Genomic DNA, 112559 nt, shown 5'->3' on the forward strand with positions numbered 1-112559 from the left:
CTGACCCACCCATTACCCTTGACTTTCAGATTCCATAGTGGATGGCAGACTAAAGTTGTGACACATGTAGATGCAAGTATTCTCAGAAGAAAGACTATCTAGGACTCAAGCCCAAATGGGAGGGTTGATATTCACCTGTATCTCCAGGGTCATTGAGTCAGGCAGGGTAAAAGGATGTTGACAAAGTCAAGGGGCATCAGAAACAGAAACCAGCACTCTCCTGCTTGCGACTCTCTTATGTCCTGCCTTTTTCCATCCTTATTTTATTTTTCTTGCATTTAATATTCAAATCATTCATTATGGAAAATGATACATGGAAGCTTCCAGAGATTTGTAGATAAAGATCAGAAAGGAAAGGAAGACAGAAGAATTCAGAGGTAAGGCACTCTGAAGGCAATCCTGTTTCCCTGGCCTTAATTTGCCATGGAAAGGAGATAGTGTTTACTTTGGCAGAAGACAAGTGGAGTTGGAATAAACTACATAAATAATACTACATTGTCTTTCTTATTTTATTTATCTGTTATTGCACTCAGAAGGCAGAAGTGAGAAAGATCACCAGCCTCAGGCCAGTCTGTGCTATATAACAAGAATGTGGAGAAAGAGAAGGGAGGAGGCAGGAAGGGTGAGTGAGTGAAAAAGCAAATAGCTTGCAGCTAGTCTCAAGGAACAAAAGCAGCAAGACGGAAGAGGGCAGTGGCTCATCACTGAGTTGGACTGTATACAAGCAGGGATTCTGGAGTCCCCCAAGCATGTAGCCCCCTTCTCTTGTCTTTCACCAGACAGCTGTAGAAAGCCATTTTGAAGAAGTCACTGCTGCTTGGTAACCCAACATTTCTAGAGTTAAAGGGACTTCTCCTTCCCAAGTACTGCCTGCTCTGGAGAGCTAGAGCACAGAGACAGGGTTTGAACTTCTGTGTAAAAAACTAACAATCCTGCAGGATGGGAAACTAGTCCTGTTTTATATTGCTATTTTGTTAATGATTTTATTTATCCTTTGACAGTTTTATACATGTATACAATGTTTCTGATCCTATCCACTTACAACTCCCCTTCTCCTGTCTCTTTCCATCTTTCCAACAAACCTACACCCAATCTTCATGTTCTCTTCCCTGAGTCCAATTAATGCCCTTGTGTACTTAGATATGGAATCTTCATGAACAAAGGTAATATACCTCAGACTTCTACCTGAGCAAAACCTACATCTCCAAAGAAAAAAATGACTTCTTATTCCCAGTAACCATAAACTATGACTAGCTCCTCATCTAGAGCAGAGCCTTGTAAGTCCCTCACCAGCCATGCTGGGATGTTGCCTAGCTTGATCTTTTGAAGTTCTTGTGTAGATAACCACAACTACTCTCAGTTTATGAATGCAGTGTACATGGCATGTGTGGAAGACAGTATTTCTCAGTACTCCTCATCCCTGGCTCTTACATTCTCTCTACCCCTTTACTACCCTCTTCCATGATGTTTCCCAAGCCTTGGAGGTAAGGAGTTCATGTAGTTGACCCACTTTGGGGCTAAGAACTTGACTGTTGTTGCCCACTGATGTATATCTTGCAATAACCACCAATTACTTCAAAGGAGAAGGAGGAGAAGGAGAAAGGAGGAAGAAGTAGTAGAAGAAGGAGGGGTAGAAGAAAGAGGAGAGAAGGGAAGGGAGAGAGAAAAGAGGGAGGGGAGGGGGAGAGGAAGGGGGAAGGTGAGTAGAAGGAGAAGGAGAAGAAGGAGAAGCTTCTTCAGAAAAGGTTGACAGGAGCAATAACATATTGGCATAAACATTAATATTTAGAAGATAGTTTGACAACAATGTTCATCAAAAATAAAACAAACAAGCAAAAACCAGTAGTAGTAGGTTCCCCTCTAGGGCCCATGCTCTTCCTTGCCACATCAAACATGAGATTCCTACTGTGGTGCAGTTCTTAACTACAGTAAGAAAGTAATCAGTAACCCCCATAATACTCAAGCATAATTGTACCAATGGGTATATCTTACCTGGAAAATCAATATTACAGAATGCCTGATCCATAACTGGGTAAGACTACTGATCCGTTTATCCTGCAGAGACCTACATAGCTCTTTCTGGAACTATGAAAGGTAACCCTGAGTCATGTTGCTGCTCTATGGGCAGTCAATCCATTCTGGGAGAAGAGGAATGCATGACATCCACCTGTACACAAGGAGAGCACATCAGGTTTTGACGATTATTTCCAAACTTAGAACTACACAGTAGTTCTGATTAAACTCTGTGAGACAAGATAAAAAAGGAAAAAAAAAACTAATAAATAAAGAGGAGAGATTTATAAGGATGGGGGCCATTTTGGGGTGGAAAGAAACTAAGAGATCAAAATACAGAGTGCATAAATTGTAAAAGAACAAAATTTACTATTAAATAAAAAGGAAACCCATATATAAAAACAGTTACGATTCAAGTATCACTCACTAAGGAACACAGAATAAGAATCAAATAGCAATTACCACTTAAAATCCAATCCTATCAGAAAGTACAAGAACACTGATATGATATGGTATAAATTAAGACAGCATGTACATGACAGGAAAGGAAAAGAGGTAAATAATAATTATTGGATTTGTAAAGTCCATGTCAATGGACAATTACCTCCTGACTATCTTCCTTCCCAGAAGAGTGAGGTCACTCAATTCCAAGAAAAACCATGGGTTATTGGTCGAATGGAATCACCTGGCAGCAGATAGCTTCCCCTTAGAAGGTCCCCAACTGCCCATCAGTGCCAACCAACAAGCTTAAAGATTAAACTATACCACCAATAGTATCATGCCTAGTTGCTGTCACTAAAATCTGCCCTGCTCAAACTGTATATAAGCTTCTGCCAAAGTATGCTTGGGCTGCTTCTTTTCCTGCATGAGTGATTGGCCCCAACATATTGGAACAATAAAATCCTCTTACAATTGCATCAATTGCCCTCTCCGCAAGCTTCCTTCAGGGGGTCCCAGTAGTGCAGCATCAAGCTTCACAGATTGATAAGAAGAAATTATAAAGGAGAAAAGTAAATAGGAGAGATAAGAAATACAATTAAAAAATGTGAAGAGATCCAGGCCTCAGGAAGCATTAATTCCCAGTGCCTTTCCAACCTTCTGCCACCAGTCAAATCACATGTGTTCTATTATTTTCTTTTATCATCTATATTATTAATAGGGTTTGCGAGATTGTGCGTTTTCATATCACTTTCAAACATTCTTTATTTTGATTAACAACACACTGGGAAAAGTTACAAGTTTTGACCTGAAATGCCTCTCAAATTCCATGATTCCATCATTCCCTGGCTCAAGGTTTGGCCAGCAGCCAGTGATTCCATTGAGAGGAAGTGGAAGTTCTGGGAGGTTGGACTTAATGGAGGGTAGTGACTGTTGTGCCCAACAAAGGTACCTGAAGACTACCAAGGGGCTATTTTCTGATGCAAACACATAAGGGTCTTTATTATGTGCTCTTGAGAAAGGTCTTTCACTGGTTCCCCCATCAAGTCAGAGTAAGAGCCTCAAATCTAGGGGTGCAGGGTATTGTAGTTGCAGCAAGCTTGGAGAATTTCCATATAGGTCAGCAAGTTAATATTTTAAAAACTTCATTTCTTGCATAATCTGCAGGAACCAAATCAGGGTCCAAACCACCTGACAAACAGAATGGCCAAGTTGCCTATTCTCTGCAGGATGTCTTCAGTTACTTATTATGCACCTTGACCTGCTATTGTAGCCTGACTGGCTGTTGCTGGGGGAGGTGTCAGAGAAGGGGTTATCATAGGATGTTTGCTCAGGTGGACTTTGTGATTTTCTTTCTGGAATTGGAATTTAGCCCCTGGTCTTGGACAAAATGGCGTTTCTTCAAAAACAGAATTGGTTGGGCTTTACAAAGCCAGGTGGTTGAACAGCATATTGGAAACCCTCTCTCAGCCCTCCTACAATCCACAAACTCTTCCATCAAAAGCTTCCATCATGTTTCGAAGCCTCATTACAAACCCCAAAGCAACCAGCCTTTTTCTCCTTGTAAGCTGTTTCTGGATAAATTATTTCTCCACGAGGGAAATGAGCCAACTCAAGCCAGATTAAAATATGTAAAGGCAAGTTTATTGACATGAGGAGAAGAGGGTAAGGGGAATGAAAGAGGAAAAGGGGGAAAAGAGCATGGGGGGCGGGGCAGGGGAGGACAGGGGAGGGCAGGAAACAAAGAAGACCAAAATGTCTGGATTATATAGGGAAGAGCCTCTGGGGGAAGAGCAGCCCAGCCCCTGTGCTGAAAAGTTCAGGGTTGGGGACAGGGTATTCTAGGTAGAAACTGAGGGATGCTGGGAGAACCTGGAGGCCAGGTCTGCTTTGGTATGTAAAATATGCAAGTCAACCCATTGTCCAGGGTCTGGGATCAAACAACTTTCAGGTCTTTTGTTACAGAAACTAGATGCTAAGGAGCACAGTAGGCTCTACAATCACTTCACATCCAAATAGCACCTGTAATTTTACACATGACAAATGTTCATACATTCTTTGCTTTCAGTTAACAAACACACCACAGTCTATAAAAATGAAGCAGAGATTTGCAGGGTAATACACACTTTTCTCCTCTCTTTCCATCCAGGGCATATGATTCACCAGATGGTTGCAGTAGTTTTCTTCTAATTATGCAATAGATTCTTTATCTTCTCAGCCTTCCAAACATTTTATCCATTGAAGTTTTAATACAGTATATGGATGTTTATGGGGTTCATTTTCTCTGCCAACTAAAGAATTAAAAGGCAAGAAAAGCCTTGAACATGTAAAGTATAGAAAATTTTTTAAAAGGTATAGAAAGTTTTTTTTTATGTCCCCTAGAGCTGAGCCAAGAATGTAGACCAGCTGGTTCCAGGAACTAGCTGACCACAAGATGAATGGTTGAGCAAGATAGCATTCTTGAGAAAAATATGTGTACAGAATGTTTCCCACATGACCGGCTGAATTATGGGCTGGGAGTTTCCACTATTTTTATGATATGTTCCCTTGGTTACCCCCTCACCTCCCTGGTTTGCATTTTTTTCCCTTTAAATACCCTTCTCTTCCCAGGCTCTTGGTCAATTTCTCTGCTCCTGTGTGAGTTATGAGTTGACCATCGGCTGGCTGATCCAGAAATAAACCTCTTGCTGCTTGCATTGAGTTTGGTCTCTTGTGAGTTATTGGGTGGCCATGATATCCCAAGACCTGAGTGAGGGTCTCCCCTCTTGGGGGTCTTTCAAGCACAGTAGGAAGCAGCAGAGAAATCTCAAATGCCTCAGACAGCAGCAGACAGAACCAGCAGTTCAAGAAACTTGTTTATTGGGCATGAGGAAACACACACATATAGCAGACACACAGAGAAAAATATGTTACAAAGGATTTTAAAGTTTCTGAAGAGTCTTCCTCCCTTAAGTTAGGATTGGTTGGTTTAAATTAAAATAGAAAGATTGATTGGTCCACAATGGTTGTGTCACGTGACCCGATCTGATCCACCCTTGAGCTTGTGGATCCAGTCCATTAGCAGGGGGCCTGCTGGTGGGAGACAAAAGCCCACAAGGCCTTTGTTTTATGCTACCAGGCTTTTGTCTCAGATCAGGAGGGTGAATGTCTTAGTCACTGTTCTATAGCTATGAAGAGACACCATGACCAGTGTCTCAGTTAGGATTTTATTGCTGTGAAGAGACACCATGACCACAGCAAATCTTATAAAGGACAATATTTAATTGAGGTTTGCTCACAGGTTCATTATCATTATGGCTGGAAACATGACAGCATCTAGGCAGCCATGGTGCTAGAAGAGCTAAGAGTTCTACATCTTTATCTAAAGGCTGCTAAGAATGGCATTTAAATGGTTGCGAGGAAGTTCTCATTATTCACCCCCACAGTGACACACTTCCTCCAACAAGGCCATACCTACTGCAACAAGGATACACCTTCAAAGAGTACCACTCCCTGAGCCAAGCATACTCAAACCGACACAACCAGACAGCTCTTTTAAAATAAAGCAGTTAACTGGGGCTTGTTTCAAGTTTCAGATTTAGTTCTTTATAATCCTGGCAAGGACCATGGCAGCTCGCAGACAGACATAATGTTGGAGAAGTAGCTAAGAACTACATCATGATCCATTTGGAAGTGGAACATAGAGAGAGGGGAAAGGAGGGAAGGAGGGAGAAAAAGGGAGAGGAAGTGAGGTATAGAGGGACAGAGGGACAGAGAGAAAGAGAGAAACTGGGGCCTCTTTCAGAAAGCCAAGGAGATGCAGTAGGAATCCCATAGCATCTCCGTAGACTATAGTTATTAATCTATTAATACATTAAGGAAATGACCAAGAAGACACAATTGGCAAGTAGAAGCACCAAGTCTAAAGCCAGGCTGAATGGATCCAGCCTCTGCCAATTGCACAATTCTGAAGTGCAAACTCAGTCCAAACTTCCTGAGTGCATCTAGTACAGCTGCAAATGAAGCCAAGCACACATTGATAACACCTCTCTGGAAGGTTCTATGTCAAACAAACAATAGTTTATAAGTCTTGGTGGTATGATTGCTTGTATGATTTTACATATTTTAACAGAGAAAAGTCTACTTATTCTCTGTCCCAGAAAAATGTTTTATGCTGAAGGAGACAATCAAATGTTTGTGTGATGCTCTCATATTCCCCCCACTTTATTGATTTACTCATTCATTTGTGACTGGCTGTCAAACTCTTTAATTCACTATATACTGTAGGAACATTGTACTATCCCACTATAAATGCCTCCATTTTGACTGACTACCTGTCACACTTGTATAACTCTTAAGTGAACAGCAAGATAAAGCCTATGTTTTGTATATGAATATTTGAAAAGAAATTGTAGGAAATCATTCCTGGAAATTGAGAAAACACAGTTGACATTCACTTTTCCTTTAGCCTATTTTCTGTAGGCAGTCAGGCTGTAGCTGATTGAGAAGATCCCAGGGTGTTTTCCCTCTACCTTGAATGTCTCCCAAGGTGGTTTCCCTCTACCTTGAATGTCTAGAGGCTTTGTTCTATGCTTTTCTTCCTGTTCTTCCCAAGGAGAGCTTGAATAAATAGAGAGGTAAAATGACTGTCTATTGAAGAGGCATAGTGCCCAGTTATTATGTATGGTATGACTTCAAACTCTAGGTTTCCACTTTTTAAAGTATACCCTCATCTCAATTATTAGCTTTCAAATGGGTAGAAGAGGAGAGACAGAGTGACCATGGAGTCTTGCCAATGTCTCCAAGTGCTTTCTGTGCTCAAAACGGTTCTACCTGACCATGTTCAGAAGGCAGCCTTAGAAACACACTACAAGCCTGCTAAAGTGGTGCTTCATGTGAGGAGGGAATATGGAGGGTGCACCGTGGACTTTCCAGGATCTTGTGGAATGAACTGAAAAGGGGCACATGGTTAGGGGGGAGAAGCAGGAGAAGACTCTACCAAGAAAGAAGCTTGCAAGCAAAAAGTGGGTCATGGTGGTGAGAAAAGCTTAGAAGGCCATGGTCTCAGATGTGGCTCAGTTGATGTCGTATTTACTTTTTAATGGCTGTGATTAGATACCATGATGAAGGTAACTTATAGAAGAAAACGTTTATTGGGATTTACAGTTCCAAAGTGTAAGTACTTCACCACCATGACAGGGAGCATGGCAGGATGAGGGCTCCTTAAGTGACAGATTTTAGATTTTTAGACTGCTGTTTCTCTTTTGCCAATCCATCTATTTACCAGGTCAGGGTCCAGCCTGCCCTGAACCTAGTAAGTCAATTTGGGAGTTGAGGCCCAACTTCAGACTTAACAGTGAGAAAATATTTGCTGGCAAGTCTGATGACCCAAGCTAAATCTCTGAGATCCACATTATTAGGAACACAAAGCTTCTTTCATTAAAAAATCACTAGGAAAACCAGGAATGCTAATCATGCATGAGTGTCTCCTCAAAGAAATAAATACTTGTTTTCCACTCAGAAAGCTAGAAATGGATGTTGTTAATGAAGTGGTGATCTTTGCTATCTGCAGAGGCAGACCAAACCTAAATCTCCAGAATGTTTATCCTTGACTCTACCTTTCACAACCTTTGTCTTTAGTTCTCAGTTAATAAAATCCATCTTTAAGGGAGATATACTTGATAGCCTGCTGACCTCTCTGCTATTTCAGTGAGAGATTGCAGAAGACTCTAGGCCTTCAGCTATAGAACTCACCTTCATGTTCACATGTACTTTGCAAAGAAGTTTTTAAAAAAGTTTTTATTGGATATTTTTTTTATTTACAGTATAGATGTCATCCCCTTTCCCCATTTCTCCTCCCTAGAACCACCTATCCTATCTCCTCTTCCCCTTTATGGTTTTATATCATTTAAATTACATGCATGTATTAAGGTCAGTTCTAGGTTGAGGATCTATTCCTACCTAAGATTACTTCTTAGTTCTAACCTAAAGTCAGATTCCTGCCAAGCAGCCAATTTCCTTGTCCTTGGCTCATGTTAGCTTCTTGCCAAGCAGCCCCAAAGGCTCTCCCCCTCTCCCCTTTTTATTTCATTAACAAGACTGAGCCTGTCTTAGGTCATTCTGACAAGAAGGCCTTCCTTATCACTCATGAAATATGCATTATCTAAAGCAATGCACTTCTGTCTTAGGTTGGTAAAGCTCTGTACAGAGTCTTACCTGTCTTTGGCTTGCTAGACTGTTAATTTGTACTTTGGCTGCCAACATGTTGTTGTTGTTAAAGAAAAGCTTTAACACAATGGGCAGAAATAAAAGTATTCCCAGGACAAAATGGGCTAGCATGATCAAGCTATATATGCCATTTTTGAAGCTTGACCAAAATAGAAATACTGACCTCAGGTCATGGGTATTTTTATCTGCAGTGTCTACTGCATCAACACTCAGCAGAGCAGCATTCTTGAAATTCATAAGCTCTCTATGTATCATTAAAACATCCTGAGCGGTGTTAGAATTATGCCAAATACACCGCAAGTGTCATTAAACTTCCTCCTGATTATAATGACTACCACTGTAAATTGTAGAACTAACATGAATCCAATGGTATTTGGCATGAAACTCAAAATGGTTGCTTACCCTTAAATTCTGAACCTCTTTCCAGTAATTTGAATAGGATAAGAGCATCAATCTGTTCTTCCAAATGCCTATATAAATCCTCTTGTATATTCAACACATTAGTAACATTTTTTTTTTTTTTTTGCTAAATGGTTAACAAAAGTAGCTGTTTAACTTCTTATGTAACAGCTATTGCCAAAGCAGTGGTTCTAGCAATTAATGTAATTAAAGCTATTATACCAGCAATCATCAAGCCCACTACCCTCTTGCTTCTGCTTTAAGCCTGACTCTTTCTTCCAGTACTTACAAGATATTTTTGAATACCAAGGTTCTGTGATACTCAGGGCATTAAAACAAAAGCTGGTTGATAGACCTCCATAACTGACATGCTGGATTTCAAAACACAAACACAATTAGAAGATGTACAATCAATGCAACTCACATTAAATGCTGTAGAAGAAACAAAAGTATTTTTAACTTGACAATTAAAAGAGCCTTAACATGTGTGCTTGTTGGACAAACTGCAGACAATGGCGAATCGGTGACTGGGTTGTGGGGAAGTCCTCCATGCCAGCCACATGACAGTGGGTCCCAATAACACAAGAAAGTCCGGTTCCAAAGCTTTTTTGTTCATGGCGAATGTAGATGGTGCACAAACCCCCCAGCTCAAGCCAGGGTGGAGCTGGCTTAAATAGGGAGGGGTAAAAGAGAAGAATCTGGGAAGGAATAACTTAATTTAGCTATGCCCCTTGGCCTTTAGGTAACTCATGAATATGGAAATCTCGAGGCGGAGGCCTGTAGCCACACCTTCTACCTGTGTACTACATGACTGAATGGTGCAGATTAATGAGAGATGTGGACTACATGTAAGAACCTGGATTCTGGGGGAGTGGCCGAATGCCTGCCATTTCTCCCTTGGAGTCTCAGGGTTCTAGGCTCATGCCCACCCAAGAACCAAGACATCCTTCCACAGCCCAACATCCTATTCTCTTTTCTTTCATAAAAGAAGGGGCATCTCTGCATCATCTGTAGTCTACAAGGTGCAGGTTAATAGAGATGTAGATTGCATGTCAGGAGTCTGAAATCTGGGAGCATGGCGAGATATGTGCAGTCCCTACCCCACGGGTCACCTGTTGGGTCTCCAGCTATCTCAAACCCAGTGCTCTACCAGGAAGACAAAATCATCCCGTCACAGCTCTACATCCCACCCTCTTTTCTTTCATAAAAGTAGGGGCATCTCTGTGTCATCAGTAGTGAAAATTTTAAATGAGGAAGTCAAAAGAAAACACTGTGCAGGCCGGAGGGTAGAGCATAATTAAGCCATAGGGTAAAGGGAATTGAGGGTGGGATTTAGAAGGCAGGGAATCACTGAATCAATTAAATACAGGTTGTAGAGTTTGAGGGTATTAACATCTGATGAATCTAGATAGACATTGTTTTCCTTATTAACATGTGACTTCAGCTATGTTACTTTGGCAAAAGAGTTCATCTGGAGCTAGAAGGTCTGAATCTGTCTTCTGCCTTAGCGTGTGTTTCTATATCTTAGCTAGTGTCTCTGGGTTTTGGCATGTGTCTCTGGAGTCTGGCGTGCCTCTCTGGAGTCTGGCCTGTGTCTCTGGGTCTTCAGTCAGATGAGATGGCTGGGAAAAGGCAGCTTGGCAGGCTCTAGGCAGATTCCAGAAGATAGTGTTGTTGTCTTTGCTGAATCTGTGTGTGTACTTGGAAGATAATCACAGCAGGGAAGCAGCACCTGGGCAGGGAGATACCTGCAAAGCCTGGATATTGAGCCTAAAATCACTTGGGAATCAAGCACATCATGGTCTGTCATTAAGATACTGGAAAGGCAAAGGTGTTTGAGGAAATTTTAGTCTTGTAAGGTATCTTTGAGTCTGTTTTTAGATGGCTGGGGGAGAAAAACATAATGTTAATTATGATCTGGGATAGGCAGCAACAGTTTTTCTGTAAGGGAAATTAATTGTTAATTAAGACTTGAGAAATGGTGATCAATATGTTGGTTTAACCCGTAGAAGTAGATTAGATGGCTTTTGAACTTTGAAGAAATCTTAAAAGTTGAAAAAAATATTGGACATATATCATGAGTGTTAGAGAGAAAAGGAAACATGAAAACAAAAAACAAGAAAATTTTCAGTTGGGAAGCATGAACATTGTTGCTTTAGGTGTTCCTGTTAGGGAGAAAAGGAAACATTTATAATTTTTGGTTGAAAAGCAGGAACCTTGTTGCAGGTCTTCCTGTTGGGGAGAAGAAGCATTAATGTCAGATTTAGAAGCAGTGGGGGAGGGGCTTGCTCTTCCATGTGGTGTCTGAGTGCTCTGGCAGAGAGGTCCTGTATTCCCCCTTTGTTTTTCTTAGAAATTTTAAATGTAGAGAAGGAGAAAAAAGGCTAACTTTGAAGAAAACCTTAGAGGAAGAGACATAGAGGCTTGATAGGAGAGTTAGAGTCAGAATGAGTGAAAGGCTGTGCCTATGGGACAGACACATGGAAGCTGAATTGAACCTGGCAGCTCCTGGGAGAAATTGGCAGGGGGCATGCAGTTTCTCCAGGGTTAACCCAGAGATTTTAGCCGTGTAAAACAAACTGTTTAAGGAACACAGGGCTGGGTAGCAAGCAGGGTTTTGCCCCTGTTGCTTCAGGCAAGCTGGCTAAGCCAAATAGCTGTAGCCTGTCTCAATGATGAGGAAGCAGGGGAAGAAGCTGCCTGGCAGGGCACTGGGAACTAGAGTTTGGAGCCAGTGATCCAGAGAGAGAGAGAAAGAGAGAGAGAGAGAGAGAGAGAGAGAGAGAGAGAGAGAGAGAGAGAGAGAGAGAGAGAGAACAGTCTCAGCCACAAGAAGTCCATCAATCAAGAGAAAGAGTCTTAGAATAAGGTTTACAGCAGGCATTGTGTGTTGAAGGACAGCTGTTAGCTGTGAAGGAGCCCCCTGTGGAACTGGGAGAATGGGAAGAGTGGAGGAGGCTAGGGAGCCTCTGCCATCTTGCCCTTGAGCTGGACAACATGTGGAGAGAGAAAGAGACCTAGTCTTTTTGAACTAGGCAGGAGTTAGACTATAGCTAAGAATCAGAGAAGGGGAAAGGGGGACAGAGAGACACTTGCCTAGTCTTATGAACTAGTCTGGAGTTACAGTTACATGGAAAGGGTTTTGTGGGCGTGGGAGGGGGAGGTGTTTTTGGAGCTGACTTTGCACTCACGTCCTCTACCACCTGTAGGGAATGATGTAGGCCCACCTGCGGGCTCACAAGCATGGATCTCTGTGTCCTTGGTCAGTGTTGTCTTTTGCCTGGGGCATATGTCTCAGGGAGGTGGTGTCCACTGCAGAGGAGCAGAAGCAGGAGTCTCGGGGTTCCAGGCCCATCCCCACCCAAGAACCAAGACATCCTTCCATGGCCCGGCATGTGCTAACACCTGTTTGAAATCCAGATCCTGCCCTAACTTTATCTCTTGCTAACATAACATCATAAAGAACTGCAGCTAATTTCCATATATGTCTCTGAAAATGTCCAGAACCAGACTTCCAAATGACAACGGTTATTTCCAATATTGGATTGCTTTTTAGACCATTCCATGATTGAGTCTGAATAACTGGTCATATTTAATAACAATACAAGAGTCATTATAACTTCTCTTTTTGATTCTCTGTCCTACAAGGTCTAAAAACTTGAGACAAGGCACCTTGTCCCATCAGGGGTATAGGTAAGCAATGGTGGGTTGGGAACTTATGGCCAGTACAACTTCCCAGTCACCATTGTCAGGGCACTTAGCAAGCTCACAGGTCAGCATCGTTCTTTGTCCTGGCATCAGCATGTCTCACACATCACTCTGGTGGCCACCATGCTCCTTCAGCATCCTACAGAAAAAACACAAACATGCCTTATGCCTTATGCCAGTTAGTGGAACTTTTTCTTTCACCTATGCATAAGTATGCCTAGTTGTAGAGCTCCATAGACACTCAGCAGTAAGTTCCTTAGAATCCAATTTTTTTAAAAAAAATTTAAAATAAAAAATAAAAAACATGATTTAAATATATTTGTGGTGTACAGGGGAATATCTAACCCCTTTTAATTTTATGAAGATATTGTTTTAATGTTCCATGGACCTGTTCACAGTCTCTTGTCCTTGACAATTATAAGGAATCCCTGTAATATGGGTAATGTTAAATTACTGCTAAAACATCTCAAATGTTCAACTCCCATAGCCAGTTCCATTATCTGTTTGTTTGTTTGTTTGTTTGTTTTTCTTTTTTTAATTACTGGGTACTTTATTTATCTACATTTCAGATGTTATCTTCTTTCCTTATTCCCCATCCCCAGAAACCCCTTAACCCATCTTCCCTCCTCCTATTTCTATGAGGGTGTGCCCCACCCATCTATCCACTCCCATCTTCCCTCCCTTGAATTCCCCCTTACTGGGGCATCCAGCATTCTTAACATCAATAACTCAATTCCCCAATAAAAAGACATAGACTAACAGACTGGATATATAAACAGGACTGAACATTTTGCTGAATACAGGAAATGCACCTCAGTGACAAAGACAGAAACTACAGCAGAATAAAAGGCTGGAAAACAATTTTCCAAGCAAATGGTCCCAAGAAACAAACTGGAGTAGCCATTCTAATATCGAATAAAATTGACTTTCAACCAGAAGTTATCAAGAAAGATAAAAATGGACACTTCATACTTATCAAAGGAAGAATCAATCAAGATGAAATCTCAATTCTGAAAATGTCTGCACCAAATGCAAGAGCACCTACATTCATAAAATAAAGGTCACTAGAGTTCAAAGCACACATTGCACCTCACACAATAATAGTTGGAAGACTTCAACACCCCACTCTCACCAATGGACAGGTAATAGAAACAGAAAATAAACAGACATACAGTAAAACTAACAGAAGTTATAAACCAAATAGATTAAGCAGGTATTTATAGAACATTCCATCCAAAAACAAAAGAATATACCTTCTTCTTAGCACCTCATGGTACCTTCTCCAAAACTGATCATATAATTGGTCACAAAACAGGCCTCAACAGATACAAAAAGATTGAAATAATCCCTTGTATCCTATCAGATCACCATGGAATAAGGCTGGTCTTCAATAATAACAAAAACAATGAAAACCCACATACACGTGGAAACTGAACAATGCTCTACTCAATGATAACTTGGTCAGGGAATAAATAAAAATAAATTAAAGACTTTTTAGAATTTAATGAAAATGAGGACACATCATACCAAAACTTGTGGGACACAATGAAAGCAGTGCTAAGAGGAAAACTCATAACTCTAAGTGCCTACAAAAAGAAACTGGAGAGAGCACACACTAACAGCTTGACACCACATCTGAAAACTCTAGAACAAAAAGAAGAAATGCACCCAAGTGGAATAGATGGCAGGAAATAATCAAACTTGGGGCTGAAATCAATGAAGTAGAAGCAAAAAGAACTATACAAAGAATCAACAAAACCAAGAGCTGGTTCTTTGAGAAAATCAACAAGATAGATAAACCCTTAGCCAGACTAACCAGAGGGCACAGAGACAGTATCCAGATTAATAAAATCACACCTGAAAAGGGAGACATAACAACAGAAACTGAGGAAATTTTAAAAAATTATCAGATCCTACTACAAAAGCCTATACTCAACAAAACTGGAAAATTTGGATGAAATCGACAATTTTCTAGACAGATACCAGATACTAAAGGATCAGATAAACCATATAACTAGTCCTATAACCACTAAAAAAATAGCAGCAGTGATTAAAGGTCTCCCTACCAAAAAAAAAAAAAAAAAAAAAAAAAAAAAAAAAAAAAAAAAAAGCTCAGGAGCAGGTGGTTTTAGTACAGAATTCTATCAGATTTTCCAAGAAGACCTAATACCAATTCTCTTTAAACTATTCCACAAAATCGAAACAGAAGAAACACTACCCAATTTGTTTTATGAAGCCACAGTTACACTCATACCTAAACCACACAAAGACCCAACAATGAAAGAGAACTTCAGACCAATCTCCCTTATGAATATTGATGCAAAAATACTCAATAAAATTCTCTCAAAATGAATCCAAGAACACATCAAATCAATCATCCACCATGATCAAGTAGGTGTTATCCCAGGAATGCAGGGATGGTTCAACATATGGAAATCCATGAATGTAATCCACTATATAAACAAACTCAAAGACAAAAACCACTTGATCATCTCACTAGATGCCGAGAAAGCATTTAACAAAATTCAACACACCTTTATGGTAAAAGTCTTGGAAAGAACAGGAATCTAAGCCCCATACCTAAACATAGTAAAAGCAATATAAAGCAAACCAGTAGCCAACATCAAACTAAATGGAGAGAAACTTGAGGCAATCCTACTAAGATCAGGGACTAGACAAGACTGCCCATTCTCTCCCTACCTGTTCAATATAGTACTCGAAGTCCTAGCCAAAGCAATTGGGCAACAAAAGGAGATCGAAGGGATAAAAATTAGAAAGGAAGATGTAAAAATATCACTATTTGCAGATTATATGATAGTATACTTAAGTGACCCCAAAACTTCCACCAGAGAACTCCTAACCCTGATTAAAAAAAAAACTTCAGCAAAGTGGCTGGATATAAAATTAATTCAAACAAATAAGTAACCTTCCTAGACTTAAAGGATAAGCAGGCTGAGAAAGAAATTAGGGAAATGACACCCTTCACAATAGTCACAAGTAATATAAAATACTTCGGTGTGAATCTAACCAAGCAAGCAACAGATCTGCATGACAAGAACTTCAAGTCCTTAAAGAAAAAAATCAAAAAAGATCTCAGAGGATGAAAAGATCTCCCATGCTCATGGATTGGCAGGATTAATACAGTAAAAATGGACATATTGCCAAGAGCAATCTACAGATTTAATGCAATCCCCATCAAAATTTCAACTCAATTCTTCACAGAGATAGAAAGAGCAATTCTCAACTTCATTTGGAATAACAAAACAAAACAAAAAAGCAGCATAGCAAAAACTATTCTCAACAATAAAAGTACATGTGGGGGAATCAACATCTCTGACCTCAACCTGTACTACAGAGCAGTAGTGATAAAAACTGCATGGTGTTGGTATAGAGATAGGCAAAAAGATCAATGGAATAGAGTTAAAGACCCAGAAATGAACCCATGTACCTTGATCTTTGACAAAGGAGCTAAAACCACACAGTGGAAAAAAGACAGCCCTTTTAACAGGTGGTGCTGGTTCAACTGAAGGTTAGCATGTAGGAAAATCCAAATCAATCCATTCTTATCTCCTTGTACAAATTCAAGTCCAAATGGATCAAGGACTTCCATATAAAACTGGACACACTGAAACTAATAGAAGAGAAAGTGGGGAAGACCCTTGACCACATGGGCATAGCAGAAAAGTTCCTGAATAGGACACCAATGGCTTATGCTCTAAGATCAAGAATTGACAAATGGGAACTCATAAAATTGCAAAGCTTTGTAAGGCAAGGGACACTGTCAATAGGACAAAATGGCCACCAACCGATTGGGAAAAGATCTTTACCAATCCTACATCCAGTAGAGGGTTAATATCTAAAATTTAAAAAGAACTCAAGAAATTAGACTCCAGACAATCAAATAACCTATTTAAAAATGGGGTGTAGAGCTCAACAAAGAATTTTCAACTGAGGACTATCGAATGGCTGAGGAATATCGAACATACCTAAAGAAATGTTCAACATCTTTAGTCATCAGGGAAATGCAAATTAAAACAACCCTGAGATTCCATCTCACACCAGTCAGAATGGCTAAGATTAAAAACTCAGATGACAGAAGATGCTGGTGGGGATGTGGAGAAAGAACACTTCTCCATTGTTGGTGGTATTGTAAGCTTGCACAACCACTCTGGAAATCAGTGTGGTGATTTCCAGAAAACTGGACATAATATTACCTGAGGATCCAGCGATACCACTTTTGGGCATATACCCAAAAGATGTTCCAACATATAACAAGGACACATGCTCCACTATGTTCATAGCAGCCTTATTTATAATAGCCAGAAGATGGAAAGAAACCAGTCCTTCAACAGAGGAATGAATTCAGAAAATGTGGTACATTTACACAATGGAGTATTACTCAGCTATTAAAAACAATGAATTCATGAAATTCTTAGGCAAATGGATAGAACTGGAAAATATCATCATGAGTGAGGTAACCCAATCTCAAAAGAACACACATGTTATGCACTCATTGATATGTGGATATTAGCCCCAAATCTCACAATACCCAAGACATAACTCACAGACCACATGCAAAGAAGTTTCTATGTAGTCATACCTTATGCTTTATTGTGCCCTTGGAATTGAAATGATTACTGTCTGGAAATCTAGCATGGGAATGGTTACCTGAAAACTTGTCTCCAAATGGTACTGTGTTTAAATATGTTGGTAATAATCCTCCTGACTTCAGACTCCTGGAGTTTGATCTGGCCTAATGAAGTCAAACTGAACCAAATTTTTATTCTTACTTCTTCGCTGCAGTTCATTTCCCTGCCCGCCATGACACTTTGCAGGAGCCCTTGTAACACATGAAAAAGAAAACTGACTCCTGCAAGCTTTCCTCTGATTTCCATATATATTCCATTGAGTAATTACACAAGTGAATGTAAAACCTAAACCCAAATCAAAAGGGAAAGAAACCACATTTGGTCAAAGCTGTGTGTTCCACTAGAAACAGCTCTTGGCATGCCACTGTGACTCAACTATAGTCTGGAACATCTTTCCTGCTATGTCTTTTACTAGAACATGCATCAAGAATTGCTTCCTGGTGAGAAGCAGGGGGAGGTGGAGAGAAGTGCCCTCTTTAGCCTGTACACATCTCAGGAGTCATGTCATTAAACACAAATCTAGGTGGTATTGTAAAGGGAATTTGCAAAGTAAATTTACTGATCATTACCCTAAAGTATGACTTAAAGAGACACAATCTGGGTGGTCCTGACTCACTTGTAAAGTCCATATATTAAAGGAAAATTTGAATTTCTCTGATTCCAAACAATGAAGTCTGAAGCTGTCCTTTCCTTTTGTATTCTGGTGGAATTTTTGCCTGTGACCATGTTAAGTTTATGCCTGATGGCGAGAGTCCCTCCCTAACTTCATTGCTGCTTAGCTCAACCTCATGTGTACAGGAATTAATACCTGTAACAAGTGTGTTTATTCAGCACATTCATTTCTGTTTTATCTTATGTGTGTCCACAAATGAACACATAGCATACATTGCTTCTTCATGTCAAAAAGACATACATGTGTTTACTCTCTGTTTCCTGATTGTGGATGTCATTTGACATATCCTAAATTTCTAAACGATGAGCCCCTGAAAACTGACTAGTTGCCATCCTCCTCAGACTTCTAAAACTGCTATGAGATAATTAACCAATTTCTTTGCTTTTTAAGCCTGCATATTGTTGTGTACCAGAGAGTGAGACAACCACTCTTATCAGTGGTACAGGGGGAGAGAGACAGATCCTCACAGCTGAGAGAAATAAAAGTAGTTTCTCAACAATATTCTTATCTCACACAAATGAGATGCCTGCCTTTAAAAATCTTTCCTCTAACTAGTCCTACATAACACCTCTTCTATTTGGGTTTAAGGCTGTTGGCCTGCTAGCAGTAACAAATAAATTAATTTAACGGTAATTCTAATTATATCTGTGGTCTTTTTTCCCAGTAGATTTGATCTCTGTAACAGGTGTCTCTAGAAATCCAGGCTTTACCTTCACAGCTTCTTGCAAAGGTCTCTCTGAGCCTCCATGCAGGGCCACCCCTTACACATGCCAAGGTGCACAGGTTTTTTTTTTTTTTTTTTTTTTAGCTGCAGGAGGAGATTTTACAAATCCTTTCTTGCATCCTTGATTCTAAATGTAAAGCCATGTACTGATGCTGCCAAAGTCTGCTGCTTAATAGAGCTGGAACTTGAGACCCGTTTTAAAATTATATTTGTATCAGCTTTCTGTTGCTGATGCTTTCCTTCACTGCTCAAGCTTGTCTAGATTACCTTTCACAAATTGGAAGCTTTGCTTAGTGGGATCTTGCCCTGAAGTCACTATTCCATTTAGCATTGAGCTCTTCTTGACACTTTTTAATCTTCTTGAACACTGGACTTGACTCTATTACATTTACTATCTTCTTTGTTCCTCAAACTCTACATCTTGTATTTCTCCCTGCCCTACTTCTCTCTCTTTATCACATATCTGCATGAGAGTATCAGCTAGTAATTATGTGATAGTCAATACTAAGCTCTCTTGAAATCTCCTCAGCCAAAGCCATTAATCCAAAAGTCTTCAATTCAACCTCAGGTAAAATTTTAGGACAAGGGCAGAAAGCAGCTACATTCCTCACTAAAGTATCATAAGAACAGTCTCTGGGGCTTTTACTAATATTTTCCCTACTGAAACTTCTTCAGCTGGGCCACCATAGGTCAAACCACCCTCAGAACTCTCTCCCTTATTCTTCTGGAATGACCCAGTTAGCCCCACTTAAAGCATCTGGCTGCTTTTCTAGTCCAGAGTCCCTAAATCTTCCATATTTGTCCAATGAACAGCATGGTCAGGCTTGTAGCAGTAATACACCAGTCTCTGGTACAAATTTCTGCCTTAGTCAGTGTTCATTTGCTGTGAAGAGACACCATGATTAAGACAATTCTTTAAAAAGAACGCTTTTGACTGGGGGTTAGTTTATAATTTTAGAGGCTTAGTCCTTTATCAATGTGGTAGGGATTTGGGGAGGATGCAGGCAGGTTCTAGAGCAGTAGTAGAGGGCTACATCCTGATCCACAGTCAAAAAGAGGGAAATCTTGATCTGGAGTGTCTTTTGACCTCAAATCCCACCCCTCATGGCACACTTCCTCTAACAAGGCCACAGCTCTTAATTCTTCTAATCCTTTCAAATAGTGCCACTCCCTGGTGACAAAGTATTTAAATATATTAGCCTATGGAGAGTGAGGTATTCTTATTCAAACCACCTCAGCTAGAAAAAGGCATAAGATGGCAAGATGATTTTTGTTCTCCACCACCAACATCCTTTGGGGCAAGTGGACTGTGCCACTATACACAGAACTGATAGGGTTGAGCCAACCCAAACCCTGGGAATCTCAGAATCTCAGAATAGTATGAATGAGGCCAGCTACCTACCAAAGGACCTAATTTAGAATGCATAATGTTGACACCCCACCGAGAGGACCAAGGCATTCAGTTACATAGCACCAAAACCTGGAGTTCTTCTTGCTAATGTGGTATCTAGATAGGCTCTGAATTTTATCCAATGAGCTTCCCTTCCTGGGAATTCCTTTCTACAAAAGAAATATAATCTCTGGTTCAACCTGAGTAAAATATATGCATTCACACCTGACATCAAATAAAGCAGTTTGGACCAGCAAGGACGATCTTTATCAAGGATTGATGCAGACCTTCCTTGTAAAGAGCTGTGCCTAAATCTCCTAGATGAGGGATTCTTTATTCTAGTCTCTACAAATGCTAGGCACTCACTCAGAACCAAACCAGATTCCACCCTGTCCAAAGCTCAGTCATTTTCTTTCTACCTGGCATGTAGGGGAAATAAAGACCCATGAACAATTCTCAACTTCACATTGTATGCCAGGAGTATCTGGATACATAGAAGACTAAGAAGTGTAGCATCCATCCCAGACCTTGCTGTTTCTCATCCTGGGAGGCACAGGCTGGGACCAGTATCATGGACTGTGTTCTGCAGCTTGCAGGCAGCACTCAGGCACCCCAGAGGCAAGGCAAAAATGTACCCCAACAACATTCTATCTCTCCCAAGACTTCAAAGACTCAACAATGAAGCACCTTGACTTCAGACTTGACTTCCTTGGAGAACCACAGCCCAGGGCATCAGGTCAGTCATGTAAAACTGAGGAAGGATGGGAACAAACCATTTCTAAATGTATTCTGAGGTCCTCAGGGCTCTGAGCCATGTTAGTGGATCCTCCTACTGGCCCTGCAGCATCTTGTCCCCTTACCATCCCAGGTTTTTGCCACACCCAACCTTTTTCTCTTCTCAAGGATTGCTTCAAAAAAGCAATCTCAGGTGCTAAGCTTCTTCCTCCAGGGTTTTATTTTCATTAATCTTTCAAAACTAAAACTAAATTTGTTTGTGCCATATACACAAACTACTTGGCCTTCAAGCATCTAGGGAACCTCTTGTCTCCATCGCCAACTTGATGTATGAAAGCTGGGATTATAGAAAGTTGGTACTATGTTTCTGATTTTATCTGGCTCTTCGAATTCAGAACTCATGGCCATATGCTTGGATGAAAAGTGTTTTTACAACTGAGGTATCTTTTTATGTACTATCAAGACAATAATTAATAGTATTTTTAAATAAAAAAGCTTTTATAGTCTTTTTTTTACAAAAGAAAAAGTTCTTTTCGAGACAATTTCACTGGTGAGATCTTCCACATATTAAAGAGGAAATAACATCAACTTTCTATTATATATTTTAGAAAATATACGCAAAGGTAACACTTTCTAATTCATGCCATTATTTTAAAATTGCCATGATATGAAAGTTAGGTAAATAAGTAATATGGAAGGAAAACCAATCCATGGAATGAGCACAGATTTTGCTTGTATCATCAACAAAATGCAAGCTAACACATCTAACATATAGCTTGCTCATCAAGATCAGGATGGATTTGTTGAAGGTGAGTAAGTTTCTTTCATCAGTTTATAACAAATCCTCCTGTTCATAAGACATGGCTTGGCAGTAAAGAGCATGAGCTTCCTTTTCAGAGGGCAAGAGCATATGTCTTAGAGTTTTATTGCTGTGAAGAGACACCATGACCAAAGCAACTCTTATAAAGATTTAATTTGGACTGGCTTAGAGTTTCAGAGGTTTAAGTCCATTATCATCATTGTGGGAAGCATGGCAGCATGCAGGCAGACAGGGTGCTAGAGGAGTCAGAAGTTCTACAACTTGAACTGAAGGCAGCCAAGAGGAGACTGTCTGCCACACTGAACAGACTTTGAGCATAGGAGACCTCAAAGCCCACCTCCACAGTTACACACTAACTCCAACAAGGCCACACCTACTCCAACAAGGCCACACCTTCTAATAGTGCTATTCTCCATGGGCCAAGCATTCAAACACATGAATCTAGGGGCCATACCTATTCAAACCATCACAGTATGGTTCCCAGCATCTATATACAGCCACTCTAGTTCCAGGGGATCTAATGCCTTCTCCTGAGTTCCATGAGCACTGCACACACACACACACACACACACACACACACACACAAATATGCATGAATATAAATCAAATATGGGACTGAAAAATGGCTCAGAGTTCAGAGCACTTATGCTCTTTTAAGATCTGGGTTCAGTCCCAGCACCCAAGTGGTTGTTCACAATCATCTATAACTCCAATTGGAGGGTAACTGATGTTCTCAGAGGCCATCCAGTATGCATGTAGTACAAATTTGTAATTCAGAATACACACAAAAATAAAAATCAACAAGTCTTTGAAAAGATAAAGTAAAACAAAGTAAATCCAAAGTCAATCCATTTAGTCAACTATATTGATGAAAGTTTAAAAAAGTTAATTATAAGAATTGATGGAAGAAAAAAAGTTGAAAAATGCTGAATGTCAATTTGTTGTGAAAACTCTCAACAAGCTAGGACTAGACATTCACAATAACACATATGTGCTAAAGAAACATCATATTTAATGAGAGAAACTAGGTGTTTTCTCCCAAAGACTGAGAACAGACAAACATCTTTCTCTTCACTAATACTCAATCTCCCATTAGAAGACTTAGGTAGGTAGCAAGGTAGGAAGAGAAGAGAAGGCATGCACCTTGGGAAGTTTCTCCTCAGACAGCAAGCTTATGTATGTTAACAGTCTCCTGGATGTAACAGAGATGTTTATGGAACAGCTAAGTGATTGGATAAGGCTGTGGAATATATGGCCAATATTAAAAAACCCATATTTGTTCATATGCATAAACAATGAAGATCTGAAGTTAATTTTTATTAAAAAATTATTACATTTTTGTGGACTATATTATTATATTCCAAAAATTAGTTAAATATGGTACAATAGGTAAGGTATTATATACAGCAAATACAAAATTATTGTGACTTAGGTCAAGAAAAGTCTGAATACATAGAAAGTTAATAAATAAAAAAAGCTAGATTTAACTGAGATATTGAGATCAATCATAAGGGCTGAGTCTGTGTGAATGGATCAATGATGGGGAAAGTTCAGTCTTAGATGAAATGTTGTCTAGATGTAATGCTGTCTTAACCGACTAGCTCAAATCCTGGGCCCCTCTGAAAGATCATTTGAAGAGAGAAGTTAGCAGGCAGCTGTCTACCAAAGCTCAGCTCTTGTGTGTGGAATGTGCTCCTAACAAGTTATACCCTCCTATAGAGAGGGAATGTTCTAAGCACACTATGTCCCGAACAGAAAACAGCATTTGTGTCTTTCCACAATATTGGAACTTACTGAATAACAAACTCATAAGGTGTGGAGGTGTCAAAGGCAGGAAATGGTCAGACATTCCATTGTTAACCTCTGCTGAGGTGAGTAGCTTTGGCTAATCATACGATTTTAATTAGAAATATTAGCAGTCAATCACATATCGCAGTAAATCTATCATCTTTCTTTCATCCTTTCATTCTTTCTCTTTCTTTCTTTCTTTCTTTCTTTCTTTCTTTCTTTCTCTCTTTCTCTCTCTCTTTCTTTCTTTCTTTCTTTCTTTCTTTTTTCTCTTTCTTCTTTCCTTCCTTTATTTTGTTTTTTCTTTCTTTCATTCTTGTCATTACTGCTTCCTGGCTTGCTAGCTATCCACAGGTTTTACAATCACTTTAAGGACACAAGAGGACACAGAAGCCTTGAGGTTTCAGAAGAAGGATAAGAGAAATATAAATGAGTCTGCAGTGACAACAGAAGAGACAGTAGCTGCAGGGAAGGTGAACACACATCCTGGGCCTGAGTTCAGAGCTACAGACTTGAGTTCATAGAAGAAAGGACAAGGTCCAGGACTAGGCAGATAGATAGACAGCAGGTCCTACAAAGAGGAATACAGGCAGACACCAGTTGATTAGGCCTTGTCAATGTCAGGGACCAAACCAATATGAAGCCCTAGGAGAGTCAGGAGTTCTCCACCTGTCCATCCCCCCCCTCCCCAAATACACTGGGAGACAAGGTGAAAGCTTTGCAGGAAATCTTCCTGAGGACAATTCTACAATCTTCCTGCAGTTTAGACAGCTTTGTCTTCGTGCAGGAAGAGAGGCAGATCAGGCCTGATGCTTTGAATGAAAACCCATATGACAGAATGAACAGAATGTAAGACTAAGAACTAAACTCAGTGGATGACAAAAACAGGAACAAAAAAAGCAGCCCTCCTCCCACTCACTGTCTCTGGGTAGGTTGGTCTTGACTTTACAGTTGCCAATAAAATAAGAAATTTATCTCCACAGTTTAATAATAACCCAAATCAAGGTATTTTTTGAAGGGCAAGACACCATGGCTCCACCTTCCGTGGCCATAGAAATAAAACATTTTTGTACATATTTACTCTGGAATGATGAATTTCTCAATAATACTGTACCCATCAACCACTGTCTTTTGATATCTAGATTTTTTCATGAGAAATCAGATGAGGGTCTTACAGGGTAGTTGGGATGAAGCTTCTTCCTCTGAGGCCCCTAGATATTTCTCACATTTCCTGGGGTGCCATGAAAGCAGAGCAACTTACATAGATAAAAAAAAAAGAAAGCAGAGCATCTCTATGTATGTGAGGAAGCACTGTTTAAAATCTGTATAAGTTTAAAGTAAAAGAAATTGAACACCCGAGTAGAGAGAGATGATGAGTCTGTAAAAGCCAAGTCACAAAGCCAGTGAGGAACTCTTCCTAAATTCCCAAATAGTAAAAGTTAGTGTCCATAAACAGGGAAGCACAATGCTTCCTGAGTTTGTCATTATCTGTGTCATTATTAATCAGAACTATTAAAAATAAAAGGCTTTTTACATGTGATATGTCCTCTGCTGTCTGATGTTTGCACACTTTGTCCTCTTAGCCAGCATTGTTTGAGAAGTTAGGAAGCTTTTGGATGTGAGCCTGGCTGGAGACAGAATGGGTCCTTAGGAGATCTGGGGGACTGTCAGTGCAGTGAAACCAGTTGCCTCAGACCCTGCTACCAGTGGAGGCAGCTGAGCCCACCATCATGCTGTTCCTAGTCCTCTGAAAGCCTGTACAGGATGGTTTTGTGTGTCAGCTTGACACAAGTTAGAGGCATCAGAGAGGAAGGAGCCTCAGTTGAGAAAATGCCTCCATGAGATACAGCTATTGGGCATTTTTAAAATTAGTGATCAATGTGGGCGAGCCCAGGATATTGCAGGTGTACCATCCCTGATTTGGTAGTTCTGGATTCTACAAGAAAACAGGATGAATATGCCATGGGAAGCAAGCCAATAAGGAGCACCTCCCACCCCTTTCTGGCCTCTGCATCAGCTTCTGCCTCCAGATTCCAGTCCTGATTTCCTCTAATAATGGACTATAATCTGGAAGTATAAGACAAATAAATCTTGTCCTTCAAAACTTGTGTTTTGTCACAGGAATAAAAACCATGAATAAATCAAAGTCTGAGCAAAAATGGTCTCCACCTCTCTTGAAAAGAACTAAAGAATGATATTGGGTTTTTTGGTGAGCTTTGATTGGCACCTGTATCCCATGACCTCAAAACTTGCCATTGTGAGATATGATAGTGGCCACCCACAGAAGGCACAGCTGGAACTGGAGCTTGTGCACATGCTGCAGAAAGGCAATTGATTGGCTGCAGAGGAGTTGGACTCAGACTTTGGTTCTCAGAGAACTTTATTTTTTATTGTCCCTCTTTAGAACTGAACAACTGTGGTCCCCACTGGCCTGAACATAATGAGTTTGCTTACCAATGAGTTGGGCTGGGGTTGTTGTTGTTGTTGTTTTTTTTTTTTTTAACCTGGATTTTGAGTTACTGTTTATTATTTTGGGTTTAGTTTGTGCATTTGTTTCAGGTGTTTTTCTTTTTAATTATTAGTATCACCTATCTTCTGTTGTTATATTTTCATTGATCTTTGACATTTTGGATGTTGACTTATTTTTTTTTACTGTAAAGCTCTTGCTAGCTATAAAAAATATTAGCTGTAAAAAATAAAGACTTCAATTATGCCTTGCACTTGGATCATAATGACTAGCTTCTTAGCACCCCCTCCCCCCGAAAGCCTTTCCCTGTGTGATAAATCCCCCTATCATGTTGAGAGCTTTCCCCTACCACCTTGCCACTTAGGAGCAAAACATACCCTGGGCAATCTTGAGGGACAGCATATTTTCTTATGTCATCACATAGTCACAGACACATTACCATCTTTTTGATGCCTATAACTAAGAAGTTAAGAAAAAAGAAGTAGGTCGCATGCCTATAGGTGGAGAATAGGAAGTCTGCAGTAGTTAGTCACTGGAGAATTTGAGGGCTGAGCCAAAATGATCTTTGCCTCTCTTGAAAAGAACTAGAGAAAAGGGCTTTAACAAATCTCCTGGGTTCACTTTCAAACCACATCTCAAATCCAAGTCAGCACAGAGCTCACCATTCTTGTTACTGCTGCTCTCATTAGGGTCAAATTGTCCTCCTTAAGGTTTGAAAGCGAGAGATCACACCACCTCCTGTGTCTGAATTGCTTGTCTTTTTCAGGGGTGTGTTTGGAGAAGCTACAAAAAACCAGGAGAGTGGAGTCCAACAGGAGAAATTGTGTCATTAGAGGCAATGGGACTTGCCAATCTGATCTAAGCAGCTGCTTCAGATCCATTTTCCAAGTCTCCATCCAAGCCTTCCCTGTTCTTTGAGAGCCTGAGACAAAATAATACTTGTGTTCTATATGTTGGTTCTTCTTGGGGATTTAGTCATGGCAATAAAAGTAATGGTGTGCTTGGAGACAGAAAGTAAAAACATTCTTTTTGGTTGTGAAGAGCCATGATGATAGGGTCATTTCTTGCTATGACCTCGCTGTCGCCATTGTGAGGAAGTACAGACACGTTCCACTGAAGGCTGGGAAATGGGGAAGGGGAAGATGCTGGATCTTGTCTCACACTACAGAGAACCTGTTGTTTGGTTGGCTGCAGAGAAGTTGGACACAAGCATTGGTTCTTGTAGACTTTGATACTATTGATCTCTTGAAAACAGACACTGTTGATCTTATTTGACATCCAAAGAGTCTGTTTGTATCCTGGTTTGCTGGTTTTGATTTATATCTCTTAATTGTTTTCTGGATTAATCTGTGGTTTTCCTTGAGTTTATTGATTTTTAGACCTATAAATCTATTCTTAAAGAAGCATGATTCTTCGATATTTTTCAATTTAATTTTTCTGATTTTAAATGCTTCATTAGTATGAATAAAAAGTAGACAATAAAGAATCTCATCATGATATACACTTAAATACATATCCTGTACTGTTATATCCCCTAAGCTTTGATGAGTTTATAATTTGCCTGTCCTGATAACTATCTAGTCATGACTTCTCCTTGAAAAAGCAAAAACATGCCAGCTGGACCCTAGCATTGGTCCTGTTAAATTTTGGCTTTCCTAATCTCTTGGAACTTGATATGGGCAGGTTTCCTCTTTGTTGGTTTGGTTTTTGTGATCTGTTTTTCTTTATGATTCACACACTCAATACTTTTGCTTGGAGCATTGATTTCTGCTTGTGTGTTAAATTTTCTTTCTTTTTTTTACACTTATTTATTTTTTATTTTCTTTTATTTAATATTTTATTTACATTTAAGATGCCATCCAGTTTCCCCATTTCTCCTCCCTAGAAAACCCCTGTCCCATGTCCCCCCTTTCCTTTTTGCTTTTATATAATTTTTTAAAAATGTTAATCAAAGGATTTATAAGTTTGGTAATGCTCAATCAGGAGCGCAACCCGATACCCAACCTAGATATAAAAACTATCTTTGACTGGTGGAGACCTGTGAACATCTGCTTCCATGCCCCCTCTCTCTTTCTCTCTCTCATCACCTAGCTTCTCCTCTCCTTCATCTTCTCTCCTTACTCCATCTCTTCCTCTCAATACTCCTTCCCACTTAGCTCCTCCTACATATCACTCTTCCTGTTGAAGTAAAACTTTTCTCTCAAAATACAGTTAGAGCATACTTATTCCTAATTGTACCAGTGAGGTACAAGATAGTCCTAATACCCAGTTCATCCTTTTGTTAACTAACCAGAACCTCTGTCATCTCTTCTAACTAAAACACTTACTTTTTGATCCTGGCTTTTTTTTTTTTTTTTTTTTTTTTTTTTTGGCTTTAGAATGAATGTCAGCTGAAAACTGACTCAGATATTTTCTCTCAAAGTAAATAGCCAGGATTGGCTATGAGACTATAGGTCTTCAACCCCGTCAGAAATCCAGAATGACTGAGTTAACTGAAGTTATGGGAAGCACTAAACTAGCTTCTAAAACTTAGCCAATTTATAGAGACTGCTGAACACCTGAAAAGCCCCTATACTACCGAACGTTCGAGCATCAAATCTTCAGCCTTCTGGCCCAGAGTCATCTGACAGACCTTAGTGATGCAGAATTATTAAGGGCTGATTACTCTGTCTAGGCAGATATAATCAGTCGGCTATTCTGCATGTGTGTCCTCTTCTGGACAGTAATTTTTCTGTAGATGGAAAGAGGCAATTCTTGCCTAGTGGCTGTCACCACACAACTGGCATAACACCAAGGATGCTCAATTTCTTCTTAGAATCCACATCAGGAAGCTGTCAGGAGCATACAGGTCTCTAATCAGAATGAACATTAATATAGAAATATTTGTAGTGTCAATTCTATGGACTTCTGACATTTTGAAAACCAACTATCCATGTAAGGTCACCTGGACTGTTGTCTGTTCACTCCTCTCAGCTATTTCTAAATAAAATATGGGAAACTTCCTAACAATAAACTCAAAGCCATGAATTTGCTATAGTCCCTTAACTCATAGGTTAACCGTCCCAAATCAGTTAAAAAAGTTAGAGAAGGACTGGGTCTAGGCCTTGTATTCCTAAATGTGTTATACAGGCACATTGTCCATGAGAGTATCAATATTCATCTCACTTTTATATTAATAAGAAGCTCGTGCCAATGAAATCCTTAAATTTGAAATCAAAGTAAATTTTGTACCATTTAAGAAATTATAACTTCATCTTGATAATAATTATACAGATTTCTACCAATAGGTTATGGCTATGCAATAAGTCCTAGCTAATCCCCCCTGTTCCAACAAAACCACTACTTTTCCCTAGAAAGACAGACCATTATTAACCACGTTAGTCCCCAAGCCCAGGGAATAGGAGCACTGACTCTTCTTTAACTTCTTCAAGCTGTTTACGGGCGTTGAGATATTAGAAGAGGGGTGGGGGGAAGAGTAAGTTGATAAGCCTCTGATGCTGTGTCTTCACTGAATCCAGATGGAATTCTAGGACATTGGAGGTTTGGGCAGGTCTGCTCAGTATGCTTGATGAGTAGATACACCAATGCTGTGTATTCTGCAATATACAATTCTCAGAACAAGTTTTAGTATCAAGAAAAAAAATTTCCCCCCCCAGGAGGCTGATATTTTTTTTAAAGATGTTGGTTCTAACAACTTTTCTTCCCCCCCCCTTTTAAAATTAGTTGTAATATTTACATTTCACATTTTATCCCCTAACCCCACTTCCTCCCACCACCCAGAAACCTCCCATCCCATCCCATCCCCTTCCTCATGCTTCTATGAGGCAGTGACCGCACCTAGCCCCCCTCCCCCCACTATCCCCTCCTCATCCTCACATTCCCCCCACTCTGTGTTTATTTTTTATGGGACCAAGAAATTCCTCTTCCACCTATGCCCGACAAGGCCATCCTCCCCTACATATACCGCTGGAGTCTTGGGTCCCTCCCTATGTGTTCCCTGGCTGGTGGTTTAGACCCTGGGAGGTTCTGGTTGGTTGGTATTGTTGCTTTCCTCCTGGGGTCACAAAGCCTTTCTGCTCCTTCTGTCTTCTCTCCAACTTCTCCATTGGGAAACCCTTGATCATATTAGTGGTTAGCTGTGAGCATTGTCCTATGAATGTGTCAGTTTCTGGCAGAACTCTAAGGAGACAGCTATATCATGTTCTTGACAGCATGCACTTCCAGCCATCCACAATAGTGTCTAGCTTAGGTGACTGTACATAGGATGGATACCCAGGTGGAATGGTCTCCAGATGGCCCCTCCTTCAGTTTCTGTCCCATGTTTTGTTTCCATATTTGCTCCCTTGAGCATTTTTGTTACTTGTTCTAAGTAGAACTGAGGCATCCCCTCTTGGTCTTCCTTCTTCATGAGATTCATGTGATCTGCTGGTTGAGTCTTCACTAATCCTAGCTTTGGGGCTAACATCCGCTTAACAGTGAGTAAATAACCTGTGTGTTCTTTTAGGATTGGGTTAACTCACTCAAGATGATTATTTCTAGATCCATCCATTTACCTAAAAATTTCTCAAATTCATTATTTTTAATAGCTGAGTAATACTTCATTGTGTAGATGTACCACATTTTTTGTATCCATTCCTCTGTTGAGGGACATCTTGGTTCTTTCCAGCTTCTGGCTATTATAAATAAGGCTGCTATGAACATAGTGGAGCATATGTCTTTATTATATGTTGGAGCATCTTCTGGGTATATGCCCAGGAGTGGTATAGCTGGATCCTCAGGTAATGCTATGTCCAGTTTTCTGAGGAACCGCCAGACTGACTTCCAGAGTTGTTGTACCAGCTTGCAATCCCACCAACAATGGAGGGGTGTTCTTCTTTCTCCACATCCTCGCCAGCATCTACTATCACCTGAGTTTTTGATCTTATCCATTCTGATTGGTGTGAGGTGGTATCTCAGGGTTGTTTTGATTTGCATTTCCCTGATGACTAAGGATGTGGAGCATTTCTTAAGGTGTTTCTCAGCCATTCGAGTTTCCTCTGTTGAGAATTCTTTGTTTAGCTCTGTACCCCATTTTTAATAGGGTTATATGGTTGTCTGGAGTATAATTTCTTTTCTTTTCTTTTTTTTTTTTTGGTTTTTTGAGACAGGGTTTCTCTGTTTAGTCCTGGCTGTCCTGGAACTCACTCTGTAGACCAGGCTGGCCTTGAACTCAGAAATCCGCCTGTCTCTGCCTCCCAAGTGCTGGGATTAAAGGCATGCGCCACCACCGCCCCGCTGGAGTATAATTTCTTGAGTTCGTTGTATATCTTGGATATTAGCCCTCTATTGGATATAGGATTGGTTAGGATCTTTTCCCAATCTGTTGGTTGCCAATTTGTCTTATTGACAATGTCCTTTGCCTTACAGAAGCTTTGCAATTTGAGGAGGTCCCATTTGTTGATTCTTGATTTTAAAGCATAAGCCATTAGTGTTCTGTTCAGGAACTTTTCCCCTGTGCCTAGGTATTCAAGGGTCTTTCCCACCTTCTCTTCTATTAGTTTCAGTGTATCTGGTTTTAAGTAAAGGTCTTTTATCCACTTGGATTTGAGCTTTGTACAAGGAGATATGAATGGATCGATTTGCATTCTTTTACATGTTGACCTCCAGTTGAACCAATACCATTTGCTGAAAATGCTGTCTGTTTTCCACTGGATGGTTTTAGCTCCTTTGTCAAAGATCAAGTGACCATAGGTATGTGGGCTCATTTCGGATCTATTGATCTTCATGCCTATCTCTGTACCAATACCATGCAGTTTTTATTACTATTGCCCTGTAGTATAGGTTGAGGTCAGGGATGGTGATTCCCCCAGAAGTTCTTTTGTTGTTGAGAATAGTTCTCGCTATCCTGGGTTTTTTGTTATTCCAAATAAATTTGCAAATTGCTCTTTCTATCTCTATGAAGAATTGATTTGGAATTTTGATGGGGATTGCATTGAATCTATAGATTGCTTTTGGCAAGATGGCCATTTTTACTATATTAATCCTGCCAATCCAGGAGCATGGGAGATTTTTCCATCTTCTGAGATCTTTGATTTCTTTCTTCAGAGACTTGAAGTTCTTGTCATACAGATCTTTCACTTGCTTGGTTAGATTCACTCCAAGATATTTTATATTATTTGTAACTATTGTGAAGGGTGTCATTTCCATAATTTCTTTCTCAGCCTGTTTATCTTTTGAGTATAGGAAGGCTACTGACTTGTTTGAGTTGATTTTATATCCAGCCACTTTACTGAAGTTGTTTATCAGGTTTAGGAGTTCTCTGGTGGAAGTTTTAGGGTCACTTAAGTATACTATCATATCATCTGCAAATAGTGAAATTTTGACTTCTTCCTTTCCTATCTGTATCCCTTTGACTTCCTTTTGTTGTCTAATTGCTCTAGCTAGGACTTCCAGTACTATATTGAATAGGTAGGGTGAGAGTGGGCAGCCTTGCCTAGTCCCTGATCTTAGTGGGATTGCTTCAAGTTTCTCTCCATTTAGTTTGATGTTGGCTGCTGGCTTGCTGTATATTGCTTTTACTATGTTTAGGTATGGACCTTGAATTCCTAATCTTTCTAAGACTTTTAACATGAAGGGATGTTGTATTTTGTCAAATGCTTTCTCAGCATCTAGCGAGATGATCATGTGGTTTTTTTCTTTGAGTTTATTTATATAGTGGATTACATTGACGGATTTCTGAATATTGAACCATCCCTGCATTCCTGGGATAAAGCCTACTTGTTCATGATGGATGATTGCTTTGATGTGTTGTTGGATTCGGTTTGCGAGAATTTTATTGAATATTTTTGCATCGATATTCATAAAAGAGATTGGTCTGTAGTTCTCCTTCTTTGTTGGGTCTTTGTGAGGCTTAGGTATGAGCGTAATTGTAGCTTCATAGAACGAATTGGGTAGTGTTCCTTCTGTTTCTATTCTGTGAAATAGTTTGAAGAGAATTGGTATTAGGTCTTCCTGGAAGGTCTGATAGAATTCTGCACTAAAACCATCTGGTCCCGGACTTTTTTTGGTGGGGAGGTTTTTAATGACTGCTTCTATTTCTTTAGGGGTTATTCGACTGTTTAGATTATTTATCTGCTCCTCCTTTAACTTTGGTACCTGGTATCTATCTAGAAATATGTCCATTTCATCAAGATTTTCCAATTTTGTTGAATATAGACCTTTGTAGTAGGATCTGATGATTTTTTTAATTTCCTCTGTTTCTGTTGTTATGTCTCCCTTTTCAGTTCTGATTTTATTAATTTGAGTACTGTCTCTGCGCCCTTTGGTTAGTCTGGCTAAGGGTTTGTCTATCTTGTTGATTTTCTCAAAGAAGCAGCTCCCAGTTTTGTTGATATTTTGTATAGTTCTTTTTGTTTCAACTTGGTTGATTTCAGCCCTGAATTTGATTATTTCCTGCCGTCTACTCCTCTTGGGTATACTAGCTTCTTTTTGTTCTAACTCTTTCAGGTGTGCTGTCAATTTATTAATGTATGTTCTTTCCATTTTCTTTTTGTGGGCACTTAGAGCTATGATTTTTCCTCTTACTACTGCTTTCATGAAGTCCCACAAATTTTGATATGATGTGTCCTCATTTTCATTTAAATCTAAAAAGTCTTTAATTTCTTTCTTTATTTCTTCCTTCACCAAGTTATCATTGAGTAGAGGATTGTTCAGTTTCCATGTGTATGTGGGCTTTCTGTTGTTTTTGTCCAAGTCAAAGACAAGTCTTAGTCCATGGTGGTCTGATAGGGTACAAGGGATTATTTCAATCTTTTTGTATCTGTTGAGGCCTGTTTTGTGACCAATTATATGGTCTATTTTGGAGAAGGTACCATGAGGTGCTGAGAAGAAGGTATATTCTTTTGTTTTAGGATGAAATGTTCTATAGATGTCAGTTAAGTCCAATTGGTCCATAACTTCTATTAGTTTTATTGTGTCTCGGTTTAGTTTCTGTTTCCACAATCTGTCCATTGCTGAGAGTGGGGTGTTGAAATCTCCCACTATTATTGTGTGAGGTGCAATGTATGCTTTAAGCTTTAGTAAAGTTTCTTTTATGTATGTGGGTGCCCTTACATTTGGAGCATAGATGTTCAGAATTGCAAGTTCCTCTTGGTGCACTTTTCCTTTGATGAATATGAAGTGTCCTTCTTATCTTTTTTGATTACTTTTGGTTGAAAAACTAGTTTATTTGATACTAGAATTGCTACTCCAGCTTGTTTCTTGGGGCCATTTGCTTGGAAGATTGTTTTCCAACCTTTTACTCTGAGGTAGTGTCTGTCTTTTTCACAAAGGTGTGTTTCCTGTATGCAGCAAAATGTTGGGTCCTGTTTATGTATCCAATCTGATAGTCTATGTCTTTTTATTGGAGAATTGAATCTATTGATATTAAGAGATATTAAGGACAAATAAATGTTGTTTCTTGCTTTTTCTAGGTTGTAGTTTCCCTCCTTGTTTTGGAGTTTTCCACCAATTATCCTTTGAGGGGCTGGATTTGTGGTAAGATATTGTGTAAATTTGGATTTGTCATGGAATATTTTGGTTTCTCCATCAATATTGATTGAGAGTTTTGCTGGGTAAAGTAGTCTGGGCTGGCATTTGTGTTCTCTTAGGGCCTGTATGATATCAGTCCAGGATCTTCTGGCTTTTATAGTCTCTGGTGAGAAGTCTGTTGTAATTCTTATAGGTCTGCCTTTATATGTTACTTCACCATTTTCCCTTACTGCTTTTAGTATTTTTTCTTTGTTTTGTATATTTGATGTTTTGATTATTATGTGAGAGGTACTTCTTTTCTGGTCTAGTCTATTTGGAGTTCTGTAGGCTCCTTGTATATTTATGGACATCTCTTTCTTTAGGTTAGGGAAGTTTTCCTCTATAATTTTGTTGAAGATATTTACTGGCCCTTTAAGTTGGGAGTCTTCACCCTCATCTATACCTATTATCCTTAGTTTTGGTCTTCTCATTGTGTTCTGGATTTCCTGGATGTTTTGGGTTAGGAGCTTTTTGCATTTTGCATTTTCTTTGACAGTTGTGTCAATGTTTTCCATGGTGTCTTCTGCACATGAGAGTCTCTCTTCTATCTCTAGTATTCTGTTGGTAATGCTTGCATCTATGACCTCTGGTCTTTTCTTAGGTTTTCTATCTCCAGAGTAGTCTCCTTTTGAGATTTCTTTATTGCTTCTACTTCCATTTTTAGATCCTGGACAGTTTTGTTTAATTCCTTCATCTGTTTGGTTGTGTTTTCTTGCATTTCTTTAAGGGCTTCTACTTGTTTACCTGTGTTCTCCTTAAGTTCTTTGAGAGTGCTATTTATGACCTTCTTAAAGTCCTCTAACATCATCATGAGAAGTGATTTTAATTCTGGGTCCTGCTTTTCTGGTGTGATGTGGTGATCAGGACTTGTTATGGTGGGGGAACTGGGTTCTGGTGATGCCAAGTAGCTTTGGTTTCTGTTGTTTACATTCCTGCACTTGCCTTTCACCATTTGGTTAGCTGTAGTTCTACTTGTACTCACTGGTTCTGACTAGAGTCTGCCTTTTCAGTTATCTTGGTTGTATCAGAACTCCTCAGGGTATGGATGACTCTGTGATCCTGAGCTCCAGCTGCTCTGGGTTCAGTGGCTCTTCTAGGATATTTCAGGATATGGAGTCTACACAGTGGTAGATCAGTTAGGTGTTTGCTATTCTGAATGTAGTTGCTCCTCTATGATGCTTCGAGATATGGTGTTCCCTGCTCTACTGCTCTGAGGGCCATGTCCTCACTAGGATGCCTGCAGCTCTAGGGTCTTTGACCTCTCTTGGGTGCCTCTGCAGCTCTGCTGTCTGTGCCTTCCCTAGGGTGCCTCCGAACTCAGTTTCCAGAGGGGAGCAGATCGGCTGGGAGACTGCTCGAGCCACTCTTGTTAAATTTTCTTAATTGTTCTTTTTCAACAGTTTGTATCTGCTGTGTTTTTCTTTTCTTATTTAAAACCTTAACTGGAAAGAATTTTCTGTGGCACTTCTATACATTTACATGGTGAGCTTGGCTCATTATCTGCTCTGTTGCATTGTAGCAGGCCCTGACATGGGCCTGAAAGCCTCTCCTTTTTTAAAGACTCCAGCTACACATCCCTGGCTCTATTAGGCTCACCTTATTTCTGGAACTGGCATTTTGCAGACAAGCACCCCTGAGTCCATTTACATTTCAGCAAAAGAATATTTCATTCTTTGATGCTGAGCATGGGCCTCTTCCCTTGACCTTCTCATATGCTTGCTTTTAACTACTTTTGTGTGTGTGTGAAATTATTTTAGGATTCCATACTGAACAGAATATGAACATGAAACACCATCTCTATCATGTGTTGACATTTATCTGAAATAGGAAGTAATCTCATAACAGATGTACATGTGAATATTCAAGGATATTTGCATGTGCATGTATGCATGTGTGTGCGTGTGTGTGTGTGTGTGTGTGTGTGTGTGTTTGTGTGCGCGCATGCATGTGTGTGAGCATGTGCTGTAATGGTTCTGACACCATAGTAATACTGACTTTGTAGGTTGCTTAGAATCTTTTCTTATCCCTTTGGTGACACAGCTTGAGCATTCTTCATGGCACTTTACAACCAGTAGGTAAGATCCATCAATCTGTTGGTTTAGGTTCTCTTTGTTAGGGGAGATTATATCACCTCTTTCCATCTTGTCCTTATATTTATCTTTTCATATATTTTGTAACATCCTAAATTTATTATTACTGCCAAGGGTTAGCAGTGGGAAGGCAGCAGGTGGTTCATATTTGATACCTTTTATCAGTTTTGGTGTTTGTTTTGTGAAGTGAGAAATATCTCTCCTTCAGGACGGTCAACACTCTGGAGTACAAGTTTGCCTCATAGCCCTTAGGGTGCCAATGGATTATAACTTGTCTCTTCTGTGTTTCTCATTTTAATAATTTGTGTCTTCTGAGTGATTAATGTCAAGGGATTGTCAGATTTGTTTGTTGTATCAAGTTTCCAGGTTTTTGTTTCTATGATATTTGTTTCATTTATCATGTGTCTGCTTATTTCCAGCTCTGGTCTTTCTTATGCTTTGCATAACTGTTTTAGGGTTTGGGTGGGTTTTTGTTGTTGTTTTAAATCTCTGAACACAAGATGCATCATTAACATGCTCGAGACATCTGTGATTTTTATGATAGAGAAACTGATAGTCATAAACTGGTCTTGTAGACCTGCTTTTGGTTTCTTTGGTTTTTTTTTTTATTGTTGTGGTTATTTTTTTCTTTTTTGCCTTTTTTCCCCTATCATCTTGTAGTAGTGTTATTCCCCATCTACAGGGTGGAGAAATTAGAGATGGAATTTTCATGCATGGATCTCTGTGATGCAAATTTGCAACAAGCATTGAGAGAAAGACATTCCAGGTGATTCATCTCCACCATTGTGAATGCTGTGTGTTTCTTGAGCTACAAACCAATGTAACTAGAGGAACAAATAGTCTTAATGATGTCCTGGCTATTTAAAAGAAAAAAGATGTCTTCTACCAGAAAAAAGTAGGGGTTACATTCATGGAGTAATAGGGCATCCTCATCTTCAAAAGGTCCATTCAAACAAGGGCCTTACATATCCAGTAACTCTTGCTCTTTCCCTTAATGGGGAGATGGAATCAGCCTTCAGTGCCACAATAATGACATCTGAAGCTGACAAAGGCCAGGAGGTAAATGAAGAAATATATAGCAAGGGCTTCTCTAGATCCAGATCACCTGATTTATACAACACACTACATATCAGCTCACCATGGAATTGTGACCCACAAGGGTGCGGGTAGGGTGGCTGGGAATGCTGAGGGTTCCTCTAGGTGGGAAGTTAGGCACAGTGGCTGTGCACCTCTGTGAAACTCAGGGCCGACCTGAGTTAAATAAGGAAAGAGAGAGTGGGGAGGGTCTGGGGAAGAATGCTTAATTGGCTCCACCCTCTGGCCTTCAGACATCTCATCAGTATGTAAATCTTTCTAGGGCCTGAGGCCTGTTCCTTGTGACTGATAGCCATAGACCTCTCTGTGGGAGGGGCTGTGGAGAGTTGAAGCTAAACAAAAAGAACCAGGGCCTGGGAGCAGAGCCGAATTCCTGCTGTCCAATAAGAATCTGGGATTTCAGGCTTATGCTTGACCAAGCACCCAGCTGCTTCTCACAGCCCACTGCCCCACACAAGGGTATCTTGTGGGTTCATAAGACACCTTTCTCACATGATGACACATCCAAAAACCCCTCTCCTGCCTGGAGGACACCACTTGATGTTCCCACTTTGATTGACTGCCTGGCTCCTGAAGAATGACACCCAATGTGAGACTCAACTATTGGGGGGTGCAGTGATGGCCATCACTGTAAAAGACTTAGTAAAATACATGTAAGGAGAGCTCAAAAAAGATAAGGGAGCTCTAAAAATGTTAGGGAGCTTGGATAAAGTAAAGAAGCATGTGGGAAAATAAAAAAATGTGTCCTGCAGGCTTCCCTCAAAACTGTAGCCAATTGTCTACCTTAGTGTGGTCTCATCTGCCTTTGTCTCTAGCTAGCCCCCATAGTGGTCCATTTCAGTATTCGCAGCTCTGGTTTGTTTGTCTCTGGAGCTGCTAGTTCCTTCATTGCCATAATCCACCTTGGTCAGCAGTCCCACATTCCAGTAACCTTCCAGGAGGGTTTTCTCAAATCTTCACACCCTCTTCCCTGGGGCCCCAAGACATCTCCACCCAACTTGCTAATTTCTCTTGGTGGGGTCTACCACACCAGCCCAGTGCTTCAAATTCCCCATGGCCTTTGTGGTGCACTTAAGGCAAACCCTTGCTTTGCTGCCTTGGATTTTTCTCTTGAATACATTTGAGTCACTGTGAGAAGAAAAACACCGTACAAACTTAGTTTAGAAACAATGATAACTCAATCTCTGGGTGCAACAACTAGAATCCTAATCTTGTAAGGCCTATAAATCTAATTCCTCTGGTGGAAAATCCTAGTGGATCCCCATGAAACCAGGAGACATACACAATAGAAACTGAGAAAAAGTAAAAGTCAAAAGGAGAGGCAGGGGGAGAAAATATGGGAAATGGAAGCTGCTGTATTGTGTGTGTGTGTGTGTTTAGCACAAATGCTTAATGTGCTTGGCTAAAGTAGGACAACAACAATTACATACTTGTTTAGATTTTCTAGAGGTTTGTCCTTGGGTTTTCTGAGGAAGGTACAGTACATTTAGCAATCAGGAAGAAAGTTGGAGAAAGACTTCAAATTTTCTATGATTTGTATGGAATAGGTAAAAGGGCCTGTAGATACTTTTAGTCTTTGGATCTTGATCTAGGAAAGGATGGGTTCATTGAAGCAACTCTCCCTCCTGTCCAGGGGAAAAAGAAGAAAGAAAATGAAAGTGAGCATCCCGAAGCAGCAGCAGGAGCTCACTCCCACCCCTCCCTTCTTGGCCAGCTGAGGAGGCAGAGATGGTGTGCTCTGGCATAGGTGAGCTATGATCCAGAGGGTTCATGTCTAACAAATGTTTATGGAAAATGTTTGAGATTGATAATTGCAAGCAGAAATAAAAAATGTTTCAGATGAAAGATGTTTCAAAGTTGGTAAATGCAAGTAAAGATATTGAAAGTTGGTAATTGAAAGTTAAAACATATAGTTGGTAAATGCTAGTAATAAATGTTGGAGAGTCTAAAGAGGTGTCATAATGTGTATAAATGCAAATTATAGAGATGTAAAAAATGAGCGAAAGAAAAAAATGGGAAATGTGTCATAGTCACTCCACATGCTATTTGTATCTCAAAGTTGAGAATGTTAACATTGATCAATGGAGTTCTGATAAACTAATGGAACACTGGCAGTTTATAATCTAGTCACAAGATTAAGATTTTAATTTCACTTAGGCTGTCTCCTGAATATAAATTAAACATGGTTCTCATTATGCTAAAAACATCTCTGTTCAATCTGTATATTTAGCCCTCTGGATTGAGGAAACCATGTCCTCTACCTTTTAACCCAAACCTATAGCTTTTGCTAAGTCTGAAAGGCATGACTCTACTCTTGTTGTCTAACAGATCCCTGTTAACTGTATTTCTAAACTATGGATCCAATACAATGGTGAATACTAATGTATATCCTTTTGTAAACTTAAGTTCACTTAAGCTTCAGGGAATCAAGAGTCCTAAGACTTGTCACAGTTTAAATGGACTCCAGATAAGTACACCTGCCTGTTCTGATCCAATCCAGCAGGAGACTCCAGATGTAATTCATATAAATTAACACAAATCATACAAGCTAGAAATTTTATACATTGAAACATGTATATAATAACTACATACAGGTTCATACCTGCATGTGCATATGTAAATTATCTACATTAAATATAAATTATACAAGTTAAATATGATTTATATATGTTTAATAGATAATATGTTACTATTTTATGTACAGTAAATATAAATTATTTACATTAAATATTAATTATATACTTTAAGTAAAAATTATATAAACTAAATATAATTCATATTTGTTAAAATATAAACTAAATACAAGTTAAATCTATGTAAGCTATAATCTATATAATACACATAATTTTACATGACCTCAAGAACAGGGATTTATAGATTGTTACCAGGGAGCTCTAAAAATCAGTTATGAATAAAAGAAAAGAGGAAGCTGTATACGCTTTCACTACAAAATTTTATTTTGAATTTCTTGATCTTGAAATCCAAGGGAATCTCTGCTGCTTAGTCTCTATGGTACCTGATAACTTGGAATATTTATTCCAGGTAAAATAGTAGGATCCACTTACTGGCACATGGCATGGTCCTGATCCAGTATTAATATGGGCAATAGGGCATGTTTGTGTTTCTTCATAGGATCCTGAAGAAGTAGTGGCTGCCAGAGTGTTTGGTGAGACATGCTGATACTGGGACAAAAACTGATGCTGACCTTGATTTTGCAGAATGCCCTGATGATGACAACAGAGAAGCTTATTGGACATACTTTCCTGACCCACATTTGCTATATCCTTCTGTATGGTCAAGGCCAGAATACTTGTGACCTCTAATAATACTCAGCTGTTAGGATTTCCTTGGTGTGGGAATAAAATGTATTTCAAACTAGTAAATTATACTTCTGTGAGTCAGGACATACCAATCTGTTTTTCTAGAAATAGTATCAATGCTGAATATCTTTCTGTGTACACTAAGACTTAGAAGAAGAATATCTCTAAGATTGTAGTGCCAAGCATTAAGATCGTAATGCCTAAATCTCAGACTGGACAAGCTGCCTTGCCTCAGGTGTTCAGACATTTCAGGACAGAAAAGACATAGACTGTGGAACCTGCATTTGAAAAATCAATCAAATGGAGAAGTTGTTATAATGACCCTCCTCTGTCCTTCAATGTGTTCAGTTATTCTGATTCAGCCATAGATTGGTCTGTAAATCAATCCAATATTGGACAAAAGAAAATGACAGTGGGCATTTGGAGGGCTAGTTCAGGACATTTTCAGAGACAGCTGCCTTGTATAATGTAATGTTTGCGGTGGATAAAAATGGAACAGGTTTGGGGGTTAAGATAAATGTAACATCCTTCATTATCCCACCTAATTTTATTAATTGGGAATGCTACCTCTTGTTATAGGGTCTGAAAACAAGTTCACTATTGTTTATTTTAATTGTCTTTTGTCAATCTTGTTTCTGCACTGTATGATGGTCAGTCTGTAATGGCAGTACATCAACCAGCTTTTATTATGATTCCTGTAAACTGATCTGAACCCTGGTATTCTGAAAAAGGCTCATAGTTTTAGAAGAATTAGATTAATTTCCAGCAAGAAATGAATGTATAGAAAGGCTGATCATTGCCAATGTTGTTGGTCTCATAACACTTATAGCCAGTGATACTACTTCCGCTTTGGTTTTAGTGCAAAAGATACAAACTGCTAGTTATTTTAATCATCGTGTTGAAAATGTAACCAATGCCTTGAGCATACAAGAAGATTTGGAATGGTGGATAGAACAAAGAATTCACACATTATATAATATAACTCAGATCATGAGAAATTAGGTACATGAAATCAAAGTTAAAAGCCATTTGGAATGTCATGCTCCATATCTCTGGATTTGTATAACTCCAAAAATGTATAATGAGAGTCAGCATAACTGGGCCAGAGTTAAAAGGCTCCCTCAGAGTATTTGGTGTAATACTAATACTTCTTTACATTTGTTAGCATTGCATTAGGAGGTTGTAAGTTTAAGAAATGTAAAGCTTTTGTCTTTTGACACTGCTAGCATTGCAGATGATTTTCTTAAAAAGTTACAGGCCATTATTCCTTCACAATTCTCATTTACTTTTCTTTTATTGGGAGTAGCAGGATTTAGCTTTATGATCCATTTTATGGCATGTTCGTTTGAGAGGAATCATCAGAACTTTTACAGATGTCAAAGCAGAGTTACAGTCATGCTCCAGCATCTTCCCTAGCAGAAGTTGGTAGTCAATGGCAAATAAGATTGTCTTGAAAACCTATTCAACCTAAGATAGGTCACTTATATAAGATTATTCATGTGCCAGTGAAAGGTAAGAACTATGTTTTTAGATGACAACCTAAGACAGACACAACTTTCTGCTCCATGACTTACATCAACTTGCTCAAACAGGTGTGACCTTTAGTGTCAATGTCTTTCAGCCCCAACTCTCCCAGACACAGTATGTCAGTGTGAACATATGTTATGGCCCAGTGCAGTGCACCATGGTGTTTAGGGAGTCTTCTGTCCATGAGCATCTTGGCTTGGGAAAGTCTGCTAAACAAGCAATGAAATATTTTCAGAGTCTGGCTCACAAGGATTTAGTACATGGAAGTGGAAGAGAAGATAAACTCAGGATGACTGCAGTTATCAATTTTCTGTCACAGTGAGTAGTATGTGAGACAAGGTTACTTCATCTGTGTAGCATGGAAGCAGAAAAATTGTCATATACCTGCCTATCCCTCCTCAAGACAAAGGTTACCTAATTTTATAAAATATGAGAAAAATTAATTCCTGATAGATGAGGTCACAAGAGCAACTATGAATGCTCTCCATTTATTCAGGCTACTTCCCTTAAATACTTCCCTCCAATACCTCTTAAGCACAATGTCTCATATGCTATGAGGTTGTAGTTTGGCACTGGACATGTTCATAGATGTATCTATTCCATCCAGAATATCCATTTTTGATATTAAAGATACAGCTTTTAAAGCTAGACTCCCTGGTTCCTTAGTATTCTAAAATGACTAGAAATTGATAATAACCTATGGTGCTTCTTAGTTTGCAGGCTTCTATTAGTCATACACTCTAGACAATGCAGAGATCATGCTCTCTTACTAGCTTGTCCTGCATCTTGTACAGAGCTGCAAAGAGCACTAACCATGGCACAATGTTTATGAACCAAATGCTCTATGGGTTAATTTAGGCTCATGAGAGAAGGCATTCATTGAGAATCTAGCCAGCAAAACTACCCTTCTTGTGTCATGGATGAGAGCTCACTAGACAAATGCTTCTGCAGTTGGACAGACATAAACTTAGAAGTAGTAGCCACATTAAAAACCTTGCATGTAAGTGGTGTGCCTATAACCTCACCTCTATGGAGATAGAAGGAGACATATCCCTTGGAATTTCTGTGTTAGATAGTCTAACCTAATTTACAACTTTCAGCATCAAAGACAGTGTCTTAGTAAGCAAGGTAAAAATGACACAAGACCTCTGTCCTATTCACACATGAATAAACACATGCAAGTTATGTAAACCACACATACAAACTCAATAAACCCCCCCACACACACACCATATCACATAGATGGGAGTCATGAAATAGCAAAAAAAGAGAAAACCATTGATTAACATTTCATTTTTCCAAAATGATAGTTTTTACCAGCACAGGATACCCATGGTGACAGGACTGAACCTGAGAGCACACTCATAAGGGGTTTATACAGGCAAACCTCACGAGGCTATGTTCTTCTGCTTATGTGCAACTAGCCATATATCGAACTACATGCCAAAAAACACACATTCTTCATGCCGTCAGGGGCAAGCAAGGTTGTGTACAAGAGTGGAAGCATGTGATTTGTTATCTTACATAAACAAATCAGGTAATTATGAGAATAATTCCCAGCATTCCTGGAAGTCCATCTGTCCTTGGGCAAGTGTGGCTCACAGGTTAAGAGGCATTTTGTTTTATATTTCTCTTAAGCATAGTAATTTTAAACTTTTAAACATAATATTCACCATCACACTAAAATATTCTTTTTTCTGATAGTTTTTGTTTGTTTTCAGTATGTCAAGGAAATATATGTCTCTTGATCTACATACCTTAGACATAACCGTTATTTTTAAGTTAAAATACAAAACTACTTCATGTATTTTTTCCCACTATTGTTTTTGTTTCATGTGAGTATTAGGATACACACACATAACTTGAAACACTAAAATGTGCACTAAATCTTAATGCATGTTCTGTTTCTCCCACACCTGGGAGTCTCTGACTCTCATGGTCAGTGTGAGAGACCAGACCAACTACATCTTGGGTTCAGGCTCCATCTTAGAGAAGCTGACCTAAGGTTGAACTCGAGATAAACAACAAGCCTGCACCTAGCACTAGTCTCCTACTGATTAATTGGGATTCAGAGGTCCATCAATGAAATACATAAGTTTTGTGGTATTGTTTTTTCAAAACAGGGTTTTCCCTCTGTGCAAGTCCTGGCTGTCCTGAACTGGCTTTGTAGACCAGGCTGTCTTCAAACTCACAGAGATATGCCTGCCTCTGCCTCCCATGTTTTGGGACTAAAGGGGTACACGATCATACCAGACATAAGTTTTATTTCTTTTTCATCCCTTACATGCTTACATTACATTCCCTTCTAGTATGTTCTTTCTTTTTACTTAATGCCTCAACATTATAATTGATTCAGCTTATGTTATGCCTTCCCCACTCAAGCCAATGTCACAGGATCTTTGCAAAAATAAACAGCCCCATGATCTAGAGTAGAAATTCTAATATGGTTCCCAACTCATACCTTAATATCCTTCCAGAGGAACTGAGATGCATCCTGAATACTGATACCTCCACATTTGAAGCAATCACCTTTAGTTGCACAGGTGACACTTGGCCTCCTAGTAAACTGTAGAGATAGAAGTGAACTTCTAGATGATGTTTGTGGACTTCTGTTCTAACAAAGATGGTTAAGGCACAGTGACTGGTAATAGGTGAGGTTTTGAGCTTGCCCAGTATCCAAAGTACTTTTTATACACAAGACCCAGAAAAGTACATGCTTAGATGGTCAGAGACAGGAGAACTTAAAACCTCCAACCTGGACTACTCTAGTGACTCTCAAATAAGGAAAGAGAGAAACAGAGATGTCACATCCCAGAGAGTGCTACTAGATTCTAAGTAATCCCAGAGAGTGCTACTTAGTGCTACTAAGTGAGTAGAAGCAGTGATGTGGCAAGTGTCACACAGTCATAGCATAGCCACCTACTGCAAAGATTTAGTGGTCATTGGGACTGAGAGAGTCTGCTCTAATTCAGACTAAGCAAATTCTGTGGCCTTGATCCTTTACCAACACCATCCACAGCTCCTCTGGCACCTTTCCTGAGACTGTTGTAATTTATTTGAGTTCTGCTCAGGCCACTGCTGAACACAGTGACATTGACAGAGAGCAAATATTCTATGTTGCTATTTGTACACCTTGGGCAGAGCATTCTGTCCACACAGAGGACTCATAAATAAGCTCTGTGGATTGGAGGACTCTGGACACAGTGCTAAGGAGGAGGACACCATAAGCCCTGTCCTCCTGTCCTCTTACCACACCATGTGGAAGGACAGACAGACTCAGCTGTGCCTTTTTTCAGTTCTTCTTACCTTCCTGCCTTCTTCTTCCTTGCTCAATGGAGACCCGTGAGTACCTCCAAGGCCCTCTTTTATATGGTCCCTCTTCTGATCAAAATGCTATCCATTTCCTTTCATAGTCCCTTCCCCTGAAAAGTCCCTAAATTATTTTTGCTTTTTTTATTAACAAATAACTTTATATAGGTTCTCCAACTTTAGTATTGCATAATTCCAGGTAATGTATTTGTCCAACTCTAAAGCAATCAGTGTTACTAGACTTAGGTTTGGTGCGATTTAGTGTTTCCCTTATTACTGAATCAGTAATATCTCAAATCCCAATGTTCAGAGACATTCTTGGGTGTTGAAACTATTTAATCTTTTTGAAAATAAGCATTTAAATTGTCATTCTTGGTTGGAAATGTACAGCCTGTGGTTAACCTTGAGCGAGATAAGACTTCAGGCACATCAGAACCCCGGGGAGTTTTGTGTCCTAAAACGATACACTTGTTAGGATCAAAGACCTTGGATTAAACTACCAGAAGAACTTGTTTGATGTCCAAAATAATTGTATGATTAGGATTACATTGTTGAGTGAGGTTTTTCTGTATAAGTGACCTGAAAATATATTTAAGGTGGCAAAAATAAATGCAAGGTAGTGATATTTTTGCACACTGTGATATAGCAATGACAGGCTAGATTTGTGGGGACAAAAATCTCTAATTCTAGGAAAAGGTAGAGAATGATTCCTACAGAAGCCTTTGGCACTTGCTCAAGTGAAACACAGGTGAATCATGAAAGTTTGAATTTCACAGTCACATTATAACTCTTAGGTTGAAGAGTACCCCAAAATAAAAACAAAGTATTGAGTTATTATTTTAAGAATTTAAAAACGGTAATAAAAACCAATCATGATAAATTTTTATGAAAAGAATAATTACTTCTCCCATATTTTCATTTAAAAAAATTAAAACTTTCTGGTACTTGAAAGCTGGCTGCTTAGTGAAGTGAGGACATACCATTTGAACCTGCCTTGGAAGCTCTCACTGCTGAAGCTGATGATCGATGAGCTGATAACTGTCTTGCCACTCTGCTGTGTGGCAAGCTGTGACAGCTGCCACAGTGTCATCCTGCCATCTCAGGCTGTGAAAACTTGAGTGATAACGGTTACTGTGATGAAATTCCAGTTATAGACAATGAGATCTGCCATCAGCTGGCCAGAACTCCTTCCTTTCCAGGAAGTATATGGTGCTGGCCCCTTCCCAGCTCTACACTGAGACCCCTGAGAAAATCTGCCTTCATCTCTACCATCTGAATGAGACAGTGACTGTCACAGCTTCCTTGATATCACAGTGGGGACAGAGACATCTGTTCGATGAGCTTGTGGTTGACAAGGACTTGTTCCACTGTTTTTCCTTCACTGTGAGTACGAGACACTTGTCCTGGTTTGTTTTATATACTTATGAACATGTGTGTGAATATGTATGTATTGTATCCATACATATTTCTAGAAAAGGTTAATCTAGAAGCACATTTGTGAACTCAAAACAATAGAAATTTAGAACCTTTACCCAGCAAACAAATACCTTCGATCATCCCACCCCAAAATGAGAAGAGTCAATACTTGTGCATACGCAGCTTTCCCACTGAATTCCCTCAAAAAAGCCCATTGCCCAGAGAAAGAAAGGGCTCTCCAATCCAGAGTACTTCCTGTTAGTGAGTTAATAAACTTTGAAACAGCTTTCCAGCTAATTAGGACCACATCTCCTATGTGTGATCCTGATATCCTGAATAAGTGCTGGGTTTCTTTCTCAGAACCTATCCTCTAGACGTACTTCCTATCACCATTAATACATTACCTTTCTCTCTGCCTCAGCTTCAGAGTTAGAGATAATTTTCTTTCATTTCTTAGAGATAATTCTTACTAAGAGTCTGTCTACTCCCTAAAAATGTGTTGTTGTTGCTCACATAAACTCACATTGACTTACACAAAAGGTTGTGTTTTATTTTTATTCTTTTTTCCCTCTCACTGTTTTTCCCTTCTTGTAATACTTAAACAGAAATTGATGGACCCCCCATCTCTTTCCTGTGAGGTGGAAGGAGAGAAGGTTAATGAGGTGATCTAAGAAGTGCAGAGAGTCAGATTGTGAAGGTTCTCCTGTTCTCAGATCCCTAGATTGTCCTCTTCTGAAGGGGAGGAGTCTCTTGACATCAACATCAAAGGGCCAACACATAAATTCAGCAAAAGGAATACCGTGCTGGTGAAGAACAAAGAAAGTGTTGTCTTCATCCAGACAGATAAGTCCGTGTACAAGCCAGGACAGACAGGTATGAAGCCCCATAGTGAGCAAAAGGATTAAGACGCCAACCTCAACACGGCACAAAGAAGGCCTGGGTCTTTGGATCTCACTATAAAATTCTCTCTCTCTCTCTCTTTTTTTTCCAGTTAAATTTCGGGTTGTCTCCATGGATAAAAATCTATACCCCCTGAATGAGTTGGTGAGTCTTTTACCTATGAGTTGGTGGGTTTTTTAGGAGAAAATCAGTGCAATATTCTAATTTCCAGCCCCCTCTGAGGCATGAATTGTGTTTTTTGCTAAGCTGCTCTTTTGCCAGTTTATCTCTCTCACTCAGTCACCATTGGCCATCTATGGCTTCCTTATATATGGGCGTGCTTATTTTGTAGTCCATTACTGGGTAAACATCTCTGGGTTTTCTTTATATTTTGTGGAGACTTATAGTGTATAGAACCTCATGTTTTTCAGGCATATGTTTTGCACATTTTGTTACTTTGTGTCATCCTTAAGAAATCCATTGCTAGTGTGACAGAGGTATTTCACACACAGTCCTAATATTTATTTTTTTATTTCTACAAATCACTTTTAATATCTGTCTTAACAAAAGACAACAGGATTATTTTATCTACTTGCAATTTACTATCTCAGCCAAAATAAATAAGAATAAACTCACTTGATGCAGATGTGGAGTTGGTAAAGAGAAGAGCTTATAGACTCCTGAAAGTGTTTTGGAGACCCCTGTCCCTGTTAGGAATTCTTGCACTGTGCTTTGAGGCCCTCTAGTTTACAGCTGGAGGCAGATTTGAATTTGTTTACTAATTGAGCATAAAACAATTACAGTGAGACAGAGAATTAAAATTCAGAGAAGTATGACTGTATAACTGTTAGAATATACAAATGTAGAACATTTAAGTGTTTCTCAGGCATTAGAGATTTCTCAGTTGAGAATTTTCTATTTAACTCTGCACTCCACTTTTTTTTATTATTTATTTTATTGGATATTTTATTTACATTTCAGATGCCATCCCCTTTCCCCATTTCCCCTCCCTAGAAAACCCCTATCCCATACCCCCTTCTCCTTTTTGCTTTTATACAATTTTTTAATGTTAACCAAAGGCTTTATAAATTTGGTAATGCTCAATATCAATCAGAAGTGTAACCTAATACCCAACCTAGATATATCAACTATCTTTGACTGGCAGAGACATGTGAACATCTGCCTCCAAGTCTGGCCCCCCTCTCTCTTTCTCTCTCATCACCTAGCTCCTCCTCTCCTTCTCCTCCTCCTCTCCATACTCCTCCCACCTTAGCTCCTCCTACATATCACCCTTCCTGTTAAAATAAAACTTTTCTCTCAAAATACAGTTAGATCATAACTATACCAATTTATGTCAGTAAGGTGCAAGATAGTCCTAATACCCAGTCCATCATTTTGTTGACTAAGCAGAACCTCTGTCATCTCTCCTAAATAAAAGACTTAGTTCTGAACCTGGCTTTTTTTCTTGGCTTTAGAATGAATGTCAGCTGAAAACCATCCATTCAAATTTTTTCTCTCAAAGTAAATAGCAAGGATTGGCTATGAGACTATAAGTTTTCAACCCCATCAGAAATCCAGATTGACTGAGTTGACTGAAATTATGGGAAGCAGAAAGCATAGCTTCTAAAATGTGGCCAATTTATAGAGACCTCTGAACACCTGGATACTCCGTATACTACAAAACATTGGAGCATCTGATTTTCAGCCTTCTGTCCCAGGACCATCTGACAGACCTTAGTGCTGCAGAATTATTAAGGGCTGATTACTCTGTCTAGGCAGATATAATCAGTCGACTATTCTGCAAGTGTGTCCTTTTCTAGACAGTAATTTGTCTGTAGATGGAAAGAGGCAATTCTTGCCTAGTGGCTGTCTCACCAAAACTGGAGTAACTCCAAAGATGCTCAATTTCTTCTTAGAATCCAAGACAGGAAGCTGTCAGGAGCAGACAGGTCTCTAATCAAAATGAACATTAATACAGAAATGTTTGTAATGTCAATTCTATGGACTTCTGATGTTTTGAAAACCATCTATTTATGTAAGGCAATCTGGACTGTTGTCTGTTAACTCCTCTCAGCTATTTCTAAACAAAATATAGAAAATACCCTAACAATAAACTCAAAGCCATGAATTTGCTATAGGCCCTTAACTCACAGTCTAACCATCTCAAATAAGTTAAAAAAGTTAAAGAAAGACTGGGTCTAAGCCTTCTATTCCTAAATGTGTTATACAGGCACAGTGCCTATGATAGTAACAATATTCATCTCACTTTTATATTAATAAGAAGCTTGTACCAATGAAAATCTTAAATTTGAAATCAAAGTAAATTTTGTACCATTTAAGAAATTATAACTTCATTTTAATAACAATTATACATATTTCTACCAGTAGCTTATGGCTATGAAATAAATCCTAGCTACTCCTCCCTGTTACACCAAAACAACTATTTTTTCCCTAGAAAGACAGACCAATATTAACCACCTCAGTCCTCAAGCCAGGGAATAGGGGCGCCGACTTTTCATTAACTTTTTCAAACTGATTATGGTGTTGAGATATTAGAAGAGGGGTTGGGGGAAGAATAAATTGATAAGCCTCTGACACTGTGTCTTCACTGCATCCAGCTGGAATTCCAGAACATCAGAGGTTTGAGCAGGTCTGCTCAGCTTGCCTGATGAGTAGATACACCAAGGCTATGCATTCTGCAATATACAATTCTCAAAACAAATTTTAGTATCAAGATAATTGTTTGTTTGAATTCTGGAATGTAGTCTTCTGGCTGCCTGCCTCTGTCATGTCTAATCCATATAATTCTGGGAGTTTCTATGAGGGTGTGCTCCCACCATCCTCCCATTTTCGCCTTCCTGCTGTCAAATTTCCTAACATCAGGGAATCCAAACCTTCAGGCACCTAGGCCCTCCACTGATGCCTAACCCCTTACCCCATTCCCCCCTCCAATTACTATGAGGGTGTGCTCCCAACATCCTCTCATTCCCACCTCCCTTCTCTTGGAATTCCCCAAAACTAGGGAATCCAAACTTTCATGTACCAAGGCTGTCCACTTCCACTGATGCCTGGCAAGGCCACCCTTAACTACCTATACAGGTGGAGCCATGAGTCTCCTACCCCAATTGTGTTCTTGGGCTGGAGATTTTAGAATGGCTACTCCAGCTTGTTTCTTAGGGCCATTTGCTTGAAAAACTGTTTTCCAGCCTTTTACTCTAAGGTAGAGTGTCTTTGCACTGAGGTGGGTTTCCTGTATGCAGCAAAATGCTGGGTCCCGTTTATGTATCCAGTCCATTAGCCTATGTCTTTTAATTGAGGAATTGAGTCCATTGATGTTAAGAGATATTAAGGAACAATGATTGTTGTCTCCTGTTATATTTGTTATTAGAGGTGAAGTTATCTTTGTGTGGCTATCTTCTTTTGGATTTGTTGGAAGAGGGTTACTTTCTTGCTCTTTCTAGGATATAATTTCCCTCCTTGTACTGGAGCTTTCCTGCTATTATCCTTTATAATGCTGGGTTTGTGGAAAGATATTGTGTAAATTTGGTTTTGTCATGGAATATCTTGGTTTCTCCATCTATGGTAATTGAGAGTTTTGGTGGGTATAGTAGCCTAGGCTGGCATTTGTGTTCTCTTAGGGTCTGTATGACATCTGTCCAGCATCTTCTAGCTTTTATAGTATCAGGTGGGAAGTCTGGTGTAATTCTGTTAGGTCTGCCTTTATATGTTACTTGGCCTTTTCCCCTTACTGCATTTAATATTTTTTCTTTGTTTTTTGCACTTGGTATTTTGATTATTATGTGATGGGGTATTTTTTTTTCTGGTCTAGTCTATTTGGAGTTCTATAGGCTTCTTGTATGTTTATGGGCATCTCGTTCTTTAGATTAGTGAAGTTTTCTTCTATAATTTTGTTGAAGATATTTATTAGCCCTTTAAGTTGGGAATCTTCACTCTCTTCTATACCTATTATCCTTAGGTTTAGTTTCCTTATTGTGTCCTAGATTTCCTGGATATTTTGTGTTAAGAACTTTTTGCATTTTGCATTTTCTTTGACAGTTGTGTCAATTTTTCCATGGTATCTTCTGCACCTGAGATTCTCTCTTCTCTCTTGTATTCTGTTGGTGATGCTTGCATCTATGACTCCTGATTTCTTTCCTAGGTTTTCTGTCTTCAGAGTAGTCTCCCTTTGTGATTTCTTTATTGTTTCTACTTCCATTTTTATGTCCTGGGTGGTTTTGTTCAATTCCTTCACCTGTTTAGTTTTGTTCTCTTGTAATTCTTTATGGGATTTTTGTGTTTCCACTTTAAATGCTTCTACCTGTTTACCTGTGTTCTCCTTAAATTCTTTGAGAGTGTTATTTATGTCCTTCTTAAAGTTCTCTATCATCATCATTAGAAGTGATTTTAAATCTGAATCTTGCTTTTCTAGTGATATGAGGAATTCAGGACTTTCTTGTGTGGGAGAACTAGATTCTAATGATGCCAAGTACCCTGGGTTACTGATGCTTATGTTCTTGCGCTTGCCCTTTGCCATCTGTATCTCCTTAGTGCTACCTGCCCTGTCCCTGACTGGAGCCTGTCTTTCCTATTATTTTGATTGTATCAGAACTTTGTGGTGTAGGTATAACTACTGGGGTAAGAGCTGGGGCCCAAAATATGCTCAGTGCTCAAGTGCAGACAGGATACTGCCCAGTTTAGAGCTCTGGGAGCCCCGTTTCCTCTGGGTTCTTAGAGATTGGGGGCAGAGCTGCCACCCAAGATCTGCTCAGTGCTCTGACCTAGACTGGAAGGAACCAGTGCTCTGGGCTGGGAGTGACTTCCTGGGTTCTTGTGGGTCCCAGTTACTTCCTGTTTGGGCTGGCCTTGCTGTCTGCTTACCTAAGATACTGCCCGGGTTATATTTCCTGGGGGCCTCACTTCCTCTGGGTTCTGTGTGATTGGGGGCAGAGCTGCTGCCCGGGATCTAGTACTAATATTTTTATAACTTCATATTTAACACTTGCGTTCTTCCTCTTTTAAGAATAAAATTGCATTTCAGTCTCTTGTTCTCTGTACTTAGGCAAGTTATGGGTATCTGTGTTAAATACCCTCTATTATGAATAGAGGCTTCTCTGATGAGGGATGCTTTAATCTATACATTTTTTAAAGATTTTATTTGTTGGATGTATATAAGTACACTGGTGTGTCAGACACATCAGAAGAGGGCATTGAATCCTATTTCAGCCCTTAATCTATAAATATAAAGATAAATCAGTAAAAGTTGGCTTAATACTGTGCCCTTTAGCAACATAATAATAGTGGCTTCTCTCCTGAGGCCTATGATACATGAAGCTCCAGGTTCTTGGCTCTACAATGATTTCAAGTGTGTAGATTTCATCTTGCACAGTGGAACTTAAGTCTAGTCAGACAGTGATTGGTTACTTCCTTGACAGTTGTGCTAGTATTGAACCAGTGGGCACGTCTTGCCCAGCCAGTGGTTCTCATAGTTTATAGACTTCACAGCTAAGTGAGATTGACCATTATCTTCACCTTCTGAGACTATGCATAATATCTTCCAGCTGTATGAAAGCTAGCCAGTAGGGATGATGGTTCCAATCTGTACCAGCTTGACTTTAAAATATGAAATCCTAAATTAGACTTCTAAATCACATACTTGCCTTCCAAGGCACCAAGATTATTGTTGCGACCTGAGCAAAATGTTGAGGCCCGAGCTGTCCCACTTTTGGGCGGCCTAAAATGTTTCGGTCCTCTCTACTCCGCACTTGGTGGCCACTGTATCCTAGCCCAAGCTGCCGCTCTGGTCTGCAGGTCGGGGTTCAGCAAGAGAGAGAGAGTGAGGACAGACTTGAAGAATGGAGACCAGACAGAGTGTGTTTCAATCCCGTTTATTCTTCAGTCTCTCTTCCTGGTCCAAGTCCCAAGTCTAGCTGTACTTTCTAAAGAGTCTCCCTAAAGAGTATATATATCTCTGCCATCTGCCTCTGCCTTTTATATGTCTCACTTCTAAGCCATGCCTCTAAGTTACACCTTTAATCATGCCCTTAGGTCTTGTCTCTAAATCTGATCTCTAGGTCACACTCTTAAGTCACACACCTTTAATCTCGCACACCCAAGGTATCTAAAGCAAGATTATCTGAGTGTGCTCAGCTGTTGTAGGCTATTGTAATACAAGTCTCATGTCAGAGTATATGGCTCAAGATGGCTGCAAAGCTGATAGCCACTTTCTGCTAAAAGTCTGCCCCCAACAGATTATGGTGTCAGGGAAGAAGAAAGCACTGTAAGAACCAGAAGTGAATACTGTTAGATGCAGAATAAATGCAAGGGAACAATCCTATAAACACAGCATGGCGGCTGCACATATGAACTTACAGTTGGGTTAGCATGCACAAGAACTTGCAATTTAAAAACCTGGCATGGAGAGGGGAATGGACATGAATTCCCACCCCTAGCTGAGGAGCTATTGTTATGACAGCTACTGGGAGAGAGTCAGTTTCCTTTAAGAGTAGAGACCCTGTTAAGTTGATCATAGTCTACTAGAAGTCCATATATCCAAGAATATAAAGATATGTAGCACAAATTGGAATTAAGGGATGGAAAAAAGAGAGAACACTAAGGCAGGTACACAGGGAAGGGAGGTAGATTTAGAAGGGGTGAATATCATCAGAAAATATTGTACAGAATTCTAAAATAAACACTTAAAATTAAACAGAATGTCAATCCACTTTTACTAAATTTGCTCTTTACAAAAAAACTGGTTACAATGGACACTATTCATTGGAGAGTCTAAAAATTCTGTTTATCCCAATAATCTGTTGTACAATTTTATCGAGTATATATTTTTCATTTTTCTCTACAATTTATTCTTCTCTAATAAAAACATCCTGACTACAGTCTCCCTTCCCCCTGCTTCTCCCAGTCTCCCCACAACCTCCGGATCCATTTCACTTCAGAAAAAAGTAGCCTTCCCAGTGATACCAACTGAATACAGCAAAAAAGATACAATGAAACTAGAGACAAACACTCATATAAAAGCTGGGCAAGCCAACCCAATAGAGCGAAAAAGGTCCCTAGAGCAAGCAAAAGAGTCAAAGACACACCCACTCCCACTGCTAGGACTCCTACAAACATGTTGAACTAAACAAGCACATTATGCATACAGAGACCCCAGCAGGCTCTCTGATTGTCACTTTAGACTATGTAAACTCCTGTGGGTCACTCTTTATTGACTCTGTGGTCTGGTGCTGCATTCTCCTGATGTCCTTGACCCCTCCCCTTTGGCTCCTACAATCCTTCCTCCCACTCTTCTTTGGGGTTTCCCAAGCTCTGCCTATTGTTTGGTTGTGGGTCTCTGCATCTTCTCCTATAACCTGCTGGAGAAAGCCTTGCTGATGAAGACTGGGCTGGGCACTGATCCTATAAGTATAGGAAGATATCATTAGGAATCAATTCATTGTCTTTTTTCCCTATTAGTGGTGTTTGGTTCTATACTAGGTCTCTGAGCCATCTAGCTTCTTGTTCCTGACCACCCAGACAGTATAGGTCATAGGTTCTCTCTCATGGCTTGGGCCTCAAGTTAGATTAGTCATTGGTTGGCCACTTCCACAAGCTCTGAGTCACCATTGCCTCTGTATATCTTGCTGGTAGGACAGGTGTGGGTCAAAGGTTTTGTGGCTGAGTTGCTGTCCCAATACCACCACTGGAGCCTTACCTGGTTATAGAAGATGGCTCCATATCCATCATTACTAGGAGTCCTTACAATGGTCACTCTCATAGATTCCAGAAGTTTCCACTGCACTAGGTTTCCACATCACCCCCTAAATATCTCCTATTCCAGTCATCTCGTCCCATATTCTCTGCCTCCTTCCCTCCCTTCCTGATCTGATCCCTCCTGTTTCCATCCCCACCATATCTGAATCTGCCTGCAAAATCTGTTCTGTTTTCTCTTCCCAGGGAGATCCATACATCCTCTAGAGTCCTCCTTGTTACTTAGCCTGTCTGGGTCTGTGGATTGAAGTATGATTACTTGTTACTTTACAGCTACTGTCTGCTTATAAGTGATATATCATGTTTGTCTTCCTGGGTCTGGATTGCCTCACCTAGAATAATTATTTTTTGTTCCATCCTTTAGTATGTATACATGTGTATGATTCTACTGGACAATCCTTCAATCTCTTTACCTATCTCTGTAGGTTTATGACACTGTAAGATTTCTAGTGTAGGTTGTTGTTTTAAGGTTTTATTTCTGTGCTGAAACTCTATGACTATGACAACTCCTATTTAAACATACACACACACACACACACACACACACACACACACACACACACAAACCCACAAAACAACAACAACAAATACATTTCATTGGACTGGTTTACAGTTTCAGAGGTTTAGTCCACTATCATCATGGCATGAAACAGGCAGGCATGGTAGATACTAGAGGAGCTGAGAGTGCTACATCTTAATCTGCAGACAGGAGACTGACACACTGGGGATAGCTTGAGCATTTGAGACCTCAAATCCCACCCTTTCAGTGACACATTTCCACCAACAAGGCCACATCTACTCTATCAAGGCCACATCTCCTGATAGTGCCACTCCCTATGGGCCAAATACACTAGTCTTTGGGAGACATTTCTGTTCAAACCAAACCAGTACATTTGTTGACTCACATCCTAGTACTTTGTGTGGCTATATAGTACATGTTCATTTGTGTGTGTGTGTGTGTGTATACACACATGCATGTGCTAGCCAGGAGACAATCTGACAATCTCAGGTGTCAGTGTTAGAGTGCCATGCAACTTTGGTTCTAAGTCATAGTCTCTGGCCTAGAACTTGATACATCAGCTTGGGCTGCCTGGCCAGTGACCCCTGGAGAGCTGTCTGTTCTGCTTGCTTCTCCAGCTGGAATTACAGGGAATACTTGTATCTGCTTTTTATGTGTATTCTAGAGTGAAACCCAAATCCTTACACCCTGGCAGCCAGCAGATTGCCAACCATGTCTCCCTTTCTTTGTTTACCTCCCAGTTTCATAATAGTTACAACAATTTCTTTTTTAATTAATTAATTGATTAATTAATTTATATTCCAAACATAGTTCACCCTCCCAGTCCCTTTCTCACATATTCCCTCCCTCAGTCTTGTCTCCTCTTCTTCTCTGAGAGTGTGGGGCCTTCCCTGGGTATTCCCCCCACCATGGCACATCAAGTCTCTGCCAGATTAGACTCATCCTCTCCCACTGAGGCCAGACAAGGTAGCCATAATGACTGAGTTGTCTGTCTGCTACACATTGGGGGTGGGAGGGGCTCAGTCCAGCCTCTGTATGTTCTTTGGTTAGTGGCTCAGACTCTGAGAGCTCCCAGGGGTCCAGGTTTGTTGGCTCTGTTGGTCTTTCTGCTGGGTTTGTATCCCCTTTGGGGCCTTCAATCCTCTCGCTAACTCTTCCATAAGTGTTCCTGACCTCTGTCCAATGTTTGGCTGTGGGTATCTGCATCTGTTTCAGTAGGATGCTGGGTAGAGCCTCTCAGAGGACAGCATTTCCACTTTTATTTAGGGTAAATTAGCTTCCATGAATTTATCTTTTCTTCAGAATTTCATCAACTGCTTCTCAACATTTTATATAAATTTTACTATCAGACTGCACTTCTATAATCAGCCTTGAAAATTTTATTGAAATATTAATAACACACCCATATTTGGGAAGAGTATGAATCATTTAACAACAAACATTTCTGTCTAATATATATATATATATATATATATATATATATATATATATATATACCCATTCTTTTAGATTTCTTTTTATATATTCCTAATGGTTTGCAATGTTCTTATTAGGCCTACTAGATTTCTTAATTGAAATTAACTTATTTCTTAAATCATAGTTTTCATGAATGAATGGAGCTTATAGAATTTATATTTGTTGCCTGCATTTTTAGTGCAATTAAGATTTTTCTAACTATCCTGTTACATTTTATCATGTTAATCTTGCTGAATTCACTAGTAAAAACAACTTACCTTGGCTTCCAATAGATTTTGTGTGCTGGTTATAAAGTGGTCTTGCTACTGCTGTTTGAGGTTCATTTCTCTGCCACTTAAAGAATTAAAAGGCAGGAAAAATATGGAGTGTGGCTTTTTAAAAAATGTTAATCAAAGGCTTTATAAGTTTGGTAATGCTCAATCAGAGGTGTAACCCACTACCCAACCTAGATATACCAACTATCTTTGACTGGTGGAGATACATGAACATCTGCCTCCATGTCTTCCCCCTCTTTCTCTCTCTCATCACCTAGCTTCTCCTCTCCTCTTCTCCTCTCCTTACTACTTCTCTTCCTCTCAGTACTCCTCCCACCTTAACTCCTCCTACATATCACCCTTCCTGTTAAAATAAAACTTTTCTCTCAAAATACAATTAGAGCATAATTATGTCAATTTGTACCATTGAGGTACAAGATAGTCCTAATACCCAGTCTGTTGGGGGCCGACTTTTAGCAGAAAGTGGCTATCAGCTTTGCAGCCATCTTGAGCCATATACCCTGACATGTGACTTGGATTACAATAGCCTACAACAGCTGAGCACACTCCGATAATGTCGGTTTAGATACCTTGAGATTAAAGGTGTTGGAGATTAAAGGTGTGTGAGATTAAAGGTGTGTGACTTAAGAGTATGACTTAGAAGTGTAGAGATCAGATTTAGAGACAAGACCTAAGGGCATGATTAAAGGTATAACTTAGAGGCATGGCTTAGAAGTGAGACATATAAAAGGCAGAGACAGAACAGATCAGAATCAGACACATTAGACATTAGGTAGAAGACACTTGGCTCTAGAGAGAATCAGACGAATCAGACATTAGGGAGACACAGCAGAGAGAAGACAGGTAGCAGGCACTTGGGAGAGAACTCGGAAGAACTAGGTAGTAGGCATCAGGCACTTAGCACTTGGAACTTGGAGGGACTAGGAGCTAGGGACTAGGCACTAGGAACTCAAGACTTAGGACTTAGACTGAAGAATAAATGGGATTGAATTACACTCTGTCTGGTCTGCATTCTTCAAGTCTGTCCTCACTCTCGCTCTTAATGAACCCCAACCCTCGGACCGGAGCGGCAGCTTGGGCCGGGATACAGTGGCCACCCAAACGTGGGTCAGCCTGGGCCTCAACATTTTGCTCGGGCCGAGACATTTTTTGGATGCCCCAACGTGGGGCTAGTGTGGACCCCAACACCAGTCCATCATTTTGTTGACTAACCAGAACCTCTGTCATCTATCCTAACTAAAACACTTAGTTCTGAACCTGGCTTTTTCCTTGGCTTTAGAATGAATGTCAGCTGAAAACTATCCACTCAGATCTTTTCTCTCAAGGTAAATAGCCAGGATTGGCTATGAGATTATAAGTTTTCAACACCGTCAGAAATCCAGAATGACTGAGTTAATTATAATTGTGGGAAGCACAAAGCATAGCTTCTAAACCTTAGCCAATTTATAGAGACTTCTGAACACCTCGACAGTCCCGATACTACAAAACGTTGGAGCATCTATTCTTCTGCCTTCTGGCCCAGGATCGTCTGACAGACCTTAGTGCTGCAGAATTATTAAGGGCTGATTACTCTGTCTAGGCAGATATAATCAGTCAACTATTCTGCAAGTGTGTCCTTTTCTAGACAGTAATTTGTCTGTAGATGGAAAGAGGCAATTCTTGTCTAGTGGCTGTCTCACCACAACTGGAGTAACTCCAAAGATGCTCAATTTCTTCTTAGAATCCAAGACAGGAAGTTGTCAAGAGCAGGCAGGTCTCTAATCAAAATGAACATTAATACAGAAATGTTTGTAACATTAATTCTGTGGACTTCTGATGTTTTGAAAACCAACTATTCATGTAAGGTAATCTGGACTGTTGTCTGTTAACTCCTCTCAGCCATTTCTAAAGAAAATATAGAAAACACCCTAACAATAAACTCCAAGCCATGAATTTACTGCAGGCAATCAAGAAGAGTGACAAGATGCACTATTGTTTGGGGGTCTCTACGGCCTTCCTGACAAACACCTCATTGAAAAAATATCTCATGCCTAGTACTGAGAGCTTTGCTTAATGACATTGGAACTTCAGATACAACATCATCTAGACATGCAGGGTGTCTTCCTACATGTTCTTCTTTTAATTAAGTTTCCACGTGGCTTTTTCAAAGATCCTTAGTATTGGTTAACACTCCCACCATCCCTCCTCTGCTCTCTCTTCCTCCCCTGTAACCTCTTCCACCCTCCCCTCTCACCTCCTGCACCCTCCCCTCTAACCTGTCCTACCCTCCTCTCTCAATCTTCCTCCCATCCTACCCTTTGACCTCTCATACCATCCCCTTCTCACCTTTCACTCCCTCTCCTCTCAGCTCTCCCACCCCACACACTCATCCTAGTTTCAGCTTTCTGCCTCCTCTCTCCCCAATAGTACACTGTGGTTTCATGTCACCTATATCATGCTATCTCTCCTACTTGAGGAATTCCCCCCACCACTTGCATCTATGGATACTCCAGATTAAACACATAACTAAATACTTGAACTGAGGAGCCACATTTGAGAAAGGACACTCAGCCATTCTCAATCTGAGTCTGTCTTATCTTTGTAACTTTTTAAAATTTTTATACATTTGCCTGCAAGTTTTGGGACTTTGATTTTATAGCTAAATAAAATTCCATTTTGAACACCTGTACCACATTTTCATCTTCCATTTCATGACTTCTTTTTCATACTTAAAGAAATGAGATCAACATCACTAAAATTTCCTTACATCTGCCATTGCTTGCTTCCTTGTTCTCTGCTAGAATTGGCTGTGTCTTTTTTAAGCTGTGCTCACCTGAAGTAAGCTTGCCTCTTGAAACAACTCAGTTACTAGAGAACTGTCTGATTTTTTTTTCCTTTTTTAAATTAGATATTTTATTTACACTTCAGATGCTATCCCTTTTCCCCATTCCCCTCCTTAGAAAGCCCCTATCCCATGCCCCCTTTTCCATTTTGCGTTTATACACTTTTTAAAAAATGTTAATCATAGGCTTTATAAGTTTGGTATTGCTCAATCACCCACTATCCAACCTAGATATATCAACTATCTTTGACTGGTGGAGATACATGAACATCTGCCTCCCTGTCTACCCCCTCTTTCTCTCTTTCATCACCTAGCTTCTCCTTTCCTTCTTCTCCTCCTCTTCTTACTCCTTCTCTTCCTCTCAATACTCCTCCCACCTTAGCTCCTCCTACATATCACCCTTCCTGTTAAAATGAAACTTTTCTCTCAAAATACAATTAGAGCATAATTATGTCAATTTGTACCCATGAGGTACAAGATAGTCCTCATACCCAGTCCATCATTTTGTTGACTAACCAGAACCTCTGTCATCTATCCTAACTAAAACATTTAGTTCTGAACCTGGCTTTAGGATGAATGTCAGCTGACAACCATCCACTCAAATCTTTTCTCTCAAGGTAAATAGCCAGGATTGGCTATGAGGCTATAAGTTTTCAACACCGTCAGAAATCCAGAATGACTGAGTTAATTATAATTGTGGGAAGCACAAAGCATAGCTTCTAAACCTTAGCCAATTTATAGAGACCTCTGAACACCTGGACACTCCCTCTACTACAAAACGTTGGAGCATCTATTCTTCTGCCTTCTGGCCCAGGATCATCTGACAGACCTTAGTGCTGCAGAATTATTAAGGGCTGATTACTCTGTCTAGGCAGATATAATCAGTCGACTATTCTGCAAGTGTGTCCTTTTCTGGACAGTAATTTTTCTGTAGAAGGAAAGAGGCACTTCTTGTCTAGTGGCTGTCTCACCACAACTGGAGTAACTCCAAAGATGCTCAATTTCTTCTTAGAATCCAAGACAGGAAGCTGTCAGGAGCAGACATGTCTCTAATCAAAATGAACATTAATACAGAAATGTTTGTCATGTCAATTCTGTGGATTTCTGATGTTTTGAAAACCAACTATCCATGTAAGGTAATCTGGACTATTGCCTGTTAACTCCACTCAGCTATTTGTAAATAAAACATAGAAAACACCTTAACAATAAACTCCAACCCATGAATTTGCTGTAGTCCCTTAACTCACAGGCTGACCATCTCAAATCAGTTTAAAAAAGTTAAAGAAGGACTGGGTCTAAGCCTTGTATTCCTAAGTGTGTTATACTGGTACAATGCCTATGAGGGTAACAATTTTCATCTCACTCTTATATCAATAAGAAGCTCGTACCAATGAAAACCTTAAAATTTGTAATCAAAGTAAATTGGTGCCATTTAAGAATTTATATCTTCATCTTGATACTAATTATACAGATTTCTACAAATAGGTTATGGCTATGCAATAAACATAGCTAATCCTCTCTATTCCCACAAAACCACTACTTTTCCCTAGAGAGACAGCCCAACATTTACCACCTTAGTTCCCAAGCCCAGGGAATAGGGGCACTGAATCTTCATTAGCTTCTTCAAGCTGAATATGGGTGTTGAGGCATTAGAAGAGGAGTGGGGGGAAGAGCAAATTGATAAGCCTCTGATGCTGTGTCTTCACTGCCTCCAGAAAGAATTCCCGGACCTCAGAGGTTTGAGCAAGTCTGCCCAGCTTGCTTGTTGAGTTGATACACCAAGGCTGATCATTCTGCAATATACAATTCTCAAAACAAATTTTAGTATCAAGATAGCTTTTTTAAAAGAGGGCTGACATTTTATTAAGGATGTTGGTTCTAACCGCTTTTCTTTTTTTCCCTCTTTTATTGGATATTATATTTACATTTCAAATTTTATTCCTTTACCGCATTCCCCCCATCTCCCAGGAACCCCTTATCCCATTCCCCCTCCTCCTGCTTCTATGAGGGTGTTTACCCACCTACCCCCCCAAATCCCCCTCCCCACCCTCAGATTATCCCCCCCCCCCACTCAGTGCTCAGCCTTCAAGGTACCATTGACCTCATCTCCCACCTATGCCCAACAAGGCTATCCTCCCCTACATGTACAGCTGGAGTCATGTGGCTCTCCATATGTGCTCCTAGGCTGGTGGTTTAGTCCCTGGGGACCTCTGGCTGGTTGGTATTGTTGCTCTCCTCATGAGACCACCAACCCTTTAGGCTCCTTCAGTTTACTCTCTAACTTCTCCATTGGGAACCTTTGATCAGATTAATGGTTAGCTGTGAGTATCTGCCTCTGGGTATGTCAGACTCTGGGGGACCCCTAATGAGACAGCCTTATCAGGCTGCTGTCAGCTTTCCCTTCCTGACATCCATATCAGTGTCTATTTTTGGTGACTGCACATGGAATGAATACCCAGGTGGAATGATCTCCATATAACCTTTCTTTCAGATTCTGTCCCACACTTTGTTTGCATATTTTCTCCCTTGAGTATTTAGTTACTCCTTCTAAGAAAGACCTAGGCATCCTCACTTGTTCTTTCTTCTTCATTAGCTTCATGTCGTCTGGTAGTTGAATCTTTGTTGTTTCAAACTTTTGGGCTAATCTCCGCTTATCAGTGAGTAAATACCATGTGTGTTCTTTTGTGATTGGGTTACCTCACTCAGGATATTTTTCTAGTTCCATCCATTTACCTAAGAATTTCTCAAATTCATTATTTTTAATAGCTGCGTAATATTCCATTGTGTAAATGTACCACATTTTTTGTATCCATTCCTCTGTTGAAGGGCTTCTGGGATCTTTCCAGCTTTTGACTATTATAAATAAGGTTGCTATGAACATAGTGGAGCATATGTCTTCGTTATATGTTGGGGCATTTTCTGGGTATATGCCCAGGAGTGGTATAGCTGGGTCCTCAGGTAGTGCTATGTTCAATTTTCTGAGGCACCTCCAGACTGACTTCCAGAGTGGTTGTACCAGTTTGCAACCCCACCAACAATGAAGGAGTGTTCCTCTTTCTTCACATCCTCACCAGCATCTACTATCACCTGAATTTTTGATCTTAGCCATTCTGACTGGTGTCAGGTGGTATCTCAGTGTTGTTTTGATTTGCATTTCCCTGATGACTAACGATGTTGAACATTTCTTAAGGAGCTTCTCGGCCATTCGTGTTTCCTCAGTTGAGAATTCTTTGTTTAGCTCTGTACCCCATTTTTAATGGGGTTATTTTGTTGTTTGGTGTCTAATTTCTTGAGTCCTTTGTATACATTCGATATTAGCCCTCTATCGGATGTAGGATTGGTAATGATCTTTTCCCAATCTGTTGGTTGTCATTTTGTCTTGTTAACAGTGTCCTTTGTCTTACAGAAGCTTTGAAATTTGATGAGGTCCCATTTGTTGATTCTTGATCTTAGAGCATAAGCCATTGGTGTTCTGTTCAGGAACTTTTCCCCTGTGTCTAGGTATTCGAGGGTCTTCCCCAACTTCTCTTCTATTAGTTTCAGTGTATCTGACTTTATGTGAAGGTCCTTTATCCACTTGGAGTTGAGCTTTGTACTAGGGGATAAGAATGGATTAATTTGAATCCTTCTACATGTTGACCTCCAGTTGAGCCAGCACCACTTGTTGAAAATGCTGTCCTTTTTCCACTGGATGGATTTAGCTCCCTTGTCAAAGATCAAGTGACTATAGGTGTGCGGGTTCATTTCTGGGTCTTCAGTTCTATTCCATTGATCTTCCTGTCTGTCTCTGTACCAATACCATGCCGTTTTTATCACTACTGCTCTGTAGTACAGTTTGAGGTCAGGGATGGTGATTCCCCCAGAAGTTCTTTTATTGTTGAGAATAGTTCTCGCTATCTTAGGTTTTCTGTTATTCCAAATGAATTTGTAGATTGCTCTTTCTATCTCTATGAAGAATTGATTTGGAATTTTGATGGGTATTGCATTGAATCTGTAGATTGCTTTTGACAGGATGGCCATTTTTACTAAGTTAACCCTGCCAATCCAGGAGCATGGGAGATCTTTCCATCTTCTGAGATCTTCTTCGATTTCTTTCTTCAGAGACTTGAAGTTCATGTCATACAGATCTTTCACTTGCTTGGTTATATTCACTCCAATATATTTTATTTTATTTGTGGCTATTGTGAAGGGTGTCATTTCCCTAATTTCTTTCTCAGCCTGTTTATCCTTTGAATAGAGGAAGGCTACTGATTTGTTTGAGTTGATTTTATATCCAGCCACGTTGCTAAAGTTGTTTATCAGGTTTAGGAGTTCTCTGGTGGAAGTTTTAGGTTCACTTAAGTATACTATCATATCATCTACAAATAGTGAAATTTTGACTTCTTCCTTTCCTATCTGTATCCATTTGACTTCCTTTTGTTGTCTAATTGCTCTAGCTAGGACTTCCAGTACTATATTGAATAGGTAAGGTGAGAGTGGGCAGCCTTGTCTAGTCCCTAATCTTAGTGGGATTGCTTCAAGTTTCTCTCCATTTAGCTTGATGTTGGCTACTGACTTGCTGTATATTGCTTTTACTATGTTTAGGTATGGACCTTGAATTCCTGATCTTTCCAAGACTTTTAACATGAAGGGATGTTGAATTTTGTCAAATGCTTTCTCAGCGTCTAGTGAGATGACCATGTGGTTTTTTTCTTTCAGTTTATTTATGTAGTGGATTATATTGATGGATTTCCGAATATTGAACCATTCCTACATTCCTGGGATAAAGCCTACTTGATCTTGATGGATAATTGTTTTGATGTGTTGTTGGATTCGGTTTGCGAGAATTTTATTGAGTATTTTTGCATCAATATTCATCAGAGAGATTGGTCTGTAGTTCTCTTTCTTTGTTGGGTCTTTCTGTGGTTTAGGTATGGGTGTAATGGTAGCTTCATAGAACGAATTGGGTAGTGTTCCTTCTGTTTCTATTCGTTGGAATACCTTGAAGAGGATTGGTATTAGGTCTTCCTTGAAGGTCTGAAAGAATTCTGCGCTGAAATCATCTGGCCCCGGACATTTTTTGGTGGGAAGATTTTTAATGACTGTTTCTATTTCTTTAGGAGTTATGTGACTGTTTAGATGGTTTATCTGCTCCTCCTTTAACTTTGGTACCTGGTATCTATCTAGAAAATTGTTTATTTCATCCAGATTTTCCAATTTTGTTGAGTATAGGCCTTTGTAGTAGGATCTGTTGATTTTTTAAAATTTCCTCTGTTTCAGTTGTTATTTCTCCCTTTTCAGTCCTAATTTTATTAATTTGAATACTGTCTCGGTTTCCTTTGGTTAGTCTGGCTAAGGGTTTGTCTATCTTGTTGATTTTCTCAAAGAACCAGCTCCTGATTTTGTTGATATTTTGTATAGTTCTTTTTGTTTCAGCTTGGTTGATTTCAGCCCTGAGTTTGATTATTTCCTGCCGTCTACTCCTCTTGGGTATATTGGCTTCTTTTTGTTCTAACGCTTTCAGGTTTGCTGTCAAGTTGTTAATGTATGCTCTTTCCAATTCTTTTTGTGAGCACTTAGAGCTATAATTTTTCCTCTTAGTACTGCTTTTAGTGAGTCCCACAAGTTTTGATATGATGTGTCCTCATTTTCATTTAAATCTAAGAAGTCTTTAATTTCTTTCTTTATTTCTTCCTTAACCAAGTTATCATTGAGTAGAGCATTGTACAGTTTCCAAGTGTATGTGGGCTTTCTGTTGTTTTTGTCCATGTCCAAGACAAGTCTTAGTCCATGGTGGTCTGATAAGGTACTAGGGATTATTTCAATTTTTTTTTGTATCTGTTGAGGCCTGTTTTGTGACCAATTATATGGTCTATTTTGGAGAAGGTACCATGAGGTGCTGAGAAGAAGGTATATTCTTTTGTTTTAGGATGAAATGTTCTATAGATGTCAGTTAAGTCCAATTGGTTCATAACTTCTGTTAGTTTCATTGTGTCTCGGTTTGGTTTCTGTTTCCATGATCTGTCCATAGCTGAGAGTGGGGTGTTGAAATCTCCCACTATTATTGTGTAGGGTGCAGCGTATGCTTTAAGCTTTAGTAAAGTTTCTTTTATGTATGTGGGTGCCCTTGCATTTGGGGCATAGATGTTCAGAATTGTGAGTTCCTCTTGGTACTTTTTTCCTTTGATGAATATGAAGTGTCCTTCTTTATCTTTTTTGATTACTTCTGGTTGAAAAATGATTTTATTTGATATTAGAATCGCTACTCCAGCTTGTTTCTTGGGGCCATTTGCTTAGAAGATTGTTTTCCAACCTTTTACTCTGAGATAGTGCCTGTCTTTTTCACAAAGTTGAGTTTCCTGAATGCAGCAAAATGTTGGGTCCTGCTTACGTATCCAGTCTGATAGTCTATGTCTTTTTATTAAAGAATTGAGTCCACTGATATTAAGAGATATTAAGGAGAAATGAATGTTGTTTCCTGTTATTTTTGTTATTGGCAGTGGAGATATGTTTGTGTAGCTACCTTCTTTTAAGGCTTTTGGAAGATTACTTTCTTGCTTTTTCTAGGTTGTCGTTTCCCTCTTTGTGATGGAGTTTTCCACCAATTATTCTTTGAAGTGCTGGATTTGTGTTGAGATACTGTGTAAATTTGGATTTGTCATGGAATATTTTGGTTTCTCCATCAATAATGATTGAGAGTTTTGCTGGGTATAGTAGTCTGGGCTGGCATTTATGTTCTTTTAGGGTCTGTATGATGTTGGTCCAGGATCTTCTGGCTTTTATGGTCTCTGGTGAGAAGTCTGGTGTAATTCTTATAGGTCTGCCTTTATATGTTACTTTGCCTTTTTCCCTTACTGCTTTTAGTATTTTTTCTTTGTTTTGTACGTTTGATGTTTTGACTATTATGTGGCAGGAAGTATTTCTTTTCTGGTCTAAACTATTTGGAGTTCTGTAGGCTTCTTGTATATTTATGAACATCTCTTTCTTTAGGTTAGGGAAGTTTTCCTCTATAATTTTGTTGAGGATATTTACTGGTCCTTTAAGTTGGGAGTCTTCCCCCTCATCTATACCTATTATCCTTAGGTTTGGCCTTCTCATTGTGTCTTGGATTTCTTGTATATTTTGGGTTAGTAGCTTTTTGTATTTTGCATTTTCTTTGACAGTTGTTTCAATGTTTTCCATGGTATCTTCTGCACATGAGACTCTCTCTTCCATCTCTTGTATTCTGTTGGTGATACTTGTGTCTATGACTTCTGATCTTTTTTTTAGGTTTTCTATCTCCAGGGTATTGTCCCTTTGTGATTTCTTTATTGTTTCTTCTTCCATTTTTAGATCCTGCATGGTTCTGTTTAATTCCTTTTCTCGTTTGGTTGCATTTTCTTGCAATTCCTTAAGGAATTTTTGTGTTTCCTCTTTAAGGGTTTCTATCTGTCTACCATTGTTCTCCTTAAGTTCTTTGAGAGTGTTATTTATGTCTTTCTTAAATTCCTCTATCATTGTCATGAGAAGTGATTTTAATTCTGAATCCTGCTTTTCTTGTGTGATGGGGTGTTCAGGGCTTGCTATGATGGGGGAGCTGGGTTCTGATGATGCCATGTAACTTTCGTTTCTGTTGCTTACGTTCCTGCGGTTGCCTTTTGCCATCTGGTTAACTCTAGTGCTGCCTGTACTTGCTGTCTCTGACTGAAGCCTGCCTTTACAGTTATCTCGCTTGTGTCTGATCTCCTAAGGGTCCAGATATCTCTGTGGTCTTTTCCAGCTGTACTGATTACAGTGGTACCTCTAGGATGCCTCAGGATTTGGTGCCTCCAAGGTAGCAGACCAGCTAGGTGTCTGCTATTCTGGGTGCAGTGTCTCCTCTAGGATATCTCAGGATATGTTGTCTGACGCTCTGAGTTCAGTTGTTGCTCTGTGGCTCTGGGTTGAGTGGACCTTCCAGTATGTCTCAGGTGGAATCTGGGGTCCACACAACAGCAGACCTGGCAGAGGTCTGGTCCAGGCCTCAGATCTGGGAGAGGGGCAGAAGGGGAGTGTTACTCCACAGGGGTGTGGAGGGGGGGTATCTGCTGAAATCTGAGTACTCACAGCACCCAGCTATGGGCTTAGGGCAGTATGTGGGTCTTCCTACCTAATGCTGGCTGTGGGATCCGTGGAGCCTCCAGAATGTCTCCAGCGGAATCCGGGGTCCACACAACAGCAGACCCGGCAGAGGTCTTGAGAACTGTCTTTCTTTACTGTGTACACTTCATCTGATTGATCAGAAACACTTCACCCACCAAAGCTCTGAACATGACCCCTGGCCCTGGTCAGCAACAACTCTCCTCTGAAGCAAGAGCAGCTACTGAGCCCTTTCTTGATATTTCTTGGGCAGAGTTAGGCACTGATTTATTCAGTTGAACTGTGCTCAGGAGGTAAATATTGACTACACAAGCTGATCCCTTTGTAGCTCATCAGACAAGGAATGGGAAGGCACTGCCTGGGGTACAGTTGGTGTATATGACTTGCCTGGGACACCCCCAAGTTATACATTTTGATTGGATACATTTAACACTAGTAACCCCACTTCACACTAAAAATGTTTCTGATTTGGACATGACATTTTGTAATCTCCATATTGTAAAGGCTCAGGGTGGGTGGGTCTCCCAGAACATCAGAGAAATCCTGCACATGATGTCCCTCAAAGTTCTGTTTTGAGTCCCTGTCCATTGAGTGATTCCTATGACGCAGATAGTTCTAGAAAATATACGTAAAAGTTCTCTATGGTAGTGAATTTCCTTACAATTGACTTTGTTACTAGATATTAAGTTCATCACATTTTGGCTGAAAACCCATCCTATGGTCTATTGTATAAATCTATTGAATTTGTTTTGTGTGCAAAATTTCTAAATTAGTGGTTCTTATCCTTCCTAATACTGTGACCCTTTAATGAAGTTCCTCATGGAGAAAAGATTTGAGGGGATGCTCTTCAGCTGACATTCATTCTAAAGCCAAGGAAAAAGCCAGGTTCAGAACTAAGTGTTTTAGTTAGGATAGAAGACAGAGGTGCTGGTTAGTCAACAAAAGGATGGACTGGGTATTAGGACTATCTTGTACCTCACTGGTACAAATTGGCATAATTATGCTCTAATTGTATTTTGAGAGAAAAGTTTTATTTTAACAGGAAGGGTGATATGTAGGAGGAGCTAAGGTGGGAGGAGTACTGAGAGGAAGAGAAGTAGTAAGGAGAGGAGGAGAAGAAGGAGAGGAGAAGCTAGGTGATGAGAGAGAGAAAGAGGGGGAAGACAGGGAGGCAGATGTTCACGTATCTCCACCAGTCAAAGGTAGTTGATATATTTAGGTTGGGTAGTGGGTTACACCTCTGGTTGAGCATTACCAAACTTATAAAGCCTTTGATTAACATTTTTAAAAAAGTGTTTAAATGCAAAATGGAAAAGGGGGCATGGGATAGGGGTTTTCTAAGGAGAGGGGAATGGGGAAAGGGGATAGCATCTGAAGTGTAAATAAAATATCCAATAAAAAATAAAAAAAAGTGAAGTTCCTCATGTTGTGGTGACCCCCAAAACCAGATTTTTGTTTTATTTTTGTTGCTACGTCATGACTATATATTTGATAATTAAGAATTACAATGTAAATATTTTTTGGAAACAGGTTTGCCTGCTGTTCTAAACTAACATTGTTTTTCTTGTGTTTCAGTTTCCTCTGGCTTACATTGAGGTAAGAGTATTAAATGTTCCATAATCAGAGAGAAATCAATCTTATGAAAATAACCTGATATTGAAATGTTGTTAACTGGTTTGTTATTTTTCAGTTCACCTTTATTTCTTCCTTCCCAGAAAGAATATTACCAAGCTCCCAAATGCTTCCACCACCAACACAGTGATCCTAAGTGCACTGCTGTAGTTAATACTTTATTGATTTAGAAAATTTACCACCTCTTTCACAGGATCCGAAAACGAACCGAATTCTGCAGTGGCAGGATATTAAGACCGAGAATGGGCTTAAGCAAATGTCCTTCAGCCTGGCAGCAGAGCCCATTCAGGGCCTTTACAAGATAGTGATGCACAAACAGTCAGGACAGAAGGAAGAGCATTCCTTCACTGTGATGGAATTTGGTATGAATTGGGAAGCCTAAAAAGAGAGAGAGTGGATGTCATAGGTTTTTGGTTATCATAGGATGAATTATTTTAAACAAATTGAATTCCAAATGCATACAGCTGGGTGTCATCTGACTTTAGCTAAGGCTATCCATCTAGCAACATGGGACTTCCAGAAGCTGTTGAATTTCCCAGAAGCAAATTACTTGTTTTGTCTTGTTGCTTGTTTTTTCAATTGAAATAGATACCCCTGTGATTTGCAAGAAGTGATGTACTGTATACCAGTCAACATTCTAACTTTATTGGGGGGGACAATCCTTAATAATGTGAAATCACTATTTCTAAGCAGACACTGATCATTTAGAAAACTAAATGTTAATTCTGCACCTGAGTGTCTCTTTTCTCCCAATAGTGCTTCCCAGATTTGATGTTGATGTGAATGTCCCAAATGCCATTTATATTCAGGATGAAATACTCAGTGTGACTGTATGTGCAAAGTGAGTTACCTGCTTCTGTCCTTTTAGCCTTAAAGACTGAAGGAGCTGATAGGGTTTGAGGCTCCATGGGGAGAGCAACAATACCAACCAACCAGAGCTCCTAGGGTCTAAACCACCAACCTGGGAGCACTTAGGGAGGGACCCATAGCTCCACCTGTATATGTAGGGGAGGATGGCCTTGTTGGGCATAAGTGGGAGAGGAGGTTCTTGGTCCCATAAAGGCTGGATGTCCCAGTGTGGGAAAATTCAAGGGTGAGGAGGTAGGAGTGGGTGGGTGTTGACATATCCTCACAGAAGCAGGAGGAGGGGGGATGAGATATGGAGTTCCTGGGTGGGGGGGGGGAGGAAATGGGGAAAGGAGGTCACATCTGAAATGTAAAATGTAAATAAACTATTCAATAAAAAGGGAGAGAATAAAAAGAATGGACTCAGGCACAGATAATCCCTAGAATAATGTCTAGTTGTAGAATACTACTTGTGCCCTTTCCCCACTGCAATATTTCCCCTGTGGTATTTGTTTGTGTTCCTTACTCTCTGCATTGATTCAATGCATATATTGCTGATATCAATGGATTAAAATCAATTGTGTGAGGCAGTAAAGATGTCCTGTCTTTGGAGACAGGAAGAGATATAAGAAGATTCACTGACCCGTGTGAAGAAAACACAGGCACTAAATCAAGGCATCTCACTATCCTCTTCTGGGCTGACAGAAAGCAGAGAAACAAGAGCTCCCAGTCTGCCTCCAACTCAAACCACTGCCTCCCAAGTTTAACCTTCAGACACCTCAGTCTTCTGCTTGCCTTTCTGTGCCTGATAAATGAGAACATTGTACTACAACTAGAATTTCTATTGAAGTCTACAACCATATGAGAGGGAACATGCAATATGTGCCTGAATCAAACAGAAGGCACATACCTCAGCTCATAGTTGCTTGTTGTTACAATGGACTTGCTCAAAACTAAAAACAATAGAACAAAGGCAAAGGATTAAGGAGGTTTGTTAGATTAGCTCTGAGTCCTTTCCCACACTCTCCATTCATCTCAGCCCCATCATGTAGTAGCTGGGGATCCTGGTTTGGTTACTTAATCTTTTTTCAGAACCACAAAAAGGAGAAAACTATGTCTTCCATAGGTTCCTAATAGGGCTATTTTTATTATTTATTAATTAATTTGTTTACTTACATCATAAATTTTTAACGTATACAGATAGTGTCAGGAGGTAATAATAATGGGCCATGTTTGTATCATTGTGAAACTACAAAGAATCAGTGAGAAGACAGTGGGTGTCTGCTTTAGAAAGACCCTTGGTCTCTGTGAATTTATTTTGTGACAGATATACCTATGGAAAACCTGTCCCAGGAGATGTAAAGATAAGCATATGCTATGAAAATAAGTACTTTATCTCTGAGACTGAGTCTGAATGCAAAGAAGTCAACTCCCAGGTGAGTGAATCTGTTCAAAGGCCTGTTTTAAATATCTAAGGTTAACCAACAAAAAGGCAGACAGCAAAGATGAGAGGAAACGGATACCCAGACATTGAAGGAGGATGTCTGGGACCTTGGGCTGTAGCTCAGGGATGGAACACTAGCCAGGCATGTGCGCAATCCCCAGAAGCCCCACCAATGACAAAAGTGATAATCCTGGGACCCACTACATTAAAGGTATATTTCAACAACTTTCCTTGGCCATCAAATTTATTTTGAGTATATATTCGTGGTACAAAATAGGTTTATGACATTTTCAGACATGAGCATCATGTATTTTAACCACATTCCCCTGTACCACTGCTGCCTCTGCTCCCTTAGGACCTCACTTTTATGTGTCCTTCTCCTCTTCCTATGTAGCCCCACTACTTTTGTGCCTTATAGACTGTCCTTTGAAAGTGTATTTCAATTTTTACCTGCTTGGTCATGGTCCCTGCATTTCTTTTTTTTTTCATTCATTTATTTACTTTACATCCTGTCCACAGCTTCCCCTCTCTCCTCTCCTCCCAGTCCTTTCTCACCTTTTGTCACCTCACTCATGTTCCTCTCATCCCTTTTTCTCTGAAAAGGGAAGGCCTCCCATGGATATCAACTAGCTTTGGCATATCAAGTTGAAGGAAAACTAGGCACATCTTTTTTGGAAGCTGGACAGATGAGGCAGCCCAGAAAAAGAAATGGATCCAGAAAAACCTACATAACAGCAGAAGACAGAAGTTGTTAGAGCAATGCAATTTAATTGAAATAACATATACTACTATGCCAACTACAACTGTAATAATGAAAACTGGGAGGGAAAGTAATCTGTGAAGCCAAAATTTAATTAAGAAGAAAATAATGATTCTGGTGACTCTTATTTTTCACAGTTCAAAATAATGTCAATTCTTATGAAGACTTTTCTCAGTCACAGAACCACAAAGTGGCAGCTTCTAAGCACCATTTGACTCTGGAAATTAATTTCACTTTACTTACTGGCACTAAGTATCAAGCCAACAGTTTCATGCCTGCTGGTAAAATGTAGCACTGAGCTACATCCATGCTTATGGTTGCTATTTTAATAATAGAAAGTAATTGTTAAATCCTAATGACATGCAAGCTAAGTGCTTTATACATTATAATTGAGAGTTTACTTAATACTCCTCAGTAGATATCACTTAATAGTTAATAGATAATCACTATTTTTATAAATGACTAAGCCAAGGCAGCATTGAGACTAGTCATGATCATGGCAAACAGCAGCCCAGTCTTTGAGCTGAGTCCCATGCTTATAACCAGAACACCATGTACTAAGCGCTCATTTTTCTGAAAGAAGTCCTCATGTGTAGGTCTGAGTAAACCATCAATCTGACAGTATGCCATGTTACCTTGCCTATCTCACATAGAAGCTAGACAACAATGGCTGCAGGACACAAGAAGTGAACATCACTGAGCTCCAATTAAACAGAAGATATGGCTCAGTTGAACTTCTTGTGAATGCAACTGTTACAGAAGAAGGGACAGGTATGTGAGTAACCTAAGAATAAAGAAGATGAAACTGTGAAAATTGACAGCATCTCACATTGAGATGGTGGCTCAAAGGATGCAGAAAGCAAGCAACTCTCTAACCAGCTTTGGCTTTCAATGTTGTCACTAATTTCCTCTTCAGGATTGGAGTACAGTGGATCCAGAACAACTAAAATTGAAAGGACTACAAGCAAGCTCATAATTCTGAAAGCAGATTCACACTTCAGACACGGGATTCCACTCTTTGTGAAAGTAAGGTGCTTTTGGTTCACAGATGGTCAAGCTGTAAGGTGGTACCTCAACCCAGGCTATTCTGCTCGATGTTAAACATTGTCTGACATCATTGGTTGCAACACAAGAAGTGCAGCTTAGTGGTGAAGTTTGTACAACACATGCCCAAGCACTTGAGTTCAATTCCCAGAACTAAACTCAAGACTTAGAATGGTTATGAAGAGGCTCCAAATCTAAAACATATGCAGCAAAATTTTTATTGATAACTACTGTGCCTTAAACCCCCAAAGTGTCACTGTGTTTCAATGGTGAAGCAACATGTGCTACATATCCACAACAAATCCACGCTCTCCATTAGCCTCTGCTCCCTCACAAGTTGTTCTTGTGATTGTGTCAGAGCATCTACTTCCCGTAGTTTACCCAACGGATTTGTTGATGGTTTCTTATGAATATAGGAAAGTAGAAAGCATCTGTTATGAAGTTAAGAATATGATATGGGGAGAGCAACAATACCAACCAACCAGAGCTCCCAGGGTCTAAATAGTGAGCCTAGGAACACCGATGTCTTCATCCATATACGTAGCAGAGGATGGATGGCCTTGTCAGGCATTGGTGGAAGAAGAGGCCCTTGTACACATGAAGGCTGGATGCCCCAGTGTGGGGGAATGTGAGAGAGGAGAGGCAGGAGTGTGTGTGTAGGGGTACAACATCATAGAAGCAAGAGGAGGGTGGGTTGGATAAGTGTTTTATGGGGTAATGGGGAAAGGAGATAACATCTGAAACGTAAATAAATAAATTATTCAATTTAAAAAAGAATATGATAGTTTTAGTCTCTATACTTTCACAGCAGAGCTAGTTCTACTGGTATAGATTTTTGAAAACCAGTTTTTGCATGCTGAATTAGTTGGTGCATCTTTGGAATCTTTATATAATACTGAAACAGTTTTTCTCTTACATTCTGTGTCGTATTTCCATGCCTAGACTATATTTTCTCATTCAATTTAGGTCCGCCTAGTGGATTTCAAAGGAACTCCTATCCCAAATGAACAAGTCTTCATCAAAGCACAAGAGATTAGGTACACCAATGCTACTACCACTGATCAGCATGGCCTGGCAAAGTTCTCCATAGATACCAGTGGCATCTCGGGCTATTCCCTCATTATTAAAGTAAGTCAGAAATGAGGCGGGCATAAGACACAAGGTGAGGCTTTGCAACAGCATGAACTTAACAATGGCTAGCTTAATGAAAAAATAGTCTATGACAAATTCTCTTACTTTGGGGAAAAACCCAAAACGTTTCTGATCATTAATAAAATTATGATCGTACTTTGTTAATACATTTTTAACACAATATTTGTTTCATAGTCTCTTTTACTTTATTTATGTTTTAAATATCTCAAGTTAGGACTTTCAAGTAAAAAATTATTAAAAGTCCATTTTTATCTATTTAGTCAAGGATAGGTGTTGTGTATCCTCAAATTCATTACCTCTGTGTGATACCAACATCACACAGAGACGCTTTGTCTCTTAGCTGGGTTGCAGGTGCCTTAAAGGTTGTGGCCATGATTTTTTAGTCTTTCTTTATCACTCATTAAGTATAATAATAATAAGTATGGTTATAATTTTAAAGCAATGAGAAACAGCCACTATACTCCCAGTTCCAATGAATAGAAAGTGGACTATACAATGTAAGTTAAATAGTTAAGTGTAAAAATACAGATAAACTTTATTACTAATATAGCAGAAAAAGAAGTCTGAGAAAAAGAAAAAAGAATTTGTACAGTCAACAAGGAATGAAATTCTATAATAAATAATCAGAAAGCTAACAAATCAATAATGTACCTTTTGTATACCTCTTATTGTTAACACAAATAAAACAGAACAAATAGAAAATTGATGAAAGGAAGGAAACAATACATTTGACTGAGAGTAATGATGGGGATAAAAGGGAACAGTAAAAAGGTCCAGTGGAACCAATGATGATTCTGAAGTCACAAAAACAAGTGAAGCTGATTAGCCCTCATCTAAACCCAAAGAGAGTTAAAACCCAAATTAGCAAAGTAGAGATAACTATTACAGCACATACTAGAAAATCCATGGGGTTCTTAGAGAATAATCTGAATGCGTTCACTTCAATAAATTAAATAATCCAGAAGAAACTAATGAATTTCCGGATATTTGTATTCTACCAAAAGTGAGCCAGAAGGATATAAAAAACCCAAACAGATCATCAATGAGAAAAAGGATTGAAAAAAATGATCAAAGGGACACGGCACAGTAAGAGCTGAGGCTGGGAGGAACTCATTGCTGAATAGAAACAAACTTCAAAAAAGAAATATCATTGTATAAAGATTCAAAAGAAGAAATCCCTCCAAATCCGTTCTATGAATCTAGAATAACCCTGAGACCAAAACTAGATGAGGACACAGTGACAAGAAATCTTCAAACTAATTTACCCAATGGGTGTTAAAGAAAATTCTGTATTGAAAGTCTTCCATGTCAAATTCAACCACACATTAAGCAAATTGTGCATCATGATCAAACGGATTTCATACTAAGAATACATGGATGGTTCCACATTTGTAAGCTGACAACTGTAGAACAGCATAGAAATAGAATCAAGAGTTAAAATCACATGGTCATCTCAGTAAATCTAAAAAATAGTCTATTTTTAAGACATCAATAACAAATGGCCAAGAAACACATGTGAAGATGCTCAGAACATTTGGCTCTCAATAAAATGCAGGCTAACACTATGCTAAGAGTTCATCTCACTCATCAAAGTGGCTATCAAGAAAGCAAATGTTGGCAAGGTTATAGGAACAAAGGAACCTATATGCACAGCTGGTGCAAAGGTAAATTAGTATGACCATTAAGTTCAGAGCTTCTGCTAAAATCCAAAGGGAAACCAGTATACAGTACAGGTATGCCACACTCACATACATGTCCCTATGTATCAAAACAAACATATATTAGAGACATCTACATCCCATGGCTATCTCAGCAGTTCTCAACACAATTGAGCTATGGAGCCAACTTTAATGCCTATTGGTGGATGAGTGCTTACAGAGAATCTCTTGGGCAGTGTATGGAAACATCACCTGTCAATAAAATGCTCTTAGCCTATTAGCTTAGGCAGGAAACAAGGAGGTGGAAGGTCTGGTATAGAAAGAATTTCTGGTATAGAGTCATCCATGGGAAATTTGCCCCAAACTGTGGAGAAATAATCACAGAAAAGAATAAACAGGATAACTGAATTAGGAGCTAACAGGAGGAGCCAAAGCTTTTGGACTAGACAATTATTCATAATAATTGAGTCTTGGAGTCATTATTTTGTGAACTTGGGCACAGGTGCAAAAGCCCACCATTAATTACATGAGTGGATAGAGAAAATTGGAAATATGTGTACTTTGGACTTTTACTCAGATATTTATGAGAATGTCATCTTGTATATAGAGAAATTAATGAATTTAGACATTGACAATTTAAGAAAAAAGTATAAGACTAGGAGAAATTATCCCCAATATATACCCATATATCCCCCATATGTGGATTCTAGGGAAAGGACAGGAATGAAAGCATAGAGGGTCTATTAAGGAAGAAGGGAACCAGTGGGAAACATAGGACTGGGTACTAGGATGAATGAGTACCCTCAGATTACATTACATTAATATATAAAAATGTTACTGTCAACTCATTATTTTTCATATTCATAATGCATTAAAATTCATAAATGTAAAAATTTTTCATTATATTATTAGATGCACAATAAACGGTTTCTTTTTCTCATAAAAATAGCAACCTTCCCTTTTCCCTCTTCCCTGGTATAAATATTTGCCTCCATTCTGAAAATTCAGGGCATTAGACTTTAATCCATTTAATAAAATTCCTGCCCCCCCATTTTAATAAGATGTACAAAATATTAAATCATTAAATGAGATGGGAAAATATGCTGATTCATCACAGAAGAAAGATTCTGCCTACGTGTCAGTCTACAGCACAGTATTTTGTTGTTTCTCCAGGTCTACCACAAGGAGGAAAATTTGTGTTTTCATTTCATGTGCATGGGAGAAAGACATGGAGAGGCAGAGCATGTGGCCTATGCTGTTCACTCCCACAGCAAGAGCTACATCTACCTTGAGACAGAGAGCAGCAGCATCTTGCCTTGCAACCAGATTCACACAGTTCAGGCACATTTTATTCTGAAGGGGAAGGACTTGGGAGTGCTGAGAGACCTCCTTTTCTACTACCTGGTGAGTTTTGGCTCCAGATTGAAGAAAAAAAAAAGACCTCCTCTCCTGACCATGTCTCTCGTGATATGCTGGGTTCTAGGCTGGGGATTTCTGCCTTGAATATAATAGATTCTTCCATTTCTTCTAGCACACTTAGAAGAAAGCCTTGTAAAACATAGATGTAAGCTTGGAAAATGCTTTCCATTTTAGGTCATGGCTCAAGGCAGCATCATCTACACTGGAAACCACACTCATCATGTGGAGCCAGAAGAATGTAAGTGTCTCCCACACAGTAACATTTCTCCAACTGAGAGTTCACATGATCACCAAGGGAATCTTACTACTCACTGAGCAACCAACAGTGCTATCATGCTTGTGTGTCTCTGTAGATACTCTCCACAGTAGGAACTCATGGCTCTGCTGTCCAATGTATGCTCTCACTCATGACCTACAGGAAAAAGTTTCAGAGTCCTAAACTGAGTATCATTCAGCATAGTTAAATATGTATTGTGAATATGTAGCACCTGAATACACAGAGTACTCCAAGATACAGTCTACATGAGGAACCTATGCATTCACATACAGATCATTCCCAAGGCAAGTGAGTTATCTTAGTGTCTGTCCAAAAATAATCTGGAGGGTGCCAGCTTTATTTCTTACCATTCTAGCTACACTGATTTTCATGTATTTGATTCATTTTTATTATTTTAAAATTGTGTGTGAGGTGCATGTGGGTAACTATGTGCATGTCAATACAAGTACTCTCAAAGCCAGAGACATCAGATCTCCTGGATATCCTGGAGCCAGAATTCCAGAGTTTTGAGCACCCTGGTGTGGGTGCTGGGAATCAAACCTGGGTCTTCTAGAAGAGCATCAAGTGATCTTAACTTTTGCATTATCTCCCCTTTCCTTTATTTTTACCTTTAAAGACATTTTCTTTATTCTCTGAAAGTTACATATATTAATACAATGTATTTTAGTCATACCCTCTCCCCACTAATACCGTCCCCTACTCCTCCCTGCCTACCTCACCAGGCCCCTTTCTTATTTTATGTCTTTTTTTAATGTATTGAGTTCAGTTAGTGCTACTCATGCATGATGAGGTATTGGGCCAACCCCTGAAACATGGACAATCTACCATGGTTTTCATCACTGAGAAGATCTGATTCTTCCTCCCCTCAGCAGCCATCAACTGTCAATAGCTCCTCAGCTATGAGTGAGTCTTCACAAACCCCTTCCCTTCCATGCTGGAGTATTGACTGACTCTCTGATAATAAGGTCTTAGGTAGGGAACCATAGCTGCTATGACTGTGTGAGTGATGTCACCTTGTCATCTCCTGGTGATATTTGCTCAGTTCTATTGAAATGTGATGCACTTGTCACTTCCCTCTTGTACCCTCTCCTATTATGATCCCAAGTTACCATTGAATCCTCATAATCTTGATGCTCTGTTCTTGCCATCATTTTTTTCCCAAAGAGCACTTACCATATGCAAACACTTGTTCTATAATTTGACTTTTATTATTCATGTCTCTCCACGGCCATATCTACTACATGGAGCACAGCTGAAATCATACAGTATTTACAGGAGTCTCACCAAAGATAGTGACAGTAAAACTCTTCTTTATATTGAATTAAAAACAGGACTTATTAGAAATAATTATGCTATTACTCTAATAGCTTAAAAAATATTATTGGCACTGGCTAATAACAAGTTTTAGATGTAAACCTGCTTGCTTCATACAGTCACAGATGTCTTTCAAGTAATTTCTAGAAGTGATAGTGAATGGTCAACACTTTACTGAACAGGAGTTTTCTTGTCATTGATCAATTAGAAAAACTACTTAGCTATTTTATAAAATATGTAATTAATTCTTCAACAAACATTAAGTAGGGATCATAGCACCCATATTGAGAAACAATAAGAGATACTTCAAAAATGAATAAATTTTTCTAAAGAGATGTAAATACTGTGAACATTGCATTGAGAAAAAGTTTAATACCAAAGATATGCTTATTGTTGCCAAATGTGGCTTGCTCCTCTGAGATAATTATTAATTTTCAGCTTCCTGAGTACCAGGCTTTCCTCTCAGTCTTCCTTTTATCTGAAAAATAAATGGGACATCATCCACGGTTGTCTCATCCCTTATTATAACAGGAATATCTAACATGCTGCTTTGGATGCTAAAGTATAAAAGAGATAAGAGGTTAGCATATGACTAGCTATAAATAACCAAGATAACTTTTGACAGTGAACATCTTGGTGGAAGACATCTTTGTGATATCCTCCTGAGGTCATTATCATGCAGACAACTAACCACAGGACAGGAAGACTGTCTTCCACATATGGACAGTCCTTCAATTCCCTATCCTCAGTTATTTGGGTTTTTCTGTCAGTAGTCTGACCCAGGACCATCTCTTCCCATTCCCTCCAGCTGCAGTAAAAGGCAGCTTTGCCTTGGAGATCCCTGTGGAGTTCAGCATGGTCCCCGTGGCTAAAATGCTCATCTATGCCATCCTGCCTGATGGAGAAGTGATTGCAGATTCGGCAAGCTTTCAAGTTGAAAAGTGTCTTCGCAACAAAGTGAGGGATTTAGTACCTACAATGTCTATTTAAAATGGGGAGGGGGGAAGTCTTAAAGACACAGACTTCAGATGAATATGCTAAACCCAGACACTGGAGTGTACCTCAGTGGCAAAGATGTGGACAGTACCAGAGTGCCAGATTTCAATTCACAAACCTTACACATGGTCCGAGGTTTAAGAGAGAGGAAGCAAGGAAGTGGAGAGCAGCAGAGTATCTGAATTCTTAATATTAATTTAAAGTTGTATTACTTACATTTCTATTGTATTTATCTGCGTGTGCACAAGTGCATGTGAAGGTATACACATGGAGGAAAAAGAACAAGTTTTAGAAGTCTGTGCTGTCTTTCCTCATGAGTCTGAGTGGTGAAGCTCAACTCAACAGGCTTGTCAGCAGACACCTTTACCCACTGAGTTTTCTCATAGACCCTTAATGTCTCAGAGTCTTATGTGAAACTAGTCATAGGATCCAGGCCTGTCAATTGTTAGTATATTTATTTTCTCTCAAGTTTGTCATTATGATTTTTCTATATGTGTGATAAGCACATAAGACCCTTAAATTTTATGACATAGCATATTGAACATGTGCTGTATCATAGATCTTCAGTACCTGTTAACATTAGGCAGTTGGAACAACGACTGTTGGGGAGGTCTATGCTTTCTTTACTCTAGAGGAGTTAACCACACCTCTGATCTGCTGTCATCGGCCTCTTTTAAAACAACCCAGTCCATGACAGTTTGCTTCACTGGCAGAAATGAAATAGGAAGCATTGAGAGATGAAGGTGAATGGCAGATGACCTCGTAGTCAGAGAGGCGGATATAGACATATTTCCAATTAGAATATGGATTTTTCCACCCCAGGTGTAAGATTCATCATGAAAAAGTCCTTTAAAATGAGTAACTTTGTTGGCTGCTTATAGTGTGAGACTTTAATCCCAGCACACGGGAGGCAGGCAGATCTCTGAGTTCAAGGCCAACTTGGTCTAGAGAGTGAGTTCCAGGGCAGCCAGGGCTACACAAAGAAACATTGTCTCAAAAAACCTCACCAGAGAGAAGGGGAGAAAAGAAGAAAGTAGGGAGCAAGGGACAGAGGTAGAGACAGAGAGACAGAAAAAGTGGGAGGAAGGGAGGGAGGGAGGAAAAGAGAAATACATAGAGAAAGAGACAGAGATGAGGAGAATGGGAGAGAGGGGGGTTGGGGAGATAGACAGAGAGGAAAAAGAAGTGAAGATGGGGAGAGAGTGAGGGAGTGTAATTTCAGGGCTGCAGAGATGGCTCAGTAGGTAATAACACTTGCTGCACTGAATTCTGATTCCAGCATGCTTATAAAAGCCATCACTACCAGAGGGTCCTATAACCCCAGTTTTGTTGGGGCTAGAGACAGGAGAAATGCTGGGACTTGCCTGCTGCCAGTTTAGTTCCAGGATTATGAGGAATATTCTCAAGAGAATAAGGTAGACAGTAGGATCAGGGCACTCGCACCATTCTCTGGCTTCTGCTGGGTGCATGGGTACATACACCTCACACGTGTGTGCATGACAACACAGTCACATACATGTGTACATACACCATAATAAGCTATTTGCAAAATTTTCAGGGAGCCGAAATTGTCTTTTATTGCTTCGAAGTTTGACTGACACATTTATTGTCTTCCAAAATCAATTCTAGGGGAGAAAGGGAAGCAAGAACTTCAGTTGTGCTTCTGAGAGTATTCATAATCTTGAAAAACAGATGTGCAGGCAGAGTTCCAGGGTGACTCTTTCTTGCAGGTTTCAGGGCTGCAGAAGCACGAAACCCTGTCAAAGTTTGATTTTCCTTCTCTTAGGTGGGTCTGAGCTTCACCTCATCTCAAAGTCTTCCTGGCTCACAAACCCATCTGCGGGTCACAGCTTCTCCTCAGTCCCTCTGTGGCCTGAGAGCTGTGGACCAAAGTGTGCTGCTCCTGAAGCCCGAGGCTGAGCTCTCCCCATCATGGGTGAGTCCTCTTCAGCCATTGTCCAAAACAGGCCAGCAGAGACCAGAAGTGACCCTGGTTCTGATGAAACAGTGATTGTTCAGCCACTGGGTCTCTTGAATGTAAAAACACTGCATTTAATGCTGACAGCGTCTGTAAGGGAGCTCTTCATTATAAATTCCTGAAGAACAGATGAGAAAACTTTAGTGAATAAACTGAAGACAAAGAAGGAAATGAGGTGCTCTGTGAGCTGCAAACTCTGTGTGACCTTACTGAACATTTCCTGCCCCAGGTGTGGCTTGTCCCCTTCAAATACTCATAATGGAGCTTTTTAGAGTCACACTGCACATGGGAGCCAAAGGAAACCCTTTATACAAATAGAATCTTGCACATCTCAAGAGTTGCCCAAATAAGAAAAAAGAATAGAATGATTTAAAATTTTAAATTTTAAAATGCAAGGTTCTCAATTATTTTGAAAATTCTCAGAATCACAAATGAAACCATATACTATTTAGAAGGGTTTTGCCCAAGAAAAATGACAGTAAAATTTTTTTATTGAATTAAAAACAGGGTTTATTAGGAATAATTATATGATCACTCTGATAGTGTAAGAATTATTATTGACACTGGCTAATAGAATGCTTTAAAATGTATGGTAGATCTGTAAATTTAGAAACAGAAAACTTTATTCCAGATAATGCTGGAAATTTACCAGTCTTAAAATAACACATAAATTAAACCAATATTTAATTTAAGTTTAATGATGAGATGTTATGATGCACATGCAGAAAATGCTTTGGAAACTATCCTGTTAAAATGTTTTTATTTTGATTTTTACTTTCCCCAAATCTATTAAACAAGAGATTACTTGTTTTTAGCTGTTAAATACAGGCAATTCATTTAAAAACACAAGGGTTATTTAAAATGATGGGTGGAGTTCCCTTACTCCCTCCACCCTGCCCTCTCCATGCACTGGGTGCTGTACTTTTGATGAGGACAGCTATTCTTGAACATTCAGGTATTTGTAGTGATCTCAGTGATTATTATTTTTTTTCTGTGTGTGAGTATCTTCCAAGAAGCCAACTAGTCAGTCAACTCAGGAACCACAATGTCAGCCAAGGATAACTCAGGAAGAGCTCCCACATGCCCCCCTCATCTCCTGTCTCTTACAGTTATACAATCTGCCAGGTATGAAGCAAAAGAAATTCATTCCAAGTTCCCACTTGTCTGAAAATGATGATTGTGTGTGGCACAGAACCTGGGAAACTAATAAGCACCCAGAGTCAGTACGATACAGTGAAGAGATGGATGTCTACAGATATGTGGAGGTAAGCCCTATTATCTATAGGCATCCTGCTCTGTGAATTATTTAGGTTTAATGAAATCCTGTATTAGTAAAGAATTTCAGGCTTAGACCAAGGATATGAGTCACTGGCAGGCCACCCACCTTACATACATGTAAATCTACATCTTGGAAAGTGGCCAGTCTAGATTATTTTTCTCCTTCTATTGAAGAAACTGGCACAGAGTGGGGGACAAACTGCTTAACTGCTTAGTAGCAGCAGCAGCAGCAGCAGCAGCAGCAGCAGCAGCAGCAGCAGCAGCAGCAGCAGCAGCAGTAGTGGTAGTAGTAGTAACGGTTTTTTAGACAGGCTCTCGTTATGCAGCTCTGGTTGTTCTGGATCTCCCTCTGTAGTCCAGGCTGGCCTCAAACTCACAGAGATCTGTCTGCCTCTGACTCCCAAGTGCTGGGATTAAAGATGTGTGTGCCACCATGCATGGCTATGAGTGACTTCTAAAAATAACAGCATTGCATCGGAAAGAAGGCCTGCACATATGCCTCACTATAAATTCTGTGTTCCTCACTGTACTCCCTAATGAGTATGAGACACACAGTTTAATAGGAAATCTATTTGAACGTGTAAAATTATATGAGAAATACTTACTGCAAGTTTTATACCTCCCTTTTTTAGAATTTTGAGGTATCTCACTTGATTAATACTTTTCTTTCTAGGATATGGGTTTAACGGCACTCACAAACTTGAAGATCAAATATCCTATATTTTGCCAACAATTTGACATGGTTCAAATGGCAGGTAAAATAACAAATCACTATTTTTGGAATAAAAGAAATGTGATTTATTTATTGAAGCTGGTAAAATAAAGTTGTAGTGCAAGTATAGAATCCAAGTAAGAGAAAAAGAACCGAAGCTTACCAGAGCAAAATGTGCCCAGATGTATGCTGGTACTACAAGGAAATTAAAGGCTGGAGGTCCTGTCTTCAGTATTAAAATCAGACAAAATGCAATAGTTATTGTGATACAGGATCATTGTGTGAAGTGGGAAGAACTTCTGTAGATGTGTCATGAGATGTGAAGAGGTTTTCCTAAGCATTAGAGAGGAAAGAGACAGAAAATTCAGGCATTGCAAATAAAGGTGAGGACAGGAAGAAAAATGCACTTAAGTCAAAGGGTGCATGCATATATATAATATGCATATATAATATGAATGCACCCTTTGACTCATATATAAACCAATAAACCATTTAATTTTATCCTCTTCCTCTCATCTGGGTCTGTTTCAGAGTGACTGCACCATTTGCATCCCCACCAACAGAGAATGAAGTCTCCCTTTCCCTGTATCTTCTCTAGCACTTGTTGTCAGTTATTTTGTTGATCACAGCCATCCTGACTGGGATGAGATGAAAACTGAGTTGTTTTCATTTTAATTTGCCTAATTGCTAACATAACAAACACTGTCAGAAGATATGCCTTCACCTTTTAAAATTTCTTTTGAAACCACTGTTCAGATTCACAGCCTATTTTTTTAAGTTGGGCTGTTTGTTTTCTATTTTTTTAAGTTGGGCTGTTTGTTTTCTCGACCCTTTGGTTTTTGAATTCTTCATATGGTCGGGTTATCTTTCCTTTATCAGATGTAGAGCTAGCAAAGATTTTCTCCCACTCTGTGAGAGCTTCCACTTCACTCAGTTGATTGTTCCCTAGTTGTGCAAAAAAAAGCACCTCAGTTTTGTGAGGTCCCATTTGTCAATCATTTACCTTGATTTCTAAATGAATGGGTCTTATTCAGAGTCCTTTCTTTCTTACACATGTATTTTGTAGGGTTGGTGCCTATGGTTCTTTCCCTAGCAGTTTCCTGCTTCATGTTGATGCCCTTGATGCATTTGTAGCTGATTTTTGTGCAGGGTCATAGATATAGGTCTACATTCATTCTTCTATGTGTGAGCATCCACTTTTTCAAGCACCATTTAGTGAAGATGCTGTCTTTCCTCTGGTGTATGTCTTGGCATCTATGTCCACTACCAGATGCCTGTGATTACATGAGTGTGTTTAGGTCTTTTATTTTGTTCCATTGATCTGCATATCTATTTTTGTGCCTTTAACATGATGGTTTTAGTACTATACCTCTGTAATATAACTTGGAATCATGAAACCTTATCTTTATTATCATTTATATTCTAAATACTAAAATTTTATATCTGTGTTAACATAAAATAAAACCTTATTCTGACTGGACTACATTAATTTCCCTCATACTGATTTGAAAGAAAATTGAAATATCATCATAAGTTTCTAAAAACAACAGGGCCTGAGGCACTGTGACTACTCTAGACAATAAAATAATTGGGCAGTTATCCCTGTAGCTGTTAAAGTAATGGGTGAAGAACTTAAAACACTAGAAAATACTCAATTCTTGAAGGCAAATAGAAAGACTGAGGTCAGGTTACAGGTTGTGGTTCCCGGGAAAGGACCTATAGAAATGAGGCTCTGTGTGTGTCAATGAATTAAAAAACTGGGAGAGATTTTCTATGCTTAGAAGTCAGTTGGGTTGTACTTAGGTAAAGCCCTAACTAAATCTGCATGTATATTTGTTCTTGAAAAAAAAAAGCAGAGTTCAGACACTTCATTGCCAACTTTAAATCCTATCTTGCCAGTACAAACCCAAGACAATGCTATTATTCTTGGGTAATAAACTTCCTATTTCTAACCCAAGAATTTGCACTCATACCTCTTTCAGTTTTAATACAAATTGAAAACCTGTAAAAATACTGTGTTAAACCTACAGAGCTTAAGAGAGAAAAAAACATTGCAAGAATACCTCTGCTGATACTGTATACATCATTCAGCTCTTGTCTGGAGTGATTCTCATTGTAGCCACAAGATTTATTATTTAGAATCATATTGTGGATCTTCATTCCTCATAGGGGGTACATTACATCTGTAAGCATTCACTAACTATCCAATATTCAATCCAAAAAGTATGCATCATGGTTCTATCCAACTTCAACTACTCTAGGGGAGATTTCACCTTTGACAAAAATGTTACCTAGTCTCCTTCAAAATGAGTGATTCAATCCATTATTTACAGTTTAACAGTAATAGTGTTTAGCAGTTAAGATGAATCTGTAAATTAAGCTATATTTACATTTCACTATTATGTCCCATTGTATTCAAGTACAATTCCATTTCTTCCATTGTAACTTCATAGTACCTGATGTGGAATATGGAGAAAGCTTGCTAGCAAGTAAAGGTCAACCGCTTGAAGAGCCACCACGTAAAGACCCACTTACTGAGACCATTCGAAAATATTTTCCTGAAACATGGGTCTGGGATATAGTCACAGCAAAGTAAGTGATTTCCATTTGTATAACTTGTACTGGGTATAAAATTTTCTTTTCTTCTTGTACTTCTCTAATATTTATCATAAACAAAGGAAACTGGTCATTCAGAAAACCATAGCATATCAACCCATCAACTATAAAATACATGTATTTCTATTACTTCTAGAAAATGCCCATAAAAACTATTATGTACCTTCCTGATAGTTAAAACTATTCAGGGTCACCACATTGACCAGTAGGTGAGGCAGTCTTACATGGAGCAGACTATGGGACTAGGAGTAGATAATATAAGTCGTAAAACAGTTGTGTGATATTTTGAAGATTGAAATTCAGAAAAACTTTAAATATTTGTTCATATTTCTACTAACCTATGAACTTAGAGATGTTTTGGGGCTGTGACTTGAGTTGATTACAGAAAAAACTTTTATTTTACTATCTGGAGTCCTGTTTACTCTGTTCACTTCCCATCACTCCTTTGAAGGACTCAAGGAATAGTATCTTGTCACACTCAGAGTTACCATCTCAGAGATAACAAATTCATGTGCTCACTTTCTGTGCTTTACACCCACTCTCCCAGCTCCTCAGGAGTGGCTGAAGTGGAGATGACAGTTCCTGACACCATCACTGAATGGAAGGCTGGAGCCCTCTGCCTGTCCAATGATACTGGCCTTGGCCTCTCCTCTGTGGCACCTCTCCAAGCCTTCCAGCCCTTCTTTGTGGAGCTCTCGTTGCCCTACTCTGTCATCCGTGGAGAAACCTTCATGCTCAAAGCCACTGTTATGAACTACCTCCCTACAAGCATGCGGGTAAACACCTTTCTGAATTAAGAATTACCAGAAGGGAAGAGGACAATTAGTGTGTGTAAATTATAACTAAGACTTAAAGGAAAAGAAAAAAGGAAGTAGGGAAGAGATTGTATTGGACCAGTCAGCAAATGGTTCGAAATGCTGAAACAATTCCCAGACTCTAGCTACATATATATAGCAAAGAGTTGTTTAATAGTATGGATACTACATAATATTTGCCAAAGTTTGAACAGCACATACTGTACTGACAGAAATAGGATATTCCATGTAGCCTCGGTATACAATCAAAGGACATGGTCCACATAGATATAGGAGGTTGTTGTCAGGATAAAATAGCATATTGTTTTACAATGGATTTTGCTTTTATTAGAGGTAGGTGTATACTTCAAGATAGTAGTTAAAAATCTAGTACAGTAAATGTACTTCTGCCATCAAAATAAAACAAATATAAGTAGACACATATGTAATTATCTCCTTAATGGATTGTGTAGATAATACATAGATGATAGTTAGATAAAGTTTAGGACAGATATGTGTGGATGAAATCTATACAAGCCTTCTGTGTCAACTTACATGACATTTTAGACATGTTCTCAAAACACATCCCCTCCTGTTGTCTTTCTAACACAAATCCCCTCATACTCTTTTGCCTACCTACTCCCATGCATAACACCTTGTCCTTCCACAGAGATATCTATCTATCTATCTATTTATTTATTTATTTACTCTTTCTTTTTTCCTGTGGGGCCACAGATGGTTGTGCAGCTAGAAGCCTCTCCTGATTTCACAGCTGTCCCAGTAGAAAAAGACCAAGAGTCTTACTGCCTTGGTGCCAATGGGAGACACACCTCATCCTGGTTGGTAACTCCCAAAACTTTAGGTGAGTGAAAATTTTGTTAAAAGGCTCTACTCAGAAAAGGTGAGTGTAGCAAGTTTCTTTAGTAACTTTCTTCTCATTGGGTCCCCAAGAGGAAGCTCTCAGTCATTGCTGCTGCTGGAGTGTGCTTACCATCTTCTTAAATACAAGACAGGCTCCTGAACCACTCTTAGAACAGAGGATACCCTGCAGATCTTGGGGCTTGAGAGATGCCAGGTTCCTGGTAGATCTGAGCTCAGCTCTCTGGACCCTTTGTTTCAGGGAATGTGAATTTCTCTGTGTCTGCGGAAGCACAACAGTCCCCAGAGCTCTGTGGTTCCGAGCTGGCCACAGTTCCTGAAACCGGGAGAAAGGACACAGTAGTCAAAGTACTGATAGTTGAGGTGAGTAACCCTCCTCGGTAGGCAGTGTGCTGAGTCCAGAAAATGAAGCAATTTTGAGTATATTTAGACGAAAAATAAAAGATAATAACATATGACTTTGAGATAGATCATAGCTGGCAAACCTATGCTTTTAAACCCATATGTGTTCGCTTTCCCTTTCCTAGTCTTTAAAGTGATGCTTTGAGGGCAGGGAAGATAATCAAATACAGTTTATCTTCTCAAGGCTATATTTCTTTCTTCCGATTATGCCCTGCTTCTTTTTCTTTATTATCCTTCCCTATTGCCTTCTTTTTGAGCTGGCATGCCTAAATTTTCACATGCTGAAGTCATTCCAGCCCATGGTCTCACAAGTAAAGCTGTCTTTCAAAAGACAAAACAAAACAAAAACTGTCCAGCAATTCTGTGTTTGCACACTCGGTGTTTGATTTCTCATGTCTGAATTTCCTGTCTTTTTGTCCCAGCCTGAAGGAATCAAGAAAGAGCATACCTTCAGTTCACTGCTCTGCCTATCAGGTGAGAACCTTTCAAAACAGCAATTAGATAGTAATTTAAGTCACCTACATAGAGATTTTGCAATATTCCTATAAGAAAACCAGAATACTGTATACCTTATATCACCTAAAACGCTAACAAGACCAAGTCTCATAAATTAAGATCATCATTTACATAATGCAGCTCTCAAAAATATTGTTCACCGGGGAACTCATGGTTCACTATAGCCCTTTTCATTTTTAGAATACAGAAGCCTCTTCCTCAATCTCAATACTTAGAAAGTTATAGAAAATAATGACTGAAGTCACAGTTGAGATTTTCTCTAAAAAGCGGGGGTAGGAATATAGAGAATATAATGGGAAGTACCATATTTTTGTGTTACATCATAGATAAAAACAAAGATTTATATGGCTGAAAAATTGCATATATAAGCCAAGCTAAATCATGGTATGCTCTTAGCGTAACATTTTCTCCAGTCATTGTTTTTATGTCCTGCTCTTCTATCCCTGCTTCTCACAGGAAGCTAACTATTGCAAAGGAAATATAGCAACATATCACACAAGAGGAAGCTCACTGTCCCCTTTGAGGGACAAGCATTAGGTCAGGAAATGTCCACTCACAATGACTGCATTGCCAGCACCTCTGTTAGCAAGTGCTTGTAGTGTCTAATCAAAACATATTTGTCAAAAGAATAAAGAAATTAAAATAATAATTTAATGTAAAATCTATTATATGATAGTTAACAAAAGAGATGAAATAAAGCAAATTTTTTTAAAGCAGGTAAACTAATGTAACAATTCCCAATACAGTGTGAGTGTAAGAAAATTATCATATAATAGTAAAACACTTTAAATGTTTTCCATGAAAGAAAGATCAGGAAAGGGGTCACTGGAGATCATTTCCTTTTTCAAAAAGCCAAAGATAGAATAACAAAAGCCCTATTCTTTCCACTGGTCAGCTCTGCTTCCCCTCATAGTTACTGATTACAACGTAATCCACCCACCATCCCTGCCATAGGAAAGAGTTCATGACAGCTGCATGGAAGAGATCAGAGAGCCTCCCAAGAAACTCAGGGAACCAGAAGGAACAAAGGCAGGCTCAGGATTTCTCCATTCACTTATTCTGACATATGGGATGTTTAGTCACACGTTGCTTTGTCTTAGGGTTCCGTCCCTGTGATAAAACACCATAACCAAAAGCAACTCAGAGAGTTGATCAGCTTACATGACCACAGTCCATCATGAAGTGAAGTCAGGACAGGAATCTGGAAGCAGGAACTGAAGCACAGGCTGTGGTGTGGTGCAGGTTCCTAGTTTACTCTGCCCTTGCTCAGTTTGCTTTCTTATACACCACAGATGGTGCACACTGGGCCAGGACCTGCCACAATTATTATTTTAAAAGAAAAGCTTCAAGACTGGCTTACAGCCCAGTGTTAGGGAGGCATTTTCTCAATCGCTGTTGTCCATTTCCAGAAAACACTATCTTGTGCAATAGTTTTCACACACACACACACACACACACACACACACACACACACACACACACAGAGAGAGAGAGAGAGAGAGAGAGAGAGAGAGAGAGAGAGAGAGAGAGAGTTTACCTAAACCAAAATTCAGTCAATAAGACAGTTTCATGTGTTTATAAAAATAACTAATTATGGCATTGATAGAAGTAGAGGATCACAGATCCCAGAGGCTCACACGTTCCATTTAGAACAGATGATATGCTTCAAAGCAATGGGTGATGAAAGGGAAGGTGATGGAGATTGACAAGCCGGTGGTACCAGGAAATGTGGATTTGTGATATTTACCTCAAGATCATTTTTTCTAGGGAGGCAAGAACTCAAAGCTTAAGACACAGTTCTGAAGTCACTGATCTTAGGACACTTTAGCTGTGCAGAGAACAGAGATGATCACCTACCTGTTTGTTTTGCTTATTAAGATGCTGAGGTATCGGAAAAATTGTCCCTGGTGCTCCCATCAACAGTAGTGAAAGATTCAGCCAGAGCCCATTTCTCTGTGATGGGTGAGTCAATCTATCCCTGGGAGACTTGAAACAGTAGTCACTACCACTGCCCTGTCCCCTCCATGGTTCCAAATGTAGTGTTCGAACTACTACACTTAATCTCTTTAACATCCTCAATGCCCACTTGTTACCGGTCATATTTAATAAATGGGGCTGTGCACGCTGACCATCTAAGTGGCAGTGGCTCTGCCTAGCTCAAGCCACCATGCTCAGTGGCCTGAAGCCAAGTGCTCCACAGCTGGAAGTGGCCAGAGGCCATGGGTGCACCACAGCTAAAAAAGTCAAGTCAGAAACACCAGCCCTGGCATCCACTAGATGCCAGTGTGTGAGATGGCTCCACCAATCTTCCACACTGTCTCCACAAGGCTGGGTTGAGCCCAGACCATCCTGCCATCCACGCAGTACCCGGAAGAAATGAGACTCTAATGTTTAAAGATTATCCAATAGTTTTATATATTTGGTAATGCTCAAATAACAGGAAGCCAACAAAATTAGAGGTGTTACCTGCTACCTTACCTAGATATTACAACTACCTTAGACTGCTGGAGACACACGTAATCCACTGCCATTTTCCCCACTCTCTCCTCTTACTTTTGCCTAGCTCCTCCTCTCCCTTCTCCTACTCCCACATTAGCTCCTCCCAAAATACCAAGTTTAATATAGTGGTAAATATACTGCTATACCCCCTGGGTTCTGTCACCCATAAAATTCCTTCACATTACTGAGAAGTAATTTTATTAAAGATGTTATTGTGTTCTTGAAGAGAATGGCTATTCTGATCTCTTGCCTCTCACTTCCAGGTGATATCTTGAGTTCAGCTATAAAAAACACACAAAATCTTCTCCAGATGCCCTATGGCTGTGGGGAGCAGAACATGGTCCTTTTTGCTCCCAACATCTACGTACTGAAATATCTGAATGAAACCCAACAGCTGACTCAGCAGATCAAGTCCGAGGCCCTTGGCTTCCTCAGGGCTGGTCAGTAAGGCTCAGAAACTACACCTTGTTCTTGTAAATATTCTCTCTAGAAATGTCTAGAAATGGGCTTAGCATTGGAGGGGAGAGCCAAACAATGTTCTCCATCAGTCTTATAAGCCAGGGTATATGAGGTTCTCTCTGACTTCAGATTTACTGCCTGTCATGCCCTGAGGTATTAGTGTCTTCAGAACAAACTGAAAACCTTTTATTCTAGGTTATCAGAGGGAGCTGAACTACAAACACAAGGATGGCTCCTACAGTGCCTTCGGGGATCAATATGGCCAGAGTCAAGGAAACACTTGGTAAGAAGGGTTCACTGTCCGCCAGGCCTTGTTCAACTCTTGTTCCTTACTGTAGCTATGCATGCATTTTATTTCATGGAAGTCTAGCAGATGCCTGGACCTGAGAGGGACATGTTTGAGGTAACACAAATCATAGATGGCAGGAGTAAGATTCCCTTGAGGCTCATCTGCTTTGACTCTGTACCATGTTTTTACTGGCTTCAGTAAGCTGGCTTTTTCATTTCTCTACAAGATCATTCATCAGTAAATGTCTGGTTGTACTTGGCTAAGCATCCAAAGATGCTCATAACTGAGACTTAAAAACCTGTTGCCATTCTTCATGTGATCTTGCATTGTATAAGAATGTATTATTAAGGGCTGGAGAGATGCCTCAGAGGTTCTTCCTTAGGTTCTGAGTTCAATTCCCAGAATCCACATAGTGGCTCACAACCATCTATAATGGGCTCTGATGGCCTCTTCTGGTGTATCTGAGAACAGCAACAGTGTGCTCACATATATAAAATAAAAAAAAAAAATTAAAAAAAATTATCTACTTACTTAAAAACAAAACAAAAGAACTGTGTTATTGAGATAAAAACACACAAATGACCAGCAGGTGTCAGAGGAAAAAGAGACTGGCCTAAACCAGAAATAAACCAAGAACAGGGACCTAATTTTTTTGAGGCAGAAAACATATAGCTGGAGTTTTTAGGAAAGGAAATTATCTACAAAAGGAAATCACAGGAAGTGGGAAACACCTAGGATAAGCATGCAGGTGTGTCACATAAACACCAGAGAACGCAGGATAGAAGCAATGAGAAAGGAAAGCAGGAAGCACCTGAAAGCACACCTAGTGAGTGCCCATCCAAGTGGACCAAGGAATGGAAGACTCCTCTTGAGTAGCCAGAGTCACTGTCCAGCTGTTCTTCTCAGAGAACCTTAGACTGATTGCTCACTGGTGTGGACCAGGCCCCTGAACACCCCTGTGTGGAAGAGCTGCCTCAGAACTAAAGCTTCATCCCCCACTCTCCCTCCCTCTCCATCAGGCTTACAGCCTTTGTGCTGAAGTCTTTTGCCCAAGCTCGAGCCTTTATCTTCATTGATGAGTCACACATCACCCAAGCCTTCACCTGGCTCTCCCAGCAGCAGAAGGACAATGGCTGCTTCCGGAGCTCTGGGTCACTCTTCCACAATGCCATGAAGGTGATTTTTTCTGAAATGCTTATAAGCATGGTGACCTCATAACACCTCAAAGTCAGGTCATACTACCTACCATGGGGAGGAATAAGCCTCTAGGTTGGGAATGTACTTTTCATGATGGGGATATGAATGGGAACTTCCAATGAATACATGGATTGGCCTTGAGCGGGGAAGGCAGTGTTGATGGATTGCTTGCTGTATATTCTGCTGATCTCACTCCTTGTTTGCAGGGGGGAGTAGATGATGAAATGACCCTCTCTGCTTACATAACCATAGCCCTTCTGGAAAGTTCACTTCCAGCCACGGTAGGTGTCATGCTGTTTTTCCAGCATCCAAAAGTGATGTAAAGCCTGTGGCTTTTTAACATCTCTAAAGCCAAGTGGCAGCTTTCTTGTTTTTTTTTTTTTTTTTTTTTTTTCCAACTTTTTGCATTTATCTGATTCCATTAATGAACATCCACTTGCTCAGTGAAATCCTGGATATGTTACAAAGACCAACCTGAAAACACAGCCTCTGATACTGTCCCTGTTAGTCTGTATCCTAAGTGGAATGTAGTTTATGAAAAGGAATGGCCCCCAAAAGATAGACGAGAGGGTAGGCAAACAATCAATGACAGGAAGAAGATAGGAAAGAAAAAAGGAGGAAGGGAATGAGGAAAAGAGGGGAAGAGAGGGAACAGGAAGGGATGGAGGGAAGGAAAAACAAGGGATAGACAGAAAGAGAGGGAGGGAAGAGGGAAGGAGAGAGTGGGAGAACAAGTGGGGAGTAGAAAGGGAGGGAGAAAAGGGGAGGGTAGAAGAAGTAAGGGAGGGAAGAAGAAAGGAAGAGAGAAAGGAAGAGGAATGAAGGGAGACAGAAGAAAAGTAAAGGGAGGGAGGGATGCAGAAAGAGTGAGGAGGGAGGAGAAAGAAATGGAAGGAAAGGGGAGTGGAGGGAGAATTGATTTGAAAAGCATAAACACTGTAGCCTCCATATTTGTCACGGGATCAGCTAGGACCCTTTTGTCACATAGCTCAGTTTTCCTTTTTCTGGCAAAAGCATCCCATCGTCTCCAAAGCCCTGAGCTGCCTAGAGTCATTCTGGAAGACCACAGAGCAAGGAGGAAATGGCAGCTTTGTGTACACCAAGGCATTGATGGCCTATGCTTTTGCTCTGGCGGGGAACCAGGAGAAGAGAAATGAAATCCTAAAGTCACTTGATAAGGAAGCTATAAAAGAAGGTAGGAATGTGTGTTCTCATGTTTGTCTCCATCCAGCTCCAGTGAAGGAAAATAGAAGAGCACGTGGAGTGTGGAAGGAGCTTTCCATGTCAGTCCCATCTCCATGGCACACTGAGGTTTCTCCTTGGGCTGCCCCATTAAGAAATGAGTTTTCCTTCTATACAAAAGCCTTCTGTTTGGTATTTTCTGATAGTGTGACCAAACTATCAACAAATACAATATCACAGTAGAACACACGCAGGTCTAACTTGGTTACAAAGGTGAATGTAGTTAAAGCCCAGCTTTTCTCAGCTACCTATAAACCTACCAGGAGCAGCAAAGACTATGAAGAACACAAAGAGGAAAGATGCATCGAGGTTTTGCTATTTCAATGGCAACTCTGACCCCACTGGGAAACTTTAGTAGTCATTTGGTTTAAAAGCTGAACAAGTAACATTTTGTTGGGTGTGAAGGAGTTAATGAGTAAAAGAATCATGTCTGCTACTTTCCCAGCACCAGCCCTGCTAGAGCACCAACGAGGATGTAATTTAGTTAATAACTTACACATTTCTGTCCATAGTCTTTCTCAATCATGACCCATAGCAACAACTGCAGGTTTTACTGTGGATTAGTAAATGTGGGCGTATTGTGAATGAAAATTTTAAAACCTTCTAAAACCTTTTATAGTTCCTTCTTTCTACATATGGACATGCAGTCATTGCCCACTCAGTCTTTTCCTTATTTCTCTATTTTTACCCCAAGACAACTCCATCCATTGGGAAAGACCTCAGAAACCCAGGAAATCCGAGGACTCTTTGTACGAACCCCAGGCTGCCTCTGCTGAGGTAGAGATGAGCGCCTATGTCGTCCTGGCTCGCCTCACTGCCCAGCCAGCCCCAGCCCCTGAGGACCTGACTTTGTCAATGAACACCATCAAGTGGCTCACAAAGCAGCAGAATTCCCATGGTGGCTTCTCCTCCACACAGGTCAGTGGTTTTCCTTCAAAGTCCCCATTAGGTTAGAGGGTTTGAACAAGAGATGCAGAGACCATAAAAGGGGGTAGAGGATAGAAGAATAAGGACATGTTACTCATGAATATTTTGTGTCTGTAGGAAGTGAGGGCTCCTGTATTCCATAATAAATTGCCCTAGTTTCTGTGCCTGGTCACAGGAGTTCTCTTCAGACCACACTTAGTGAAACAGGCCTACGTTGCCTAGAACTTCTAACCCAGATCCAATCCTTAATATAAAACAATGGTAAAAATCCCGGAATATCCAGAATCCTACACATAGTTTCTACACTTTAGTACAGCTTGTGAAGACCTAAGACCAAACTGACATGTCTATTGCCCTACTGACCTTAAGTACAGCTGTTTCCCTTCTCCTGATAGACTCTCCTTAATCTTATAGGAGGGTAGATCACCCTCAAATTTTCTCCAAGCTAGCCAGATGTCCTGCTGCCTCACTTTACCTCTTGATATGTGGGATGGTAAACTATTCACTTTATCATCTAGACAGTATAATTCTCACGAGGTAATATCTACTACCTCCAAAAATATACATCTACCATAATAATTATAATTTATTCTGGGCATATAAGGCAGAATTAATCTCCAGAGAAGTATGGTGAGATGGTAGGGTCCTCTAAAGAAGAGATACAATGTAGGAAAAGAAAACTTCCATAATACTAGCTACCCTGCTTTGAAACTCAGTTCTTTCCCTCTCTTCTTTCAATAGAGAGTAAGTTTTGTGATTATAAAACCCTTGATGCATGTATCTGCTCTCTTGTTGGGCTCTGTTCTCAGGACAGCATTTGGAGCTCCCTGGATAAGGAAGGATCTTGTGACAGAGATCCTTCCTGGAGCCTGAAGTACACTTGCACAGAGCATGCCACTGAGGAGCAAGGCAGTGAAGGACAACACTAGATCATAGGTTTTTTTTTTTTTTTCTATTTAATAAGATGAATCAGGACAGGCACTTGGCCATGCTGTTTGTATGTCTTGATAACTCAGCAAGGGCAAAAGCAAGTTTATTGAGGAGACTTAGGGCATGATTTTGTGGGAAGATGGAGGGTGTAACCGTGGGAACCGGGGACAATTGGAAGAAAAACAACACATGTGGGGAGGAAAATCTAATTTGTATTTATATTTTCTTCTGGCTGTAGGGGTTGATTTGCATATGTTAGAATAGTTTATTGAGGAAAAACCATGTGAATTTGACTCTCACATGTGTTACATACTAAAGCCTGAAATAAAGTCTAGAGATCAAATAATTAGAAACAAAATCTCCTGACAGTTTGTCACAGCTAGAATGAACTTTGGGAAGAGCTCCAGACCTTCCAAATGGATGTTATCCTGAATGGTTTTATTCATTCCTGTCAGGACACTGTGGTGGCCCTCGATGCTCTGTCCAAATATGGAGCAGTTACTTTTTCCAGAAGCCAAAAAACTTCTTTGGTGACCATCCAGTCTTCAGGGACATTTTCCCAAAAGTTCCAAGTAGAGAACAGTAATCGCCTGTTACTGCAGCAGGTCCCATTACCAGACATTCCTGGGGACTACACCATCAGTGTGTCGGGTGAAGGATGTGTGTATGCTCAGGTAAGATGCTGGGGAGTTGTGAGTATGCAGCTGTGAGCCTCCTTCCCCAAAATGGAAAGTCTGGCTTTGCCTAACAGCACACATTATGCTTAAATTGGAAAAATTGATCCAAGGACACAATTGAGTTGCAATGGAGTTGAAGTATTTCTGTTCACTACTTATCAGACTGCATTGAGATACAACATGCACGTGGAGAAGCAAGAGGCTGCATTTGCTCTACGGGTACAGACAACACCTCTGACTTGTAATAATCCCCAAGGCCACAACAGCTTCCAGATCTCACTAGAAATCAGGTATGAGATAGGCATGTGTCTGTCTCTGTATGAGCATCTGACTCTGTTTCTCAGCTATTGTAGGGCTGTCTTCCTAGAACTCTTCATGGAACAGGTGCGAAGGTATCTAAAATGGGTCTCTTCATTAACATTTTTTGTCTGTAAAAATATATATATACTTAACTTCAGCTAACTGAACGATGAAGAATTGTAGAATTATAATTTCAAATAAGTCTACTTTTAGGGTTTGTTTCTTGTCCACTATCATACTAAAATAATACATTATTCTTTTCTATGAGACTTTAACATGGGTTATTCTTCTTCACCAACAAAGAATAGCCATCCTGATATTTTAAAATTTCATCTTCTGAAGAAAAAGACATTCAGTTCTTCTGACACTCGTCAAAAACTTCATACAAAATATAACTAGCAACAGGGTCCAACTGCAGAAACCAAAGGCATCTCAGATGGAAAGAATACATTCATAGTGTGACTTATCATCAAGCATAAGTGTGTGTGTGTGTGTGTGTGTGTGTGTGTGTGTGTGTGCCAGCATGTGTGTATGACAAAGAACAATGTCAGCCCTCAGCCCTCAGCCCTCAGGTTCCACACATACTTGTTTTTGATATTAGGTCTCTTACCAGCTAAGCAGACTCTGTTGTCTCACCAGCATGCCTGGCAGATCCAGCCATTTTAATGCACTCTCCAGATAATATTGTTATGCAGCCTATTTATATTGACTATAAAGGCCATATATTTTTAAGGTATAGAAGAATCACACAGGCTATATCAGGAATTACTGCTAGACCTCAAAGGAGGCAAGATTCAAACTATTAAAGTGACTCCTTCTGTCGACTTCTCTGGTCTGTAGTTACACAGGGAGCCGTCCATCCTCCAACATGGTGATTGCTGATGTGAAGATGGTATCTGGTTTCATCCCATTGAAACCAACAGTGAAAAAGGTAAGCAGAGATGAGATGTTTGGATTCTCTGTATCCTCAGACTAGGAGCCTACCAACACCATCATGATTATGTCAGACCATGTCAAAGCAATGTTAGCACTCATTTAGCACACTTGAAGTTGTTAAAATACTGATTGATATCAGTATGGATTGTGATAGCAGCCAGCACAAGACCCATAAGAAAGGTGTCTGAGTTTGCTGGGTCCACAATCTAGCTAACAGTAACTTTTAAAGTGTAATGACCTGGTCAATAATGATTCAGGGGAAATATTATTAAATGACAAAATGTAGGTGTAGTTTTAGATGTTTTAAGAACTATAAAAATTAACAAGGTAAGGTTGATAGCAGAGCTGAGAGAATATGAGGTAAGTACTGCCAAATGGGTGACTACTTTTATGTTCAAATAAAAGTCAAAAATAGTTATTACTACATCAGATCATATTCAGTCAGGCCTTTAGTAGAACAGCATTCACAATTTTCTAAATATGTGTTCATTGTTACTGGAAAAGTTTTTTTCCCATCCCTTTAAGTGAAATCAATAACATCCCCTTTTTATCACCTGCAGTCCCACAGTCCATTTACCTCTCTCACCACCAAGGCCTTTGCCTTTTCAGTAACCTGGAGGTTTCCTCTCATTTTCAGCTTGAAAAATTAGAGCACGTGAGCAGAACGGAAGTGAGCAATGACAATGTCTTATTCTATCTGGATCAGGTACAGTTCCTTCTGCCTCCTTAGACATGCAGAGGTGGACAGTCCTTGCTTGGTCTATGTAGGTCAGGTGAGGGTCCTTCCTGCCTTCCTCTACATGCTGAGGTGGACAGTCTTTCTTGGTGAGTTCTTTTTCTCTGCCCTGGAGACATGACTCAGCATTAAGGGCACTTACTACTCTTGCAGAAGACCAGAATTGGGTTCACAAGATCCATACCAATCCAAAACTGTCTGTAACTCCAGTTCCAGGGGATCTGATTCCTTCTTCTGGACTCTATCAGTACACACACATAGACACCCTCCTCCCCTACACAGACACAGACACACACAGAGAGACACAGCCACATACACACACAGACACAGTCACACACACACACACACACACACACACACACACACAAACAATAAAACAAAATTTTAAATCTTCTTTGCTCATTGCTTGCTTTGGGACTTAGCATACGGTCCCAAGTCAACAAGCCAAAGGTTTTAACTCTTATAATGGACGAAGTTAAATATCATACATTAAGGAGGAATATGGATGTTTGGGATGGTTTAATAGCCTGGAAAAGTTTTATATATCCCCTGAAGACTCTACTTCAGTTCCTCAAGTTCCCAGTCTAAAATCCATATCACCATATCACCATTCACATAGATGGGCAGTTGTGGAAGACAGTGACTGTGGGGTTAAATGCTATCCAACGCATAACTAAGTCATGCTGAAGAAAAACACTGGCCCCTTTCCTGAGCCTTGATCATTTTTTTCTCTTTCCCAGGTGACCAATCAGACACTGGCCTTCTCCTTCATCATTCAACAAGATATCCCAGTAAAGAACCTGCAGCCTGCCATCGTGAAAGTCTATGACTACTATGAGACAGGTGAGCAAGAGATGGTAGTGCACCCCAAAAATCTTGTCTTCTTTTTTTGTGTTTTTTTAAAATTTTTTTATTTTTTTACAATTTCTCACTATGTAGCCCAGGCTGGCTCAAATTCTCAGTCCTCCCAAATGCTGATATTACAGGCATATGCCATCATACTCACTATTAAGAACAATTGTTTTTCAGCCACTGACCCATTATGTAAGCCAGACAACCATTTAAAAATTATGAGTTAATTCAGCCACTCATGTCTTGTTCTATTTGTCCAACCAATCATGTGCCATATCCAAATAACCCAAGGAACCAAACATCTTACAACATAGGGTCTATAGGATAAAAGACACACACATTTTCTTATGAATACAGCAATGGGAAGATGGAAGATTTGTACAAATAATCACAGAAATTACAACACAGATGAGAATTGTAGATTGTGTACTTGATGGTGAACAAAGAAAGAGAGCAAAGCCAGAGTTGGGGAATTAAATGGATGGATGGTCAAGTGAAGAGTTATATGTCATATATTTCAGACTAGAATGATTCAATAAATATTGAAGGAAAAGCAAAAACATATAATGGAATCTGAAACGATAAATGTCTAGAAGGATTGTGGCTAGTGCTCTTCTCAAACACTGTAGGAGACGCACACTTTGATTTTTCTCTACAGGGTAAATGATTCTGGTGTTGTTATGCATTTGTTTCTTTATTGTGTGAGAGGCTGGCACATCATGGTGCCTGTGGAGGTCAGTGAGCCATTTGGGGAAATGTGTTCTCTGCTTCTGTCATGAGGATCCTGAAGACTGAACTCACTGAGGTCATCAGGCATGGCAGCAAGTACCTTTCCCCACTGAGCCATCTGGCTATCCTAGGGTAAACGTGTCAACCAGTAGTTTCAAGGGGGAGATATTCTCTCCTTTGGTTTGTCTGATGTCCCCAGAGAGGTGACTGTTCAGCAATCATCCAGGTCCTGACTGAGGAAAGTGGTCAGTTCTAACACATCACCTGCCCTCCACAAAATCCTCTCAAAAACTCCCATTCTCAAGTTTGACTTCCATGTCTTTCAGATGAAGTGGCTTTTGCTGAATACAGCAGCCCCTGCAGCTCAGGTGAGCACCTAGCATTCCTACCATGAGCCTTCCTCTGACCTCCTTCCCCTCAAAACGACCCACAACTTTTGTGAGATGAGCTCAGACAATTGTCGCTGAGTGACAGAAACACAGAAATATGCACCTTTGGATTGGTGTGCTAACCCTGGAAGACTCCTCTGACTCTCTCACCAAAGTGTATGGTAGCTCATGGTAGAAAATCTGAAGGATCCCGTTCTCTACCAAGGCCAGTTTGCTTTCCTGCTGAGAACCCTGCTGTCTGTGCCCAGTTAGATTATACTCACCACATGTGCTGTTTTCTTCTTTTTCCATACGAATACAGACAAAGAGAATGTTTGAGACTCCTTTCTGTGGACAATGAATTGCTGGAATCCCAACCCAGGAAAGTTCAAGACAGTGATTTGTGTTTGTCTCTGAAATACAAATACTGAACAAGCTTGGAAAATAAATGCAAAGTTCTCAAGAGTCTCTAGCTGTGATTATTCCTTCACTTAATCCAAATTTGCGCTGAGTTCAGTTAGTGTTTTTCCCTATATCCCACATTTGTGATGAGCAGAAATGACATTTAAAGAGAAGAGCATTCACTGTTAACACGAGCAACACTTTATAACTGCTTAAATAAAACAGTGCTCCAAACATGAGGCATAACAAGGTGGCAACCTTACCTCCATAATAAAATTATGATTGGTGTATTAGTGAAACAAGTCTATACAACAAGCAAGAAATGGTGATTCAGGCTTGCATTCAGAGCATTTCTGGGGGATGAAGCAGGAGAGTCCCAAATTCAAGAAGTGACCCAGGCTACTTTGCACATGCCAAGTGAACCTGGGCTTCATAACAACACTGTCTCTCAAGAAATCAAATGAAGGGATTATGGCTAGATGGTAAAACACTTGACCATTTTCAAGTCTGTGGCTTCAGTTTCTAACGAAGGAAAAAGCTAGGGACATAATATATCCAGGCAAAAACACTTTTTACAAAGGAATAAAAAATAGACCTTTAGTGCCAGGAAAATGGCTATCCTGTCTGACCAGAGGGAAGGGGTGCCATGTTTAATACCACAATGATAAATGTATTAAGTTATATAATGGAAGGTGTAGTGATTGAAAGCAAAATGTCCCTGATGGGCTTGGGTGTTTGAACAGTTTATTGGTCCCAAGCTGGTGCTGTTCAGCAAGGGTGTAAAAATCTTTGGAGAATGGGTCCTAGCTGGAAGTAGGGGTGAAGCCTAAGAATTCCAGCCCAGTCAAGTTCTTTGCTTCTTGACTTATGTAGTATGATGAATTCATTTCACAAGTTTTTCTATCCTTGGACCTAAACATTCCTAACCACTATGCTTCCCTACCATAACAGGCTGGTGTCCCCTGGACATGGGAACCATCAGCTGATGACCAGGTGTTTACACACATGAGCCTATGGAAATATTTGAGATTCAAACCCTAACAGTGATTAGCCTGTTATTCTGGAGCCTGTGGCAAGGCAGCATTCACAGGGGGATCCACCCACTTAAGGGTCAGAATTCAAGAGAGAGAAAGGTGAGGGCAGAGTCCCATAATCCCCTCTGTGAATTATCTTTTGCCCATTGACCAGACCCTTTTCAAAGTTCCACCACCTTCCAATAGTGAGGGCCAAACCTTGAACACAAGTATCTACTGTAAAGGCCATAGTTGTTAATGTGACCTTTTCAGAGATGATGGGACTTTAAGATCTAAATGAGGTCCTCACAGGGTAGTGGGACCTGGCTCCTCCTCATTGGTTTACTGTTTTTCTTTGGTGACCATGAGGTAAGAACTTGACTTACTTTTGCTTTGGTTTGCTGTGTCTTGTGGCCTCTGTGCTCCCTCAGCACAGAACCTAAAAGAGCAGGAACCATCAATCGATCAGAATGAAACTTTCTCTTTCTAAGTTCATGTGGCAGATACATGCTCCAGTAAACAAAAGGCTGACCTAGCAGAAGCAAGAGGGCAGTGTTTATTAATGCCACTGTGAGACTGGGGAAATGAGTTGAGGGTAATGTATAAAGCATAATGTTCCATTCTCTTTAACCCACCAAAGGCAGAGTCCCACATTCCATGGCAGATTCTAAAAGATTAAACTCCAGTAACCAGAATGTCTAGAGTAAATAAACATATGACTAGACCATATACGTTTCTAGACATATGTATAATATAGACCAAGGCATCAGGAACCGTGAAAACAGAACTAATAATCCACTGAAGATAGTTATTGACAACCATGCTAATTAAGCCAATTAAAAATATGTGAATCCTTTTATTAACAAGTGACCAAGAGCAGACTCATGCTTCAAAGTCTCTTGGGGGCACAGCTCTGAGAGACAACATTTTTTAAAGACAAAAAAGTGCAATTACATCAGTGTTTGATGTGGTCAGAGCAACATAAGTCTTTTTGGAGGTCTTAGTGGTTTTTCCAGACACCACATGACAATTATTTTTGGCTTACACTTCCTCTTAGTCATTTTGGTTTTATGTTTTAACCAGCACAAACGTTAATAATTTTGGTTAACAGGTCTGGACAATGGTCAGGGTCATAGACAGTCTCAAAAGCATTGACAAGGAGGTGGTGGCTACTCGGGGAATGGGGGAGTGGAAGGCTGAGGATTGTCAAGGCAGGAACAAAATAGAGCCAGGGCAAGATGGTGACACTTTAGTGATTTCGCTACAATGAGCAATGAAACCAAACCAAGGCCATAGCAATCCCCTCAGAAGAACTGAAGATGTAATAGATCCACTTCTGAATTCTATAGAACCTTTAGAAAAGGACTAAATAAATATCCCTCACATTGTTCCATAACTAGAAAGGGAAGGAATGCCTCCTCAACTCACATGAACAGAAGGAAATGCTCAAATAAAACACTTCTACAATTGGCATTACCCTGACAACAAAACCAGATAAGGACTCACACACAAAGTAACATGCAAAAACACTTTCTTTGATGAATGTCACAGATGTTCATCTATGATGAACATAGACTCAAAAGTCCTTTAAAAAATCGCAAATTTAATTTCACTTTAAAAAGGCCACGGGTCAAGAACAAACTGCCTGTTGTTCTAGAATGCAAAAATGGCTGACCAATTAGTAAGTGTGCTGAAGCACGTGATCATTGCAATTCGCATAAAAGCCTTTCACCAAATCAGGTGTTCCTCCATTATAAAAGACGTGAAGAAACTAGGAACAGGAAGAACACACCTCAGCCTCATAAAGACTACATACATCAAACAGATAGGCAACATTCTGCTAGATAGAGGAAAAATGCACTTCCTCTGACATCAAGAATGAGACAAAGATGTCCACTCTGGCCATTCTTATTGAATATAATACTTGAACCACATCAGGCATGATGGTGCATGCCTTGAATCCCAGCCCTTGTAGGCTGAGGCAGCGATCTCTGTATTTTAAGGCCACCCTGATCTACACTGTGAGACCCTATCTCAAAAGAAAGAAAAGAAAAGAAAAAGAAAAAAAGAAAAGGAAATGAAAGAAAAGAAAGAAAAGAAAAAAGAAAAGATACTTGAAATTTTAGTTAAAGAAAAGGAATAAAAATAAGAAGTGAGGAGATCCAGGGAGGGGGAGGGGAGGCGCAATGGGGGAATGCTGTGGGTTGCTCCAGGCTGACCTGACAGTCACCTGGAGGAGCAGTCTCCTTGCCTGCTGGGCAGCACTGGAGATGGCTGTGTCCATTGCTTCCAGGCTCTGATTTCTGCCCCTCAGGTGACATCTTTGGTTCGGGGGGGGGGGGGGGGTTATGAGTGACTCATAGTGGTGGCTCTCTGGCCTGGGCTGTTGAATCTCAGGAGGTGGAGGCAGCAGAACCAGCTAGAGCCCTGAGGTCACCTGAGGACAAAGGCGCTCCTGGACCAAGAGCCTGCACTAGTGCCCTATGGCTGCTTTGGCCTGGTTCCCGAGCTCAGGCTCTGCCCTCTGTGCTCTAGGATGACCACAGGCTTGCACACTCTGCACCTTCACACTAGCTCACCATCGCCTGGCCCCCATGTGCCCATGCTCACTCACAATCCTGCGTGGTGGGATCTTCTTGCACAGCCTCCAATGAGTGGGGCGGAAACGCTGGATTCTCTATGGTGCTGGTCCGGGAGACTATTCCTAGGAAGGAAGAGGTAACACCTGGATATGCACTGTGACCCCAACCATTCTGACACATGCTGCACTCACTCTGCAGAAGCCATGAGTTGCATGCACTCACACTCACAATCACTGCTGGGACCATGTGGGACAATATGAAAGACTGGCCCATGCTGCCTGCAAACCCAGAGCAATTCTGAACTCTCTCCTTGACTAGACTAAGACTCCAGGGCATCAAGGAAGATGAAGAGAGTCAAAGGTCAGATGTTGGATGAGTGAATGGTTAGGAATTGTTCCCTAAAACTCTATTCCGACTCCTTTGGTGCAAATGATAAACTACCATATGAGAATGAAAGGTGTAAATGGGAAAAACAAAACAAAAAAAAAAAGAAGTGAGAAGATCAACTTACCCTTTTGCAGAGGACAATGGTCTCAAAAGACACTAAGGACTCTACCAAAAGACTCTTCTATCTAATAAATGCAGTCAGAAAAGTAGTAGGATGACAACGTAGGGTACAAATATTACATTCACAATAGCCTCAATTAATGAAAAACCTAAGTATAAACTTAAACAAAGATATAAAGACCTCTGTGAAGAAAACCACAAAGCCCAAAATGAAGAAGCTGAAGAAGACACTGGAAGACAAAATGACATCCCATGTCCACAAATCAGTAACTTATCATATTGTTAAAAACAATCTATAGACTCCCAGCCCGGAACACTGGTTCCTTCCGGTCTGGGCCAGAGCACTGAGCAGATCTTGGGTGGCAGCTCTGCCCCCAACCTCCATGAACCCAGAGAAAGCAGGGATTCCAGGCGCTCTAATTTGGACAGTGTCTTAGAAACTAGTTCTCAGATCTGAGGCCTGGACCAGACCTCTGCCAGGTCTGCTGTTGTGTGGACCCCGGATTCCACCTGAGACATACTGGAAGGTCCACTCAACCCAGAGCCACAGAGCAACAACTGAACTCAGAGCGTCAGACAACATATCCTGAGATATTCTAGAGGAGACACTGCACCCAGAATAGCAGACACCTAGCTGGACTGCTACCTTGGAGGCACCATATCCTGAGGCATCCTAGAGGTACCACTGTAATCAGTGCAGCTGGAAAAGATCACAAAGACATCTGGACCCCTAGAAGATCAGACACAAGCGAGATAACTGGAAAGACAGGCTTCAGTCAGAGACAGCAAGTACAGGCAGCACTAGAGTTAACCAGATGGCAAAAGGCAAGCGCAAGAACTTAAGCAACAGAAACCAAAGTTATATGGCATCATCAGAACCCAGCTCCCCCATCAGAGCAAGCCCTGAACACCCCATCACACCAGAAAAGCAGGATTCAGAATTAAAATCACTTCTCATGATGATGATAGAGGGCTTTAAGAAAGACATAAATAACACTCTCAAAGAATTTAAGGAGAGCACTGGTAGACAGATAGAAACCCTTAAAGAGGAAACACAAAAATCCCTTAAGGAATTGCAAGAAAATGCAACCAAACGGGAGAAGGAATTAAACAAAACCACGCAGGATCTAAAAATGGAAGTAGAAACAATAAAGAAATCACAAAGGGACAATACCATGGAGATAGAAAACCTAAAAAAAAAAAAAAAAGATCAGGAGTCATAGACACAAGTATCACCAACAGAATACAAGAGATGGAAGAGAGAATCTCATGTGCAGAAGATACCATGGAAAACATTGACACAACTGTCAAAGAAAATGCAAAATACAAAAAGCTACTAACCCAAAGTATACAAGAAATCCAAGACACAATGAGAAGGCCAAACCTAAGGATAATAGGTATAGATGAGGGGGAAGACTCCCAATTTAAAGGACCAGTAAATATCCTCAACAAAATTATAGAGGAAAACTTCCTTAACCTAAAGAAAGAGATGTCCATAAATATACAAGAAGCCTACAGAACTCCAAATAGTTTAGACCAGAAAAGAAATACTTCCTGCCATATAATAGTCAAAACATCAAATGTACAAAACAAAGAAAAAATACTAAAAGCAGTAAGGGAAAAAGGCAAAGTAACATATAAAGGCAGACCTATAAGAATTACACCAGACTTCTCACCAGAGACCATAAAAGCCAGAAGATCCTGAACTGATATCATACAGACCCTAAGAGAACACAAATGCCAGCCCAGACTACTATACCCAGCAAAACTCTCAATCATTATTAATGGAGAAACCAAAATATTCTATGACAAATCCAAATTTACACAGTATCTCAACACAAATCCAGCACTTCAAAGAATAATTGGTGGAAAACTCCAACACAAGGAGGGAAACGACAACCTAGAAAAAGCAAGAAAGTAAACTGCCAAAAGCCATAAAAGGAGGTAGCTAAACAAACATATCTCCACTGCCAATAACAAAAATAACAGGAAACAACATTCATTTCTCCTTAATATCTCTTAATAGCAATGGACTCAATTCTCCAATAAAAAGACATAGACTATCAGACTGGATACGTAAGCAGGACCCAACATTTTGCTGCATTCAGGAAACTCACCTTTGTGAAAAAGACAGGCACTACCTCAGAGTAAAAGGTTGGAAAACAATCTTCTAAGCAAATGGCCCCAAGAAACAAGCTGGAGTAGCAATTCTAATATCAAATAAAATCATTTTTCAACCAGAAGTAATCAAAAAAGATAAAGAAGGACACTTCATATTCATCAAAGGAAAAATGTACCAAGAGGAACTCGCAATTCTGAACATCTATGCCCCAAATGCAAGGGCACCCACATACATAAAAGAAACTTTACTAAAGCTTAAAGCATACATTACACCCTACACAATAATAGTGGGAGATTCCAACACCCCACTCTCAGCTATGGACAGATCATAGAAATAGAAACTAAACCGAGACACAATGAAACTAACAGAAGTTATGAACCAATTGGACTTAACTGACATCTATAGAACATTTCATCCTAAAACAAAAGAATATACCTTCTTCTCAGCACCACATGGTACCTTCTCGAAAATAGACCATATAATTGGTCACAAAACAGGCCTCAACAGATACAAAAAGATTGAAATAATCCCTAGTACCTTATCAGACCACCATAGACTAAGACTCATCTTTGACATGGACAAAAACAACAGAAAGCCCACATACACTTGGAAACTGAACAATGCTCTACTCAATGATAACTTGTTCAAGGAAGAAATAAAGAAAGAAATTAAAGACTTCTTAGATTTAAATGAAAATGAGGTCACATCATATCAAAACTTGTGGGACTCACTGAAAGCAGTACTAAGAGGAAAAATCATAGCTCTAGGTGCTCACAAAAAGAAATTGGAAAGAGCATACATTAACAACTTGACAGCAAACCTGAAAGCGTTAGAACAAAAAGAAGCTAATATACCCAAGAGGAGTAGACAGCAGGAAATAATCAAACTTAGGGCTGAAATCAACTAAGCTGAAACAAAAAGAACTATACAAAATATCAACAAAACCAGGAGCTGGTTCTTTGAGAAAATCAACAAGATAGACAAACCCTTAGCCAGACTAACCAAAGGAAACAGAGACAGTATTCAAATTAATAAAATCAGGACTGAAAAGGGAGAAATAACAAAAGAAACAGAGGAAATTAAAAAAAACATCAGATCATACTACAAAGGCCTATACTCAACAAAATTGGAAAATCTGGATGAAATGGACAATTTTCTAGATAGATACCAGATACCAAAGTTAAAGGAGGAGCAGATAAACCATCTAAACAGTCACATAACTTCTAAAGAAATAGAAACAGTCATTAAAAATCTTCCCACCAAAAAATGTCCGGGGCCAGATGATTTCAGTGCAGAATTCTTTCAGACCTTCAAGGAAGACCTAATACCAATCCTCTTCAAGCTATTCCATCGAATAGAAACAGAAGGAACACTACCCAATTCGTAAGCTACCATTACACTCATACCTAAACCACAGAAAGACCCAACAAAGAAAGAGAACTACAGACCAATCTCTCTTATGAATATTGATGCAAAAATACTCAATAAAATTCTCGCAAACCGAATCCAACAACACATCAAAACAATTATCCATCAAGATCAAGTAGGCTTTATACCAGGAATGCAGGGATGCTTCAATATTCGGAAATCCATTAATGTAATCCACTACATAAATAAACTTAAAGAAAAAAACCACATGGTCATCTCACTAGACGCTGAGAAAGCATTTGACAAAATTCAACATCCCTTCATGTTAAAAGTCTTGGAAAGATCAGGAATTCAAGGCCCATACCTAAACATTGTAAAAGCAATATACAGCAAGCCAGTAGCCAACATCAAACTAAATGGAGAGAAACTTGAAGCAATCCCACTAAGATCAGGGACTAGACAAGGCTGCCCACTCTCACCTTACCTATTCAATATAGTACTGGAAGTCCTAGCTAGAGCAATTAGACAACAAAAGGAAGTCAAAGGGATACAGATAGGCAAGGAAGAAGTCAAAATTTCACTATTTGAAGATGATATGATAGTATACTTAAGTGACCCTAAAAATTCCACCAGAGAACTCCTAAACCTGATAAACAACTTTAGCAACATGGCTGGATATAAAATCAACTCAAACAAATCAGTAGCCTTCCTCTATTCAAAGGATAAACAGGCTGAGAAAGAAATTAGGGAAATGACACCCTTCTCAATAGCCACAAATAAAATAAAATATCTTGGAGTGAATCTAACCAAGCAAGTGAAAGATCTGTATGACAAGAACTTCAAGTCTCTGAAGAAAAAAATTAAAGAAGATCTCAGAAGATGGAAAGATCTCCCATGCTCCTGGATAGGCAGGGTTAACTTAGTAAAACTGGCCATCCTGCCAAAAGCAATCTACAGATTCAATGCAATACCCATCAAAATTCCAAATCAATTCTTCATAGAGATAGAAAGAGCAATCTACAAATTCATTTGGAATAACAAAAAACCTAGGATAGCAAGAACTATTCTCAACAATAAAAGAACTTCTGGGGGAATCACCATCCCTGACCTCAAACTGTACTACTGGGCAGTAGTGATAAAAACTGCATGGTATTGGTACAGAGACAGACAAGAAGATCAATGGAATAGAATTGAAGACGCAGAAATGAACCCGCACACCTATAGTCACTTGATCTTTGACAAGGGAGCTAAATCCATCCAGTGGAAAAAGGACAGCATTTTCAACAAGTGGTGCTGGCTCAACTGGAGGTCAACATGTAGAAGGATTCAAATTAATCCATTCTTATCCCTTGTACAAAGTTCAACTCCAAGTGGATAAAGGACCTTCACATAAAGCCAGATACACTGAAATTAATAGAAGAGAAGTTGGGGAAGACCCTTGAATACCTAGGCACAGGGGAAAAGTTCCTGAACAGAACACCAATGGCTTATGCTCTAAGATCAAGAATCAACAAATGGGACCTCATCAAATTGCAAAGCTTCTGTAAGGCAAAGGACACT

At 39.8% G+C, this 112559-nt stretch overlaps 1 protein-coding gene across 2 annotated transcripts; it reads left to right on the top strand.

Moving 5' to 3' along the window:
- The first annotated feature begins 45761 nt into the window (after window positions 1-45761).
- LOC117715733 (murinoglobulin-1-like) lies at window positions 45762-103470 on the top strand. 2 transcript variants are annotated; one of them, XM_076940507.1, is made up of 36 exons: window positions 45762-45932; window positions 47099-47282; window positions 48029-48188; window positions 48307-48359; window positions 70723-70743; window positions 70973-71141; window positions 71536-71620; window positions 72953-73061; window positions 74483-74600; window positions 74746-74855; window positions 75840-76001; window positions 78857-79087; window positions 79277-79340; window positions 81502-81650; window positions 83476-83625; window positions 84777-84932; window positions 85619-85700; window positions 88111-88249; window positions 88821-89049; window positions 89803-89929; window positions 90188-90309; window positions 90771-90822; window positions 92743-92826; window positions 93627-93803; window positions 94018-94105; window positions 95131-95287; window positions 95515-95589; window positions 96323-96503; window positions 97245-97468; window positions 98863-99081; window positions 99247-99374; window positions 100225-100315; window positions 100958-101026; window positions 101797-101899; window positions 102964-103005; window positions 103328-103470. In XM_076940507.1, exons 1-36 carry the CDS (start codon window positions 45847-45849, stop codon window positions 103342-103344), a joined length of 4413 nt encoding a protein of 1470 aa, XP_076796622.1. In that variant the 5' UTR covers window positions 45762-45846; the 3' UTR covers window positions 103345-103470. The 2 variants fall into 2 exon arrangements, with proteins under 2 accessions (XP_076796622.1, XP_076796621.1); XM_076940506.1 differs by having other exon boundaries at window positions 102964-103383.
- Window positions 103471-112559: the final 9089 nt, after the last annotated feature.

Source organism: Arvicanthis niloticus, chromosome 9 (genome assembly GCF_011762505.2).
Source record: "Arvicanthis niloticus isolate mArvNil1 chromosome 9, mArvNil1.pat.X, whole genome shotgun sequence".
Lineage (NCBI taxonomy): Eukaryota > Metazoa > Chordata > Mammalia > Rodentia > Muridae > Arvicanthis > Arvicanthis niloticus.

Bases quoted from the DNA above. Each gene is read 5' to 3' on its own strand.
- LOC117715733 (XM_076940506.1), top strand. From the start codon at position 45,847: ATGTGGAAGGACAGACAGACTCAGCTGTGCCTTTTTTCAGTTCTTCTT. The intron at 48,360-70,722 runs GTGAGTCTTTTA...CTTGTGTTTCAG, and splicing joins TATACCCCCTGAATGAGTTG to TTTCCTCTGGCTTACATTGA. The intron at 84,933-85,618 runs GTAAGCCCTATT...TTTTCTTTCTAG, and splicing joins ATGTCTACAGATATGTGGAG to GATATGGGTTTAACGGCACT.